At 45.9% G+C, this 128,692-nt stretch overlaps 3 protein-coding genes and 1 long non-coding RNA gene across 9 annotated transcripts; 3 read left to right on the top strand and 1 right to left on the bottom strand.

The window, feature by feature from the left end:
* Positions 1 to 17,789: 17,789 nt before the first annotated feature.
* LOC130158196 (transcription cofactor HES-6-like) lies at positions 17,790 to 20,496 on the bottom strand. The gene is made up of 4 exons (XM_056358748.1): positions 19,956 to 20,496; positions 19,415 to 19,510; positions 19,178 to 19,256; positions 17,790 to 18,739 (listed from the first exon to the last, which is right to left on the bottom strand). Exons 1-4 carry the CDS (start codon positions 20,148 to 20,150, stop codon positions 18,294 to 18,296), a joined length of 816 nt encoding a protein of 271 aa, XP_056214723.1. The 5' UTR covers positions 20,151 to 20,496; the 3' UTR covers positions 17,790 to 18,293.
* A 7,200-nt stretch (positions 20,497 to 27,696) lies between these two features.
* Positions 27,697 to 34,483, top strand: LOC130158417 (uncharacterized). 3 transcript variants are annotated; one of them, XR_008825285.1, is made up of 3 exons: positions 27,697 to 28,403; positions 28,561 to 30,758; positions 31,479 to 34,483. It is a non-coding gene; the product is annotated as an uncharacterized LOC130158417 (long non-coding RNA). The 3 variants fall into 3 exon arrangements; XR_008825284.1 differs by having other exon boundaries at positions 27,697 to 28,055; positions 28,271 to 28,403; positions 28,561 to 34,483; XR_008825286.1 differs by having other exon boundaries at positions 27,697 to 27,968; positions 28,271 to 28,403; positions 28,561 to 34,483.
* An 812-nt stretch (positions 34,484 to 35,295) lies between these two features.
* CAB39 (calcium binding protein 39) lies at positions 35,296 to 77,542 on the top strand. Its single transcript, XM_056358701.1, has 9 exons — positions 35,296 to 35,458; positions 56,915 to 57,071; positions 64,324 to 64,488; positions 68,603 to 68,721; positions 71,658 to 71,826; positions 72,560 to 72,619; positions 73,256 to 73,321; positions 74,133 to 74,276; positions 75,142 to 77,542. Exons 2-9 carry the CDS (start codon positions 56,958 to 56,960, stop codon positions 75,328 to 75,330), a joined length of 1,026 nt encoding a protein of 341 aa, XP_056214676.1. The 5' UTR covers positions 35,296 to 35,458; positions 56,915 to 56,957; the 3' UTR covers positions 75,331 to 77,542.
* Positions 77,543 to 93,552: 16,010 nt separating this feature from the next.
* On the top strand, positions 93,553 to 126,673 carry ITM2C (integral membrane protein 2C). 4 transcript variants are annotated; one of them, XM_056358880.1, is made up of 7 exons: positions 93,553 to 93,671; positions 97,148 to 97,318; positions 116,362 to 116,499; positions 118,390 to 118,578; positions 118,889 to 118,999; positions 122,855 to 123,005; positions 124,296 to 126,673. In XM_056358880.1, the coding sequence occupies exons 3-7, from the start codon at positions 116,425 to 116,427 to the stop codon at positions 124,385 to 124,387; spliced, it is 618 nt and encodes a 205-aa protein (XP_056214855.1). In that variant the 5' UTR covers positions 93,553 to 93,671; positions 97,148 to 97,318; positions 116,362 to 116,424; the 3' UTR covers positions 124,388 to 126,673. The 4 variants fall into 4 exon arrangements, 3 of the variants coding, with proteins under 3 accessions (XP_056214855.1, XP_056214854.1, XP_056214856.1); XR_008825229.1 differs by lacking the exons at positions 93,553 to 93,671; positions 97,148 to 97,318 and adding an exon at positions 101,217 to 101,373 and having other exon boundaries at positions 124,296 to 124,932; positions 125,110 to 126,673; XM_056358879.1 differs by lacking the exons at positions 93,553 to 93,671; positions 97,148 to 97,318 and adding an exon at positions 101,217 to 101,373.
* The last annotated feature ends 2,019 nt before the right edge of the window (positions 126,674 to 128,692 follow it).

Raw genomic sequence — 128,692 nt, forward strand, 5'->3', positions numbered from 1 at the left:
TCCAGCGTTTGTTTGTTTGTTTGCTTGTTTGCTTGTTTGTTTTTCTTGCACTGAGTCTTCTTACTCCTAAGATACAAGCAACATGTCCAGCCAGTATCCTGAGCTGCCTGTTTCAGATGTTACCCGTGTTGTTGCTGATAGAACCATCCTGTAAAGAAAAGAGGGGTAACTGTCATCTTCCCCCCTCTTAATGCCTGTCCCCTTTTGGAGTCCTTACGGCAGAAAGCTGGGTTTGGAACACGGCTCCCTCTGCTCCCCCCTTTGCCTCAGCTGCATCGGTGTAGGATACGCATGGAGGAGCTGAGGTGTGGAGAGAAACCCCCGGGGTCTGCATCCCCTGGCTGCGCGGTGGGATTGTGAGGAGTAACGGTGGAATTGTGAGGAGTAATGGTGTGTGGCTCCCCTGCCTGCAGGGCCTTGGGCACCGGAGGGGGATGGACCCAGGAGAGCCGAGGGAAGCGAGGGTGTCTGGAAGGGAACCACGCACGTTGCCCCCATCCTTGGGGTGAGGGCGAGAGTCACCTCCTCCGGGTTACATCCTCTAGAGGCTTGGGGGCTGTGCATGCCGTTGGCAAAAGGACGGATAGCCTGTGCCTGTGCTTGCTGCAGCGTGCAGGGAGGGGGGCTCGGGGGGTGGGCAATGCTGGCTGGCGGCTGGCTGGCCTCTGTGCCTCTGGCCAGCTCTCTGGCTTGCTTTGGGTGGCGCAGGCCCAGGAGAAGCTGCACTGTCTGCCCGTGAGCTCTTGAAAATCACCTCTCTTGTTGCAGGAGATGGCAAGAGGAAAAGCAAAGCAGAGGTAACCTGCCCCTTCCAGATCGTAAGGTCGGGCTACATCCCCAGATCGTGGGCTACATCCCCAGATCGTGGGCTACATCCCCAGATCGTGGGCTGCTCATGAGCAGCAGCCGCATCCTGCACCTTCTGGGAACTGTCTGGAGATCACACCGCGTAGGTGAAGTTTAGAAGTGTGATGTGAATTCACTGCTGCCCTTACAATCGGATTGCGTGACCCTTTGCTTGCAAGCGTACCGATGATACTTGTGAAACCGTATCCTCCATCAGGGCTTCCTTACTGCTGGATTGCTTTGTTAGAGCACTAAAATTGGATGTCTCGTCTTCTGTCTCGCGGCAGCCGTCTCTTTTGTTGGATGGTTTGTCAGCTGCTGTCTGACGTCCATCCTGCCATTCCTTCCCCTCTTCCAACAGAGCCATTGCATTACAGCGGCAGTCACACCTCTGTGTATACGATGCTGTTGATAAATTCCAGTCTGGCTCAAGCAGGAGGCATGGTCCTGAGACAGCCCTTTTGAAGGTCTTCTGTGATGTCTCCCTGCCAGCTGGCTCAGGGGTATGTTCTGTATTAACGCTCCTTGATCTGTCTGCTGGTTTTGACACCGTCGACCAGGATGCCCTTGTGGAATGCTCTGAGCAGATGGTGCATCTGGCTGGGGCTGCTTCAGGTTGATTCAGATCATATCTTGGGGAGAGCTCCTCATTTGCACATTCCATTCCTTCCAGTGGGTTTCTGTCTGCTGCACGGCCCTCTGAGGGGACCCTCCCATTTTGGTGCCAATTGATCTGTTTTGGCTAAGCTGATTAAGCACACACTCACTTCTGGCTGCCTTTGGGCACTCCCCACGCTCCCTGCTCCTCTCCCCAGCCTGTCTCTCCAGCAAAGCAGGGGCACGTTTGCAGCTTTTGGGAGGGTATGTCAGTGCCAGTAGTCGGTCTTGGTGGATCGGTACCCTAAGAGATCCAAGCAGTGCCCAGCCTGTCTGAGGCAGGGAAGGATCTGAGTGTCTTCCTTGTGTACATTGCTCCAGATGTGTACACCTGGCTGCTAGTATCTCTACTGCTATCTCCACCACAGTGCCAAATCTGAGTGATGCTGTCAGCCGGTGGCTGGTTTGTTATGCCAGGCGCTGCCTCTGCTGTTGCAAATCCTCGGGGGATGTTCCCCTGGGGTCACTGTCTGACAGAGGCGTGCCAGCAGCCCCAGGTACTCGGGCTGTAGGGTTGCTCACTTATCACCTGCTTGTTGGTATATGTGGGGGAATTTTTGGCTCGGCATAGTATTTGGATGCTGTTCTCTGTGTAAAACCAGAGCGGTGTGACATTACAAGGATTGACAGGCCAGTATACACCTTTGGGCTTTAGATGTGTGTGAGAGCTGTGGCCAGAGAAAACAGCTCGTTTCTGAATACAGCAAACAGAAGTTACCTGGGCTTGAGTAGGCCTATTTTATGTAGAGGATTTCTGTTTGTGAATGTTGTCATCTAAATACTTCCATAGACTGGGAAAGTGAGGTGGAGAGGTGACGTGACTTCCCCCATAGTCACGCAGCAGGCAGCTGGCAGGCGTAGTAACGCCCCAGCCCTTCCCACCGGAGTGCATTGCCGCTGTACTTTCCCTTCCTGAGACGCAGCCCATGGTATTCCTTCATGTATATCCCCTTCCCTTGTTCCTTCTTCCAGCCTGTGGGGCGAAGTGGAAGCGGGGGAAGGATTTGGAAAGTCTGGGTTGCTGAGCTCCATCTGGAAGACAGAGCTCCACAATTCACCCTACTTGCCCCCAACACCCTGCTCCAGGATTCCAGCAGAGGAACCAGGTGTTGACAGGGATCAGCTTGGTTGGTATGTTCTTACCATCTCCAGCAGTGGGCTAAAAATCCCCCTTCTCCCCAAAGGTGACAAATGCTGCCGGTTGTTGTGCTGTGCATCCACGCTGTGCAAACCCTCGTGCCTCAGAGCAGCAATTTCAGGATGAAACTCCAGAGGTTGCTTCTTTATGGGCTACACATTGTACCTGAGCTTTGTCACGAGCGAGGTGATCCTACCCTCTCTGTCATTATGTTCCCCACCTGGAATTCCCCACGCAAGCAATAGCAGCGTAATAAAAGCCAACAGACGAGCGGGTTGCTTGGCTCGGCTTTGAAGTGGGAGCGTTTGGAGCTTTGCCACGCTCACATCGGGGCTCCGCCGTGTGTCCGCGTGGGCCGTGGGGCAAGCGGGTGGGTTTGGGTGCTGCACAGCCCCTGCTCTCCCGGGCTGGAGTGGGGGGCCGTCAGGTGGGAAATAAAGAGAACCTGCTTGCATCCCTGCTGCAGGAGACGCTGCAGAGGGAGCTCAGCCCTGCTCAGACAGCAGGGAACCCCACACTGTCAGCACGGCACAGGTCCTGGGGTGCTCAACAGTTTCACCCTTCGTGGAGCCGCTTTGCTGAGTTTTTCTCTTTCAGTTCATCGTATTTTTTCTTGGTGAAATCTGTCTCCTGAAACTGCACTAAAGGTATGCACCAGAATCACCTGATCCTCTTGAAATCTTCACGCATCAGCTCTGGCTTTAAATTAGCTGGTGTCCAGTGGAAATCTCGGCAGCATCTGTCATGCCTCCCAGGGGGATGTATTTTGGCAGCTTTGCCTCTGGATCTTCTTTTATCTGGCTTTTCACCGAGCCTAGCTTCACCAAATTTAGCAGGACTTCATGTGGGTTAAGTGCTGTGTGCTGTAATTTAGCAGAATCCAGCCTGCTCAAAGCAAACCTGGGCCATTTTTGCTCTTCATTTTCCTTAAGTAAAACTGTGCTGCATAAAAGCTGGTCCCGGGATGGTCTGAAGCCAGGAAAGGGTCGGGAGCATGGCACGATTGCCTTTCACGCTTGATGCAGTGTGCAAAGGAGGATGGGGGAGAAACCGATCATTCAAACAGCAATTAAAAACACCCAGGGGAAAGTTTGTGAGCTTTTGTTTGGGGTTGTGCGAGATAACCTCTCGCTTGCACTTTCAAGGGGAACGGGACAAAGTCCTCCCTGCCTCACGTGCAGCGCCAGGAGCCGGGGTGAGGGGCAGTGCCAGGGAGGTGGGGAGGGGGCTGCACGTGCAGGAGGTGAGCGGAGGGAAAATGGATTACTCCAGCAGCATCGCAGAGGAAAGCAGTAGAGAGCTGAGGGCAGGGCCCAGCCATCCTGCGTGGTGCTGTGGGACTGCATGTTCTCCCCCAGGACACCGAAGGGTTGCTCCGTTCTTGAATGACTGTGTTTCTTCTTTCTCCAGATCATAAACTGGGTGGCACCTGCAGGCAGCCAGCTCCCGCTCGGTACGGAGGTACAGCCAGGGCCACACATGCCCACAGCGCCTCAGAGCAGCTCCCCTGGGCTGGAATCTGGCTTTGCTCCGCTTCTACAGGCATCAGTTGCTCTTGCAATCAGCAGTCGCAGCTCAGCTGTCACCTGTGGGCTTGTTTCCTAGAGCTTGTTCCACTGTGATGTCAGGGTTTCACTAGGCTTTTGCAAATAACACGCTGACTTGAAGGGGAGAAGGAAGGGATGCAGCTTTGAGAGAAGAAAATACCTGTGGGCATCGCTTTTTGGTGGCTCCTTCCTTGAAAACCTGGTAAAAATCCCTGTGCTCTTTCTTTTCAGAGCCCAGCAATCGCATGGAGTGTTTGCCCTAGCTGCCAAGAAATTTTGGGTAATCCTATGCTCGGTTTATTTACCTTCCAAGCGGTCTGTGATGCAGAGGGCATGCAGCAGCTGTCGTACTGCGGTGTTGTACAAACACAAGGCAGGTGTGAGCTGGCATCCCGTCTCTCGTATGTCGGGTGTAATCGCAGGAGCTGCCACATTTCCGCCAGCTGGGCCAGTCCCCAGTGTATTCTTGTGGATATTGTATTCCCGTAAATATAGATCGTCATACCACGCTGAAATGCTCTCCCCATCGGGATGCTCCCCACCAGTTACCGCGGTGGATGAGCCCCTGGCTGCGCTCTGGTTTCAGATACCAGAGGCGAGAGGTTGCAAACCCTGCCCACGCTGAGGTTTCCCTGTGGGGGGCACGGGGAGCTGCACCGTAGGGCTTTGCAGACTTGAACGTCTGCAAAGGATGCAGCACAGACTGGGTTACCTTGGTTTGGAAGGGGCTGCCCATGGTCGGCACCGCGGCAGGCTCTGGTTGCTGCTGGAATTTCTGACTCTTGTGCTTTGGAGTTGGGATGTGGTCCTTAGTGGAGCACAGCCTGTACGGGGAAGTCTTTCTCGGTGGCAGTCATTCCCATGCTTGTTTTTCTCACAAGTGTGATGTACATGTATTATTGTTGGCCTCCCAAAGCAGGTTTTGCAGTCAGCCATACCACAATTACATGTGAAAGGAGGTCTTTCAAAGAGAGCAGCGTGGAGTTTCTGCTCCCCTGGCCTGCCTGTGCTGCATCTCCTCCAGAAGACACTTCACCTCCTTTTTGGCAAATCTGTGCTCCTGTAACACAAATGAAGAAACCACCTGGAAAGCCAGTGAGTGCTCCCTGTGGGCTGAGTTGTTGTGGGCAGCTGGGGAATCATGGATCTGGTAAAGGGGTTGGTTGTGCAGACTTTGGACCAGATCAGAATCCCAAATTCCCCTGGACTGGGGAACAGGTAGGGTGCCAAAACTCAACTCTGAAAACAACCTTTCCCCCTGCGAACAGCCAGTGCTGGTGTGAGCTGAGAAAAGCCTTCAGCCCCTGAGCAGACGAGGTGAGATACGTTCCTCTTTGGGGGCAAACCTGCAAAGGAGGATAACGTGGCAGGAGCACAAGGTGTGGCGAAATTGCTGGAGAAAATGGTCCCCAGGAGTCAAACTGGGAGTTCCCGCGTGCTGCAGGCATCAAAGCAGCCCCCCGAGTGCAGGTGGGAGCCTGAGCCGGCCCCCGCGCTGCGGCCAGACTCCACATGCCTCTGGTTTTCTTACTCATGCCTTAATCTTTTTATTCCCTTAGGGAAACTCATAAAAGTAATTGTAAAAGCTTTGGCAAGGCAACAGGAGGAGAGGAGAAGCACAGGGGAGATCTCTGCCCCAGCTCCCCCCTTCCTGGGGGCACCCATGCAGGGACCTCCTGCCTGGGCTCCCCCAGCTCCCCCTCGTAGCTGTGTTGGCTGATCAGGAAACTTTCCCTGGAGAGAGTGAAGGCCATGGAAACAAAATCCAAGTCCTCAGCCCATCAGGGGTCCTCACCGACGGGCCGCCTGATGGACTGATGGAGAGATGCTGCTGCCGTGGCCGCATCCCCCCGACATGGCAATGCACCAATGCACCCCAGGGGCAGGCTTTGCTGCAGAACGGCTTTTTCACTTGGAGGCTGCACCATCACTTGGAAAATAAGATCGGGGCAAATACTTTTGTTATATCCCCCAGACAAGGGCGCTGAGCTGCTGGGTATTCGGAGTGATGGGTCTCGCAGCCCTCTGCCCTCGTGGCAATGGGCAGCTAAGCCGGGGTGCTTAGCATCAGGAAATGCCTCATAGTGCAGCAGTCTTTGAAGGCAAATGTGACCCTTTGATTGGCAGCCCTAAATCTGACTGGACTTAAAATAGGAACACCAGCGCTAGCTATCTATCTGAAATTTAAGTCTCCATAATCTTCATTTTTTTTTTTTTGGCCCTGCTTAATTCTGATTTCAACATACAGGGATTATAAATAGGCAATCTGCAAATGGAAACTGTATAAAAATGGTAAGGGGGGTGGTGGTGGTGTGCTGTGGAATAACAGCTCTGTGCTCGCCTCATCTGCTCTTTCCCTGGGCCATCAGAGATGGGATGCTGTGTTAGGTGGGCTCCCGCTTTCATCTAAAGCCATTCTTACACACTCGTATCGTAACAGGTATTTCAAGCAACGGTGCAAACAGGGGAGATTCCTGTCTCTAACCTGACTGTTGGACACCAAACACTCCTGCACGTGTACATCCCCAAATTTGCACGGTCTCCAGGCCGGAGGCCAAATACATCAGTCCCAGGGTAACGGTGAGCAAAGCCTCATGCTAAGAGCCCTCCTCTGCTTCTCTGTCTTCCCCCATTTCCAGCTGCTTACGGTATTTTTGATTGCTTACAGCAGCCAAATCACCTTCTGCATCTCTATTTCACCCCAGAGATGAGAGTTTTTCACTGGCCATTGAAATAGTCCTTTGTACCTGGACCAAGCAGCCCCATGCTGTCAGGTCTGGTCAGTCGGGACGTTGGTGGCAAAGGTTTGTTTGTTTGTTTGATTTTAATTATGCTGCTTCACTGCAAAATCCCTACCAGTTATACCAGCATAAAAGCGCTGGGTAAACGAAGCTGATTTTGCTTGTCTGATGTGTTGATTCCACTGGTGGATTTTGCTGTGGTGGGGAGTTTTGCCAGTATAGCTGCACCAGCAAGACTGGTTCAGTGCAGGTGAGAGGAGCTGGACGCGTATCAATTGATTGGCAGCCAATACACTGTACCTCCCCGCTCAGTCGCTGCTGGCTCAGTGATGGGGAGAGCGAGGGTGCTTCTTCCTAAGGCAGTATTCAGTGCTTCGTGGGTAAGGCATGGCCGATCCATGCTTGTATCTGGAAGCAGGAATGTGTGGTGGGCTTCCATCATTTGGAGCAGAGTATTCATCAGGGAACCCATTGTATGCGCCCCTGTGGGTCCATGCTCACATGCCCATACCCCGTCCTACCTTGAGGTTGAGGGTTTCTCTTGAGAGTGCCCCAGAGCCAGATATTCCAGCACCCAAAACCTGAGCTCTCAGTAAACCCCAGGTCCTCAGGCACGCAGGGAGCCCTTGGACAGTGCTGTGCCGTGGCCTCTGGCTGTGTCCCCCATGGGGGTCTGCACAGGCTGTCTGCATGCAGGCAAGTCGTTTGGCTGACAGTTTTTGCCACCTTGACTTGCATTCAAGCACTTGGAGAGTCATCTGCTGGGGAGCCGCCACTCGCATGCTGCTTGGGTCCGGGTCATGCACAGACTTGCAGGGGAAAACATTCCTCCCCTCCGCCTCCTTATCTCCCCCGGAGGAATGCAGTGTCTCCTTCCTTTAATGTATACGCTCCGTGCTCTGTCACTAGGAATGGGCAGGGCAAACCAACCTTTGGAAACGACTTTTTTTGAGCTGGGGAGAGGGGGATGCTAAAGAGGAGCTGATGGTTTTGAGGGTGCTGGAGAAGGCAGGGAGCACGGACATAACTAGCATTTCTATCCTTTTTCCTGAGAATGGTGGTCCTCCTGCTCTTACACCTGTGAAGTGTTCCTGCAAAAAAAGACACGGCCCCTTCTCCACAGCAAACAAGCTGCAGAACCTCAAAGCCATTTCATCCTGCCTGTGAGCGCAGGAAACCTTCGGAAGCCCAGAATGAAACGTGCCCCGGCTTCCCACCCGTGCCAGGCTAGCTGCCTGCATGCTGCACAAGGGGCGCCCCAGGAGCTCATCCTGGCTCCTTCAGTGTTCCTGGGGAGTCAGGGCACACCAAAAAACCACCGTGGTAGGACTGATGGCAGCAGGTATGGGGCAATTTGCTGCTCACCTTATGCTCCATTTATTTTTCTTTCTGGTTTTTTCCCTCTGCTCCACACTGCAGGTTTCACCACTGCTTCGGGCTGGTTCTTCTGCCTGCGGTATGGTTGGCTTTATTGTGGAAAAACATAGGATCGTGGAGAAGCAATTATTTTGTGTACTGGCTTTACTCTCTTTGCGTTTTGCCACCTCCTGATCTTTCTGTTTCCCAAGTAGTTTGACAGATATTTCTTATGTGGGTATGTACAAACATGCATGCACGTACACCTCTCTCTCTATATGTATACACATGCACGCAGAGAGACGCACACGTATGGATATATATGGTGGGCCAAAGAAACCGTGTTAGTTGCTGAGTTACTGCCATGTCCCTTAAGATGAGCGTGTGTTGCCTTCACATATTTATTGAGAAGGGCTTTCCACATATATTTGAAGGGGTTTTTGGAGGTGGCGGCACCGCAGGAGCGGTGAGCGCCGAGCCCCGGCAGGGCTAACCACCATGAGGGCACCTGCACCACGCGGCAGTGCGGGCAGCTGGGGGCCCGATTCGGCCACAGGTGCTTTGTGCCTCTGAGGCAGCTGGAATCTGCTGCTCCTCAGCCCTTTGCTGAGAAGAGGTGACAAGGCTGGAAAGAGTATTGTGGAAGATGTGAAAGCTCAGCTGGGACAAGGACATCTTGTGTTTGAGGAAGCAGTTGTTGTCCACCTCGCTGTGGTTCATGTCCCAGCTGTGGAAGGACTTGGGACCTCTGGCTGAGGATGGCAGAGACACGCAAGTGCCGGAGTGAACCTGCTCTTGTTCTAAACCATTCAGCTTGTGTACCTGCTCTCCTGGTTGTTCATTTTTCTCTCTGCATTTCCTCTTTGACTGATGAAAGCCACTAAAACCAGTATTTCCCATTTCAGGCAAAATCCCCAATAAACAGAGAATTCTGTCCTCCCAAGCTGGCAGCAGTCGGTCCGTTCAAGGGAGACCATGCTGCCTGCTTTGCTCCTCTGCTGTGGGCACTTTTCTGACTCCTGCCTCAATCTGCCCATCCTCTCTCAGGATCCACCCCAACCACACGAGCAGCGGTGGAGGTGCACGGTGTGGAGCAGGACCCCCTGCTCGCCATGGGACCCTGTCCAGCAAAGGACAGGTAGGTGCTACCCAAAAGCATCGCAAGACTGTTGGCCCGGCGGCCCTTGGGGTGGAGAGGTGTGCCCTGGCAGGCAGATCCCTTCCCGCTCAGACTTGCTTCCCCATCCCTAGGGTACTGCAGGCTGGCTTTCTACGTGCAGCTGGAGCAGCGCCTGCCCTGCGCTGAGGGAAGGAGAGATGTCTGCATGCTGGGCGAGGCAGCTCTGATCTGCCTGCCAGGAGCTGGATATAGACACAGACAGCTGGATGAAAGGGGAAAGGTGTGTAAAAATCCCCCCCGAGGGGCTAGGATTAAAGCTGTGAAACCAAAAGTTTGTGGAAACACTTTAGGCTCCATCTGGGGTAGCCATATTTCCCTCCAAAACCAGTGGGAGCTGAGAGATCATAGGCTCCAACTGTACTGGCGTTTCATTTTGGAGCAGCCATGTGGCTTTGAAGCACATTTCCGAGTTGTCCCCACTCTCTGTGCTCCATATCGGTTGGCGGCGCCGTTTTTGTGCACACAAACTGAGTTCATTTTGGTGGAAACTCAATCAGAAGTTCTGCTCTGAGCTTGCACCAGATGTTCTCCAACTGCGGAGGAAGCCGTGGTGGTTGAGAGCAGCAGCTGGTCCTCTGGGCAGCTGTGAGCCACATGCGTGTCCAGGGTTTTGGTCCAAGTGCCTAAATCCAGCTGGAAGTAACGTCCTTGAGCAGCGTACGTGGTAGATGTAGGAGCCTCAAACCCAGCTCCTTTAGCCAACTGATCTCCATTATCACACAGTTATTTGCTGACGCAGACACCGCCCTTGAGTTTATGTGACCTTCAGCCCTCGGTGAGTAGTGGTCTCAAGTGGGTGTTGAAGTTTAGCTCTCTGGGAACCACAGGTCACCATGCTTGTGTCCCACGTGTACACCTGCAGCACGGCCTGCACTCAAGTGTTTGCAGGCTCCGCTCTGCCAGGGCGAGGGCTGAGTATTCCCCCTTTGCAGCAGGGTCAGCGTGGGCCATCAGGAAGAACATAGGCTTCTTTTTTATACATTGGATGTTTCTGGGAATGGCCAGAATGGTTTTCTTCTTCCATGTCTGTTTGCTGAGACCTCCATCAAGACTGATGCTGGGGTTTCCCTGGGATTGCTGTGGTCTAGAAAGTAACTGCGGCCATCCTGGGATTCCTTGGGAAGGTTTCTGCCACCCTCTCCTGTTGTAAAAGCATCTCCCCGGGAGAAGATCGGGGTAGCGGAGGCGAAGGGCTTGTGTGTTGGAATGTTTTGGTGGCAGGGGAGGTGCGCCAGCCCACCTCGCTGCCGGCAGTACCGCTGGCTGGTGTGCTGCATGCTGGCGGTGCTGGAGCTGGGCTGAGCAACCTGAGCGAGAGCTGCACGGTGCCAGGGACCACCCCCGGGACCACCTCTGCGCTCGCCGCCCTTGGGCTCTGACCCGGGTTTGGCAGCGTACTCAGCCGGTGGGTGCTCGGAGCAGTGCTGGGTTCCCTGCAGCTGTCAGAGGAACAGCTGGAACGGACAAGGGCTCTTCTCAGCTTTAACGCCAAGGCTTCCGCACTCCTCGCTGAGCTGCCGGTATCGCCAGTATCACCCGGTGCCCCAATCCATCACTAGCGCCTGGAGCGACCAGGCACCGCCGCCAGCTGGAAGGGGCAGAGATGCTGGGCAGAGCCTGCTGCTCTGGTATGGGCATTGCCTCCCAGCCTGGTGGAAAGGGCCAGGGCTGTAAAAAATCCCTTCTGAAAGAAACAGAGGGTCACTCCACTAAAACAAGGCATCTCCCAGCCACAAATTAACCTTCCCAAGCGCAGCTTTGTGCTTGCATGTTGCCTTTAGGTCAGCTGTGGGAGGACAGGCAATGCCAGACCTGGCAGGACACATGCCCTTCGTCCAGCGGGGTGAGCTCGGGCAGGGCTGGCGCTGTGCACCGCGTCAGCCGGGCAGGCTGGGTCAGGTAGCAAGACCTGGGCTGGCCGTACTGTTGCCCGCACAGGGCAGGATGGTCGGAGGGCACAGGTCTGGCGGGATGTGCGGATCGGACAAGGCTGGGCGCTGCGGGAAGGCTGCGCCAGGCACTGCCCAAGCGGCGGGGAAGGCTCCAGCAGTAGCAAGTGTATGTTTGGATGGAGGGACTGGGAAAAGGCAAGTGATAGAGTTGGGAAGAGGGTAGAGAAGTGATTCATATGGTGGCTGGAGAGGTGCTTTTCAAGTTCTGCCTCATCTCTTTAATCTGTACAATCCCTGGCATCTTGCTAGGGCTTTTCATCTAGAGATCTCAGAGATGAATACAATCATCACCCCCAAGTAGGAGACTGGAAAAATTCAGGTGCGAAGCAGCTGGAGGTGAGAGCTGGGCTTAGAACAAGCTCAGCTGTCTGGTGGGGCTGTGCTTAGCTGCTGCGGCTGCGGCTGCTCAGAAAAACCATGGGGCAGCTGATACCAAGTCCAAAGCCATGGCTGAGACAAGCTGTACCAAGGCTCAGGGCGTTCCTCTGGGGTCTTGGGTCTGTGTTGGAAAGTGCTCTCAGCTCCTGGGTTCTTATGGATGAGAGAGGACAAAGCTTTGGGCTGCCACAGAGATCTTCTAATAGGTGTGTGTTCCTGAGTGCAATGCCGAACTATGGGAATCGCCAGGAGGCATCGGTCTCCTTTTCCCCAGAGGATTTTGACAACGCATCTGGTTTGGAGAACCTGTCTGTCCAGGTATTGCTTTCGTTGTGTTCAATGGTCTGGACGGTTCTCCTATCACACCTATCAAAATAATATCTCAGCACTTTTCAGGAGTGCATGAAGTGGTGTGATTGCTATCCCAGGCGGATTGCTTGTTCTCACAGCCTCTCCAGTGGGAAGGTGCATACCTTAAAGTGCTTGCCTTTGTACTTTAATACTCATGTAGGCTAACTAGGGTAGGGCAGGGGACAGAGAGGTTTGAGGTTACGTGGTTGCTCCTGAGCGGTTCTTCCCACAGCTCCAGAGGGACCCAGGAAGTCCCAACTCCTGCACAGGGGTGCTCTGTCCTTGCTGTGAGAGCTCCTCCATCCCAAGGAGTTCAGCCGTGGCTCTCCTGCCTCACTTCACCATCCTGCCTAACATCTGCTCTTCTGAATTCTGTGGAAATGCTTATTTCTTTCTCCCTTCTCAGTCATAGGGAGTAGAAAGAAACACCCTGAGCTGTGAGAGATGGTGTGACTGCGGGGGGAGGTTGCTGGGGGAAAGTAAGCAATTTGCTAGGCTCAGTTTTGCACATGGCTTGTGCTGCAGAAGGTTACCTGCTCCCTGGCATGATCCATACTCCATCCACTGGCTAGCTGGGACAAAAAGGAGAGGCCTTCCAGAGCCGCTCTGGGGTTTCTCCTCACCTTGCAGTCCTGTGTCTGTGTAGGGCTCGCTTCTGGCTTTACAGTTTCTCCACTGAGAAATATTTTTAGTGTAGCAGCCTGGAGTGAAGGGTGCAGGAAGGTGCTTCCTGCAGGGTTGGCTCCCTTCAGCAGCCACCAGCAATGATGCTCATGGCCCACAACGGTCTGACCTCCACCTCCCTATGGGATGCATCTCCTGGTGAGCGCTGGGGGCTTTGAAAAGTACCAGCATCTCAGCTAGAGGTGGGAGAACTGTGGTGTAATGTCCCAGGGGTCAGCAGTGCTGGGGCTGTGGCAGATGGCTCCTGAGGGGCTAGCCGGGTCCCTGGGCAATCCTGTAAGGGTGCTGGGCTGCGAGGGTGAGCGCAGCCTGTGTGGGAATGCGAGGCGAACGCCACACTAGGACTGTGGAAATGCCTGTGTGTTTTATGTAAAGCCTTATTTCACACAGCTGACTAAGTCCTGTGCTTTAAATACACAGAGTGTGCCAGCAGTACACCAGAGCTGCCAGAAACGTCCGTATCAATAGAGGATAAAAGTAAGGAGGTGAGCGCTTCATCAAGTGGCTGTGAAAGGCAGTAAACTGGCTCCTTACAGCACAGGACAGCATTTCTGATGGGGTAGCAAGACCGGCCATGGGGTTTCTCCTCTCCGCCAAGAAATTTGCTGCGGAGCTATCTAGGCCTGCTGCGCAGAGGGAGTTTCAGGGCTGCGGGTTTAAAACCAGGTCGCATCCTCACGCCAGTGTGAGTGAAAGTCATTCTGCAGCAGAGTGCTGCTGCGCGGGTGTGCTGACGGGGTGCTGGGCAGGGGCAGACGGAGAGGGGAGAGGATTTTAGGAAGCTCCTAGTGAAGGAAGGGGTAGCTTGGCAGTGGTTTCTCCATCCTTTCTCTTACCCCAGCCAAGCTGTTCCCTGCCGAGCGGCTTGCCCACAGCCACAAAGCTTCTGCCCTGCCGTTTCCCCTGGCCTCCTTGGGAAGGAGACCCTGGAAAGGAGGCACCATTCCCAACCCTCCTGAAAAGCATTTACTGTTTGACAGAACCAAAGGGACGGTTCTCCAGCCCCAAAGAAGAGCCCCTTTGAGTCATTTCTAGAGGACCAGCTCTCTCTGTAGCAGCAGATGTGGGATCAACTGAAGAAGTCCCTTTGCTTGGTGGTTCCAGCCGCAGGAAACTGGTGAAAACGCTCCAATGTGCTTTTTAACTCCAAACGTGCAGTAGGATTTGTAACACCTAATGCAGGGACCGTAGGAGAGTCTCAGAAGCAGAGCAAGTTCCCAGGCTCTGGTGGGTCTGTGGTGATGCCTTGGGCAGCGAGCCACATCCTCCCCAGGGCTGTGAGTTATAAATGAAACATCTCAGCAGCGCGGAATGGATCCAGAGCTGGCTTCAGCTTCTGCTGCGTTATTCATGAGTATGTGAAAGCTCTGAAAAATGTGACAGACTTTGGGTTAGGTTCTCAACACAACGTTACTTCTCATGAGATGAAATATGAGCGTGTCCCTGTTAAGACAGGAATGTATACACTGGGAGCTGAGATAATGGCATATATAAAGGGAAAGTGAAGTCTTTGGTGGTGTGCTGTCGATGGGTTTGTTTTCATTTCCCTCCCAAGAGAAGTACTTGGCCAGCGAGGTACAAGCACTGGCAGCCACAGCAGTGTGGTGCAAATCAGTTTGAAAATGTTTTGCCCCAGAATTGCTTTTGGAGGGGGTTTTGCAAGGTGGCTTGCTTGTGGGTGCAGATGATCAGGAGCCCCTCCACAGCTCCTGGAGAGGTGACGCCAGCAACCCAGAGTCTCCTCTTTGCCACAGTGAGCCCTCAACAAAGCAGTCAGCTGAAAATTTGGCTCGCGTTCCCTTTTTAAGCAGCGTGTTCAGCCCTCTTGGGTAGCGATCTGCAGGGGCTCAACATCACTCCTAAATCCCAAAAGCATTTTGAGCTGGTTACTGCGGGTGACTGTGGGACCATATGGGCAGAAAGAGGTTGCTCCAATGCCCTGGGGTGGGAGGAGGAGTAAGGGAAAAGCCAGGGATGCTCAGAGGCCCCAAGGTATGTGTGTGTCTGGGAGAGGACAGCATGGCAGGGCCACAAGTTTTCTTGCATACTCATGAGCCTCTGTGCTTTCCGAATGGGAAAGGATTTAGTCCTGTTTGCTGAGAAATAAGTTTTCCTGTTGGTTTCCATGAGAGCTGGTCTAGGAGTGCATTTAATATAAAGGGAGATGCTACACACGTGGGTATTTCGTCCACCTGGGCTTACGTTATTATATACATCTGTAATTGCTTTGTGTTAAAGGCATATGGGGGTCCTGAGCCTCAGGTCCAGCCTTCCCCACATCCCCGTGTACATAGCAACTGGCCTCTGCTTTTTAATGCTCTGCGCACCAGTACACATCTGGAAGAGCACTTTGGCAGGGGACAAAGGCCAGACTGGCACCAGGCTGTCCCAGCCCGGCGTGCGCTGGGTGAGATGCGATGCATCTTGCAACCGCTTCTAGCAAACAGGTCTGTCTGGCCATGCCCATGCCGAGGAATCTGGTCTGGGCGCTCGTCTTGGCCGTTTCCAGTCTGCATATGAGGTGAAGACCTGAGTGTGCAGCATCCCAGCCATCTGTGCCTCCAGACCCCCGGCGCCTTGGGCACACAGGCCCAGGTGGGAGCAGTGGTGCAGCCTTGAAGGTGCCTCTTCTGGGTGCTGGGGGACTGAGCCCTGGGCTGTGCTGTGGCACCCAAGAGGCACAGCTGCTGGCGCCTGCTGCAGAGGTGAAAATAGCATCTGTACGGATCCTGCTGCTGTGTCCCGAGCGTGTGTGACGGTGCAGCTTCAAACACCAATTTATGAGGGCAGTGCTATGTACTCCACAGCAGCCAGCTGGCTGGGGGGAGCTGCTCTATGCCTCCTTTTTCCTGGGGAGAAGATGGTAGTAGCTGGCAATGCGTTTTGGGGTTTGGAGAAAAAGGTGGAGAGGTGCCTATGTTGAAAAGCATCATATTATCGCTCTTGTACATTCCTGGGTTTGGTAAAACCAGGTGGGTTTGAAGTAAATACAGAGTTCCTTTGTCAAACACAAGTAATAGCTGAAACTTGTGTGTATGAAGTGCTATGAGCAATCTTCTGCCTTTCTGGAGAAATGTCTTCTTTACTGAAAACTAGTAACTCACAATGGGTTCCTGCAGCATTAGTTGGAAATGTGACGGGGAGATCATATGAAAGGTCACCATTGGTTTGAAATGGAGGCACTGAAAAATGAGCATCTTGTACTAAAACTGTTCCTGGAGATTGTTGGCGAAGTATTGCAGTCTTGATTTTCTATTTTAAAAACTCTCTCACCAGCTGCCATGTGACCCTTCCCTCCACACCCACAACCGAAAAAAACCTACTGATTAGAAACAGGAAATAATAAAACTCGCTAACCACAAAGCATTTTCAAATGCACAAAGTAAACAAGCAGAGATGGTAAGAAATATGTGTTTCCCACTGATCTCTTTTCAGCATGGTAACCCTAGCTGATCATGAGTCACTGGGGATTTACAGCTTTCAGGGGGAAAGTATGTTTTTGAGCTGATGCTGTGGAACCATAGTAAAATATTTTAATCACAGCCTCTCCTAGCATAGCAATAAAGCAGCCACAAGCGCCATGAGATGCATTACTGACACCACCTAGAAGTAAAAGAAAGCTTCAGGCCACCCTTGGGGAGGGAGCTCGCCCCCTTGCCTGCCCCACGGGTCTGCGGACCCCCGCACCGGGCAGCAACGGGTCCCCGGCGGGTGCAGCCATGGGGCTCTGGTTCGATGGGGGCTTTACCTAAGCTCAGCAACATGCTTGGTAATAAACCGGGGAGGTCTTTAACATCTTTCCTCTGCCTAAATTCTGTGGTTTGCTTCGCCTGATTGTTTTCTCTGCCCTGAGTATTCTGTGCGCTTTGCTGTTTGCTGCATGGTTGCGGTAGGGTGATTTGGGTGCATTTGCTGCATTGATGGTCACTCCGCAGGTTCCCATCAGGAAAGGTGGAAGTCCTCGTTCCTTGTTTTCAAGCAGAGGGTGGAAAGTGATACTGCGGTAAAATCTGTACAGATCTGTGCTTTTACCTGCCTTCAGACCCCACGGCTGAAGAAACCTGCCTTTCCTCTGCGCAGCCATGTGTAGGCCAGTTGTTTCTCCTACCACCCTTACGCCACCACTCCTAATGGCTTTTCAAGAGGGCTGGATAAAAGGGAGAGCTTTACAGAAAAATATGCTAAACCCAGAGGTGATGCTTTTCACTCCTTCGGCATCAAATAGATCTCGCTGCATAATGAGCCCCTCTGAACTGCAGGTCCATTAATTAGTATGCACAGTGTTTGTTTAAGGCTCCTTGCTCTTTTATTTTAACTGTGAGGAACTTTTAACTGCCTTTGAGATGAAAACAGGGACCAAATGTTGCCAACAAGCTAAGCAGATTTGTCCCGGTCTCCTTGGTTCAATTTAAAGGGGATTTTACCTCCTGCCCTTTAGATTATCCCTGTGATTCCCTTACAAGTAAAAGCTGAAGCGTTGATCCAGGCTGATAGACCCAACTCCTGATTTCTTTCGTAACATTTTAAGCGCTGCTGTGATCCAGGTGATTCTGTCTGCGTGTGTGTGTGTGCTACTGCTTCTACAAAGCATTAGGGGCAAAACCCAAACCATCTCTCTCAATTGGATCCAGGAAAACCCATTGGTGAAAGCAGAAAACAAAAGCAGATCCCCAGATAAACAGCAGATCTGTTTATTCAGAGCAGATAGGACAAGGCTAGGAGAAATATCAATCATTATATTTCAAAAGTTTATTTAGAACTTTTAGTTACAGAAACAAAACCATAACCCCTAAATATAACTATATGTAACATATATATATATATATATTTATACACACATATAGCTCCCTAGTTCAACAGTAATGTCAGGGCATCCCGGTGGCTGGGAACAGCACATCCCAGAGGGAACAATCCAGAGAGCATTTCTAAACAGCCTAAAAGAAGTCCAAGTCTCTCCCATTTGCTTTTTTTTTTTCCTCATCTCTGCAGCATATTTACAGGAATCAGAACCGGAATCTCATACAGCTGCACAAGGATAATAATCAAAATAAAAAGTAGAAGAGATCGGGCCTTTACCCCTTTATCCAACAAAGTGATCTCCGTGGCGTGTGTGAGAGCCGAGAGGTAAGCTTGGTGCCAGGGGGGGTGGTTGCTTGTTGTCTTGTATTTTTATTAATAGGAAGTTAATTATGTTAAGTATGTAAGACAAGAAAGCTGTATAATTAATATACACTAAAGAGCACGAGAGGATTCTATACAATAATTTAGATGTATTAAATAAATAAAAAATAATAGCAGCCTTCTACAATGCAGGCTACACATAGGTTTACTTCGGCTTGAAGTACCCTGGTCTTTAGTACACCTACAGGAACAGACTTGCTCCACAAGTGTTTTAAAGAAACATATCTATAAGATACATACGTGCGAGTGTCTAAGGTTAGGATAAGCATTTTAAAACACACTTTACCACGGTCTCCACATATCTAATGACCCCATTCTAGGGTTGTTATGGGAAAAATTTGGCTGCAGGACCTGTCTGGGCGGTGCAGCATCAACCTGGCTGAAACCTGACAGCGATGGCAGCTGGAAGGAGTTTTTCGAAGCCTGCTTGTTCTCGGCAGGGTAGAAGCGCTCCTGTGATGGGGTTGTGCCCCGAGTGCTCCCTTTAGGGCTTAGGGGGCTTTTTGGTGTCAAGACAGGCTGCTGAGAAGGGCTGGAGGACCTGAGTGTTGCTTTGCAGGTGTCTTCGCCAGACCTGGGCAAGGATTTCAGCAGGTGGTTTAGCAGCCGTGCCCCGAGGGTCTTGTCCACCCACTCGCAGGTGAGGAGGAGGTTGTGCACCTCGTGCATGCACTGGATGTACCCGGTGCTGTACCTCTGCTGCGCTTCCAGGCCCACTTTGGAGTCAGCTGCGTTGGGGAGGAGACAAAGGGGAGCTGGTGAGCGGGTACAAGCTGCGTGGTGGGTCCTGCTTAAAAGCATTGATCAGGTTTCCCTTCGCCCACAAGCTCCCTGGAGGCTCGTTGAAGCCCACCGGGCTTTACTACGAGGTGAATCATTCGCAGGGCACAGGGGGAAGGTGAGGCAGGGTGTGAGCCACCCAGGCAGGCAGCCCCCACGCCCTGCTGCCCACCGCCAAGGGCAAAACTAGACCAAAAAGCAGCTCTGGAAGGAAAAATAACCTCCCGTGGGTTAACCTGTGCCCAGCTCCATCTCCCCATCTAGTGGAGAAAGCCAAACGGAGCCGCAGCCCGGGCCCCAGCAGGTTTGAAAGATGCTTTTTGCGGAGTGGGCAGGGGATGAGCGCTGCTGGCACCCCTGGCAGGGTGGGCGCAGCGGGCACTCACCCATCAGCTTGCTGCTCTGGATGTTCTGCAGGTGCTTCACTGTCATCTCCAGGATGTCTGCTTTTTCCAGTTTAGACTGCTGAGGAGGAAAGAACGTGGCAGTTAGAGGCGACAAAGGGTTTGTACCATGTCTAGTTGCTCAAAAGAAAAGACACCCCCCTCAAAAAACCCCCAAACCAACCAGCCCAATCCTCCACCAACAAAGGGACAAAAAGCAGCAAAAAAATGAGCACTTACATCCAGGTGAAAAGCACCCACCACCGTCTCCTTCAGCTGGTCCAAGCAGTTATTAATCCTTTCCCTTCGCTTCCGCTCAATGAGGGGTTTCCTTAACTGGCAGGGAAAAGAAAAGGGGGGAAACTTGCAGTTGATATTTTTTTCTTCCTCCCTGCTGCAGTTCAGCGAGGGCAGAGCCGTGTCGCCAGCGTGGGGTGAGGCGATGCTGGGCCGGGACAAGGTCTGGATGGAGACTGCACCACCCCCAGCTCTGGTCATGGCCTGTCCCTCAGCCGGGAGCAGCTCCCACTTCTCCCACTTCCATTCGTTTTAAGCAGAGTTTACCCATAACAAAACAGAGAGAAGATTTTCTAAAGCTGAGAAAGGAAGCAGCAAAACCACCCACATGGGTTAAATTCAGAGAAAGCACCTTTATAATAAAAAGAAAACAAAAATTGTCCCCTTTCTCTTTCCTAGAAGCAGTGCCTGTAGCCGCGGCACTCATCATGCCCGGTGCTGGCATCCCTGCGGATGCTGCTGCAGTGGCGTGGAGGGGACCTACCTTCCTCTCCTCCTTGGTGCTGGCGAGCTTGTGGGTGCCACCGGCGGTGGTGGTGGCGGTCATTCTAATCCAGCCTGGCCACGCCGGGAGGACGGGATGGGAAGGAGGCACTTGGGCGGTGGGTCTCTCCCTTTCCCGATGGGCTCTTTGCTGCCGTGCGGCTCCTCTGCTGTATTTATAACCCAGAATTAGCATGTGAAAGGGGACTTGCCTTGGCGGGACTTCTTTTCCCACACGAGGGGTCGAGCCCGGAGGTTTGTGGCCATCAATCAAAGCTGACAGGTCACTGCTTCTTTTCAATGACCACGCCGGCCCCCCCAAATGGCGACAGATGTCCAGCCTCCGACGCCGGGCTTTGGAGGGATCTTTTGTTAGGAAAGAAGGGAAGGAAAATGGGCGCGCTCTGAGCAGCTTGCATGGCTCCTCGCTCAATTTGCACAGATTCCCAGGGAGGCAAACAATAGCCGAGGAGCGGTTGAGTTACACCTGGGAAAATGCCTTCTGCCCATCTTTTCCCCTTCTATCTCCTGGAAGCGATGCCTATTTCTACCTGCTAACCTCAGCCCTCGTCATTTCACATCTTTGAAGCAGCCTCTTCATTTCATAATAGAGTGCTCGAGCTAGGAGTTCCTGCTCCCAGGAATTATTATTACAAGGTAATGATCGATTAAAAACTGTTGACAGCAGACACCAGTAGGAAGGTTGTTTCCATCACAGAAATCCTCTAGGGAAACCATGGGAGCTTTATTTATCTCTTGGGAACTTGAGTTCTCTGTTGTACACGGACGGATATAGGAAATACAAAATTTTTTCAGTTTGTGGCTGCTGCGTGGAATTTAATATTAAACTTGCAGGCTGCTGTAGATGCAAATGAATCTGGAGGAGAGTCAGTTCTGTGGGATTTTGACTACTTTAATTTCCCCCCCTCCCCATGCTGCAGGGAGGCGGGGTGGCTTTGGGGGGAAGGGTGTTCTGTTCGCTCCTCTGAAATGCTAGTGCAGAAGCAGATGGGCCTTTGGAGCAGACTTGGCACAGGATGAGCCTGCACTTTTATGCACTTTTATCCCTCCTGCCTGGTTTGGGGGAGGGTGGGGCGGGGGCGGGGGGGGAGTATGAAGGAGTTTTTCGTGACCCTGCTTTTGCTTTCTGACCGTTGCTTTGCTAATGAGCAGGATTTGGCAGCGTCCTGTCGAGTCCCGCAGGTGAAGCCCTTTGGGTTGGTGTCGAATGTGTCACCTAATTGAAATGGAGAGGAAGCGGCCACAGCGGTGCCGAAGGGCTGCAAGCCAGCCCAACCCGTCGGTGGGATGCCCCGTCGGTGGGATGCCCCATCGGTGGGATTGACCCATCAGTGGGATGCCCTGTTGGTGGGATGCCCTGTCAGTGGGGTTGACCCGTCGGTGGGATGCCCCATCGGTGGGATTCCCCAGCAGCCAGTGCAGTGCCGTGGCTGCAGAGCCCTCTCCCTACCTCTGGCCGGGGGTGGGGGTGTACCCCAGCAAAACAGCGAGGACATCACGTCTCTTGCTTCAACGCCACGTGGGTGTGTTTTTGCCTGTGTGTAAATGCAAACACACTTGCAGCATGGCTGTACGCCCTGCTGCTGGGGCTCGTGGTGAAAACATGTCCCCAGACGTGGTATCTCTCAGGCAGAGGTTGTTTGTCAGTCAGATGCGGAGCTGGGGTGCAGTTACCTGGTTTTATAAGTGCCCTACTTGGCAAGGGCCCAAGCAGGGCTGGTGTGGCTGCTGTGCTGGGAGAGGAGGGCTTGGGAGGGGAAGGTGAATAACTTCTCCTTTGTGCCAGGTACAGGGAGCAGGGACGGGCTCCTTATCTCAGGTGTGTCCCCCACACAGATGGTGAAAGCAAGTCCTGTGCAGGAGCCCCTCACGGCAGCCAGCCCTGGCTGCTCACGAGTGCAGGCTCTGTTGGTTTCTCAAGCTTTTTCCAGCCTGCCTGGGGAGGTGGAGTGTTGCTGGTATTTATAAAAGGCGTAGCTGGGGCATCTGTTTCGCTGCATGACTCCAGCAGCTTGGTGTGGAAAAGGGGGTGGGTGGGCTGGGGTAGGGCTTTGCCCTGCGCGGGGGTAGGGGGGCATGGGGTGGGCGCAGCCCTGGCTCTGGGCACTTTGCTAGGGTGCTCGAGGCTGGAAGCGCCTCCCTGTCACCTGGGCACAGAGCTTCCAGGTGGGTTTGGCTCAGGCGAAGGGTGGGGGAGAGAAGCCCCCTGTGCCGCATTCCAAACACCCTTCTACCAGCACCTTGTGCAAGGAACAGGCACCTTCCCAAGGCAGCCAGGGCAGCAGGGGGAAGCCTGAGACCACTTTGGCTCCCAGTCCAGCTGAGTTGGCGGAGGTGTCAGCAAACGCAGAGTTACCTAAAAGCTCTGTAGAACATGTCCTGTGCCTGTCGGCATCCCTGGCCAGGCACAGCTGAGGCTCCTGCTAAGGAGGCTCAGGGGGGCCCGTATGGCTCCCTACAGCTGCCTGACAGGGGCTACAGGCAGCGGGGGTTGGGCTCTGCTCCCGGATGAGAAGGGACAGGACAAGAGGAAAGCCTCAGGTTGCACCAGGGGAGGTTTAGATTGGATGTTAGGGAAAAATGTTCCCTGAAGGGGTTGTCAAGCATCAGAACAGGCCTCCCAGGGAGGTGGTGGATTCGTCGTCCCTGGAGGTATTTAAAAGATGTGTAGATGTGGCACTTAGGGACAGGGTTTAGTGGTAAACTTGGCAGTGCTGGGGTAAATGGTTGGACTTGATGATCTTAAAGGGCATTTCCAACCTAAACAATTCTATTCTATGATTCTCTGTTAGTGGCCTAGGGGCTGGCCAGTCACCAGCACCACCAGAAAAGGTCTCTCTGGTCTCTGTGGTGGTGGCACCTTCTCCTTCACCCTCCATTTCCTCCTTGGCCCAGACTTGCTGCTTCTGCCTTACCCTTGCTCCTGCTTTTCTCACCCCGTGAGGGGCGAGGGGGATGCTCTGCCCGAGGGTCACACACAGGCTTCCCCAGCAAAGCGGCTTCTGTGAAGCAAGCAGGCAGAGGGGTGCTGGTAGCGAGCTGGTGGGTGCTGGGGACAGCCGGCTGTGATGGGGGCTAAGAACAGTGTGGTGGCCCCTGGTGCTCAGTGACAGTCCGTGCCCAGCCCGCACAGGGCAGCTGAGCCCCCAGCCTTGGCAGGACGGGGCCCTTGGCGTGCCCACTGACATCTGCTCCGGGTGAGCTCATTTCAAGGTTCATTTGTAAGACAGCACCACAGTGAAAAAGAAGAGCAGCTTTGGCTGTAAACAGTTATTTTACACCTCTCAGTCATGGCAAAGGCCTTTATTTTGGAGGCGGGGGGTGGGGGCGTGGGGGGTGCAGGCGGGAGAGCTGCCCTGGCTTTGGGGGAAGGCTGACATCTGTGCTGGGGATTGTAGGGACCCGACAGGCCAATGCAAATGAGCATTAAAGGGAGCTTTCTGCAAATTCCCGCTTTCCTTTTGCATTGCCCACTGCCAGGTTTCACTGAAAAGGGGATTCTCCTTCGGAAACAAAGCCTCCCTTTTTCCTGGGCTTTCCAAAAAAAAAAGAAGAGAAAGGGGCGAGCGCTGCGCTGCTTGGAGTTTTCTTTTTTGCTATTTGTCTACCTTTCACACCCTGGAGAAAGAAAACAACTTTTAACATCTGTTCCTGCGCTCTAAGAGGGAAAGAAAGGCTCTTGAAAAGGGGAAAAGTGTGGCAGATGTTGGCAGGTTCCCTCCGACGCAGATGTCTTGCTCCGAAGAAAACTTTCTTTGGGGGTTGGCAGCCAGGGCTCCTCTTTGACTCGGGACACGCGACTGCCTAGTGAACGAAGGGACGTGGGAAAGCGCTGGCAAACAAAAGGCCTTATTCAAACAAACCTGAGAGCCGTGAACAATCTAATAACCAGCAGAGAAATGGTCAGTGGCCCCCAGTCCCACCGAGGAGGGGTTCAGGGCAGCCGGTGGCCACGGGATGAGGGAATTTTGCCGTATCCCCAGGGCTGTGAGCAAGGGTGTCCCCTCCTCTCCCCCACCTGCTCTCTCTGGGGCACCCAACATGGTGCTTTGGCCAAGGACCGGCCTTCTGGAGGTGCTAAATGGTTTCAGCTGGTCTGCAGGGCCAGCTGCAGGGGGGCTGGCTGCCCCAGGGCATCAACAGGTGGAGGGCACTGGCGCACATCACTGGCTAAGGACCGGTGAGCCCCCGGCCAGCCACGGCAGCAACTATGGGGCAGCAGGGATGTCTTTCATTAAGCTTTTAAATAAGAGGTTCTGCCAAGATAATAATTAAAAAGCCCCTGACTCTATTGATTAGGACCAGCTGAAATATCCTTGTGAAACTGGTTTGGGGAAAGAAGGTTTTTTTAATGGGAGGCAAAAGTATTGAGAGAAAAAAGGATTCTCGGTGAGCCTTTTGTTTGCCCTCTTTCCTTCTCAATGGCTGGTAAAACGAAATGATTTAAAATAAGTTTTTGCCATGAAAGCTGGTAATATTTCAGTTTAGGCACTTCAGAGGAAAAAAAGTGAGAAGCCTAGAGAAAAGGCAGCAGAACCAAGAAAATTCCCAGAGGAAAGTAACTAATTATGGTTTGCTGTTAAAGCTGAGGAGCTCTATGATTATTTCTCTTATTCCTTCGAGCTTTGTTCTGCCTCATCTCTGTCCCAGTCCGTTCTGTCTGGGCTGCAGGCAGGGCAGAGCTGCTCCTGCCAGCGGGGCTGCCTTGTGCTGGGGCAGCCGTGCCTCCTCCCTGCTTGGGGCTGGAGGGGAAAGCCTGGTGCGCTGGAGCTGTGTTGCCTCTCTGGAGGTCGAGTGCTGGGGCGAGCACCCCAGCCCCCTGCTGTGGGTGTCCCCCGTGTTTCTCCTGCCAGCAGAGTCCTCCCTGCATGGCGGCTGGGAAGCAGGAGCCCTCTCAGCTGGGCTGAGGACCCCTGTGCTGCAGGAAGGATGCTGCATGTCACCAGAGACCTGTGCACCTGCCCTGGCCGGTCCCTCCTGCCTCTTGCAACACGGGGTGATACTGCAGGCACCAGCTCACAAGCTGGCAGGACTAACCAGGAGGCCTGTGCGGCACTGAGGTTAGCCCCTGAGTCCAACCCAGGCCCCTGGCCGGTTAACAAAATGGCCTCGTTAATGCGACTGAGCCTTTTGGGGGGATGGATTTGCCGGGGGAGAGTGGGAGGTGGGAGGAGAGATGAGCAGGTGCTCCCGAGTGCTGCCCGGTCTGCTGCACGCGTGGTTCACAGCAGGACCCCCTCATCTCCTCTCCTTTGAAGGCTGGGGCTGCATCTGGACTGGATTTGTCCCCAGTTAAGTGACTGCTTGTCCTCTTCTGAGGCATCTCTCTGGCTGGGTGTGGGAGCGAGGGTCCCCGGCCCGCAGGAGGTGCCGTGGGCAGGCTGTCAGAGGGATGGATGGGGTGCTAGGGGTGTCCTGCTCCATCCAGCACTCCCAGCTGTGTGTGAGTTTGCTGCCTCTGCTTTTATGACAGCAGCTTTGCTTTGGGCACATGCAGTAATGTGGGGTTTGTGAGGCGAGGGGCGAAGCACGGCTGCGGGAGAAGTGGGAGCAGGCAGGGCAAGGCAAGGTGGGGGCAGCGGCCGCGGCTGGCACGGAGAGGGGGTCAGCCCTGGTGTGCAACCACAGGGCACCCTCCACTCCCTCCCTCGGGGATGGGCTCTAGTCCCGCCTTGCCATGAGCAAACATTCACTGAGGAGAGTCTGTTTTACAGGGCTTTAGTCATTATGAATAAAGAGGGTTTTGTCTGGACTTTTCTGGCCAGTCCTGGTTCAAGGTTGAGGTCTAAAAACGAGGGGTAAAGCTCTCCTTTAAAAGGTTTAAATCTGGAGGTTTCTCCATAGCTGTGAATCCCAAGCAGGCTGTCCCAGAGCCCCGTGGCACCCAGGGTGGTTTGCTCCCAGAAGGTTCCAGCAAGAGCAGGATGTGAGGAGCAGCAGGACATGCTGGCACGGTGACTGGACACGCTGGGTCCAGAGGGTGCTGGTGGTGCCTGGGCAGGCAGGCTGGCTCCCAGTATGGAAACCGCCGCCACATGGAGGTTACTCACTGCTGGTGACGCACCAGGGCTGCGTCTTCAGAGCGGCCTCAGTTCGGGATGTTGTGCTCACCTTGTCCCATCGCAGGCTGGTGCAGGGTCCCCAGGGGGACCATGTGTCCTGCAACCCAGCCAGGATGGGACAGTGCTGGAAGTAATCTGGGGCAGAAAAATGAAGGGTTGTTTATCTGTGCTTGGGGCATGGAGAAGAGCATTTGCAGTCATTTGTTGTTATAAGGAGAGCCAGCTGAGAGCACAGCCCTGATGCGGCAGATGCCATCCGTGATGGCACACGGGGCCACAAGACCCCTCCGAGCTCACAGCGAGGGGCTGCTCCAGCCACCCTTTGTGTCAGAAGGCTGTATCAGTGAAATCCCTGGGGCTGGGTGACACCGTCTGTACCAGGTCACTGATTTTGGCAGAGGGCTGGGAAGCGATGGTGGGGCGTGTGGTGAGTGGGGAAGAGGCAGAGGGGATCTGGGAGATTGGTCTCAATGTCTGTGGCCAAGCGGTGGGCTGTCAAGGCAGCACTCTGTGTGACTCCCCATGGTGTAGGCAGGGGTAGGAGTGCAGCTGGAGGTTCACCGGCTCCAAAGACATTTACAGGTGGAGTGAGGGAGGACATACATGTCACTGGACAGTGCTACATGAGGTATTTTCATTATAGGGGAAGTCCAGCTCCAGAAGCAGCACTGGACACATGGAAATCCTGTGGATGCCCCTCGATCCAGCTCCCTTACCAAGTGCACCGAACCTCACTAGCCCCAGCTTGGCTCGCTCAGTACCAGCTGGCTCTGCCATCATCGGCAGTGGATTCCTGGCGTAGGAAATAATTACGAGGCTGGTACCCCCTGACAATTCTCAGCTTTTCTCTCACACCCCACCATCCAGCCTTCCTGTTAAGGATCAGCTGATGCTCCTGCCGTTGCTCAAGCCCATCTCCCTCCTGGCAGGTTAGCAGGGCTCCCGGCCACCGAGGAAGTCTTATCTGCTCCTTTGCAGCTAGAAAGCTGCTGCTTGCAGCTGGGCTCCTGGGCCAAGAGCACCTTATAGGAAGAAGAAAATCTGATAAACCGTGTGGGTGGTGACGGGCTGATAAGGGTGAGCCCCTGGCTGGTGCTGAAGTGGCGGTACAAGGGGGAAGAGCCAAGCTGGGTGGAGAGGGTGTAGGGGGCTTTGAAGGAGCATTCAAGGGGGTTTTGAACTTCCCTCATGGGGCATCCCAGGAGTTGTTTCATTCTGGAGGGCAGCTCTGGGCTTTCTCACACTCTCTGTGTGATGTTACCAGATGTCACCTGATAACAGGCCTCATCTATAATGCAGCTGGTGCTTGGTTTATTCAGTAAGCTTCACTTTCATGGCAACGTGGGTGCCTGGTTCCCCAGATGTCAGAACCCAGAGCTGAGCACCCCATATCCCAGCCTGTATCTCAACCCCTGCACATCCCAGCGCCTGTACATCCTGCACAGTCCATTTCTTCTTAAATTCTCGGTTCCCAAGACCATAGAAAGATCTGGGTTAAGTTTCACCTTTGTGAGACAAATATCTCTTCTGCAACTGTGAGCAAATGCAGCTTTCGTCCCGGCTTGGCCACGTGCCCGTAGCAGCTTTCTTTTTATAGTATGTGCGTATACGTGTACTGACACCACATCCTGACCCCCTGACACAAAATACCTTGTCAGCACGAACAAGGCCACCCATCGCTAACACTCCGCAGGGAGAGCCACTTGCAGTCCCCCTGCCAGCTCCTTGTCCTGGGCCGTGGGCAGGGGAGCTGCTGCCAGGGAGGCAGGACGGCCGGGGGGGCAGCGGGCTTAGCCACAGCATTGCCTACGTGCTGCTTATTTCTGGTGCTGCAGGGCTGGGATTGCAGCACCCCAGGAAGTGGGGAAACACTCGCTTGGGTTTTTTTTTTTTGCACTTGCTGGTTCAGTCTTGGGACAGCCTGGCTGCTGGTAGGACAGCAGAAAACACAGGGGTGTAGGATGGGAGGGCATGAGCTGCAGGGTGCCTGGCCTTTGTGAGCCAAGTCCATCCTGGTTGTATGTAAAATCACATCCTGCTCTCTAAGCTATTTTTTTTTTTGTATCTGCGTTTTTACATCTATTTTTTTTACCAATTAAAGCAAAAAAAAAAATTATACTGCTTTTTGGTTTATAAATACTGTCTGGTTTTAACCATATCTCTCCCCTCTTTAATGTCTTTTTTTTTCCTCCCCTCCTCTTCAAATATATTAGGAGATTGTCCTTTTTTATAGGGATGAGGATTTCATGTTCCTCTGGAGGAACCAAAGGGTGTAGGAAGCCCTGCCAGCTCTCGGGGCATAGTCGCTGGGTGGAAAGCAGACCTGAGCCCCAGTGGGGCGAAGAGCAGCCAGGAGCTGTGAGAAGGTGGGTGATGCTCCACGGGCCAGTCTGTGAAGGGCGAAAGCAGGGCTTGCGCTTGTTTCAGCTTCTCCATAATGAGGCATGTAAAAAAAAAACCAAACCAGCAACCCCCCCCACTGTCACAACCCTTTTTTTCTTTCTTGTCTATCTTTAACAATAGGAGCTGTGCCCTGGGTTCACTCTGTCAGAAAGCGAGAGAGGCCACGACACATGTGAGCTCCCCAAGGAATTTTCCAGAAGAACACCTGGGATCAGCTGGGTGTTTTGTTGTGTTTCAAAGGTGATGCTTCCTCCCATCTCCCTGTTCCAGGTGCGTACATATACACATGTGCAGACAGCAACTTCCTCGCACACGGAAGACCTTCAGAAGATACAGATTTCCCCGTAGAATGGGAATGAACTAATTCTCTTTCAAAAGTGAATCCTACTGAGCTGGGAGAAAGGGGCTCAGCCCTTCCCCAAACCAGTGCCTGACTTTGAAGGTGGGAGCAGGCAGAGCTCTGGAGTGCCCTCCTCCTCGGGAGCCAGGGATCCCATCAGCAGGAAGAGGAGGAGGATAGGCACAGAAAAGATTTGGAGAGCTTCAGGGAAGGTCCCCCTATGTATTTACTGGAGTGGCTTGACAAAGATTTAAGTGTCAAGTGACATGGCAATGGCTCCTGTGTTAACTCAGCTCTACAGCAGCTGAGACCAAACCTAGCTGAACAGCAGCACTAAACCCATGCCATTCACTGCAGCGGTTTTCTGCTATAAGAGCTAATTAATTAGTTTCTGAAGAGTCTTTTGAAGGGGTAAAGCACTAAGGAAGTGCATAGCAGTGTTATCCAGAGGGTGTGGGCTTCAAAGCTTAATGGGCGCTACTTAAATATGGACTGAATTAGTAAACTTGGTTCATGATTTCTTTAAAACATAAAAAAATAGGGAAATCATCTGAAAAAACCACCACCTTTCAGTTGTTTTGGTAGTGCTGAGCCTGAGGAAGTGTTGAGCAATTGGCTTCCAGTTCCCCTTCCCTGGCTTTCAAGTGTAACCTACCGGCATAGCCAGGAAAAACCTTTCTCCTTCAATGATTTTCTAATTTTAGAATTGATTTGGTAAAAGTGGGAGAATAAAAGTGTTGAGAAATAATAGAAGAAAAGCAGTCCTTTTGGAAAGATCGGTGGTGAAATTCAGGTCGGTAGAGAAAGTTCCTGCCGTACTGCTTTTCTCCCAAAGCCTCCTGAATTTTTTGACGTGGCAGCTGGCCCTTGCGCGGACACGTGGAGCAAGGCTGGCTCACGGGGATGATGGTCATTCAGGCATGTTGGGTGACCAGCAGGACAAAACATTCCTCACCGAGAGCACTCGCGTGGGCTGCCTGCCTGGGGGGCACCTGCACAGGTTCCTGGACTGGGGCTGCCTTCTGCCATTGCTTACCGTACAGCGGCTATGGGTAATGGTATAGGATGAAAACTAAAGGCACCTGCCAATGTATGGAATATCCTTTTCCATTGTTTCACCAGTGTTCACTGCCTGGTGTCTTTCCTAAATGATTTGCGATGCGCAGATATATTTGCTTCCAGTTCTATCGAATTAATGGATGTATTTGTCTAGGTTTTTTCCTTTTATTTTTTTAACTCAGGAAACACATTCTTACAAGGTGCTGTTTTTCAGGACAGCTTCTGTTTCTATCTTTCATGCTTACCACGCTGACAGAAATCTTGTTTTGCCTTTAGTAGTAGATTCCAACTTCAGTGAATGCTGCTCTTTATAGGTAATATCCAATTGCTCCGCAGTAATAAAAAGTTTATTAAAAGGACATGGTTCTGCAGAATGACGTACTGCTCTTCTTGCTGTCCAGGAAAGGAATTTGCAACAAGTTTGGTTTTTTTTTTCCTATGATTCTTCTGGCAATTGTGTTTCTTTTCTGACAAATTATACATGCTACCCTTAGTTTTTGTGATTTGCAATAACATTTTAAAAATGTGTTTTAATTCTGAATTGGCACCTTGATTTGAGGATAAATCATAGCACCCCTGTGAGAAAAAAAAACCAACCACCCAACTGATATGGCTGGCAATTACATTTATTTGTGCTTTCTACTGTAAATAGGTTTTTTGGGGTATGAGCCTGTTCATTCTGTATTCGTTGGATGAACTGGAAGGTAACAATATGCTCACCTAGAGATGTTTCTTTGAGCAAAGCTTCGAGAGCCTGCAGTGAGCATCCTCAGCCAGTAACGGGTGAAATGCAGCTCCAGGAACCGTAGCAGCACTTGCGAAACCTGGGTGATTAAATTCAGCCACTTCAGCTTGGTCCAAAGTCCACGGAAAGGCGCAGGATTCTCGTTCCTCCAAACTTTTAAGAACAAGAGTTTCGGTAGGACTGGCATTTATCTTGCTTGGGGTTGTGTCTGTCTGGGCTTTGGGTGGTGACATCCAGAGGCGATGGCAGGCTGCAGAACCAGGGGGGATGCTGTGTGGGACGTGATGGGGGCACTCGGGACCCTTCCCCTGGCAGCAGGGTGGTGGGGGAGAGGAGGAAACACCCTCCAAGGGAAAGAGCATGTGTGTCCTGCTGCATTATAGACCTGGAACACATAAAAGATAAATGAGGCAATGAGTTACTTCACCTGCACCAAGTGCTGAGGAAGAGGAGGTTGTAGCAAAGGGATTAAGAAATAAGCCTGGACCCCTGGGGAGGGGTGGGACAGAGACCCTCGGGGCTGCTGGGGACCTGCTTTGAATTGGCATTTGAGAGGCAGCTGTGTTGCAGCTCTCTTAGGGAGACCAGCCGGGTGTGAATGACACTCTATGAGCACGATGCTCTGGCATCACAAGAGGGACGCGTCTGGCCAGCCCGGTGCTTGGCCGAGCCACAGGAGCTGTGGCAACCTCCCTGCCTCCACCAGCCCTTGGCCACTGGGGAGCAGAGGGAGCTGGCCCGGGGCAGCCAGCTGCTGCCAGTCAGGACCTGGCATCCTGCATGGGGTATGGCCAAGGGAAGAAAAGAGGTGGGCAAAACAGAGCGGCTCAAAGGAGGATTAATTTAACAGGATGGCATATTATTTTTCTCTACTTTTGCCATTTGCTGGTGTAGGATGGTGACTGGAGGAGCAGAAGCTGAGCAGCAGGGCTCCCCGGGCCTCAAACCAGCAGCAAAACCCCCTAGGATCCCATTCTGTGTCTGTCCCTCCTGAGCAAAGCACCCCAGTACTTGCCTTTCCACCTTCTTTTTCCTGGTGAAGTAACTCGGATTTTTTTTTTAATGTTTATTCACTTCCTAATTTGCAAGGATTAATTAATTCACAATGGATGTCTCAGTCGTGGCTGTGAATTAGCAAATTGCTAGTGCACTAAGAGCTCTCTCACGTGTTGAATTTAATTCCTGCTTCTCAGAGCTTAGCAAACCCACGCTCTCTCTGCTGGGGGATTTCCCTGTGGCATACTGCGCGGGGATGGGAGCCGCACCGAGCCCATTATTTGCCCCATCTTTTTTCCAGTGGTCATTGGTAAAGCGATAGCTATTTTCCAGGAGCTGGTGTTGAATCCCTGTACCAGTGCTTGCCTTTAATTCCTTCTTCTTTCTAGTCAGTACCCTGAATATTATCTGTTTAGACTTGAACGTTTTTAGCATAATTACAGGTTAACAATTTCTCAGACATACACACCCTTTCCACGGTGGCTTTGAAAGCAGCGATTTCCAGCTCACAAGTGGGATATACGAATGGCCAGCATTTCGCTGACTGCGCGCCACGGGCCCAAGCTTGGCAAAGCCATTCCCCAAGGTCCCGTCACCTCGTACAGGCAGCGTGGACCCAGAGGTCCAGAGCTGCATCATCTCCTGTATCTTTATATAAGAGCAAGTATATGTTTGGGGGATATAAGCAAGTATATACAAATATATACACATATACACACACGCTCGCTCTTGTATCTTTTATTTTTATATATATTTGATACATATATATATCTCTGTCCTGTCCCGTGAGGTGCTGAGCACAGCAGGGCTGGCAGGGGCAGCCCCCAGAGGCACTGGTGCGCTGCCAGGCTGGACCTGGATCCCGCCGTGCTGGTCCTGGGTCCCGCGGTGCCGGTCCAGGGAATGATGTACTGAATGCAGAATGACGTACTGCTCTTCTTGCTGTCCAGGAAAGGAATTTGCAACAAGTTTGGGGTTTTTTTCCCTATGATTCTTCTGGCAATTGTGTTTCTTTTCTGACAAATTATACATGCTACCCTTAGTTTTTGTGATTTGCAATAACATTTTTAAAATGTGTTTGAATTCTGAGTCGGCACCTTGATTTGAGGATAAATCACAGCATCCCTGTGAGAAAAAAACCCAACAACCACCCAACTGATATGGCTGGCAATTACATTTATTTGTGCTTTCTACTGTAAATAGGTTTTTTTGGGGTGTGAGCCTGTTCGTTCTGTACTCATTCAGTACCCACTGACCCAGTGCTACTGCAGCTGCCCGGCTGCACCTCCCGGTGCAAATTCCTCTGTGCTTCCATGCTGTCAGCTGCAGGGATGGCTGAAAGCGTGGTCAGAAACACTTCTGTGTCCGAGCTGGAACACACAGCTGACTAAGCAGGATGATTCAAGAAGACTGCTGGCCGAGCATTTCACACGTTCTGTGAGATCTTTCCACATCAGAGAGGGCACCAGGAATCTCTTCTGCTGTCAGGAGCTGTTTCCCACAGCGTGTTGCAGGCAAGTCAAGGGAACTGGAGGAGGGCAAGGGGATCCTGAGCAGGGAAGGCGACGGGATGCTGCAGGCGGATGACATACAAAGGGTCCAGGAATGAAAATCCATTTCACAGGGGTGAGAAGCCGGACTGTGAAATACTGCAGGTTGCTGCCAGGCTCCTAAAAGACACAGCTAGCGCTGAGTACGCAGGATCTATATCGGAACATGGAACCCAGGGCAGTGCAACGGCTGAGCACGCTGCTTGGGCCTGGCAGCCAAGCCCCACCAGGCTGCTGTGCTCTCCCCACACAGCTGGGGATGGTATTTGGTGCCTGGGTGTGAGAACTATTTTTGCTAACGTTGGAGGGGGTTTTTTGTTTTGTTTTTTTTATGTAGTAAACTTCCAGCCTGGGGGAAGGGAGCACCTGCCAGGCACTGGGGGGGCAGAGGAGACCCTGCAGTCCCCAGGGGAGCGCGTAGGTCCAGCACCTTGTGCAAACCCCATTGCGCTGGTGCAGGTGTTGCTGCACAAATTGCTTTTTGCCTTTCAGCTGCCCAGTTGCCTCGCCGCAGCTGGAGTAAATTGTCACTCTGTATGACAGGAGCTCGCTCAGCTGTGAGCACGGCCTGAGCAAGGGGGGCTCAGCCCCTTGGTGCCTGACAGCTCGAGCCACCCAGCAGGAGCTGCGGTGCCCAGTGCAGCATCCCGGTGGGATCATCCTGGTGGGATCATCCTGGTGGAATCCCAGGGCCTACCGCAGCCAGCTCTGCCCGCTGATGCCACTCGCTTGTCATCCAGCAGGCAAGGCCACGGTGACCCGTGAAGTTCAGAGGAGCAACACGCTGCTGCGGGGAAAAATTACGGCACGGAGAAGCCCGACCCAAACCCTCCCCAGTGATGCAATGGGGGAGTGCAGGAAGGCAATGGGGAGAGGCGTAATTAAAAAGAAGCTGAAGGCAGATGCTGTCGCTAGAGCCGTGGAGCGCAGCAGGGCAGGAAGAGCTGCAGGACATTTTGAGAAACCAGGCCGGCAAGCGTCTGGGCACTTCGGGAAACCAGCAGGCAGGCTGCACAGCAGCAGTGCATCGGTCCTGCCGGGTGAGGCTTCACCTCATGGCGTGTAAGAAATTCATGACTCGTTCCCTAAAAATGTATTTTTCTGCTTCAAAATCTCCTGGTGTGTTAGACTGCGCTAATGATCTGTGCCGGGACAGAGGTGGGCTTCCGTCCATCCAGGCTAATCCGTGTTCACACAGCCAGGGCAATGGGTGCCTGTTGCCCACCAGGGGCACAGAAATAGCTCGCAGCCCCCGCAGCCCCTCTGCGCCGCGCTGGGAACCTGCGGGAACCATCCGGGCTGGGACTCCCCGGCCATCGGGTGGATGCAGCGGGCTGCCCCCAGCCCCGGTGCTGCCCCCCAGCCCAGCGCTGCCCCCAGCACCAGCCCAGCGCTGCCCCCGAGCCCCAGCGCTGACCCCAGCCCCAGCCCCAGTGCTGCCCCCCATCCCGGCGCTGCCCCCCATCCCGGCGCTGCCCCCCAGCCCCAGTGCTGACCCCAGCCCCAGCCCAGCGCTGCCCCCCAGCCCGATGCTGCCCCCCAGCCCCACGCCCAGGTTCGCCAGGCGGGGCAAGGGGCTCATGGCCGGTGCCAGGGGTCTGCAGGAGGGCAGGGCAAGGGTGTGTGTGTGTCAAAATAGTAAATAAAAATTATAAAACGATAAATACAATGCTAAAATACTAATAAAGAACAAAAGAGCAGTCATAAAGAACGATAATAATAATATATTATTAATATATAAGTAGAATACTTATTATATATTTATCAATCTATAAGAATATATTTAAATAGAATAAAATAATACAAGAATAATCAACGATGGAGTTCGGGCGATAATAGTCACAGGAACGCTAGTAAGGAGCAGCGCTGCAGGCCCAAGCGTCCCCCAGGTCCCGGCCCGGGGGTCTCCGGTCACCGCCCCCGGGCTGCCCCCCGCCCCCCGCGCGCCCCCGGCGGGAGGCCGCCCACTCGCGGCGGGCGGGCACGGGGCTCCCTGGGGCTCCCCCCTCCCCCGCGGGTCCCGTGTGAGCGCCGCCCTCGGCCCTCCGCGCCGCCAGGGGGCGCCGGCGTGAGGCAGCGGGCGGAAGCGACGCCGCGCTCCGCCGCCGCCGCGCTCCGCCGCCGGGCGAGGGAAGGGCCGCTGCGACGCAGCAGAGCGCGGGGCGGGGGGGGGGGGAGGGGGCCGGGCGAGCCGGGGCCGCGCCGCGCCTCTGCCTGCAGCCGCCGGAGCCGCGCCGCCAGCCGCCGGAGCCGGGGCGGTCGGGCCGCCAGGGGCAGGCCCCGCCGGACACGCCGCCGAGGAGGTGCCAGGCCGCGCTCCGCACCGAGGTACCGAGGCGGCGCGGCAGGGCGGGGGGAGGCCGGCGGCGGCCGGCGGTGGGTCGGGCCCAAGTCCGGCGGGCGGTGGTGAGGCGAGGCGGGGAGGGCGGTGCGGGCCGGCGAGCCCGGCGCGCATTGTCCGCCGCTGCCCCCCGGGTCGGGAGGCGGCGCCGCCGCGGCCCGTGCGGCCGCTCGGGGGGAGGCCGGCGGGGAGCGCGGCCAGGCCCGGCCGGTGCCCGCCGCTTTCGGGGCCGTCTCCCCGCTGGGCGGCGGGCGGTGCTGGGAGGGACCGGCCGGGTGCTGCCGGCCGCGCTGGCGGGGAGGGGGGCTGCGCCGCGGGGTCTGCGCCGCTTGGCGGGGGGTCTGTGTGAGAGCCGGCGGCAGGCGGGGTGCGGGCCCGGGGTGCGGCGGCGCCTTTTCCCCAAGCGCCTCCGCTGCCGTGCGCGGGTGCGGCGGATCCGCGGGGCTGCGCAGCGCTCGCCTCAGCCCGCCAGCGGGGAGCCGCGGCCGGCCGGCCTGTGCTGCGGGGTGCCGGGGGGTGCCCCGGCCCAGCCGGGCGGCAAGGGCACGCCGGTGGGCAGGCTGCCCCCCCCGGTGCCTCCGGGGCAGGGGGGCACCCGGCCGGCTTTGTTCTGGCCTCTGTTACACGGGCTGGCTTGGCGGTGCGGAGCAGGCACTTAACGCAGCCTCTCAGCGTCCAGCTCCGAGGCCTCTTCCTACAATTGTTACTCCTGTTCGTAGCCCTGATCGGCCTTTGAGATCCTCGGATTTTTGCAGGCTGTCCCGTAGAAAGCTAACACGGCGAGATCACTGTCTTCCATAAACGAAAAAAAAGTTTTTTTCCATCGTTATTTTCTTACAAACCTGTGAAATGCTACTAGTATTTAAAGTAGGGTGTAACCGATATTTTTTTGGTTTATTTTTTAAATTTTTTAAAAAGAAAATTTAATTTTTGGTAGGTGATTGTGTAGGTGTGTAGGATTTATTTAAAACCTATATGCTGTCTTATGGGAATGGTGTGATTTAATTTGCATGATGAGTCAAAGATTAAATTACGTGACCTAGGCTCTGTAATTTCAGTGAGGCGAGTAACGAGGCTTGGAAGAACAGTTTAAATGTAGATCAGAAATACAATTTGATTAGCATCAAAATATTGCGAAGCTTTGTGTGCGTGTGGTTCTTTAAACTTACCTGTCCGAAACTCTAATTTAAGGCCCTGTGTTTTCCTTTCAGCAGTGCGGTTCATCATCAGGAAACGTGTCTTCCTTTTTAACGCGAAGAGCTCATGAAATCATATACTGTCAGAGGAAATTTAACATCCTGAGCTTGCACCTTGGCATCTAAGCTTTTAAATAATAGATTTTTACTGTTTACTGTGTACTTTTAGTTAATACTTATTACCTGTTGATGTGGGACATGCCTTTAACTGCAGAGAAAAAAAAAAGGCCAAGAAATAGTCTGTGAATTAGGATAAGGATGGTACCTGTTTCAAGGTCAGAAATGACTTCATGTTTTCTTTTTTCAGTTGTCCTGTATAAATTGGCCGCTTGTCTGATGTATAAGAGTGGCATGATGCCCCATGGCACCGTGTCTTGGTAGGACTCTGCCATGGACTCACTGCTGTAAAGAGTATTGTATTTTACAGTTAGCTTTATGGTTGTCTTGTGATGTGAGAAACTGTTGGGTCAGCCAGCTAGTATACACGTGGCTTAAATTTACTTGTATTTAAACTGTTATCTCGATAGCGGTGTGATATACGTGTCGTTGGGGACTTTCCTTGGTCAGTCGGAAAAAGTACTGGTGGCACAGGGAGCAAGCGGAATAAATGTCTTGTATGTGTTATCAACATTGTTCTCACACCAAATCCAAAACACAGCACTGCCCCAGCAACTAAAACCAAAATTAACTCTGTCCCAGCTGAAACCAGGACAGTGGACTAACATGCTGCTGAATATTTATAAATGCTGAGAGCACTGGGGTTTTTTCCCAGTTAATTTTATTCTCTTATTTATGTTGATGTGGAGTTCTGAAACTTTGATGCATTTTGTAGGCATTTAATGCATGGTTGTAGATGGAGAATTGTAAAGCAATACTTTTTTTTTTTTAAGATATGTTTTTATACAAAAGAGACTAAATAGAAGTGCCAGTTAAGTAATACTTTGTGACAGTATGTTTATGAGAGATAATTATACACTTTATAGATATTTTCAAGCGCAGACAAATGTGTATTCCCAGTGGGGTGTGATAATACTAAGAAAACTCCACCTCTTGGAATTCCTTGATTGCTTTTGTGAAACATTTATTTATGGGGGAATGGTATCTATTTTGCGTTCTATCGTGGGAGCTAACATGTCTTTTATTAACAGGTGGTAGTCGAACGAGACCTTACTGTTGTGCTGTTCATGCTGCGCTTACTAGGTTTCGTGGCATTTTTCTGAATATTAGAATTTATGTGACCAGTGTCCTCTCTTCTGAATCAGTTATGTATTGAGTTTGCAAATTTTTTTAACGAGATGTTTGCAGCCTTAATTATTGAGTAATTTTTTTCTGAAGGCTTTGATAATCTCTGTGATGCGCTTAGAGGCTTTAGACGCATCACTAGAATGATGTCTTTTTTTGGTACTGCGTGTAGAGTTTATGAATGGTGCTCTAAAAGTTGATGCTGGTTTGAAGCAGGGTGTGGGAAGAAGCCTAGATGACCTTTTGAATTCTCTTCTGGCCCTGCTTTTCTGTACTTCTGACACTTTATAATATAGTTTAATAACAAGAGCAGCTATTAATGTATGATTATCTTTGGCTAATTGGAGGCATCTCGCAGCTTTCTATCAAAAATTTGATTTGACTTATTTGCCTCTTCAAAATTAGTAGTACTACAATATCCTGAAGCTATTTATGTGAATAACGTGCAAAGGAAAAATATGAGTTGAGTTTCAAAACCAGTATTTTCTAGATCATGTAGTTGAAATTTTGTAAATGTAGCAATCTGTGGTAAGGAATTAGTGGGCTGCATGCACTTTTTCACTTCTTCTTGGGTGCCAGTTGAAGCCAGGTATTAATGACATTGGAGAAAAACCTTTTTAGTTGGTTGGTGATCATAAGTCATAGCATTCACTGTAACTGTATTTTTGTAGCTGTAGATAAACCCCAAGAATGAAGAAAAATTCCTTTTGTTATTAGGGCTTAAGATTTTGTGCTGTTCTAAAAGGAGAACTTTTAGAACACTACTTCCCCAATTTGGTTTCTGATTTAGGGTGTTTATTAGTCTGAATTGTTTGGAAGTTCAGCTCTCATTCCCTTCCATCTGGGCTCTCTCTTTCCCTGTATTTTCCACCAGTACTGTGCTTCTTGCACCGCAAGATGCAGAGTTGTGAGCCAGAAGGAAGCTGAATGTCTTCACTGAGAAGGTGAAACTTTATGCTGAGATCCCGCCCTCTTCCCCTCCCTACACCCCCCCCCCCCCCCCCCAAGTGCAAACACAAAGGTTAAATTAGAAGATGAGGCTGTCTTGAATTATTTTAACGGACTTGAGCTAGGCTTTTAAATGCATGCTTCGGTAGTACTTAGGGCTTAAACTGGTGTCATGTGAGTTTGGTCTTTCTTTAGCCTGAGCAGATTTATGTGCTTTCAGAATTCCACCTTATGATAAAATGGCACTTTTCGTTTGTCCGTATTTAAATACTCTTTTATAAAGGATTGAGTTCAGGATTGATCCAAACTGGAAGCAGCCAAATTACTGTGTGTTTGCAGGCGTAACTGTGGTCATTCTTCATGGCCTGCTTTTTTTCAGACAACATTAATTTAGAAAGTAAATTGCTTACGTTTAAATAAACAACTGCAGTTTGCTTTCTAACTCCCTTGGTTTTAGTATGCTGGCTAATACTTCATGTATGTAGTCAAAAGACACTATAAAAAGTTCCTGGCTGTGGACTTCGGATATGCTAAAAGGAAGCAAACTTTAAGCCTGTTCACAAGGGCATAAAATTCTGGGGGAAATCACTGAATGTTGTAGCTAATCTTTCTGTTTATTGGAAATCTACTACTTCTAATAAAATACCTAGGTCTTTTCTAAAGATCTGTTTGCTTTGTAATTCATTCCTCCCCTTCAAACACTCAGATAATTCATCACTAAAAAATTAAATATAGCAAGACAGTTAAAAATTTGAGAAGTTATCATTAGTACAGAACTGTAGCGTGTAACATGTTTTTCTAAGTTCAGAAACATCTTTGGATGAAGTTATTCAGGAGTTACTGCTTGGAGTTACTCTAAAATGTTCAGGTATACTGTCAGATATTTCACAGTGAAATGGCTGCATCAGTGAAAAATTGCTGTGTGCTGCTTTTGATCCTTACTCCATTGTGTATTTTTTAAAAAAATCAATTTTTATTGATAACAAATCAGTTTTTCTCACTAAAAGAATGTAAATAAGTTTAACTCCAAACCCTGCAAGATTTGCAATGTGACACTTAAAAATAGCTAAGATGGAACCTGGCTATAAATTAAATTGAATTAATATGTCAGCTTTTTGGGGAGTTGAATGTGCATGAATGTGAGAGAAGTACTTAGGTTCAGTTGTTTGTGTGTGTGAAATGCCTGTCATTTTTCTCTACTTCCCTGGTCAAGAGCTCACCTGGGAAGGCTTACAACGGATGGATACCTTTTTTTCAAGTATTCGTTCAGAGCCGTGCCAGCTTCCCAGCTCATCTGCTGAGGAGGTTGCTTTGAAAAATATACAACCTGTAGACATTGAATTATCAGTAGCATCTTGTGTGGTGTGGTAGATGTGTGTGCTGACACGTGCAGAGCATCCTGCTGCAGTGGAGTCTCTGAGCTTTTCCTCTGGGTAAGCAGTTTCAAGAGTTTTTGTTAACAGTTGTAGAAATGAGGCGAAAGCTACTTGTGTAGTATATTTTACTTTGACTGTTACATGTGAAATGTGCCCTTTACTGCTTTGGCAGATGATGTTCCTTTTAATATATATACCAAAATATTTTTTTAGTTCTTTTTTTGCCTTACATATTGTAATGATTTATAAAATTAACCAGCATATAACTTTTTGACTTTATCAAATACATTGTAAAAGCAAAATAAAAACAAAAGTTTGTTCACAGAGGAGTAAGACTTCAATGTAGGGGATTTTATTCCACCTAAATGAGACCTTAGTGATAGGCTCCATGCATGTCTGTAACACAGGTGATGCCTGAGAAGTTTCTCCCACACAGTTGATGAATGCATCGTTCTTCTAACTTGTAACACCTGCTATTCAAGTCCTAAGTTTCTTCTGACTGGAGATTGCTAGTGATGGAGAAACTTTACAGGGGAATTTAAAGTGATACCTTGTAGCGGAGAGAGTTGAGGCACAGTTCTTGATAAAGACTTTGTATATGCTCAGTACTGTATTAGAAAAATGTTGAGGAAGCAAATCTCTCAAAAGTTAACGAAGAATTCAGAACCTCAGTTTGCTTATACTGATGTGGTGCGAAATGTTTGCTTATGTGTTTGTTTTCAGGTAGGTTTTTTTCAACAGAACTTTTTTTCCCATCAGTGCACGAGAACATGCTTGGTGCAGAGACATCCTTTGCGAGTACTTGTTTAGTCACAAGGTAGTATTTGGTCTTCTGCTTTATTGCGTGAAACTCAGGTGTCTGAAGACAGGAAGATTCCAGATTTTTGAGCTTTTCATTCACAGATCTAATGTTCACAGATACTAATGAAAGTACATTTCACAGTGTTCTTCAGCAGCACGGTGATTTTCCCACTTTTTTTCAGGTAACGATGCTGAAGCACAAATAATTTTCTCCTGTGTTTGAATGTGTGATGATGTATGTGTTGTCTGGTGGAGCACTTGAGAGCTTACACTTCCAAACTTTGTTTCCAGTGGCATCAGCTCATGATGTAAGATTCAGTTGGCTAAACATAGATATCTAGCGTCATTTTAGATGCTTCAAGGCCCAAGACAGGTAGGAGGTTTGTGATTTTTCTGAAGGGACAGTTGGGAGACCAGCTGTGCTTCTTCTAGTGCATTTGCAGTGGCAGTCGTCATTCAGGCAGCTGAATTCCTGCAGTGGTACGAGTTGTTAGTCTCAGAATCTCATTTTGGGCTCCCAGAAGAGGATGGATACTTCAGCAGTGACCATGAATTAGGCACTTGGGTTATGTGTTGCCTAATGAGAAAGGATGATCTGGGGTAGGATTCTGCTGTCTGGGGCAGTACTTTAGAGTCCTGACTGAAGGACCTGGTTTGCTGTCCTCTGCCTTGTTGCATGCTTTCCAGCTTCAAAATCAAATAAGGACAAGTTGTTATGGAAGACTTGTCTTTTTTGTAGTCTGGTGTAATTTGTCAGTGGAATGAATGAAGGCTTCTCTTAAAGTGCCATTGAGGAAAACTGAAATAATTACAATAATTAGAAAACCTTAAGTCTTGATGTGTTGGATGTTGGACTTGAGGGCCTTGCTACTTGAACATGAGAAATTCAGCTTGTCTTCAGATATGGTCTGAAAGCAAATACAAGCTCCAGTGACCAGGTCACATTGTCTTTTTCCATAGATTTCACATAATGCTTGTCAATGAAGGAAGCTTCTTGAAATATTCTAAGTTTTCTGAACAAGTGCTTTTCTGGACATGATTATTTAGATTCGTAATCTCTAAGAAGAGTGGTGTATTGAGTCATCGGTATTGACTAACATAGTTCCGTTTTACATCTATAATTGACATTGAGCAATATTTAAACTGTGCTAACTCTGTAATAGGGTGGAGCTGCAGTAAACAGTTTTTCTGTTAGGAACTGCATCCATTCACAGAGCATTTTGAGCAGAGTCCTGGCACAGCTGTGCAGTCTGACTGGTGTTACTCTTAACCTATGTGTTATGGTGAGGGAATTAACATCCTTCGATCCAAAAGAGCCTCTTTATTTCAGGGTTATGGTTTTTTTTCCAAAAAAGTTACAAGAACTCCAGGGCATTTGTGCATGACGGCAAACTTATGACTATTTAAGTTTTAAATTCTGTGAGATAACTTCATGTCAGTTTTCCTCATTCCTTTAAGTTGGAAAAAACCAAAGAGCCTCCACCCCCCCCCAGCTTTCTAACTGGTGATTATAATTCCTACCTGTATATGTACCTTTTTATTTATCTTGAAAGAGATATTTATGGGGTTTTATTCTTCTTTGGGAACTTATATGTATATATGCCTGTGTGCACTAGTATAAATAAAAAAATGTTAACAGCCATATAGGCATGGATTTATAGTGTACATACAACAGAAGATGGATTTTTTTTTTTTTTTTCCTTGGAGACTGACTGTGCAAGGCTTTTTGCTTCCCTTAGGAATTGTGCTGAATATGGTCTCAGCGTTGCTGCAGTTGAGCTGTTGGAGTCTGCAGAGCAGTTCTGCTCTCCCTCTGGCATTGGCGGTCTCCCCTCATGTATTTATGCAGGCTGAGGACTTAAAAGTATCACATCTAGGAAGAGCTGTCAGATCTGTGTTGCAGAAGTAGCCGTTCTTGAGCTCTTTAGCAAACAAGGAGAAGGATTGCTGGCCAGAAGTACAGAATCTTTCCTCTCTAAACAGGTTATTTTTAACATCCATAATTACTTGAAAGCATTGAAAAGCATTAGTAAGTACAGCAGAAGTTTCTACAACTTGTCACTTATATTTATTATGGTACTCTTAACTTGCAGTGTTGTGGATTCATGCCTCTGAGATGTATACCAAAAGTGTGAAAACCTGGACTTTGATCAAGTCCCTAAATTAGATAACCAGACTAAACTAATTTTGAAATGATTTTGAATGGGAAAGTTAAAATGACATTTCAGGAGCTAAAAGGGAGATCTGGATAATATGAAAAGCACTAGTGTCTTTCACATTGTTTAATTAAATCTTGTTTGTCTTGATGAAAAAAACAGTATTTTAATAGATACCTGAATTCTGTGAAGTCCCCTGGTTTACTTCTGTAACTAATGGATGGTTGTTCAGATTCCAAGATTGTTGCTGCATGCATTTTATTTTTGTTATTTTTAGAAATTTTAAAGATGCCATTACAGATTGTCTTACAGAATTTATAACCTAGTAGTACATTTTGACTACAGTCAAACCTTAAGTTACAATTTTAAACCAGAGTCTTGAAAGCATAGCCTTACCTTCTCCTTCTTAAACATAGCATTTTTCTAAGATGTTGATGACTTTTGTTGTTAAAAATAGAACTACAGTATAGAAACTTTTTTCAGAATTATGATTTCTTTTGGCTCGCCTATGTAATTAAGAGAAGTTTTTCAGCACAGAAAAATTTCTTTTTTTTGGGAAACAATTAAAGCTGTTGAATAACTTCAGAGTTTACCAAGGTTGTGAATTTTGATAGCTGCCAAGTTTTGTTTCTGGAGTAATTGATGGTTTGATTGAAGCCTCTTGGTGATGTAGAGAGCCATAACATTATACTGTTGTAAACTCCTATCAAAGTAAATTTTGTAATACCTTCTTCAAATAAAACTAGTGTTAAGCTGGTGCACCAATTCACAATTTTAAAGGTTGTTTTTGTTTTATGTTTCTCCATGTAGCTCTAAGGAAGAGAAGGGGGTGATGGGATACTGACGTAGCTGAAGTAATTAATAATACACAATGCAGGAGTATAGGTATCAGCTAAAACGCATTTCCACTTGAGCTTGATGTCAGCCCTTTGGAAGATCTACTGTCCTTTGGAACAGTTTTTTACTAGTTGCAGAGATGATGTGTGATCATTCCTTGGGTAAACTTGTAGAGATGATAACTTCTGATAGCGTTCAAGTTTCTCTTGGTAGTGTTACACAGTAATTGCATTAGAGGAAAGTTGGGAGCTCTTATTTTAGTATTGCGAAACAATTTTGTAGTTCCTTTTTTCCAGTCCAGTGCTTCTTAGCAGATCAGATAAGGAAACTGTCCCTCAGAGATGCTTCAATTTTTCCACTGTGTTAGTTGGCCTAATATTAGTCGCTTCTTATTACAAGTGTAATTTTTTACTTGCTGTCTCTAGACTGTTAGCTGTCAAACAGTTTTGGTTTGTGGACCTCTAGGTGTGTTGCAGGAGAAATGCTGACTCATGTGTAGAAAATATCAACAGTGCCAGTTTTGCTTACAGTTTGTGAACCTTCTGGGCTGTTCTGCCTTCGAGAATCACACATTTACCACAGCTATTGCTAGTCACTTTGAAATAAAAATCAGTTGGGAAGTTTTCCTTTTGGAAAGGTACCTTTCTGCTGTGGTATCCCCCCCTGCCCCCTTTTTCTTTTGTCTTCTTTTTCAGTGCCAAAACAGTTCTTGAAACTTCAGGGCAGCTTGTCTTTAGTTCTAGCAAGCAGGAACTGTAAGGTATTTTCTTGTGAGTTTTGGCTGGAATAAATTAAAATGTTACAGTTTTTATGAGGACCTTCTACCTGCCTGTCCCAAAGTTGTTATTTCCTCATGTTTGTTACTCTGATGGAAGCAGTTTTCTTGTAAATTGAGGTCTACTGGGAGAGATAACCCAAGTGTCCCCAAAAGGGAAAGACAGATGAACTGCATCGTGTTTGTGTATCTGATGTATCACAGGCATCTGGCACATTGTTTCTATTCTGGTTCCATTTAATGTACAAATAACTTTCAGTAACTGGAATTCGCAGCTGGTGTCAGGAGGGAAGAGGACTTTCATATGGGTTTTTCAGGAATATCTGGCTTTTTGGAGCGTGTATACTGACATACCCTGCTGTATCTTAGATCTTTGGACTGGTGTCTTGTGAGTCATCAGGACTTTTAGGCTGGCATGGTAAGAGCTTGGACACATTTTGGGGGCTCATCTAGATCATTCCCCCTTCTTGATTCCTATGCTGTAGAGCATTTAACAGCATGAACTGGAGTTCAGGGCTAAGTTGAAACTCTTCTCCCTCTGCCTTAGAATATACAAAAGGAAAATAACAAGGGCATGGTGTTAAAAGTTCTGGCTCTCGCGTCATCTCTCCTAAAGGTTTGTGCCACGGATAGTTCTCCTAACCCTGGTATGCATCGTCTCTGTCCTTAAATGTATCTTTCTGTGCTCTGTGATCTGCCTTGCCCCAAAGGAACACACCTGTTGGCAGCTGAGGTGTGATGTGGTTTATGTATCTGAAATTGGATCCTTTAGTGACTTTGAAGATTTAGACCAAACGTGAACTGGCAGGAGAAACAGAGATGATTTGAAGGAACTGTGTAAAGGACACATTTTTTATTTATTTTTTTTTTAAATGGCTGCTTTATTTATATTATGATCTTGAAATTATTTATGTGGAATTTCTGTATTGCTGTGGCTTTTTTTTTTTCTTGGGAGAATGGAGTGAATTATCTGTTAAGTTTTTGTTTTGTTTGCTTATTTGTTTATTTTTTATTATCATGGCACACAGTTTGATTGTCAGTTCAGTGATGACTAGTTTAGTTGAAAAGTGAGATTGTAATATCATTGTATTTTCTCTTTCCTGAACCCATGACAGTTTTGTTCAGGCTAAGTTTCAGCCAGTGACTTTGCATAAGTTTGTCTTACAATCACACTGGTGTCTTGGTAGCAATGAGGTATACATCTGAATGTCACAGATGTGTTCTGGCCTATAACGTATTGGTTTTTTTTTCTGTTTCAAGAGATGCCCGTGAAGCTAATTATCTTGGGTATTTAGGGAAAAAGAGAAGTTTCTCCTGGCTAGCCCCTAATTTTGCTGATCTTTGCGCTGTTTTCCCATCTGCTGTGTTGTCCTTGGTATAGGGTACTCCAGAGGAAGCAAGGATTTTCATCTGACAAAAGCTGGGTGAAAGTTCCATATGAAAAGATACCTCCACACAGCTAGCTTGGGAGAATTTGATTTATGGTTTTACTGCTGTTGGTTGGCAGTGTGAAGGAAAGAGCACTCTTCGTAAAGGTACTTAACCAGTAAAGCCCTAGCACAGTTGCAGTTATCATGGTCAGAGGTTGTGCTTTTTACTAATATAAGCTGTATCTGCACTAGTAGGATTTACTAACAGAGCTGTGTCAGTAAACCCTTTGTATTGTCATAAAAACTGTTTAAGTGCCAGAGACCATGGCATAAAAATAGTTTGACAGAAGGCAAATTTGTCAGATAGATAGTGACCTTATGGATCAGCTCAGATACTGTCTGTAGATCAGCTCCTAGTACTGGGTGAGAGATAATTTAAGGAAAAAGAATTCACTGAAGAACCTTTTCGCTTTACTGAATGAGGATGTAATGAACGAGAAGGAAAGGATTCACAGTAAATGCTGGGGTCGTGATTCCGAGTCGTTTATTGATCACCCTCCTGCTTTCTGTGACTCAGTACATAACTCCCATAGGTTATTTGTCAGGAACTCCCTTTCGCAGAGGAGATATGTAGTCATTGAGTAACGTGCCAAGTTCTTTCAGTTTCATGTAGCAAGAATCAGCTTGGATTCATGAGAGTTGATCTCAGAATAATTTACATTTTAATCTCTGCGTCAAGCCAATGAGAATCTCAATAGAGGTAAGAATGGCAGAATAGAGGAGTCATCTGCAGTCTCAGAGTCACCTCTGGGGAGTCTGAGCATTGACTCAACTTCTCTTTGCAGTGCAGCTTGCTGTGCCTGTTCGTTTTGGGTTTCAGCCCTACTTGTGTCAAGCTAATGCGCAGAAGTAAACCCGGAGACATTAAGCTATGCTTGGTTGCATGTCATCTCAGCTAGTTTGTAAGGGGCTGTTGGGACTGAGGTGAATTGTACAGTAGTCTAACATAAGCAGTTTTTAATGGTGAAATCCCACGTTGATTGTTTTGGAAGGGAAGCCTGCACAGGTGTAATATGTCAAAGCAGAGACTGATCTAGTTTGTTATATTCTGCCTATGGCAGGGGCCAGTAGTAATCAGTTAGGGAAGATGCATACTCCAGATGTATTTTCCCAGTTCTTAAGTTGGTGTTTTAGGTTCCTGGGCTGCATTGGGATCACTGTTTTACAGCCCATTAACTTCATGCTTTAATGTTGTCATTCCTTAAGTGTTTTGTTACTTTGTAGGCTATGTTTATTAAAGATCTGTTGTTCTTCAGATAAATTAGGTGAAGAGCTATGATAAGTTGAACTTGCATAAACTTAGGTTGAACAGTCAAAGTTTCTAGGAGGGCACAGAATTTGGTCTTCAAAGGAAGTAAAGGAACCATGGGGAAAATATTACTGATTTTCTTAAATGATATTTTTAAAAGTAATACTATGACACGGTTCTTACTGAAGTTACATTTGGGTAAATACTTTTTTTTAAAATTTTTTTTCCCAGCTTTGTTACTTGAGCTTCTAGAGAATGGCTTTATGTGTGTTTTTTTGGTTTATTGAGAGAATATTCTCTAAAGAAAATGGCACCTTAGAGGATTGCATCTGGAGCAATCCTAGGACCATTCTTGCGGTTTAATTGCTCTCTTCAGAACAAAATGCCCCAAAAGCACACGTGCATTTCCCTTCCTATTTTGTGCTAGGACTTAGGATTCTCATCCTCCTTCTTAAGTAACTAATTAATGTTTTAGATAATCTATTTTTCATTTGTCTATTGCACTAGCTTTCTGGATAAAACTAAATGCTGATGTCATGGTGCTGGTGGGGTTTCCTGCCCTTCGCCTGTGCGGTTTCTTGATAGTCATACAACCATCTTTAGTTATTGGAATGTTGTTAACTGTAGACCGTATTGCACTATGTGAAATGAAATGAATTCAGAGATAAAACTGCAGCATACTTTCTGCCTCCCCTTTTGCCAGGTCACTCTCAGAATTAACCCCGAGATGCATATCAGAAGTCTTTAAGTAAAGAGAAAACCTCTGGAAAGGAATGGGTGTAATATACACCAAGGAATAGAAGTAGTTACAAAGGAGATTCTTGCTTTGTGTTTTTGCTTCCAAGGGTGGGTAGAATGGCACGTACATAATTGCAGTGTTTTTTGTCATGTAGCAAATATTCTGGGTTTTGTGATGATGTGGTAAAGGCATCTGAGCCAACAGGGGATTGACTCTCATGCCAGGTTATGAGAAAATTATTTGAGCTTCAACCTGGCCAGAAGTGGGCATATTGTCTGACAACTTTTCTTGAAGCTTGAAGTAAGTTCTTTATTGTGTACGTGTGTTAGAGATAGCAGCTACTTTTTGAGGTGAAACTTGTGATTATTATTTTTTTTAAAATATGTATTTACCAAGGAATGGGTGAGGCATTTACATGCTTGTCTGTATACCATATTGCAGTATAGCAGTAAGGTTTGTGGGGAAATGCATGGGTGGGGTAACTAAACAGTACACCAGGGAAAGAAGCTGAGTCATAAGATTTCCCTGAATATGGAGAAAGAGCTGGGATCTCAGATACTAAGCATTAGTATTAACAACCTTTTATGCTTATGCAGGATCTCTGAAGCCCCTTAAAAGCAGCAGCCTTACTTAAAACCAATTTCTACTTAAGTTTCTGCAGAGGCTCTGTAGCTGTGTGTTAGACTGCAATGACTATATTAACGTACAAGTCACAAAGTGTAACGTAGTTAGAGGAGGCTGTGGTGAGCTAGTAGAGCCTGATGGCAGTAGCTGCCCTTCGCTTCTCCCAGCGTGGGGCAGGTGTCTGCTGGAGGGGTGGGCTCTCAAAGAGGCTGAAGGATCAGTAATTGAATGGCAAGAGAGAAGCCTGCTTAATGAAAGGAATCAGCTGGCATTTGGTGCTAAAGAAATGAGCAGGACTGTGAACTGCTGGGGACTGACTTGCTTTGAAATTTTCAGAAAGTGAGAAGCGATCTTACATTTTGTATTTAATTTTTATATAGAAATTTATTTTCCAATTTTCTTTTTTCATGAATCCATTGAATTGATCTTTTTTGTTCATTTAATTGATTGTGTTACAGCAGAGATTGTTTTCTTGATTTTCATTTTTCTCTGAATAAAGTTACCATTCTTAGGGGATTATTTTTTTTTCTCCAATTTTAATCTCGTAAGTGGCTCTCACCGCAAATAATTGTGATGCAGAGTTGTGAAACCGCTTTTGAATCAGATTAAAGCTTTTGTGTGCTGCAGGCTTGATAGAACAAGTTAATAGTGAATTTTAAGAAAGATGCTAGGGTTCAGTGGTGGGTGCAACATGCCAGATATGAGATGAACGTGCCTGTCTTGCAAGAAAACTTACGTATATAAATTATGTTCCTCGCAAAATATCGCAACGGATTCAAACAGGTCACTGATTGCCTTAGCCGTTTAGTATGTTGAATGTTTTACTTACATGTGAGACAGTTGCTGCAGCCCTTCTATCTGCATTTTAAAGTTATGTTGAAAGAAATGCTGAAAAGGTGTGCAGAAGTATTTAGAGGATAGTAAAAATGCCTTGCAGCTGGAGTCTACTCTTAAATTTTGCTAGCTGGTAGTGCCAGTAATTACCATTTACAACCATAGCCATTCTGTTAATGGCATGCTTATGCAGGTAAAGCCATGGTTATACTAAATAGTTCATGCTGGAGACCTGAAGTAGATTTGAGGTGTGGCTTCTGCTTTTTATCAGTCTTATTTTCACCATGGTAGGAAGGCTTCACATGTGAGGTTGTACTAATAAAGTACACTGTTTAGATACGTATTTTGGATGAGAGGCTGTCGTGTTTCGATTTGTTTAGCATATCAAAAAGAAAATGGAAAAAATTCTATTGGCACAATGCTGAGGCTCTAGAAAATTGTTTAATCTTGTGGGAAACCACATATCCAGAACCAGGATACTGAAAGACGTAGTAGAAAAATAAGCACGTGAGAAATGTGGAAGAATGTTTTAAGGAGGAATGTGAGTACTCAGTTTGAATCATAGACTGAAGAAAATAATGGATGCTGCCTTCAGTCAACTGTACTTCTGCAATTAGAGGTGGTAAGGCCTTTCAGGAAGATGTGCTGTAGCCAGGAATTCGCAGCGCTGAGCTGGCAGAGGTTATTTCAGATGCCTCAGAGGGGCACCTGGCTGTTGTCATGCCATGGCAGCTGCTGCGTGTGCCTTGGTGCAGCGCGGGGCAGCTGCTGCGCTTTTCACTAATGGTACTTACGGAAAGTACAGTCAGTAACTTAAGTCTGGCTAAATATTCCGATAACCTGTAAAATTCTATAATCTTGTATGTTAGGGCTGAGTAGTTAATATGCTGTCTGCTTCTGGCTTTGAAGTACTTGAATATTCTTTTCCCAAGGAGCATGGTAGCTTGCATAAAAAATGGTTCTTGGATCAAAGGAATGGCTGTCAGTCCTCCTTTTGGAGTCTGAGTGAGGCAGTGCTTTTAAAAATGCATAATTTCTTGATCTGTTTCTGTTTTTATCATTCCTACCAGACTTCACAGCGCTGAATTTTAGCAGAACTAACAACAGTAAGACCTGATGAAAACTGATTTACGTTATTGTTTTCAATACTGGCTTAATGATCCTTGTTAATCCAAGAGGCAAACGACAAAAAAACAGGTTCTGAGGGGAAATCAGTTCTATCAGGACAAACACACACTGCTGTGTTGTATTTTTAATACAAACATTGCCTCTTTCTAGCAAGATGCAGCATGTTTTGTCAGTAACAGACTGATAAATTGTAAATTAAAAATCTGTATGCAGAGTAGACCCAACTGTTTATTGTGAATCTAGGTATTTTGCCTTTGTAGACTGATTAACTTGCTTAACTATACTCGCTTAAGTCAATCTCCAATGTGTTATTAACACTGTTGAATGTAATCAACACGATACAATTTCAGGGTAGAGATTGGCAGCCTCGGTCTACCTGGAGGTGGAGGTGGAGGTGGTGGTGGTGGTGGTGTGCCCTTCCCTGCCTGCCCCAGCGCTCACCTCTTCGGCTGGCTCTGGCTCACAGCTGAGGGTGCCTTAAGAACCTTCCAGAAATCTTTTTTTTGGTTTTCCCCTCATGTTTCTTGGGTTTATCTTCTGCCATTTTGGTGAGTTCTGTCAGCACGCTGGGCATTCAGAAAAATATCAGACAACTCAAAATAACTGATGGAGAGCGACCTTCCCCCTTCAGTCCTCCTGTTGATTCAGCTCCAGCCTTACCATGAATTGCACCTATGGTGAGATCACGAGATGGGGGAGCTGATTCACAACTACTTGCTGTTCAAAGGGGTTTTTTTTCTACATTCCCCACACTACTCATTGCTTAATTTCCTTTTATGTGTTAGTTTTCTGATAGCTTTGTGAGATGGATCAGCTGGCCCTGGCGTAAAAACGGAGGAGGGTGTGCAGTACTGGGAGCAGAGGGGGAATGGAACCTTCCCATCAGTGTCAGCCAGCTATTGGCTCATCCATCTTGGCGAACCCTACCGTTAATTATTTGGCCTTTTTTAAATTATGTTTGTTTGGTTTGATCTCCAGCAATTTTCTTATACACACATCAACTGGATGTTACGTGTGCTTTTTCACTAGGTTTGGATTTTTTTTAATGTGTGCAGTTCCATCCAAGAAGTGGCTGAAGGTTTTTTTTTTTCCTCTTCTTTCCCTTGTTAGGAGCTTCCTAGAAGTAGTCACTAAATTCTAGCTGAATTTGTATATTTTATAGATTTAGATCTAGCTGAAGACTTAATATAGTGCAATTAAGCCACGAGACCTAATAATAGAGTAAAAAATGGAGTTTATTGTACCTGGTTGTTTCACAAAATAGGGAATGTAGTTTTTTGTATGTTGTTTAAGTAGCATTTTGCATGGGAGATGGGCAAATGTTTGCTCTCCTGAGCTGGAATAGAGTGAATACTTGAATTTGATGCTTTGTTTATGGATTATACTTCTATGCAGAGAAAAAATGTTACAGCTTTTTTATGTTGTGGTAATTTATGGGTATGTCATAAGCAGAAAGGCTGAATTTGATTGTGAGTCTTTGTGAATATGGCTGGTATTCCTTTCCCTTCATTACAGCTTTAAAAGCCTGCATCGGTGAGACTTCACTACTGGTAATTTATTTGTCTGTGGAGTAACTCTGCACATGTCACTGCAGTCATGAGTATTATTGTACTATTTCTTGTACTGTATTTTTCTTGGAAATAGTCATGCAGGCATCTTACAATATGCTTTTTCTTTGGTTTTTTTTTTAAAAAGCAACATACCACCTACAACAAAAAAAACCCCTTCTGTTAAGTAATCGGGTTTTAAACTGTAGCACACATTTCTGTTACATGGGTAATGCATTTTCTGGGTCTTTGAATAAGAAAAAGTTAACAGTTACAAGGGAAAGCATACTCCAGGGTAATGAATCTGTTCTTTAGAGAATTAAAATTTATTAGAAGAGAAGGATTTGTTTATCATGCTTCTGTATTTGTTCTTGTAGTACTTTTTTGATGCAAGAGGGCTGTCCTCAGAGAAATGGCTTTGTGTTGTCTGTTTGGTTAAAAAACCAATCTGACATATGGAATGTGTTATTTTTAAATTGGACATTAATTGATTGTGTGGTCAATGCAGTGAATAAAAAAATCTAAAGCCTTATGCATAAAGCAAACTCTGCACGGATGCATGCTGCATTGACAGAGCTGGAAATTATATACTATCTGAAACAGTGGGGCTACTATCTCTTGTTATCACAAAAGCCCAAATGTCCCAGTGTGCCTGAGTGTGTGTCAGTTCCTCTGTGTCAGTTGAGCTTAAATCTCTGGGTATTTGGCTGCATGCCATATTGTTATTTGACAATCCATTTGGATTTATAACATCATTTAAGATTTCTAAATGTGGCCATGACACCAGTGCTCTGAGAACCTTAAATTTTGTTATGTTTGGAATGCTTGAGTATCGGTGAAATAGAATGCATGCCTAAGAAAGCCTGAGTTTTGTATGTTATCATTCATGGTCTCTTTTAACAAATGGATAAAAGCAGTGAGGTTTCTGGGAAGGTAAGATAAAGCAAAACAGCCCAACAGCACAGAGCTGTCCGTGTACTTGTTGCAGTTTAACTTTTTTAGAGTCCTGTGACCCCTTTCTTAAGCTACAATCAGAATTTTATCATGAATTTGCAAGGCAACCAGGTGCTAGTAATGTGAAACAATTATCATTTGACATGATGTAAAGTCTGTTGTTATTTACAGAAAATGTCATTTGGTGTTGTTTCCTTTTTTTTTCTCATTTTGCAGATGTGGGTGGTTGCGGTTCTTTCCGATCTCACACAGATGTTGTCATTGTCTATTGTGCACAGAGTTCTGCTTGGGGTAGTTTTGCTGGGCTGAAAAGGGAACAGCCTGTCTATGTTCTCCTCATTGCATGAAGTACAGCTCTGAGAGACAAAGGACTGCTCCTGGTTTTTTTTTTTCTTTTTAGGATGTGGCACAGGTTCTTCAGTAACAGAATTTTGCTTCAGGGTTGGTGGGGTCTTCAGTCTTGAGGCCCCAGGTGATGTATGTTCCTGGCAGTGCCACTGCATTCCTTCCAGTAATAAAATTGAAATAGCAGAAACAATACATTTATTACATTTTGATACAATAAATGAAATGCCTCGAAGCAAAATGTCACCTTCCGTAATCAAGGATGTAGATTTCCGTCTTACTGGTGTTGGCAGTCATTCCTGATTTTTCTAAGTTGCTTTTGAAAAATTTGTACAGGAACTGCTGATTTGGGGAGAAATGCTTAGTATAAATATATGCTAGTGAAGTTTTATTAATTGATTATTTTCTACTATGTGCTAGTACATACAATAAAACTTCTATGTGACTTGTGTATGTATGCATTGCATGTCTGTGTATCTGATTTATGCAGAAAGAAAGGTTTCATGAATAAGTAAAGTTGTAGACTATTTTTAATTTAAAGAAGAAATTGAGCTCTATCTGGAGGGAGATGAAGTTTTGCAAACCTAGACATTGGGCACACCATGAGGACAGTTGTTTGCCATTACAACATATGGAAATATAGGATATGAGTTGTCCATATAGCCTTTTAGTTTAGAAGCAACCTAGTTGTGATCCAGAAAATGAGTGTGCAGAGACATTTTCTTGGCTTTGATTTCTTTGTATATTGCTGTAATACCAGTTTTGTGAGTGCATAGGATCTTTTTATTCTCTCAGATAACTGTTTTGATTCCTACTGGATTTTATCCTGTTTTAACACATAATCCAAGGAATTAAGACTAGCAACTTTTTGAACTAATCCTGCTGTTACATGGGCATAGCCTTTTTTCAGAATGAATATGCTGAGTAGTTGTTAAATACTATCATTATCAGTGATGATATGCAAGTGTGAAAGGATCCAGCTTTGTTTTCAGGGCTCATCTTAATTTGGCAGGAGTAGTAATCAAAGGGAGAGATAAAGGGACTATTTCAAATGTTGCTGTGGTGCTCAAGGTATGTCATCTATGTTGTAGGGAAGTTGTACTTATTTTCACACCTGTCTCATTCTAGAAAAAAAACAACAACCCTGTGTGAAAATACTGTAATTTTCAATAAACATTGTTTTAGACGCTACTACATTTTCATTAAATAACAATGAGCAGTCATGCATTTCTTAAACATCGATTTCTGTTCTGCTACATGTGACCAAGTTGAGGCATAGAATTCTCTTGTCTAAGGACAGATGCATGGGCATTTTTATATCTCTTAGGCTACCCGTCCTGCATTTGTAATTTCAGTGTTACAACCCCTCCTTTGTGCAGATTAACGAAAGATTACTATGAGACAATTATTATACTACAAAATAAAAGTAACAGAATGTCCTTGTGATCTGTTAAGAATGGAAATGGCTGGTGGAAGGTGTTGTTTCAACCTTTATAGAATCATTTGGGTTGGAAAAGACCTTTAAGATCAAGTCCAACCGTTAACCCAGCCCTGCCAAGCCCACCACTAAACCATGTCCCAGAGTGCCACATCTACACATCTCTTAAACACCTCCAGGGATGGTGACTCCACCACTTCCCTGGGCAGCCTGTTCCGATGCTTGACAACACTTTTGATGAAGATTTTTTTTTCCCAATATCCAATCTCAACCTGGTTGATACTTTTATCTGAAAGTAATCTGATTGACAGCTACCTACTTTATGGCTTTTATCAGCTGTGTTAGGTTAGTTGCAGCACTGGAACAGTGAAGGTACGATCTCTGTAGCTGGTTACCAGTAATACCTATTTATGGAAATTGTCTTGGCTAAAGATCTGCGTGCTTCTGTTCTTCACCTTTAAATTGTTGCCCAGTTGCCATCCCAGCTTGTTTGTGTTAACAATCAAAGTAACTAAAAAATAGCAACAAATTGTTATTGTTAATCCTTGATCAAAACATGATTGAATAAGATCAGGATTAACATTTTGAAATTCATGGTGAATAAGCTGGTATTTTAATCAGGGATCAAAGTGCATGGTATTAGATAAGAAACTTTAACATGGGCTTGTTATAGTTGACTTGGTACTAACTTCATGGATATTGTATATATATAGAAATTACTGATTTTCAGGGTAGTATCCCTTCTTTGTAATGACAGTGTAGTCTGCTCTGTCAGCTTCAGCTGTCCTTTGTGTGTAGCAGAAGTAGCACTGTCAGCATTTTTAATACAGGATTTCCTGTTCTTTTCTGTGTAGATTAGAGTTATAGAAGTATGCTTTATGGAATTCACTTGTAAGAAGTTTTTATTGTTGTTTAAATGGGGGTGTATGTGTTGAGCATACAAAAGCTTTTGTTACTGATCTGTTAGAAATACTTTTCTATTATGCACACAGAAGTGAATGTGTGTGTGTGTGTAAAAGCAAATATATGTAAATGTACGGAAGAATGAAGGCATTTAGATTCAAGAGCCAAATATTTTTAGGGAATGAAAATTGCTCCCATAAGACAAGTTTTATCTTTCTGAAAAAGATCCGTATCAGGTGTTTGGGTTTAATGTTTTAAAGTGCCTTATCTACATCCTGGTTATTAGCGACAAATTTTATTTCCCATAAAATCAGTGTGGGTGAGACTGTATTTCAGTATGAAGTTACAGTAATACTGATATGAGAAAGCCAGGACATACCAAGAGTTTTGACACAGGAATAAGCTGCCATCTGTAGCCTCGTCTGCATCATGCTCGTAGCTCCTGCACTAAGGTGCAGGCTTTGCGGTTTACTTTGCATTTGTTGTGGAGTGAATAGGGGTAAAAGCATGTGTCTGGACAGTCATCGCAGAGCCACTGAGACACGATGGCTTACGTGTCAAAGACCTAATGTAAGAAGGCATTTCGCTTGGCAGCATTAGTTGAAAGAATTTATTCTTGTTAGTCTTGCCCATGTGTGGCGTTTGTACAGCGTGTGGCTTTGGATATAATTAATGTACTCTTTAATTTGTTCCTGTAGCATAAGGTGATGATCTTAATGTGAGTTTTTAGATTCTGTATCTTCTATTTTAAAAGGGTTGGAAACACAGCATTTAAGTTTGTCATAGCAAGTTCTAGTTCAGCTGTCAAGGGTGGTTATTTCACATATAAATGCTTTTGCTACTCTCATGATCTTCGTGTGTGTTGTTATACTGACCTCCTATTTCTATTTTTAACATGCTTTTTTTGCTCCTCCTCTCCAGGTGAAGCAGGAGCTGTAGAAGGAAGACCTTGTGGCTCGCAATCATGCCATTCCCCTTCGGCAAGTCCCACAAGTCTCCTGCAGACATTGTGAAGAACCTGAAGGATAGTATGGCAGTTCTAGAAAAGCAAGATATCTCTGACAAAAAGGCAGAGAAGGTACAGTTGGGACTTGCCAATTACTGAAGAGTAATTGGTGGGGTGGGGGGCAGGGTGAGAAATTATTTACAGCTGTTGAAACTGAATCAATTAGGAATTATTTTGGGGCTTTACACTCTGGTAAAGGGTAAGTTATTATGTACCTTTGAACAGGTGTGTTTCATGTTGGTTGGCTTTGCATTTTTATGCCACTGGCAGCTGATAGGATCCTTCAAATAATTTGGTTTGGAACTGTAGGACATTGCACTCTTTAACAAGCAGCTCACAGCCATACAGTGTTCAGGTGCCTGTGTCCACCGTAGTGGCTTTACTGCTGGGCATAGTTCTGTCTGTGCTTGTCCATGCCAACATTCACAGACCAGAGTGTCTCTGTTACTGAAACCGAGGAGCTCTGTGTCTCCCTGGATGTTATTAGGGGATATGCTTTTACAATTCCTTGCCTTTTCTTCAGCCCACAGGAAGCTGTGCTGTAAAGTAGCTGTGCTGTGAAGTTCCTGTGCTAGTGCAGTTTCTTTTAGGTAGGATGGTTTGCTGCTTCAGGATCTGTACCTGTTGACAGTCATTTGCTTCTCGACTGGTAGTCTTGATAGCTTTACTGGAAATTACCTTCAAGTTCAACCTGTGTGCAGCTGCATCCCACCCTGTGACTTGTATGGTAGGGGTGTTTACTATTTAGATGAAGTTTTTCTTGAAAATCTCAGCACAAGGGCATAGATTCCAATACTTCCAAAAAAAACCAACGCAAAACTAAATAGAAAAAACCCAGCAAACAAAACATCAGCCTCTCCAATCTACCAGCTTTTGAAGCAAGCTGTGATACCCCACTTGGATCCTCTCCCAGGTTTATTTAACTGTTTTGTGCCATTCTTGGCATTCTTAGAGAGTCCCATATAGGAGTTAGTCACAGTCTTTTTATGTTCACCAGTATTTTTAAGCAGAATGTGGCCAGCTTCTGTACATCCGGTTTCACCTAGATTTGGCAATGCTGTTTCAAGTGCAGGAAAATCCGGGTCTTAACTGAATTGCCATCTTTATCCCAATATTTTTTTTTAAACCGGCATCTTCTACCCCAGTGCCAGCATGTGGTATGTTCCAGATCTCTTGCAGTGTACTGTAGTATTTTTCCCTAATACTGTTTCTCCCTGGAGAAAAAAGTCTTATGGCCTGTTCTGCAGGCCTGTGTGGAGACTGAGAGGATTTTCATTTGCTGCTGCTTCTTTCTCTAATGAAGACAGACATCTGTCAGGGGGGAGGAGGGGTAGGTGCATTCTGAAGAGTCTGTGATGAGACATGGCACTGCTTCCTTCATCTCAGCCTCATTATTAATTCCTGGAGATGTGGCTTGATGTTAAAATCCGTGCTCTATTGTATCATCTTTTTCTTTTTGCTTAGACCTCTAATGGGGAACAGACCAGCTTCATTCCATTGTGCATAGCTGTGCACTGTATCACATGCCTGTGTTCTTGATGCTGTAGCTGAAGATTATTATGTACCATTTGCTTCTTGCTGGCCTTTAATCCCATACCTCCATCTTCTTTAAAGGCTTTGTTTATGTGAGGCTGCTGCTTTGGTATGAACTAATATGCTAAACCTGTAAGTTGTTTCTCCTGTGTCTTATAGAAAGCAACACATTCTGCTTGAAGGAGGAAAGAAGGCAACCCATGTTCACTAGGTTAGACTAGTTAGGAGGGTTAAATACTGACATTTACAAGGCTGAGCTGCATATGGTAGTGCTGGCCTCTGTCATCCTCATTATTCACAAAGGAGATGCCGTTGTTGAATCTGAAAATTCACAACAGCAGTGTCCACATCTTCATACAGAGGTTCTTCAGAAAGTAGTTGTTTCATTGGCAAGCCAAGGTGTCCGTGAAGGTGACTCTGGTTGTGGCAGTTTATCTCATATTCTCAAATTGTTTGCTGGTCTGATAAAGTTCTTCAATATCTTATGGACCTGTCATCACATCTTTGAGAGTATGGCCCTGATTAAACACGCTGAATTCTGGCCTTCTTCCTATCCAGTGTATAGAAATTACTGGAATAACTTTGGAGTTAAAAGACAGCAAGAGTCTGAGCAGTAGCCATTATTAAAAAAGAAGAAAAATTTCTGCATTCCCATATCTCGATAATAAGGCATCTTTTTATCTTTCACTACCCCTTTTATTATGATGATCCTTTCTACAGTGTAACTTTCCAGTCTCCTTTGGAGAAGAATTCTGTGCTGATGAGAGGGTGAGTTCTCTGGCTATTAGTGGAACAGAAATAGAAAAACTCACTGCACATAAAGCACATAAATTATTGCCCTTTAGGAAAAGGAGAAGAATGCCAGAGTTTTTTATAATTCCATTTTATTAGTGATTAGACTTGTACAGAATTCTCCCTCTCTCTCCCCGCTCCCCACTCGCCCTTAGCAACATGGTACGTAGTGTTGATTACTGTTTGTGGTAAAGACACCTTTTTGGGTGCAGGGAATACTTAAGTTTTCCTATGCTGCTTTGTTTCATAAAATTAAGTACACATAGTTGCATACTTTTGCTACTCTTGAGCATAAGGAATTTGAAACGTGTATGTAGGCTAGGCTAAAAAATATTTCAGCATGTGTTGAAGTGAACTGAATGTTTCAAAACTTAATTGTTGTTTCAAATATTTTTCCTACAAAATGAAATTAATTGTAAATGCTCTTTTGTGTTGTACCTTGTGGCTGGCTGAGGTGCCAAAGGTTTTCCACTGCGGTACCACAGTGGGTTTGGGTTTAATATGTAGTTCATTTTAATTCCTACTGTGCATTAGCAGCACAATGCTGTTATGAAAATACTTTGCTGCTGTGTAGAGGATGCGCTTTGATAGTTTCCTAATACACTTGGAAATACGTATTTGTAAGAAAATTAGACAAATAATTTCCCCATGAAATTAAAAGTGTAATTAATTATGTTTAAACAAATAACCTCAGTCTTTTTCAGTGCTGAGGCTGAAATGTAAAACTTTTGATGTTTTGTGAGAGGAAGAAAAAGCAAAGGAGGTAAGAAAGATTTTTAGAGCTTGGACAGTGTGTATTCCTGTGCATTCTTCATAATCAAAATTAAAGAGGCTCTTCAAAGCCAAAGACGTAAAACAGCAGTGGTGACCATGACACACCTTTTTCAGTTAAGAAACATTGTACCCTGTAATACTGGAAAATTTGTTTTATAAATAAAAATCTGAAATTTGAAAAAGTGAATTCTAGTATATATTAAACTACCTTTTCTTGAGCTCTGTGAATACTGGAGAAAAACTAACCAGGTAATGCTCCAGGTCATTTTGAAATGTTCTTTAAGTTGGTGGTACCTGCTTAGGAACTGAGATCTGACGTGGCTGTAAAAGCTGGACTGTGCCTCGCTGCTGACAGTCTGCCTCGTGTACCGCAGCTCTGGTTGCTTGTTGGCTGCAGTTTTGTACTTAGGGTAGAGGCGATAGCTTGCTGTCTGTTAGCATTTTGGAAGGGAAACTTGAAATGTCAAGTGCTTTGTAACTGAAAACACATTCATCACATATGCTGTTAGTTTTCTGTTACTTGTGTTTTTTCAGAAGGGGGGGCTTAAAGGGAAGGGGAAGGAAAATTTCATATAAAGGACCTACCCTTGATCTAGCCTATTACTTAGTCTTTTATTCGCATCTCTTCCGCCTCTTTGGCTGACATCAGCATTTATTTTTATACTACCAGTTCACTTGATTTGTGGCACACGTTTACTGTTGTGAAGGTAAATATTTACTCATGTAATAAACTTGTTCTTCTCTACCCTCTAACCTTGGGTTAACCTGCTCATAACAGTTCCAGTTTTGGCTTTTGGATAATTGTTTTAGACATGTTGTTAACCCATGTCAGTTGACTATTGCGGGCATTGTCAGTGTCTCTTCTTTAAGTTACCAGCTTTATACAGTGGACAGTATAATATATGTATGGGACAATGTGATATGCTATTTTGATTCAGCTGTCCAAATGTAATATTATGTTGTGTTGCCATAGATCAGATTTCAATCAGGAGTTCGTCATTTACAAAGAAGTAAAATTATAAATTTGTTATGCATATGCATAGTTAATTTATTAATTTCTCTAAGTAAAGGCAAGTGTTGCTTCATAAAATTCAAATACTCCAGCTGTACAAGTGTAAATGAAGTTTTTGGTATTGGCACTGCTTAGCATTTAAGGAAATAGTAAGTTTTGGAAAAAAATCAGTGAAATACCGTAGAGACTGGAATAAATCATAATGATTCATAGCTCTAAAGACATGCAGCTATTCTGGTGTGACAATCATATGTGTGACTTCAAGGTGTCTAGTTTGATTTTTTAAAAATATCTTCCTGTCTTTGATAAGCATAGAGAAGTAAGTACTTCCTTTATTTTCCTTATTTTACATTTTACTTCTGTAATTTGACTTGTCCTCTAAATGGTATTGATTGTCTGGCACCATGGAATTTCAAATGTGACTTGTCACAGAATTTTTCGCTGAAATGCTGATTGCTCCATGGTTGCTCCTTCTCAGTGTTGGGAATATATATATTTTTATATATATATACACACACACAATTTTACTATATAAAATATATAATGTATTTATTTATAGACTATAATATGTAGAGTATATATAATATATAGCGCATATATAAAATATATCTGCTTATGTATTGTATTACTGTATACATGGTGTCTGATAGTGAATTCGGCTTTTGATCGTGGGTTTTTGAATGAACTCCATTGTGCATGTTAACTTTTCTCTAGAAATTTTTTATTTTCTTGTTAAAAGCAAGCAGTGCATTAGGCAATTATTTAGATCTCAGTACCTTAGGAAATCTTGCAAGTAATGCTAGCTAAGATTCTCTTGTTTGTCTTGATTTCTTTTTTTACTAGTTTTTTGCTGGGTCTTAACATTGATACTTAATGTAGCATTATATTTTTCACTGTAGCTATCTAAATTCCATGCTGCATTTGAAATAGCTCTGCACATCACTTATTTGGAATATGAGAGTATGGAATATAGAAGAGTAGATTCTAGAACAAGTTTGTAAGCATTTATTGCTAGTCCTTTTGATGTTGAGTTTTAGAGTACAAGAGAAGGGAATATAGAAGTATCATTTTTTATGGAATTGTAGTGCATCAAAAGACCTTGCTTATTGATACACTACTATCAGAAAACCTTGTATTTCTGTATTTGTGTTGCGTATCCAGAAATGATAGTTTGTCCTAAGTTGAAGTGATGCAAGCAAGTATCTTTTAATGATGAAGGTGGTCAGACATTGGTAGGGGTTGCCTGGAGGGGTTGTGGAGTGTGCATCCTTGGAGCTGTTCAGAGCATGGCTGGCCATGAGCCTGATCAGCCTGATAGGACTCTGAGGTTGGCTCTGAGCGGGTGGTGTGATTATTAAAGTATCGAGAGGGTTGTTCTCTTTTCTGGGGTTTTCATATGAAAAATTCCTCACTGGCATTCTTTTTAATTGCAGGCGTGCCCTCTGTATTGCCACCATCTTACTTAAAATAGGTAGCTACTTGAACCTCTGCCTTTCTTCCTCTTTCATCTTGCTTTCTAAATTAGTGTGCAGGGACAAACTGTAATAGAATTTTTATTACTGTTTCCTCTTTTCTTGGTAGCCATGCATCAAAGGCATCTCTTCATATCTGCATTTGACAGATGTTCCTGTTCTTTTCCTAGTAAAGAGATATTTCGTCTGAATTTTAAAGAAATAGAACAGTTGTGTGGCATAATACCACTACAGTATGGTGAGCTGGCTTTCTCATTTTACATCCTCAGGAGCTGTCATGAATCTAAGCAGTCTTACCGAGCACCTGCTTCTTGCTGTCTTACTAACAGTGCACAGAAAATCCTTTGGAATTTCAATTGAGGAGGAGACAACTGGGACTAGGGATTGCAATTAGCAAGAAGAGGGAGGCAGCAGGGAGTGGAAAGTTGTGGAGGAGCTAAAAATGATACGGAGCCTCCTTAAAGGTCATGGAATCCTTACGTGCATACCTAGCAAAGCTGGAATGGCTTTGGCTTGAATAGTGCATGGGTCATGCTGATCTTAAGCCTCTCTAGATGTAACGCGCACATGTGAAATCTTTGTAGATACCCCTTATGAGACAGGCAATATCCAGAAAGCGATCATTTTTTCACTTCATTAATTCTTCATGTGCTATCAATCATAAATACTTCACACTGAAGTGTATGCATACCTTGTTGGTAGGTTCATCTAATTACTAAAAACTAGTGCACTTACAAGCCATTCATACTTTTTAGGCATGTGAAGAATTAATACAATATAATTAAACCAGCTATTTATGATGATAATTTTCAGCATTTTGCCCCCAAGCTATGTAAACATATCTATTAAAAGGAGTAGTGTGGGGGGTTTTTTTTCTCTCCAAGATAACTGTGTTTTAAGATTCAGAAGTGGATGTTTAGGAGTGTTCTTGCTGATTTTTTGTTTTGTTTTGTTTTGGGGGTTTTTGTTTGTTTTTGGTTTTACTCATGAGATAACTCTGTTTCCACTGCTGAATGCTGCTCCAGCCTGTCACAGCAACTTAAGAATTCTACACTAGCTTCCCTAAGTAAGAGGTCAGACCTGTCTGTCTTCTATAAGATGGGCTTCAAATAAGAAGCATCTTAGACTTTTAATTGTCTCCTGTATCGCTGTGTTCTTTCAAGTGCACTTCTTTAGGGGTCTGTTTGCCAGTTTGTTCTTGTATACTGAGATCACTTGAAAATTAAAGGAAGTTTTGTCAGTTGGAAAAGAAAAATTTCATCCCCACTGACTGGAACATTATTTGACAAAACCTGATGAATGCAAAATCTGTATGAGGGATACATTTGGTCTCTCTGAGCAGTTCACTAGAGCCAGGCATGTGTCTCCATGTCATTTTCCAGTCTGGTCCTGTGTACCACAGTTTTACAGAATGAACACTTTGTTGGGTTCTCCCATTGCTATTCTTTAGGGAGTTTTTGAATAAGGAGTTTAAAGGCAGTAAAAAGGAAGAGGTTTTTACTTCTGCTAACTTGTCAAATAAATTGTGTGTCTTGCCTCTGCCTCTTTTTTTTTTTTTTTTAATACCTTTAACTGTCTTATTTGCAGAAAAGGATTATCTGGGTTTTTTTAACAGGTTGTCATTTCCTGATGATTTTTTTTTTCCTCTAAATGGAAGTTTGCAGATGTTAAGAATAATGAGTACAGTTACAAAGACAAACATCATTGTGCTCTAACTATATTCTTTTCCTATTTTCTTTAGGCCACTGAGGAGGTCTCCAAAAACCTTGTTGCCATGAAAGAAATCTTGTATGGCACAAATGAAAAAGAACCCCAGACAGAAGCTGTGGCACAGCTTGCTCAAGAGCTGTACAACAGTGGTCTTCTTAGTACTCTAGTAGCCGACTTGCAGCTAATTGATTTTGAGGTAAGAAGTTTGACATTTCTTATATTGTATATATTAACATAAACACATCTGAATTCCTACCACTTTAATTGGCTAAGACGTCTCTCAGTGTCTTTTCTTCACTGGAAGGGTGGTCGGGCATTGGAACACCATCCCTGGAAGTATTTAAAAGATGAGTAATGTGGTGCTCAGGGACATCGTTTAGTGGTGGATTTGGCAGTCCTGGGTTAATGGTTGGACTTGATCTTAAAGGTCTTTTCTAACCTAAGTGATTCTGTGATGTTTTATTTTCTGTCCGTGCTCCAAACTACCTAGAAAATTAAGCAAATAAAGAATACGAAATCTGTGAATTTAGGCACATAAACCACACAACACTGAAGTAGATAAACCTCTAATACTGATAATATATTTCTGTTAAAATGATGGAATAATTCTTAATTGTTGTGTGCACAGTAGGGTAATCTCTTAGTAGTAATACCATTAAATAAACACAAACTATAATACTACAAGGCATATCTGTATTCTGATCTCATTAAATTACGTGGAGAAGAGAACTGTCATAACTTTTATGAAGGGTTTTAAATAGTTAAATAGTTAGAGCTGTTAGTTTTATTAACAGTCGTGTGTTTCTCTCTCTTTTTATAAACAAGTGATACAACTTTTTTCTGTTTTCCTCATCTTTGTTCTGTTTATTAAAAAAACAGCAAACCCAAATATTTATTGAGTATGTCAAATAGCAATACTTATTTCTATTCAAACATATCTCTATAAAAACCTCTATCTGGTATTTGCCACCACATCATGTGGAAAAATCTAGCTTCCCAGTGCCATAGTGAAAAATCACCCGATTTATTTATAAGAAATTGCGGTACGATTGGATGTTCCTGTTTTCCCTGAGGCTCTGCAGGAGGCGTGTGGTTGTCTAGGGAAGGACCCACACCCCATGTATCTCACTCTACAGCCTTGACCATAAAGACCATCCCACTTAAGGTTGCTTAAAAATGGGATTGTTTCATAAACAAGTTGTTCACGATGCAAACACAACAGTTTAAAGTCCTGTTGTATTATGACATTCCAAAAACAATGGCTTTTCCCCTGTTCTTTCTTCTCTTCCCCTCCACCCCACCCATAACTCACTCTGATTTGTCTTTAATTATAATATGGTGGGGTTTTTCCCTACCCGCACAACTGTTTATACCAAACATAAAACATTCAAGTTGTTAAATAAGCAAGGAGACCTGGGAAAGTTGAGCAGGAATGCTGAGATGTGATGGCCTTTAATTGCTGAAGAAAGGAAATAATGAAATGTCATCTGAATTCTGCTGACCTCTAGATTCTTATCAGCTTGGTGTTTACTCAGCCCACTTATTAGCAAAGGAAACCGTCATTATCTCCTGGTAATGAAGAATGATAACAATTTTTACAGGCTTGCTCTCAGTAAGGAGAACTATTCATTTTACAATAGGGGCACTTGGAAAGACTGCAAGTAGTTTCCTGCTTGTGGACTTTCTGCTGCTTTGTTACACCAGGATATGACGGTTCCCCCTTGAGAGAGATCCAGTCATTCATGCCACTTTCTAGGCTGGACCATGTCTGCTTTTTAAGGATGGGATCTGGCAGACTGTCCAGCTGTTGTTGTTCCCTAGAATCAATGTCAACACACCTGTGCTCCCATAATGCTTCCAAGCTGTTACAGCATCAATCAGATGCTAGCTTTGATATCCCACATCTCTGTGGTTGGGGCTTTACTGCATTTGAAATGATTTTTCCGTTACCAATGGAGATTCGAACTTGATTTCCTGTTGGTTCTTAAACTTGAAGAGTAGGTCTAGCGTTTACTCCTTCTGGAGCCCTTCCCCCCCCCCCCGCCCCCCCAGCTTGAGGTTGTTCAATAATGAACTAAAGGTCTTTTTTTTTTTTAATTTTTTTTTTTTTTGCTTTGTCAAGAACTTCACTGTCATTCCTGAGGAAGGTTTCCTTGTAGAACAGGAATAGATAGCTGATTAATAGACAGGGACTGTTCACTCTGACTCTTAAAACTGTCTGAGATGTATTTGAATCTGAACAACATGGTAAAAAACGCCAGAAAAGTAACAAAGTAAAAATCAGAAAAGTAACAAATTTAATGTTTTAATTAAGAAACTGTCTGACTGTCCAGACCTTGCTGTATGCAAAGGCCTGTTTAAAAGTATGTCCTTGTCTGGAAGTTTGCTTTCCAAGTAAAGCAGTCCACACAACCATCTACTTGTCAGTCCTACCAACCGGTCAGTTATTTCCCTGCTGATCTGTGCTAGTGTGTTTGTAGAAGAGATGGCATCCCTTGTGGAATTGTGGGGGTTTTGTTCTTGTTTTTTTCAAACGAAGAAAAAAAACCCACCCAAAAACAAAACCTCCTTTTGCATAAGGGAGCCTGAATCCTTCTTGGAAGACAATACTAGCACAGTCTCCCTCTCACCTCTCAGAGTCGTGACTGTTGGCACAGGGTTCAGTGTCTGTTTGCCCTTGTTGGGCCATGAGATCACATAGTAATACATCCTTCTAACAGTAACTAGCTTTGGTATTACTGTGTACCACTATCAGTTCAATTATGTGCATAATAAGGAAATGCTGTTCTTGCTGGCGAATCCAAAGCAAATTGTGAGATCCAGTGCAAAATTGGCAATGTTAGTGAATGAGAGTTGATGACTATATTATGTGGAGTTTGAGTAAGGCAATTTCTGGAAACACTGCTCTACTCATTTCGGAACAAAGAGTTCTGGTGTTGCTTTGGGCTGGCTTTCAATGGAATTGTAATTGAGAAAACAAGCGTTTACAAACAAACTCTTATATCCTGAAAACAACACTCTAATAAAACTGTCCATGGTAATTCAAAATCACGCTGTTTGTAAAACTACAGTCCTACGTTTTTAAAAACATTTGCTTTTTTTCTTACACAGTCTTCTTGATGTTGATTAGAAAACCAAAATAATTTTAAATAATTGCTGCTGTTCTTAACATTCTTGCTAACTAAATATGCGCTGCATTTTACTCAAATATAAAAACATTTGTACATTACTGAAATGTGAAAACAAATGTAAAAAATGTAAAATAGACTCAAAACATTGAAATGCTGATGTTACTCAGGGCATCTATAGTACAGGTGGAGATTGTCAAGAAACACCTGTGTGGTTTTTGTGTATAACATTCAGGGAACCTTCAGGTGGAGTTGCTGAACAAGCCTTTATTTGCAAGTCCAGCTTAGTACACGTTTGCCTAGGCTTTTTCTGGATTAGATCTGATAACACATAGTCCTGAAGTTGTCTCTATGGCAATCCAAAATTAAAAGTTAATTGCCGAAATCTGGCTTTTAAATGGTGCGTGTGAATGACAGTTGAAAAGTGCTTATACTTATAATCGGCTTTTTGTTAGATGTCTGTACCCATTTGTCACTTTTAACTATGGTGTGATGGAAGAAATACATAAGAGATGTATGTATGTTCAACAGAGAACATTCCCAGCTCCTTTAGTACTGGCTGGTGCTGCCCTTGTCCGTTAGTTTGTGTATGATCTGTGCTGGTTTCCCACGTCCTGGTCTTCCTTACACTTCTTTTGTGCGTTGGAAAGTGTGAGACTTGTATTTTAGGTCAGTGGATGATTTGTCTTTGTAGTTTTTATTTATTTATTTTCCATAAGTTACAGTTTTAAGTTGGATGTTAACACTGCAGTCAGAAGTGCTCTGCACGCTCTTAATTATGTATAATTAAGTGTTCCTAGGCAAGGGGAGAGGGTAATGGAATATTGAAGAAGCACGCTTCCAGGCAAGAACAGAGTTAAAAAATGGTATGTGATTAGCAAAACGAAGTATAAAACACACTCAGGAGATGGATGCTACATAGAAATACCTGATGAATCTTCAACTGGCCTTTCTTAATGTAAATTACATCTGGCTGCAACATGATGTAATGTTTTGAGCATTTTGGCATATCTGAAGTGGGTATAAAGAAACAGAATGTTTGATCTACTTAAGTTCATGGTGCAGGGGCTGACTGAACTGCAGAACTCATGTTGTATGAATGTATGAGATTATCATAATGTTTAATTTTTAACTTGCCTAGTGGACTTAAGTATTTTGTTTAACTGCTGATGTTTTTGACAGGGCAAAAAAGACGTTGCGCAAATTTTCAACAACATTCTCAGAAGGCAAATTGGTACAAGAACTCCCACAGTTGAATACATCTGCACTCAACAGAATATATTGTTCATGCTGTTAAAAGGGTAGGTACACTGTGAAAACATAAATATGCTTTTACGTAAAGTAAGAAATTTTTAAATTCACGGAGAAACAGTGAGTTCTGAGGTGCCTTTATTTTCTCCTTTTGCTTAGTTTTGTGTTTGTTTTTTTTTTTGTCATGGGGTCTGTAATTCCCCTAAGTAAAGGAAAATTTGAGTAATAAAAGATGAAAAATACGCTACTGCTTGAAGTATAATTGAAAATTGAGAACTGTTAGTGACCTAAAATATTCTTGCTGGGGTAATGCAGACTTTTTCCATTCAGTATACTATTTTATCCTATTTAAATTATTTCCTTATGAATTTATTCATCAAGACTTGAAGGCTGGTGGTTTCTTTTCCCCCTGTAACCACTGTCATTTCCAGTTTGCTGTGCTACCCCAGGCTTAGTTTGGTCTTAAACTTTTTATTCATAGTGATTTATATTGCTGTAGTGACAGAAATGCACTCAAACTTCTTCAAACAAAGAATGATTTGGGGCGTATGGTGTATGCCAGGTGGCTGTGGCTTCCTCTATTCTTTTATTATCTGGTGTGTTGGATATTGGAGAATCATCTATGCTGCATACGTGTTGCACATGTAGAGGTGTGGATCTCAAACGTGAAAGCAATAAGATGTTGTTAACATTTTCATGTTACGATCATTTTTTTTTAGAATAATTGTGAATGTGCTCTGTGTATTTAAAAAGAATTGCTCGTGTTTCTAATAACATTAATGAAGAAAGGTCTGAAAAATGCAATTCCATTGTGTTATTTTGGGATAGAAAAGTTGATCACACACTAATAAACTTTTGTAAAAATGCAACTGTTTCAAGTATTGGTTTTACAATTTTTGTTAAAGCTGCTGGGTAACCTTGCTGCAGCTGAAGAGTACTTATTCCACCTACTGGGATAGTTAGAGGCTGTATGAAAAGGCCATGCTGCTCATTGATGTTCTTGCCTTTGTTAGGTTGGTAGCATTGAGATGTGAGGGTGATCAAGTATATTTTAAACAGGAAGCTTTATTGTGTTTTTCCTTTCCCTTCTTCCTAGTTCATAGTAGTCATTAGAGAGGCTGACTAAACTGCCACATACATGGCATATTAGGCTGTTTTACTGTGACATCTCTGCCTTTACCTAATCTTGGCCGTTTGTGTAAGGCACTGGAAGATGGATTGTAGAAGAAACTTTCTCTGTGGAGAAAGCAGGAATTTTACATCTTTTTGTTTCGTGCTGATTCCAAAGGTTTAGCACCAGAGGCAGTGTGGAATATTTGCTTCAATTCATATAAGTGTAAGATCTACACTTGTCTGCCAGAAGTGCTCTGTTGGTTTGGGTTTTTCCCCCTGATTACAGCCCTGATTTTTTGGGGGGGCGGGGAAACGAGATTTAAATGTTAGAGGTACAAAAAGATTATTAATTGTGGTATAACACAAAAGAAAATACTGGTTCAGTGCTACTTCAAAATAATTTACAAAAGAAGGCAAAGACATTTGAAGCGCAGAGAGATGAAACTACTTTCTCAGCATGCTGTCGTTGGTAGGTGACTGAATGAGGGCTGCTACACATTTGTCCTAATTTTTAGTCTGTGTTGTCGCTCTTCAGAAAGCATTATTCTGACAGGGATTGTTGAAACACATATTCATAAGTCGGGGTGCTTGAAATGGGCATTTAGTTGGCTTAGTGACTTAATGTTACGTTTGGTATCCAACTGAGTCAAATTTATGTAAATTTAAACTATGGAATGAGCTGCAAAAAGTTCAGTAGATTTCAAATCACCACGACAAGTTAAATGGGAAAGTATTGCAGGATTTAACGTGAAAATTAATTCATTAGAAAATGTTTTTATAGGGTTATATAGTTGATGCTTAGTATGCACAACGATACTTTGCTCCTGAATTATTCTGGTGAATTTAAATTAGCTGCCAATGGTGTACAAAGAAGGATTCTTTAGGTGGGAGGCAGGAAAGTATGTAAGAACCTTTGACTGCTCCAAAACCAGGTAGATTTTCTGTAGACTGGGATAGCTTGTATTGCACCATGCTGAGATGAGTTCTTGGTTTGAAAAGGCAGTTCCATCTTCACCCAGGGTCCACAAGGAGCTAGTAGCAGTTGCAAAGGTTTATTTCCATCAAATATGTCTAAAGACACTGTTGTGAGATTTTGACAGCTGCTGGTGGTGTACACTAAAAATGGCTGAGAGAACCCTGTAGTATTTGAGCAAGAAAGCCTGCCAAGGAAGTGTAGCAACAATTTCTAAATGAAGCCATCGGGGATGGCTTCATCGCTTCCATCGAATCGGTGATGGACATATTCCAGAGGTCTCTTCTAAGAAGGTGCAGATGCTTCAGGAGAGGCAGTAAAGATTCAGGCGCAGAGGTGGTGTTCAATATTGTCCTTACAATCGGAGGACGTTGTTGTCAGAATTTCAAGCTTGAAGCCCATGGTGTGTAGAGTAGTTGCTCATTCTGACAAACGGTTTAATGAAAGAAGAGACGTAAATTTATGTCCGGTATTATTAACTCTTCATGCTCATATAATGGATAGCTTTATGTGAATTGCTGTCGTGTGTAAGCAAACAGCTTTCAAGACAGAAATCACTCCTTGCTTTTCCAGATGTCTGCAATCCCCCCGATATGAAAAAAGAGAACTGATTTTGAGTATGAAGAATATATTTTTTATTTAGTCTTGTTTCTTGGTTTGTGAAGGTCATTTGTATTGGCTATAATTTGGCGTTTAACTGGCAATGATTTCAGTAATATTTTGTAGAAATATTTAGAAGGGCAGTTTAATGCAGAAGTAAGTACCTGTAATTTTCTGAATTTCTGTTTACTTGGTAGCACTGAGAACTGTAATTGGCAATGTGGTGTTGCAATGTTAGCTTGTGAAAATATTATACAGAATCTTTGATTTGTCTTTTTTTTTTTTTTTCTTCCCCAATAGGTACGAATCTCCAGAAATTGCTCTAAATTGTGGAATAATGCTTAGAGAATGCATCAGGCATGAACCACTTGCTAAAATAATCTTGTGGTCAGAACAATTCTATGATTTCTTCAGATACGTGGAAATGTCAACATTTGACATTGCTTCGGATGCATTTGCCACATTCAAGGTAATTTACACACGGTACTTGAGTTGTTATTTCTGTAGTTCTTGGCTGTGTGAACCCAGATGATATGCGTTATGTTCTTGGACAAAACAAGCCTGGGGCAGGCAATAGGACTGATGCAGATGGGTAGGCTTGACACTTTTCTTCCTTATTTCTCAGAAAGCAAGACATACCTTTAAATATATGTAGTATGTTGCCAAACTTAGTTCAGAAAGCAAGATTTAGACTGTCATGAATTAGCTGAGTAAGTGTGCACTTTTATTCTAGGGGCTTTTATATCTGCCTCCAGCTCCTCAAGTGAGCAAACGTTTTTGTTCTGTTATGAATCTGAGTATATTTGATGCTGACGCTTTGCCTGGGAAAATTCTTTGTTGTCCTAAAACAACCAGTTATCGGACTATAAGCATAATATTTACCAGTACTAAATAGTGAGTCTTAACCTTGGTTGTGTATAGTTTTGTGCAGAGCATAGCCTTGATCCATAAATGGCATTTATTAGTGATAATTCCACAGGCTATTTGCCTGTAGGATTTAACATAACACATCACAGACCTTTCTAAAGTGGCGCCAAGATCCTTAGCGCAGTGTTCAGGTAACTGCATTCATGTCCTGAATACCTGTGTTTAATAAAATAGCAAAATTTTCTATTGGATGTCTTATGTGTACTGTTTAATGAGGATGTATATGTACTGCTTAAATATTTTAGTGATAATACTGGTTTTGTGCTTTTTTACAGGATTTGCTTACAAGACACAAGTTGCTAAGTGCAGAATTTTTGGAACAACATTATGATAGGGTGAGCAGATACATTTTAATATTGAGAATTTTCTAGTGCTGTGTATGTTACTGGAAGAAAGCAGTATTTTCATTCCTTGTTTAGTTTTGTTTTTGGACATTTACACACAATATTAAACCAATTAAACTTACAGTCATTTCTGCCAAGCAGTAAAATTAAGGTCAAGACCTTATTTTTGAATGCGGAAATCTGTAAAAACAAGAGAAGGCAGCAGAAATCTGTTCTGTGAAAACTGGATGTGATATTTCCACTAGAGGGAACCCTTTCCTTGTCTGTCTTCTGTCTGTATTAACCTGTAACATCCAAAGGATACAGGATAGCCCTCCTCCACCTGCTGAGGAATCCTGAAATTAATGAACAGTGTTCAGTTCCAGGAGCTGTTATAGTTTGAGAAATAATGAGGTAACGACTTCCACCACGCTGCAATCTAAACATAAAGGCTTCTAAAAGAGTAATTTTTTTTTTTAAGCGTATACAGTGTTTTAATAGTAGTGACTTCCAGGAACCTACATAGATTTCAGGTTTTGTTTACGTTTTTGTTACGGATTTGCATCTCCTCCAAACTATTATTATAACAAACTGGAAGAAGAGTGTGTATGACACTTGGAATAACCCTTCTCTTTATTCTGTGTTTAGTTCTTCAGTGAATATGAGAAGTTACTTCATTCAGAAAATTATGTGACAAAGAGACAGTCACTTAAGGTAAGGCAATTTTACTTTCTTCTTAAATGCAAAGTTAGATAATTCCTTTCATTTCAAGGTGGGTTGACTTTAATTGAAATGGCTTCAGTAACTGCCTTGGATGGTGTGTTTGTTTTAATTTTTCGTATGTTTTAAATCTTGGGATCAGCTACTCTTCTTTAATGTCCAGCACATACCAAGTCATTTCCCTCCCTATGCAGAAGTGGCTGTATGCAAGTATGTTTATTTTTGTTGGTTTTTCCTTCAACAAATCAGGACACAAATAATTTAATATAGATTCACCTGATATGTGACTAGAGCAGTGCTAACCTTACAATCAAGTAGGTAAGAAATAATGAGCATAAATATAATACGTAACATAAATATAAAACTTGTAGCAAGGGCGGTACTTGTGGGGAACACCCTTTTACTCCCTTCTGGACAAAGAAGGTAGCAAAAGAAGTGTTAAGTATTTCTCATTGGAAGTACTAACTTTTTTTTGTAACGCATTCTTATTAGTGGTGTATAGCTTCTGTAGAAATGAAAAAAACCCCAAAGAAATCATGGGGAAAAAAGAATGAAAGACTTCCCTTTCAATTCCAGTTTATAACAAGGAGTGAACAAAAGGTGATTTTTTTCACTTTTTGAGAAATAGGAGAAACTGAATCATTGAAATAAGAGGACAGTGCACCCTGCACTTAGAAACTCAGGACATTTGAGTTCTATTGTTACTGTATTTACACACCAGTGTGTTTGAAAGCACTTATGAAAAAGTTATTTCTTATGTCCAGTGTCAGTCATTTTTTAATTCGGTCTTGTTCTCCACTTTCAGCTTCTTGGTGAATTGTTATTGGACAGACACAACTTCACAATTATGACGAAGTACATCAGTAAACCTGAAAATCTCAAACTAATGATGAATCTTCTACGAGACAAGAGTCGTAACATTCAGTTTGAGGCCTTTCATGTGTTTAAGGTGTGTTTAAAAAAAACCCACAATAAAACAAACAACAAAAGAACCCCAACAGAAGTTGTTTAATTGAGTAAACTACTTAGCTGGGCCTAAATGGAACTTATCTTAATGTCTGCGAAGTGGTTAAATGAAGAGAGAGCAAATGTTTGTCTCGATTATGAACCATCTTTACAAGTAGCTATCTTTGTATCTTTTGAAAACTATTTTAGAAACCACTTAGGGACTTTCGTATGATTGTCAGTGTGATCTCTCAGACAATTTTGGAAATAAGAAAAGTGAAGTGCAGTAAGATAAGGAGGAACGCATGATTTCATGTGAAATCATGAAGCATCCTGGTCTTCAGAAGTGTTTTCATCATGCTGCGTGATCTATGAAGGACAGCAGTATTTTAGTCGTCACCTAAATTTCAAAGCCTAAATTATAATTTGCAAATTATAAGAGATATCTTATGACTTTGCAGCATACAAGCAAATAGCTAAGAGCTTGGAGGTACAGCTTGAGGTATGAAAGTTTTCAGTGAACTTTTATGAAACTGCATTTGCTACAGAATTAAACTGTGCATTTGCTACAGAATTTAACTGTGAGGTGTCTTTAGCGGTTTCTGCAGAGAGTATTGTGGTTGGTCACCTCCCACAAATTTAATTTACTTTGGTACTGGTGTTCAGCTTCTATTCTAATAGAAATAAGGAGTAATTTTATTTTAAAACTTGCATTTACTCCATTATTTTTTCTGTAGAGATGCTAGGATATGGATTAATTAAAACATCATTTTAAGTTATTGTTATCACTGTTTTGTTGGCTAGGTTTGTTTTCTAACTTAGCCTTCTGTTTCCTACTCTTATGCTAAATGCCTTTTATTTTCTTGCAGGTGTTTGTAGCCAACCCTAACAAGACACAGCCTATATTAGACATCCTTCTAAAGAACCAGACCAAACTTATTGAGTTCCTCAGCAAGTTTCAGAATGACAGGACCGAGGATGAACAATTTAATGATGAGAAGACCTATTTAGTTAAACAGATCAGGGATTTGAAGAGACCAGCACAGCAAGAAGCTTAATCTCCAATAAACCCTTAAAATATTAAACCCAAATTCAGCATTTGCTGTTAGATATTCAGCATCAGGCACTCTTATCGATTCATGAGGAACATTACTGCTAATCTGCTGTTCAGTGAACGGTTTTTGTTTTTCTCTTTTCTTTTTTAGTCCAAGTTGAAAAACATAGCTGCTGCTTTCTTGCACAATGTGGACTTTCTTGATATTTGTGTCATTTCAGAATTCAAAGACACTGCTTGTATTAGGAGTCCTGAAAAAGAAAGATTCTAGGTTCATGAAAGCAAACATATAGATACTAGTTTGGTTTAGGAGAGAAGGTATTAATGTAGTTAAGTAACAGGTTGCATGCTTGCAAATCTGAATAAATCTGTATGTTTGCACTTACCTTGTTTGAGATATGAGCACAATGTGACCTGTGCATACCTGGCACCATACTATAAGATTATATGCCTTGATTAAAAAAAAAAAAATGTGCAGTGCTTTATTTGTAATCAAAGGGGAAATGTATCTAAGATGTGAGCTTATTGGGATAAACAGTTGTCTTGCAAATAAACTGATATTGAAACTTAGCAACTTTTAAAAGAATGAAATCTCAAGGTTCATAAGGAAAATGTATATATGCCTTTCACTGCTTTATAGATTTTTTTTTTTTGACATGATTTGAATTTCCTGAGAATTGACTTGTAAACTTGGAAATATGTTCTAAGGGTTTTTGTTAATTTTACTTTAAAGGTATTTCAGACAGTAGACCTAGCAGTGACATTTTGCATTTCATTTCAACAATGCTTGCTGGTTTCTTTTGTATATAACTCCTAGGCTGCTCATTTCTTTAAAATATGATTTAATTTGTACAGCAGAGGAATGTTATTGTATTAGTCTGTAACTATTACCTAATATTGAGTTTTGCAAAATGAATGCTCATATGTAATTGAATACTTCAGATCACATGGAAATGCTGATTTAACAATCTTAAGTACTGCAGCATTAAAAGGAAAAAATACCAAACAAAATCTTTGTATTCACTTATCTAATGGGGTGCCATCAGTTAGGGTAGGCTGAAATAGAGAACTGGAACCCTTTATACTATGTTCTTACTGAATAATATTGGCCTTATTCAATTAAACTAGCATTGTGCTCACCAGCTCTGCAAATGGCAAAGATTATGCTAAATTAATATTGATTCCTCTTACTTCTGGGGAGCCTGCAGTGCATCATTTCTTTCTTACAGTAAATAACTCAGTACGGTAGTTGTGTAAGTGAATGATTTAATTCCCTTCGACGTCACGAAAAAAATTCATACTGTCCTAGGGTAACAAAATTATTTAATTTTGTTGATTTTGTTCTTTAATGCTGCAAACTATCAGTATTTATAAAAACAAACCCAACTGATTTTGCACCATGTTTTTGTTACTGTGACCATACAAAAGGAATCTACTAAATATAGCTAAATGATGTTACTAAAATTGTATCTATCCATCGTATAGTAACGCTAAGATCACAATGAAGCAAACTTAATGGGTTGGAGTCTGGAAGTTGAAATTCTGCATGGCTGACTCTGATTGCGAACGCTATAGAAAATGTTTGTTGCTTCCTGTCCTCTTCCCAGTTAAAATACTTCGCAATCCAAGCTAATTTGAAGTCCTTCTCAAAAAAAAGTCAGATACCTCCAGAAAATTGAGTGTTTTCACTCAGTTGTTTAAAGTTGCTCTGAACGTTATAATTGGTCTTTCAGAGGTTCTTAATGTGTCTTTTGCAAACCGATTCATTTTGCCTACAGGAAAGAAAATAGCTTACTCTTACCGAAGATCACAGGCAAGCAGAATTGGCCGTGAGATGGTATTATAGTTCAGTACTAACAGTCTATTATATTTTGGTTTATCATAGCTGAGTGGAGGAAAACATTATTTGCCAAGTTACTCACCATAACATTTAAGGCTTCCTCTTTAGAAAAATGTAGACGTGCTGAAGATTTATATATGTAAAGAAGTGAAAACATTTGGACTGGGATAGAGGTTACTCTATATTAGGCATTGGAAACAATGGCTACGGTGACTTTTTTAGTATGTGGAAACATTTGAATGTTGGCTTTTGAAAAGAAGTTGTATTTAAATTAAAGCTCATTTGACGTGCTCTTCGTATTAAAAAACTTGTTCTGGAAGTGGTTTCTTATCTGCTTGAAGGCTTAAGGGTATTACTAAAGGTTATTTAAATGTGAGCTTTTTTTTTTTTTTTTTTTTTTTTTTAAATAAGAGATGTATACAATTGTAATTCTACTTCCGTGGTATCATTTCATTTCTCCTGAGGAAAACGCATTTCTTATCCAAAAGATCTGGCTGGCCCCGTAATTTAAATTGAAATAAAATTTTGAAGAAAAATGTGTGTTCTTTACTGTGTTACTGAAGAGGATGAGTTTCCTGTGGATGTGTATCTGCTCTCCCTTATTGCCTTAGAGGCATTCAGCTTTCTCCCTTTTAAAAGTGAAGTAATTTTAAATCATGAAAAACTCTAGCTTGCAAAACACATTTTAGGAATTAAGACAGAGAGCTGTATTAGAGATGTAATCAGTTTTAATTAATTGTTGGTATCCTCTCTTTTATAGCGTTATTAGCTGATTCCCTTCCTTTTTTGTGTGACCAAGGGCAAAAGGAGGAGGTGCCGTTTCCTGCATCATGTCTAGAGACGGGACCCCATAGGATAAGTGAAAGTGAATCCTTGATAATTTTTGGCTCTTCCCTTCTCTTTAAATTTCAGGAGCCAAAAGTGTGTGCAATTGCTAACTCTTTCCTTAGGAAATCTTATGGTCTGTTTGCCTTTGAAGCTGGCTGCCTCTGTCCAGTTTTCACAGGTAACACCCCGAGTGATGCAAGGTGCAGTCAGAAATGTGTGTTACATTTAAGAAAAAAATTTATGTTTTTAATGCAGATTCTTAGCATTGTTTTGTTTAGCAAAATTACTGAAAAATCTGATTTCCTGCTAGGAATGTACTTACCTTGCAGAAAAAAAAAATTGTTCTTTTATAGTTCCCGCTGGAGGCTACACCTGTTTGAGGTGTTAAACTGTTAGTATTTTTCTCCTCCGACAGTAAGATCACAGGTTACAAGGGGAAGGAGTAGTTTATACTTGTAGTACAACAAATTGCAGATTTTAGTTACAAGAAGGTTACTGGGGTACTTGACTGGGTGTTCGGATGAAATGGCCCTGGTGGGAGGAGGCATGAGAAATGCAAGGAGCTGTTGCACTGACTTAAAATGTGTTTATCTACAGAGCTGATCAGCAGGACCTGCTGTAGGAGCTGCCATCTCTAGGAACCGGAGTAAAAGTTGCCCTTGGAGCCTGTGGGAACAGGTCGTGGACAAAGTTACTTTCAGTAAGTTTGTTTTTGTTCGTATCCTGCCAAGTCATTCCTAGCAGGCAACTTCACCAGTTTTTCTGCTGCTGCTACCCTTTCCCCCTCCCCGCCTTTATTCTAGACCTTTGCTGACCACTTTGTTAAATAATTTTGCTGTCCATATTGCTTTCCCTTATGTGGCTGTTCTCTTGAGTTGATGCCATCTTGTATGGTGCAGTACCTTTATTTCCTGTCATCATTTTGTTTATTTTCATGATACGTCTGTACCCCTTTCTCCAAAGGCCGTTTCACGTGATGTTTCTTTTAGCTTTTCAGCATATTATCATTCAAGTGGATGGTTAGTATCATAATGAGGAAAAAATAACCCTGCTCTTCTGTATGTTATCTCTTTCAACTTAATCTGAGCACATTGAGCTTGTGAAGGATTGTTTCCAGTGTATGTAATCTGTATTTACAAGTGTACCTGGGTAGGTCTAAGTTAAATATCACGTGACTGGAGGCAAGTCAAAATATCAAAAACCAAAAAGTACGGGAATAAGTTAAAAGGGAGGAGAGGGACACTTCAGTATGTTGCATTTTTTGAAGGAAATTTATGAGAAAAAAGACCTGTTCTGCTTCCTATTTCAAGAGATCTGTTGACTCTCCCTTCTGTATTTCAAAAACCACCAACCACAAGATCCTGAGTTACACAGCCAAATTATAGTTAGATTAAGTGTGTTGTATTCACAACAAAATACAAAGGCAAGCTCTTACTTAGTGGGCTTACACTGGAGATACTGGTTTATGCAACAAAAGGAAGGATGTTTTGTTTACTTGCTCAGAAATGCCATGTTCAGAACTGGCATTCCGTCACTTTTCATGGATGGACCCTTTATGCTAAAGGTTTCCATACCATAAATCACAGGAGTTTTCCAGCTGTGGTATGGGGCTGAGTGTAACTCCGGTACATGGGATCATGTGTCTGGAGGTGATGATGGAGGTTCCTGATAATGGTAACGCTAAAGGAGTGATCCGCAGGGCATGTTTGGAGTGAAGGAAGATAAACAATATGCTGTAATACAAAGATACAGTTTAGATATGTTTTAGTGGGGGTGGGTCTGTTTGGAAAAAAGTGATAAATATATATATGCTGCTTTTTATTGAAACAGCTATGTATGTAATATTTAAGATAAATTCTTACAAAGGGAGTTAACCACTCTCCTTGCCTAAAATTAAATCAACAGTAGGTGTTTTTCCATTTCTTCCCCAGCAAATCACTTATACTGAGCTGTCATGGAGGATCCTGTTACAGTTCTTCGTTTTGTGGCAGCCTTTGGAATGTCTCACATCCCACCATGAAGAAAGAGTGATAAAAATGTGAGTGTCACTTAACAAGGTTCTATTAAAACATACCAAACTGAGTTTAATATTGTTTAGTGTTATTTAGAGACTTGCAGGAGAGGATTAGGTTTGCATTTAATTTGAGCAAAAAACCAGAATAGAAGCTGTTTGGGAAAGTTTAAGAATGTTGTGTATTCCAACAATAAATAAGCCTTCATAACTATAATTTGAAGCATCTAAATAAGGCATGCAGTATGTGTAGTATAGTGTTTAAACAACTGAGGTGTGAGCAGGCCAAGTTTTCTCAGCTCTTTAATAGCCTCTACAGATTGTGTGGAATTAAAGGCAAATGTGTCACTAAGAGAAAATCAGACTGTATTGCAGACTTGTAGGCATCCAGACAGCTTGAGAAATAGAGTCTGGAGAGACTAAAAGGTGCAAAGGTTCACCTGGCTGTAAAAATTAGCTTGCAGCAGCTGAATTTCCTCATCTTTTTCTGTCTCTGGAATTAGAGTGCAGGGTTACGCCAGCTAATATCCAATTACATGAAAACAGCGTTTAAGAATTTACAGTAATACTACATTTTTTATGTATAATAAATGTATTTGCCCTAGAAATTGTTTAATGAAGTAGGAGAACGATTTCGCAAACAAAAGCAGCGCGTTGGCAGAGCTAGGTTCTTGTAACGTTTCTTCAGGCTGTTAGAACCATAGGGAAATCCTTTAGGCTTAACTTTGTGATGGTCCACACGCTTCGTGTTCGAAGAGCCCTTATGAAATACAGACATGCAGGTTAGGGTTGAATCTTGGCTGTAACTCACATTAGAGCAATATTGTAGAAAGAAAAAGATTCTGTATTGTAGAAAAAACAGATAAAGCAAACATAGCAGGAACAGTTACAGACTTACAGAGCAGCATAGGATGAGCTCATTGGAAGTTGTGAATAGCTTTTAAATATCTGTTAGTTAATTTAAAAGTTTAAATGGTTGGCCATACTTGGCTGTAGGCCACCAGAAAGTAATATAAGTAATATGGTACATGCTATATGACAGAATTGGAATGTTGGCTTCAGTTTTTCTAATATAGGAAACAGATATTTTACAAAGAACAAAGTGCAAAAGAGCTATGATGGGCAGTGGCTGAAAGTATACTTGTTTCTTGGTGTTAGTTGGGAAGCTGGAGCCCAGCTCTCCAATTTCTAATGCCAGTCTTCCCTTCTCTTGGGTATTCACCTCGTTTGGGTGAAACCTGCAAAGGTGGAAGGGGAGAGGCATGGTGACAAAAAAGAAGTTATTAAAATATCAGGGGAAAGCACGTGTTCTCATTCCTTACTGCTACTTTGCAATTTTAAAATGTTTCCCCTTTATATCTTTGATATGAATATAAACTGAAGGGTAGTATGGGGTAATTTGAACTTCTGTACAGAAACTTGTAAAAGAGCATTGAGTTGTGAGTTCATTTCTTTTAGCTGAATGTTTTTTCTGAGCTATGTTTTGGTTTTGTTTTTTTTTTCTTTTGGCCTTGACTGTTGTAAATTAAATTTCCCTTGACTGTACCTTGTGCTTTTGGTAACTGGTAACACGTGACAGCTGTGCACAGGTAGTGTTAATGTTTGTAGTGTTCTCTAGTATAAGGTTCATAAGGGGAAAAGCTAGTAGGCTAAATTCATAAGTGCAGTAAGTTATTGACCATTTTAGACATCCCAGTTCCAAAAAGAAAGTCCTCCTTATCTTACTAATAAAGATGTGCAAAACCTAGGAATTGCTAATAATTGTATTGATGTTTATGTTGGCTGATGGCTCTTCAGGATGAGCAGTAAACCACAATTCAGTTTTGAAGAACACCTGCCAGGCAGGTAACACTCAAGGTGAAATATTCTTGTGTGGCTTGTGGTTTCAGCTCGCTGTCACCAGCTGTACCGGCTCTGCTGCCAGCTTTGGGCAGGAGGGAGTTGGCACTGCTGCCGGTACAGCTGCCCCTGGCTGCCGAGTCAGCTCTCTGTGAGTCTTCTGGCTGACCTGGCAGTTGCCTCATCCCCCAGACCTCTTTCCCATTAGATAAAATACTCCAGGAAAATGAATATGGAGAAGATAGGGCAATGAAGCAAAGGGTCAGAAAAGCTCCAGTTTTGGAGCCTTGTCGGTGTTCTTGTAACACAGCGCTGCAGTGTGAAGAGCAGTGTTGTGTTACCTGTCTTGGACTCGGATAATTGTGTTTAATCAGCCATGTGAGCTGAGCTGTTTCTGTTCTGGGTTTGTAAATCTTCCTTATCTCTTCAGAAGCAAGGAGTGGGAGCACCAGAACTCCCAAGTTCACAAAGGCTATTTTCTGCAGCTCTGCTTTGTTAGTTAATCCCTCTCTTACAGAGTTTGATTTTTCACTTAAAAGATCCCAATCCTCTTGGCAAATCACTTTGTTCCACTCTTGCACTTCCCTTCTGATATCTGCTATTTGTCTTCTGAGTCCTTTTTCCAAGGGGCTCTTACGGATATTTTGGGAAATGTTCTGTAATTGCTGAATCTCGTGTAAGTAGTGCAGTTATTTATGTCTAATGATTTTTTTCTGCAGTTGTAAAGAGTTTATCACCCAGTATGATTGCTGCAGGCAACATGTGGTTTCCTATAGGCCGCTCTTTGTATATCATTAGGAAACAGCAAACACGCAAAGTGAGAGTAGATTTAGTACAGCACATATGGGGCTCACAGCACTGTGTCAAGCACAGGAGAATTTGATGTGATGTGGAGATGGATGGGAGCAGCACTAGCATGTTTGACCACCATGATCTTTACTAATGGTTGAGGTGCCTCAGGTTTGGCATAGGGGTTGGTTGACCAGATAATGTTAGGAAGCCAGGTGCTACCAACACCCACACACAGCTGTGTGGGGCACGCAATACCTGGAGTTGATAACAGATTTATAAAGCACCCAGAATTTTACCTCTGCTTTCAAAATGCTGACCTGTTTGTATAAACCCGTATATTTGGGTTCCTAGCATCAGCAATGGGCTCTGTCAGTAAAGTGAGCTTTTGCAATCTTTCCTGTCACTTCTGTGCTGTAGGTAGGTGACTGGGACAGTCTCCTTCTGATCTCAAGCTAGCTGGCAAGGTGTTGGTACAGGTGAACCTTGCTCTCCAAAAAGTCAAACTGTATTTGCATCATCCTGTGACCAGACAGCAGTCTGCATTTAATCTTCTCAACTCAGCAAAGGAGATCAGATTTTTGATTTCCTCTTGTCTCAGTCCATCAGTCCTAAAAAGACTTTCTCTGCTGCAGCAGGTTTGATTTGCTGTGCCGCTGCCAGAAGTGACAGGTACGCATGCCCATAGTGCCCAGGTTCAGACTGACCCTTGCAATTTGCAGTCAGCATCAGTATTTTGACCAGATGCTGGTTCCCTCCACTGCTGTCTGTCTTACTCAGGATAAGAAAAGTCAATTGTAAATCAAGCGGTGTTTAAATTGGTACACCAAAGGGACAAATGAGCTCGAAACATTGCCTGGACATGGCTTTGTAGCTTAACATGAAGGCTGTTCTCAGGACTAGTCTGCAGCATCTCCTGGAGAGCACTGCACGATGATACTCGTGTCACTGTTTTGCACCATTTCCACATCTCTCCAACCTTATCCCCTAGCACAGTTTAGAGCTGTTTGAAGGCTGCTGGAAGTAATGGTGTCTGGAGCACTCTGCTGGAGTGAGGTCCTTCAGCCTGCAGCTGCTGAGCTTCTGGACATGTGTGGTCTGCTTCTGAGAGGTCAGCAATGTCTGCAGGTTTACATTCACTGTACGGGGAGGTTTTGCTTTATTTGGAGGGGAAAAAAATAAAAGTCCACAGATTGTGTCAAAAGTCCTGTGACAGCTAGGAGGCGAGTTTAATTTAATTGTCCTTATCTTACAGCGTGGCCTTTAACTCCAGGAGGCAGAAGGTACATGAGAAGGCATCTCCACCCAGATACGAGTACTGGCAGTTCTGATCTGAGGTTCTCCACACCTCAGAGAAACCCCTGCGCCAAAGTGGGCAGTTTCCTATCCCTTCTTGTCTCCACAACAGCAGAGGGTGCAGAAGCAGGTCTGGGCCAGAAACTGGCTGCTCATGGTTGCATCAGTTTCAGGTTTTGGATCTGTCTTCCTTGATGTTTCTGTGCATATTGTGGTCTGATCCAGAGCCCAGTGAAATGTAAAAGACGACTGTGGGTATCTTGGAGGGCTTTAGAGCTGGCCTGTAGGACAGTCCAGGCCTCAGGGCATTCTTGATCAGTACTCAGCGGGCAGAGGAGGGCCTCCTTTTAGCCAAGCGCAAGGGGTCACTTTTTTTTTATTTGGGTTTTTTTTTGTTTGTTTGTTTTTATTTATTTTTGTTTATAATGCAAAAAGAAACAAATGAAAGCCAACCCTTGAGAGCGTTCCCAAATGTAGCAGAAACTCTTGCTCTATAAGCACAGGACTGGAGGGAGTCTGCTTCCCAATGGATTTGTCTCCCATTCATGTTCCTTGTGACAGGCTTACAGGTAGGAAGCACCATGGGGTGGCCGCTGCGGCTCTGCGTGTGTGCATTGCTCGGTTTGCTGGTGCCAGGCGGAGTTTGTGCCTCTGAGGTGAAGGCAGCCAGCAGAGGAAGTGGGATGGAGAGGAGGAGATAGCTACAACCATTCCCAGTGTCGATGTGGAGCTGCTGAGTGGCACCAGCCAGCAGGGATGTTACTCTGGAGTGGGAGTCAGGGTACAAGGGGTGAAGGGATGGGAGCAGAGAGAAGATAGGAGAGATGAGGATGCTGTCTTCTCTGGTGGAGGAGGTGGTTCCAGCAGGGAGGAAAGGACATGGAGATGAAAATGCTAGCTCAGAAGGCATCTGGGGATTACTGAGAAGTGCCTCCTCCATTACTGGAAAACTTGTGCCTGGGTCCGTGTCTTGCAGGTGGAGATCCCTGCATGGGGCTGTTGTAACATTCTACCAGGCTTTGTAACTGGGGAGGATTATTTGAACACCACCACCTGTCCTGCAGGCACCTTTGATACTGGTGGCCACAGCTGTCAGAAATGAGGCAGTCGCACAGGGCCATCTGAAAAGCATAGTCACAGCCCTCGCATTGTCTGAGTCTGGGCTCTCTGGCTGGCCTGTCTTAGCTGAAAGTATCCAAAATTGATAAGGATCCTCTGGGGCATTCCACAGAACCACATAACCATTTGGGTAGTCCAGGCCAATTCAAAATTACGTATCGGTTTTGGATCCTCTTTACAAACCAACCTTCTAAAAAATTTTATGGCAAAACCAACCTTTTTCCCCTCATGGAAAATTTCCATTTTCTCAGAAACAGAATTCTCTTTCAGATCTCCCCTATGGAAAATTCCCAGCCACCTCCAATTCTAAAACTTGATGCCAGAAAACATCTAGCAGGCGTTAGCAGAGGGTGACTTGGCATGTAACGTATCATTTAATCCTAACTAGGGCAACGTAGCCACATGAATTTGAGAACACAAGCAGGCGCTCAGCATCCCTAGCTCAACATGCAGTAGGCAGTCCACCAAAACCACCACATCAGCAGAACAGGGGAAAAGTTGTAATTTTTTCACTTTTGAAAGCTTAGTTCTACCCTGAGAAAGAAGCTGCTAAAATGTCATAAGATGCCCCGTATCTGCTTCCTCTTACTGACTTCTACATCTTCCCTTTACAAATAAGATGCCTTTTTGTGTTTTTAGCAGATAGTTTCACCATCAGCCAGTATGAGAGAGAAAAAGGATTCCTTCTCCTATTAGAAGTATGCTGGGGAGAAATTTATCGGCATGTTTGCAGGCACAGCAGACTTCAGTGTTGAAGTTCATTCTGTTGATGCACAAGTAAGTCTCTCCAGTTTTTCTCCCGCAGCTCCGCTGCTGCTTTTCCACTCAGAAAAGAGACCACCTGACTAAGAAAGTACTGTTCCCTTCAGCAGAAAAAGAATTTGGGATTCAAGCCTGTCTCAAAAGGTAACTTAAAGCCTATCTAGGGAAGCATTGCCCAATTTAGCACACATCCTGGGGAAAAAAAGCAGGCTTCTGGACAGAAGAAATGGCTTGGCAGTGCAAGACAATATCATGTTGGGAAGAGAAGAGGAGGGAGAAAAGCAGGTGAAGTGCTTCAAGATGAAGTAATGCTGAAGTGTCCTTCCATAGCGCGTTGATGGGTCTCTTGTTTTAGTCTGAACCATACAGGTTCATTTTTTAGGGCTGAGCTCAAGTGTCTCAAGCTCGTGTCCCAGACATGGACTTTAGTGTTATATTAAGCCTGTCCAGACGCTGGAGTACTTTTCATTCTCTAGCTTCAGTATAAACTGCTGGCTTGCCTGCTGGAGTGGCTCTGGTTCTGGTTTGGGTACATGGTGTCACGGCCAGCACTTGGACTTTAGCAGCAGTCCAGCGTTGCTCTGTCAGCACAGCTTAGGGATAGAACTTCTGTTTTGAAACATACGTGGATGCAAGTCAGCTTAAAGCATTTCTTGGAGCCTGGGAACAGGCCAGGCTGTTACACAGTCGCTGTCCTGCTGCTGCTCACTGAAAGTCCCAATAGCACAGGCGATCTGACTAGATTAGCAAACTGATTACTCCTTTTCCTTAAGGGGGACTTCTTCCAGACACACCTAGAGAGACTGGCTACAGACCAGATTGCAGTAAACATCCAGCCACCGACCTTCAATATAAATTGTCAAAGGCAACGCAAAAGGCATTTTATTTATCACTAATTGCACTTCAAGTATGAAGGACAGGTTTCCTCTGCCCAAAGATAGCTGTGAATTTATGGAGGGTGTTATTTTTCTCAAAGTTAAAATTAGCAATTTAAAGATGTTAATTTTTGCACTTTTAAAAATATTTGTTGGCAGCTGAACTAAATTTGGTTTAGTTTCGGTTTTGAATCTGCATATTTATTGACTTTCACCTGCAGCCTTGAGAATCAAATGCAGGATGGGCACTAACCAAATGTCCTTACCAGCGTGCCTCATCCTGACTTGTGCATGTCTTTTATGCAGTTTGCCTCAGAGCCTTCTGTTCAAGGCAAGACTTGCATTTTTAATGTAAAAGAGAAAAAAATCCTTTCAGAATGAGAAAGAATTACCAAAAAAACCCTTTCATGTCCTCTGTGCATTACAAAAAGGGAAGAATAGTCCAAAGGTTCTGTGCCCCCTTCCTTTGAAGATCTTTTATGATTTGTTCCAGCAGTTCTATCCTGTTTTTTGGGTTTTCTCTGGTGTGAGCCTTCCCCACAAAGAAACAGATACGTAATGTTTCTCTTGTTTGTTATGTAAAATACGAAGCTTTATGCTACTGCCTTTCAGGTGCTGTCATGAGCTGCTCTTGCACTTTGAAACAACAGACAGAATCTTTCTGGCTTTTTGTGTTACTGCATCTTAGTTTTGAGAGCAATAAAAGTGAAAGTCAAAATGATATGACAGTGTTTAGGACCCGTTTGATTTCTCACAATTACGGAGTTAGAAGCACTCAGCATTTCACTGCTCCTCCAGGAAAGACCAACCAAAGGCTTAATGAAGAAAGTCTTGTTTCTGGAGAGTTGAGCATGGTTGTAATCTCATAATGGTAAGATTTTCATCTGAGCAGCTGTTGGCAGTTCTGAAATGTTCGGTTAGCCTGATATCTCCTGCAAATATATAAATACATATTCCAAAGAAAAATGGAGAAAGTAATAGGAGGTTAAGTCATGCAGGGTGATATGCAAACCCCAAATGTTCCTTGTTTATCTTGTATCTTTGCACTGAGCGCAGTATTCCATGATGTCACCCGTGCTGAATATTTTCTCTAGTGAAGTGATGCATTTTAATTAAATTCACTGTTCAGTTATTCAAAGTTCAGTTATTCATTAAAGGCACCCAGCTGTCCAGAAAGACATGCTGACCTTGGGTATACAATCCTCTGAAGAGGGCTGTTAGGGGTGTGAACTAGAAAAACATTATTTCATGGAATTCACACATAAAAAGCCATGGAGAGTTTCTTCGTCAGTTAACTACAATAGATGCATACTCTTCACCTCTGCTAACGTGTCTGACAATTTCAAAGTGACACGGTTCCCTGACATCAGCAGATCGGGGTTTGCGTGTCCTTTGGTGTCTCTCTCACAGAATCCGGGCTTTGGTGCTGTTAGCTGGCTCTCACAGCCAGGGCTGAGCCGCAGCCCCCCGGCAGCTCCAGCCTCTCCTCTGACCGGGCTGGGAGCCCTTGGGCCTTCCTGGTTAGTGGCTCACCTCTGAAGGGTGTTTTCATGATGAAAGCAAGCAGATACAAAAGCTTTGCAAAATTCAGGCTGTATTTATCCACAACAGACAATGTACAGTTCTCAGCAAACAATAAAACTTCTATTCATTTTCCGTGCTCTTGTTTGCCAGTGCTCAAGTGTTCTCTGTATTGAGGTTGAACCTTTCAGGGCCCAGTAGCCCTCTGCCAGCAGATGTCTTCTTTCCTGAAACAGAGAGGCCCTGTTTTCTCCTAGCATCTTTTGCCCTTGTCTAGCCTCAGTGTAAAATATCCTTTGCTGTAGAAAATGTTTCTTATTTCTCTCATCTGCCCAAGGTTGCCCTCTCTGTGAATTCTGTCTTTTATCTTCTCGGATCCAGTGCTACTTTGATCTTGTTTTCCACTGCTGGTGTTATCCCATCGTCAGCCAGCGAGAGATGGACAAGAAAACTGGCTTTATCAGGAACAGAGTTATTCTTTTGTTCTCCAGAATGACGAAGGACTTGGCTTCTTATGGTCTTTGCTCAACCCGTGCATGGATAAAGAGGTAGAAGACGGCATGGTATTTACTCAGTGTAAGGAACACGGGGCAATAGGCAGTCAAAAGATAAGGAAGCAGACATAGAATCATAGAACATTTAGGTTGGAAAAGACCTTTGAGATCATCAGGTCTAACTGTTAACCCAACACTGCTAAGTCCACCACTAAACCCTGTCCCTAAGCATGGCATCTATGTGTTTTTTAAACATCTCCAGGGATGGTGATTCCACCACCTCCCTGGGCAGCCTGTTCCAATGCCTGACCACCCTTTTAGCAAAGAAATTTTTCCTGATCCCCAGTCTAAACTTCCCCTGGTGCAACCTGAGGCTGTTTCCTCTTGTCCTGTCACTTGTCCCCTGGGAGCAGAGCCCGCCCCGCCCCCCCCCCCCCCCCCCCGCAGCCCCTGTCAGGCAGCCGTAGGGAGCCATACGGGCCCCCTGAGCCTCCCCCTCCCCAGGCCGAACCCCCCCAGCTCCCTCAGCCGCCCCTCACAGCACTTGTGCTCTGGACCCTTCCCCAGCCCCGTTCCCGTCTCCGGACACGCTCCAGCCCCTCCATGTCCCTCTGGCCGTGAGGGGCCCAACCCTGAGCCCAGGAGTCAGGGGCGGCCGCACCGGTGCCGAGCGCAGGGGGACGGGCACTGCCCCGGCCCTGCTGGCCACACGGCCTGGGACACGAGCCAGGCCGCTGCTGGCCGCCTTGGCCACCTGGGCACACGGGGGGGCTCCGGCCCAGCCAGCCCCCCCAGGCCCTGTCCTGCCGGGCCCTTCCCAGCCCCCTGCCCCAGCCTGTAGCGCTGCCGGGGGCTGCTGTGCCCCACGGGCAGGGCCCGGCGCTGAGCCCTGTTGAACACTTAGGTTTCAAACACATAAATTTGATTTGGGAGGTTTTCGTGCCTACTGAAGGGTCAGCGAAGCTGTAACAGCTCACTCTGCTTGTGAAAATTTAAACTGCAGCACAAAGTCTGACTGTGCTTCGATAAGGGTAAAGGCTTGACAAAGTACGGCGTGTTTCTTTGGTTCTGTCAACAGTTTCCTACTATCTAGGAAAGTGTGATCAAAGAAACTGTCTTTGGGGGTTGCAGGTATCTGCTGGGCAAGTGACGTGAGTGATGCGTAAAGGTCAGAGCACTCTTGACGAGAGAGCTGTACTGAAAGGGCAGGAGAACCACAGAGGGCTTCCTGTGCCATCGCAGCAGGTCAAGTAGAGAGTAGCTGAACAAAGCAAACCACAACTATGACGGGATATTTAAAGCAAAGTGGGGAAATAATGAATCATATTCATTTATTGTAGTGGAGGAAAAGAGATTTCTGTCTCAGTTAATTTCTCTGTGGGATATAAAGGCAGCCTTTAACAAAAGGGGGGGAAAAATCCCAATTCGGTTTCATTCCCTTTAACCCAACAACCAAAATCCCTTTAAATTATGGAAGTTACCAGTTATGTAATGTTGTTACAAAGAAATCTGTATTTTTCAGGAGTCTTGGGTTTAATCTTTCTTTGTAATCAAAGTGATTTGTTCCTTAGTTGTAAACAAACACATCTGTACTCATGAATGTGTCAAATATATCCCGAATTAAACAGCATTAGTGAAACCAGGTAGCTGAGGGCATGTCCTCGCCCACGTGCAGTGCTGTATGAAGGCACCCAGGCTCCCTCTGAGCTGGAATCAGCGGTTTGATCACCCTGTGTAGCTCTCCTGGCCTTCACCCAGCTGGGGGTTCAAGGCAAGCTCATGGACTGCTCTGCTCTGTTGTGCTGTGAAGACTTGCTTTCAAAGCCTTGGACAGAAAGCACAGGTTGGTTTGGAATAGTATGTAATAGTTAAGTAAATTCCCAAATTACTACATTTATTGGATTTGGTGTTCCTTAGTGGAAGTTTGACTTCCCAAAAGGAATGCTTATTTGGGGGAAGATCTTGCCAATGCATTTTCTAACAGATTCTTGCTGATTTGTGTGGATTTATACTTCAGACCCTCTAGTATGTTAAGTGACCTCTTTGTCCATCAGAAGCTTTTCCTGACAGCTTTTATGTAAGTTCTGTTGCTACCTATTACACTGGTAGTAAATCAAGTTCCATGTGTTGGATGCTTAAGGTGCCCAGATCTTAGGCAGGTGATGACCTCTAAAACAATCCTTAACAGAGCAGGCTGATGCTGTCAGGCAAGCTCACTCCTCACGGAGACCATCCATATGGGCTGGTACTCTCCGTCTGTCGGTAAGCAGACAAACATCTTGCAAGAAATTAAGGTCTCATCATGTGCACAGTGTGTCAGCGTGTATAGGGATAGGTTAATGTTGACATCATAATACTTGGTCACCTAGGTGATGGATCCTGCTGCTATAGTAACCTGGAGGCTATATTACTCATCAAGTAGGAATTTTAACAAACAGGGATGTTTTAAGGTGTTTGTATCTTGTGTCCCCTGTAACTGTCTGTTGCCCTTTTTGAAATATTTACAAGAATTGTAAAACGAGACTTGCAAGTAAAGGTTTTATTTTCCATTCTTTTTTTGGAATTGTGTGTCCTGCAAAAGACATGTTTATGCCCAAACATCGAACTTGGGATAGAGATTTCTGAAGAAAAGTAATGCTGCTGTGTATCACCTTCTGAACGTTTGCCCCTCACTAAGGAAGCTGATATTTTGGCTTGTATCCAGAGGAGTTTGAGCCAACTCGTCATGTATATGTCTTTAGGCATCCACGCGGACTTCTCATATACTTGTGCCATGGCGCGTACCTGCAGCCCCATACTATTCCAGGGTCATATCTGGAACATGGATATTCTGTGTATAGTTTGTGGTAGATTGTAGGACACTGACTTCTCTTTCTTGACCCAGAAAATAAGTGACTTGAATATATGAGGTTCTTTCAGCTCATTAACGGCATGGTATGTGCATTCAGGGATGCAAGCTTACAGGCCTGCAGGTTAAGAGATTTTCTTGGAGGTGGGATGTCGATCTCCAAGTAGCAAGTGATAGGATGAGAGGAAACAACCTCAAGTTGTGCCAGGGAAGGTCTAGATTGGATACTAGGAAAAATTTCTTCCCCAAAGGGGTAGTTGAGCATCGGAACAGGCTGCCCAGAGAAGTGGTGGAGCCATCATCCCTGGAGGTATTTAAAAGACATGTAGACGTGGCGCTTAGGGACATGGTTTAGTGATGGACTTGGCAGTGCTGGGTTAACGGTTGGACTCTATCTCAAAGGTCTTTTCCAACCTAAATGATGCTGTGATTCTGTGTTTTGGTGTGTCTCACCGAGATCTGTGAAAGATGATTCAGAAGTCACAAGAGCACAGAGTGGGAGATCAGCTCATAAGACTACTTTTTTTTTCTTTTCAGTGACTAGATAAAAACTGAATGTGTGTTTTCAGGAGTCCTACTGTATATGTCCTCTATTACCTGCAGTGTGTTGTCTTTTTCACTTGGGACAATAAAGATCGTAGGAGATTTAAAAAAAAATAAATTCCTGTATGGTGGTACTTAATGCAAGAGAGATTTTTACATTTCTCTTGGCAGAGCAGGGTGGGACAAGGGGAATATGTCCTCGTGACTTGCAGAGGGCCAAACTGGTATATCCTCCACAGTCTGACCTAGCTGAGTAGGCTTTCTGCTTTTTGGAAACTTATGCAGGGGATAAATACGAATCTGGAAAAACACTAACGAAATGAGAACCACGAGCGATTAAAAATGAAACTAACAACTTCCTGTCCCATTTAAGCCGGGCACTGTAGGCTTACCATGAAGGAGGAGCATGCACACCCCAGGGCTTCACCAAGACAAACCTCAATGTAAGTGGGGAGCCATGTGTATGGGCAGCCCATTCATCAGAAGCAAACCTGTGGAAATACCCCAAAGGCTAACCCCAGTCACGCTTGAAATGTCCTTGAGTGTGCTCCGGTGTCCCACCCTGCCGTGCTGAATCTTTGCCTGCTCCTGGCACAGCCAACTGTGTCGATGCAGCTGTGTTTTTTTGAAAAAAAAAAAAATATGGGAAGAACATATGTTCATGGCATCTCCAGCTGTAACATAAACCTGAAAATGTTGCTTCTGAGCATTAACAAGACTCTTTAAATGCTCTGCTGACCAGCATCTTCACTGGCAGAACAAGGACTAGCTGTGTCCACATGATCTACTAACTGGTGGTTTCTTATATTTAGGATTAGAGCAGAATACACATTCTTGGGAACAGGGGTAATTGTGGGGGGGGGAGGGATACAATTTAATAGGCCTTGAAGATGGAAACACAGGGGAATGGAGGCTCCCGTTGGAGGGTGCTGCGTACGTAAAGTCATCTGGACTTACTGTGTCTCTGCTACAAAGAGAGAGGGGAGAGAGAAAGATGGCAGCGTAGTTTGGGCATCCAATTGTAATCTGGGGCATCTGCTTCTAATTACTTGCCCTTGTTCCTGGGCAGAACGGTGTCAAGCAGTGTAGGGGGACAAGAAGAGAGTACAGAGAGATTGCTTTAGCCGTGTGACTATTAGGCCCATGTAATTAGCTGGATTAGAGCTAATTACGTTTTTTCATTGCTTGTCCATTGGCACTATTGGTTTCTTACTGCGGTGCAGTCCAGTTGGCCCCGTGAAGCAGTCTCTTTAATCAGTGCGTAGCTGCCCTCTGCGTCATGTGAGATTAGGCCAGTTTTCAAAGAAACAACAGTGAAGTATGTGTGTTTGAGAAAGGTTTCATAGAAGATTGTTCTTCTAAGTGTTTCACCATTCAATATTATTTCTTACTCAGTCCCTTAGGAGGTGATTCTGGCAGAAAGAATTTGCGTGCGGCTGGCAAGCTGGGTGAGGATGAAAGTCCTGGAAAAATACTGTTCGTGACTGAATTCTGCAAGGGGCCCTGATCTCAGTCCCTGGTCTGTAAGGTCACCAGGCTGAAGTGCTGCTGCCACGTTTGTGAAGCCAGAGCCCTGTCACGTGACTGTACCAGACACTGTAAATAGGACTGAGTACCTACAACCCTTTTTTTCCCCAAAGGAAAGCCAGCTGCTTTTCCTCTATCCCTTGGAAGATAAACCCAATTCTCATGTCATCAGCTGAATTTCAAATTCTACTCCGTATCTTAAAGTTGTCAAGGATAGTTAATAGTAGTAACAAGTGAAGAGGGAGCATATATAACAGGGAGGAATAGGTAATGCTTCTAGCCCTATATTGAGTTGCTTATAGTTTCATGGGGCTGAAGCAAGGGAAAGCTGAAGGCTTCTAGCCCACATGTTTCCCTTTAGCTCCTTCAACGTTGAATGTGTTTCAGCTGGTGAGTGCAAGGGGAAGTGGGCAGATCACTCCCATCGCTTAAGACCAAGAATAAATTCTGGTACCCTCTTTCTTCTTGGTAGGTAATTTTCCTCTTTTAGAGTTGGAGTAGTGGCTTGTGGACACATCTGCCAACAAAGCAGTTTTCTTTGTTCACCAGAAAAGCTGATGGGTGTTTGGGCCAAGCCAGCCAAATTGGTGGGAGTAGTTGGGGGGGTGAAGGTGGCACTAATGAGGCCATGCTCGGTGCTTTGTAAAGGTAGCTGGCCTCAGAGTTAAAAGAAGCTTCTGTGGTTAGAGAAGTCAGATGTCCTAGATACAGATGCCTGCAGTCAGGGTTTGAACAACAACTATTTTTGGTGAAGGTGGTCTTAGATGTCATCTTTGTTCCGTTGTCCGTGGGACCGTCTGAACAGGAGTATGGCAATTACTAGATGTGGTTGAATTTGCTTGCTTTGGCTTTTATTTCATTTGGGCTGCAAAGCAGAGAATACTTACGTAGCAAAGGCTAGATTGGTTTCTGCCAATTGCTGACTCCGAGCTTGTGTGAGTTTGTATAATATGTGCTGATGCTATAAATAAAAGCAGTTCTGTCTCGTGCACCAAAAACTCTTTTCAACCATGCAACGCTGAGATTTTGTTAGTTGCGGGTATGTATAGGATGCCATGTGTTGCTAAGAGGGATGGCAGATTCTTTCCATGTGACCCAGTTTGCAGTAGGTTTGGTATGAGAGAGTGTCTGAACAAAAGGGTTGTTCACTGAGTCACCCTCCCAAAAAGAAGGTGAAACTGAGGATGTTCAAGCAGTTGTTTGGCTTGGGTTTTCAGTGACACATTTTTGTCTACGTGTCTGTCTAACATGCTGGTTTTGTTGTTACTGTTTTTTCTCCTCTTTTTGGTGTGTATTTTCAGTACTGCGTTCAATGGCAAGGCACCGAAAAGTGCCAAATCTAAGGAACTAGGGCAAGAAGGGTGGTGCCTACTGTACAAATATTTTGGGCAATGACTGGGCACCAGGCAAAAATTTCAATAAAGACAGAAGAAGGGCAAGGGGGGAGAAGAGATTCAGGCTTCTTGCTCCGTCCTGCAGCCAGTTAACATTGAACTCTCCATCTTCTAAAGATTATTAGTATTATTACAGTGTCCTGTGATACTTCATCCCCCTTGGGTTCAAAGTAATGTTAGTTTTCTAAGTGTGTAACGTAAAACCCAGAGATGTTCATCAAGATCTGCTAATCAAAGAGACAGCAGACTCATTTAGAGGATGTGGCTGTCATGAAACACCACAGCAATTATCTCTGAGCTTTGAAAACCCGTTCTTCAACAGTGAAACTCCTGGAAAGAGACAACATTTTCTTTCCTCCATCCCTGCATAAAATCTACTGGAGAACAGGTTACACTCCTTTCTCTTCAGTGTGCTTTGCTCTTGCCAGAAAGCATTTTATTCAGGCTGAGCATACTCACTTGCTGACCCTTAGCAAGCCCTGAAGAAGAGGAAAACTGAGAGATAAGAAAAAGGTGGGGTCGCCTTTGCTCACAGTATGTTACTTGCATGATGGATGGGCATGAGCTGGTGAAAACTGTGGGCTGCTGGTGTAAGCGAGTAGACACCTCTTGAAACTACTCAGCTTTTCTGTAGCTGGCTAAAATGTGCCTTGTGCTCAGAACTGGAATTGCAGGCACGTTTTCTTGAAGCCAGGCACCTGACACCATAGAAACTGGAGTCACTGGTGCTTCACTCCCCACAGCTAAGACTGATGCTATGCTACATCTGCCCTAAGAAACTTCATGTGATGAGCCTGTTGGTTCAGACACTGTTCTGGCAGAGTACATGATGAGGGGACGCTTGCCTGCACCTGTCAGAAGACTAATGACCTCATGATGTTAGTCCTTATGGTATCGTATCAGGTATGATATCAGCCAGCCTCCCAGAATCCCTTCCTGCTCCTTTGGTTTGCAGGACCCTGGCAGGAAGGACGGTGCTTTCGTTCAGTTTGTTGCTTCCAGAGAAGGCACATGCCCTGGGCTTTTCCACATCAGCTGGCCTCTTTCAACATCAGACAAGCGAAATATTACAAGGCTGGGAGCAGGTAGAGGAAAAAGTCCAGTTCTTGAATACAGAATTAGAAATGAGGGGACAGAAGGGAAAGTAAGAGCTCAGGCTGCATCTTGTCTTGTACTTGGGGGTCCCTCTTTGGGACTGTGGAAACTGGGGAAGGATGCAGCTGAACTCTGTGGGGCGGAGACCTCCCACTCACCTTCTGCCAGAACTACTTAAACCTAGTCTCATGCCTTTTATTTTCTTAAACCAGCATCTCCTCTTCATTCACTTTCTCCTGCTTTTGTTCCTAATCTGTATTTTAATGCCTGCATCCATATGTAAAGGTGAGGAATAGGGCCCTTCCCACTTCCTGGGCTTTCTTGGCTTTTAGGTTTGTTTCCCATTCTTTTCGGTAGTGCTTTCCCACCCGCTGGAATGCCCTCCCTGCAGCTCACAGCCTTTCCAGAGGTGATACAAAGTACCCTGTGCAGTTTTCTGCAATACTTTGATTTGTGGAACCCCTGACATGTTCCCAGTTAAATGTAGAAAAAAAACCTCCCTCTAAATCAGAGGAAGTATAAACTGTACGAGAGTTCAGGTAATTTTGCAGTCTCTGATATGCTCTCTTGCTTATCCTGTGACATAAACCCACAGACTGGGTATTTAGGGTGCTGTCTCCAAGCCACCTTTTTCCTTCCCTTTCTCACCATCCCTCCCCATTTTTTCACACATACCTCTTAGGGTTTTTGGTGCCACAGCAGGCAACCAAATGTTAACAAGCGTCCTGGCTCTCTGGCTCTGGCTTGCAGCGGTCCGTCCTGCCAACAGTGAACATAATGGTTCAGGTCAAATCTGTTGTGCATCTGGTCTGTGTGTACTTTTTGAAACGTAGATACTTTGTTTTTTTAATAGTGACCAAAGAATGCTAAGTGCTAGCCATTTGTAGACTAGAGTTTATAGAAGAGAGGTAATAGAGGTACCTGGAGCATGCTACTTTCCAGAAGGGAGATTTAATCCAGGGTAATTCTTATTATTAGGAGAAAATTACTTGTTATTTTTGAAGTACATAATGGTAATAGATTGCCATTTACCTTCCTAGGTGGCCCAGGCTTTCCTGCTGCTGCAAAACCATCAGTTTTGTTTCAAAGAGGAGAAAAGAAGGAACAAAAGACTCGATCCTTGATAGCTGTAGTAGGGATTGGCATGTTAGCCTGGCTGGGTGGCATGTACACCCAGGAGTGACAAGAAATTCAGCTAAGTTCAGCTGCAGGTGAGTGCTGTAACTTTCCATGGAACCTACTGGATTGATTCTCTACCTTTGGCTACAGGTAATTGCTTCTTGCAATTATGTGGGGTAATTAGAAGTAGGTTACACAGGAAAAACCATCAGTGCATCCCTCTGCATTTGTGATCTGTTCCTTTAAGAGTGATTATGACTTTTTTTACTTATTTTTTTTGTTTAGCTCAGCCTGTCGCTTGCTTTCTACCCAACTGATCAGGCACAGGAAGGTAAAATAGAAGTATACTTTCAGCATATTACTGAACTCGGCTCATTCTTGCAGCACACTGTCTAGTACAAGTCCTTATGGGAACTGCAGTGGAAAAGCAGAATGATTTAAGGACTTGAAAATTCACATTTTCTTCCAGCCTGATATAGTGAGGGACTATAAATACACCAGGCAGACCTCTGAAATAGATGCAGCTCTGTAAATGACAAACACATTTTGCTTGGCTCAGAATATATTAAGGCAGTTATCTTGTGCACTCTTTTTAGTATTTATTTTTTCTACAAAAAGTGGTACTTTTTTGAGAAGTGGGAATTGGCAAGGTAGCAGACAGTTTCTCTGAAAGGTTTATAAAGTTCTCACCGATTCATTACTTGAGCGTGCTATCATGCTGCTGTGCTTAATGAAAGATCAGTCAAGTAAATTGTTCCTGGGATTCAACTTAATTACATGCAAGAGATGGAAACTTTGTTATCAAAGACTAATAAAATACCAGGCGGCTTTAATGAAGTCAGTAAGGTGGCAGTTTTAAATTGAAACCTGCTTGCTTAATAATAGAAAAGACAGTAGATTTGAGCAAGATGTTTTATAAGGAGCATGTCACTTCTCCACTGCAAGAGACGCTTTTTTTTTTTTTTTTTTTTTTGGAAGCTGCATTAACAAGAAACATTAAGTTCATTGCCAGTGTTTATCCTCTAAGCCTCAGACTGAAGGACCTATAGCTGGAGGAGATTTCGTACTGAAAAACTATTTTAGTTTGAAACTAGGCATGTGATGACTACGGTGATTTTTCTTAATGCTTGCAGAGCCATTTATCCAGATATATAATTGAAATCAGGAGATGCCTTGGAATGACATGGCTGTGACTGACAGTAAATGTTGAAACATTAAATAAGGATGCTTTAAAGTTTTAGACCTGTAATGTTGACCCATTTTTGTAATCATTTGGGTGTTATATACATTTTTAAAGTACCTGGTTTGGGTTCATTTTTTCTGAGAATAACTTGCCTTCCTTGCCAGTCCTGCAAATTTTTTTAGTGGTACAGCAAAATTAATATGAGCGTTCCAGTTGTATTCACAAATACTGGAAAGTGGTAGATTGTTCGAGGCACTTGTGCATGTTTCTATTAAAAAAAAAAAAAAAAGAAAAAGTAATTTTAAAAAAGTGTTTTGCAAAAGTGCATGTTAACGTTAACGGCATCCTGCAGGATTCCTGACCTCATGGGGAGCAGTTTTTGCTTTGCAGGTGATTTTGGGGGCCAGTTCACGTTTTACAGCGTGGTGATGTTTAAGCTGTGCCTGGGCACGAGTTGCAGAAGCAGCAGCCAGGGAGGGCAGTGGGTCTCCCTGGTGTGGCGTAGCTAGCCTGGTCTGAGGGGGCAGCTTTGGAGGTGGACAGGGGACTCCCCAACCACATACACTCTGATGTCAGTCTGGCATATTTGATCAAGACTACTTTCCACTTGAAACAGGAATTTAGTTGCTGTACTCCAGAGAATACCCAGGTCGGTTCGGTAGTTGGCAGGCTGGCACCTGGCAGAGCCACTGTCCCTGCTGCTTGGTGCTCTGCTGCTGGCTTGGCGTGGTGTGGTGCTGCCTTTTGGTCTGTTTGCCTCTGAAAATCAATAGACCAGTTCTGTCAGGAGCCCGGATGAACATCAGGAGCCTTGTGCTTATTTCTCTCAATATTTTTCACAAATGACTTAAGTACCAGAAGAAGATCCTTTGCTATTGTGACTGCAGGCTTGTCCCACCAGTCCCACAGACTGATTGGGGACGGGATGGTGGAGGCATGTTTGCCCCAAACTGAAAGAAAAAACCCCAATTTTTCTGCAAGTTCTGCCTTGAAACTAGAGATTTGCCTGTCAGGCTTTCTCTGCTGTTTATCAGATATATTGAGAGATTTCATATCGCTTTTCCCCAGCTGGCATCCTGGCTTTAGATTTCTTTTCTGTGATGAGAGCTGCCCGGCAGACTGTCGGAGCGGAGGCAGAGGAGGCAGCACAGCCTTTCTCGTACAGAATAGCTCCGTGCGAGGAAAGGGTGTAGCCAAACAACCTGAAAAAAGGCAGGGACAAATCTACGCCCCGAAGTGATGAAGGGGATAGAAAGCAGGATGGCTTGGTGGATTGAGAGAACTGGGGCACAGGGATTCCTGCCCCCCTGCGCCTGTTCTGGACACTTCCTTGCTCTAAGGCTACATGTCATTTGTGATAGACGTTAGTAGAGTAGTTAGCAATTGCCGTACAGCTGCTGTCACAGATGATCCTGATGGTGTCTTTGGGTTTGCATGTTGAGTGGGAGATGTTTGGATCTGGCTGTAGGCACTCCTGACACCAGAAACTCGGGACCAGCTTGTCTCAGTTTGAGCTCCTAAAATTGGGGGCTGTTTTGGAAATGCTGCCCCTTGTCTCTGTGTGAGATAAAACTTGCAATCCTGATGTAACTTTTACCCACGTGGCGGGATGCCGGAAGGACTGAACGGTTCTAAATATTGAACAATGGCAAGTCAGCACTATGAGCAATTGTTGTTGTGAGTCAGTGTTGTATCCCTGCCAAATATGCCTTTTGAAAATAAAATTTAGCACTGATTTATCAATGGGTTAGTTCATAACATGATGTAAAGCACTCGGTACATAATGAATCCTTCCGGATCGAAAGAAAATGCTCATAATGACTTTAAATACTATGTTTAAGTGGACCGAATCAATGTAAGGGTATTGCTGTGTTTCTCCACTGACAGTTTGCTGCTTTCGTTGCTACCGATGGCTGGCAGAGAGGGGTTTGTGGATGATTTTTTTCCCCGTTTTTGTTACCTTAACAAAACTGTCAACATGTGTTCTTTCCTCCTTGCTGTGCAAGTGCTTCGGTGAGTCCTGCGTACAGCCAGGTAATGCCCCGCCGATCCGGCCGTGCAGAGCGCCTTCGTATCTGTGGCTCCCCAGCCAGCATCCAATGGCACAGGACCAGAACCAGTGGCACAAAAGCACCACACGCACCCCAAATTCTCTTCTTCGTGCCACACTGCTTCTGTCAGGAAGGGCTTTTTCTAGATGATTGCCCCCCTGATGAAGGGGATCCATCTGTTCTGCTGCCCAGAGCTGATCCTGGGGGAGCGACCAGCTGAACACTCTCTGTTCCTCCAGGGATTCTGGTCCCAGGCCTTGAAGGAGCAGCAGCTGGGCTTGTTCCCCCAGTTTTCCCCAGTGGCACCTCCGCTCTCTTGCACATCTGCTCCAGGCACATGCAGCTGCAGGCTTGGGGGGGTCCCTTAAATTCTGTTTCCTTTTTAATTATTATTTTTTTAAAATTTCCATTTGCTGACCAGATTTCAGCAGTGCCGCTTGCGGTACTGAAAACCCCACATGGCCAGCAGCCGGGGGTTCCTGGGGCTGCCGCTGGCCCCGTGTCCCCCCCATATCCTAAACCTGAGGAGGGGCTCGAGAGGTGCTGGGGGCTGCGGGGGGGGAGGGTGGGGGTCGGTCCCTGGCACTCGGGCGGTGCGTTCGCCCCCCAGCCCTCCCCCGCCGGTGCCCGGTGGGGGGTTGCAGACCCCCGCTCGGCGGGGGGCGCGGGGGCCGCCCCGCTGTGGGCGGCGGGCGGGGGAAGCGGCGCGGCCCGGGGGTCCGCCGGGGGCGGGGGCGGCGGCGGCCCCTCCCCGGGGCGGTGCCGGTGCCGGCGGCGGCGCGGAGGGCGGCGGTGCGGGGCCATGGTGAAGATCGGTGTCCAGCAGCCGCCGGCGCTCAAGCCGGAGAAGGAGAAGGCGGCGGCGGCGGGGGGCGATGGGGCGGCGGGCGCCGTGCTGCTGCCCCCGGGCGCCGTGAGTGCGGGGGGGGGGGGGCGGCCGGCCCGGGCTGTGCCCCCGCGCTGGCGGCAGCGCGCCGGGGGTCCCTGCCGAGGGGGGGCCGGGGACTCGGTCCCGGGGACAGCGGCGCCCCGGCAAGGAGAAGCCAGCGGTGCGATGGATGTGGCTCGGGGGCGGGGGGGCACGGGGCACCTGAAGTGCGGGGGAGCGGGTCCCGGGTGGGCAGCGGCCGGCCTTGGGCGCTGAAGGGAATGGCCGGCGCCGACAAGTGGCATCAGAACTCGGCCCATGCCTCTAGGTGGTTTTGCCCGGGGGAAGGTAGTTCGGCACTGATTTTACACGGGTGGTTTTCAGGTTCCGACATCTCTGAAGGCTTAGGGTTGGGGTGGAGAAGAGGCGCGAGGAACAAGATGGCTGGGGCTGGAGCAAGGTGGGATGGGGGTAAGGGCGCGCGGCTCTACTTTGTGAGTAAAGTAGGTGCAAAAAAAAGGTGCTTTGTGTCTAGAAATGCTCAGTTTTCGAGGTGGGAGTTGACCTGCTGAAGTTGAATTGCTCTGCTGGCTTCAGGTGGTGGGTGTCAGGGGAGCGAGGCTGGGATCCTGCCAGGCCCCAAGTGGATGCAGGCGCTGGGGCATCCCTGGCAGATGCAGAGCGTGGCTGGGGCCTTGGGGCACAGCTGTGTGCCCCGTCCGGGCTGTGAGTGTTGCGGGCAGTGCTGGCCATGCACCACTGGTGGTGTGGCTGGTGTCCCTCTCGGGGAGGGGAAGGTGGAACGGGCACCGTTGTGTTTGGCCAGGAGCTGAGTGTTCCTGAAGTCTCTGGTGCTGGAGAACTCCCAGCTTGGAGGTTCTCTGGCCAGGTGGGCCCGCTGGGGTACATACCACACACGGTGGTGGAGGGTGATGTCCAGAGCAGTGGGTCTGACCCATAGTGGCAGGTCTGCCTTGTTACAGCACTACTGTGTCGGAGCAGGAGGCTTAAGTGGCATTTCTGTATGCCTCAGACCCTCTGTACGGTTTGATCGTTTATCAGACCCTAATATCTCCCTGACTCAACGTACCATGGGGGAGCTGTGGTTTTCCTCCGTTCCTGCAGCAGTGCAGAGTGCCTCCTGTGTGCCTTACCAGCAAGTGGGAATTGCCTGCCCTGGGGGGTTGCTCTGAGCAGGGGCTTCAGGGGGTTGCTCAGTTCTGCAGAGTTCAGGTTGTATCGTAATGATCTCTCCCATCACGTCACAGGTGGATACGCTTGCATCTCTCAGCTGTGCTGTCAGTGTCTGAGTGTGCTCAGTCTGTCGTGATTGCGTCTATTAATCTGATGCCTAGGAGCCGTATAGAAACCTGTAATGGGGGAATGTGGCCAGCTGTGATGTCTCGGTGATTTCCAGACTTAACCTTTTCTAATTACAAAGAAAACAAGGTGGTAGGTTTCATCTCGCCTTTGATGTCCAACCCCGAAAGTTGACTATTGCACTGGAATTCCAGCTCATGCTGCCATTAAACTAGCTTTCTGCAGCTGGGAAGTTGCTTGTTCTGCTGATCCTGCATGAGGTCAGGCAGGATCCATCTCCTTCTCTCAGCACTGTGAGAAAAGGAGTTTAAGATATAGTAAAATAAAAGATGAAAGTAAGAGAAGCTTATTTCCATCGTTACTGCTGTCGGGTCCCAGGAATCGAAATTATTCCAATTTGGGACCTGCCAGATGAATGAATTGGCATAGGTAGCAAATAATAAGTTTTGGGTTCTTTACGTTGACTTGGGCTTTTCTCTGACTCCTGGGGGGTGTGATGTTGTTCTTTTAAGCCTGTGTGAGCTACAAAGGAACTTAAAGATATGAATTTAGAACAAAGGCTCTTGGTCAGTCTCTTAATTCCAGCAGACATGTAAGAAAATCAGCCTAAGACCTGTGACACAAGGGCAGGAGCAGGTTGCGGTGAGTCAGTGCAGCATGGGGCTGTCCAAGGAGCGGCGCATCCACTGACAGGCAGGTGGCCTTCTCCTGATGCTGTTTTTCAGGGTATCTTTGACACTGGGTTCTTCGGTGTAGTTTGTACTTAGCTGGACTGAGGGAGCGTGTTGCTTTGTAAAACACCCAACTTCTGGGGTTGGTCTTTCCATAGCCAGGCTTTCTTGCCATGCGCTCTCTTCTGCTGCCAGTAATTCCTGTCTGTGTGTGTCTTTCTGTAGCTGCCTTGCAGCAAAATGGCATTGGTGACATGCAAACAAGATGCTATGCATTCCTTTCCTCTTTGATCTCACAACTTCAATCCCAGTGATAGGAGCCAGAGCTGGGAAATGATTCAGCGGAGGCTTCCGCAGCCTGTGAATTTTGGCAGGTGTTCCCTGAATGCAAAGATGTGGCAGGCAGGAAGATGTCTGTGATGCTAATGTGTCCTGAAAAGTGGTAGGTGAGGAGTCCTGACAGCAAGCTCGTATGTGCTGAGCCTTGTTTCTCTTCTGTGCAGCTCAGTTTGAATCAGAAAGAATATGCAATTTGAACTCTTGTCAGAAAAATCCATGGAATTTTGAGGCAGTTGCAACGTTTTAAAGGCTTATAAAAGAAACTATCTTCTTCTTATTAGTAGGAGCTGGGAGGCTGTAGTGGCCTTGAGCAGAAGGCAGTTTGAGGTTATACAGTCAGTAAAATAATTTGTTGTGTTCATTGGAAAATACTTTCTCAGATGAAAAATAATATTCAGTGAGTTTTAATTGAACTCCAGATTTACAGCCTGAAATAGGAATAAATACATACCTATGCTGTGTCTTTAACTGCTCTGGGAAATACGCTCCTTGCATTTGTGTTGGACATGGAAATCCACAGGAACTGAGTAAAACTGGTTCGATGGAGCTCTCCAGTCAAAATTTGGTTTGGGGCTTATTTTTTTGGCTGATTCCTTGTAAACCCCTCTAATACTTGCAGCTAGTTATTCTGGCAGAGTGTGCCAGAGCCAGAGGAAAAGGGGTTTCATTAAAATCTTCTCTTTCACCAGGTGTAATGGCAAACGTTGGAGGAAGGAGGTGTCTCTCATCCCCCTTGCTCTGTAAGTAGCAGAGACTGGCTGCTCAGCTGCCCCGGCCGAAGGCGCTGCCAGATGTCCCTCCCTGCCGGCGCAGGGCGAGCCGTGCCTTATGGCACACACTGCAGCGCAGACTGGGTGTCCATGGGGACCGGGATGGTTTGCAGACAACGGGAAGATGCTTGTGTGCACCAGGGGCTGCTTTCACAGAAACCTTTGGGGAGAGGAAGCAGAAAGCAGAACCGGTTGTCCTGCATCTGGGAATGGTTGTGCTGAGACAGTGTGTGTGGTCGCGTTCGGTTTTGGATCGAAGTCGAGGGGAGATGGTGTCTGCTCAGGCTATGACTTCTAGGTCTGGCTGGTGGGGGGGAAGGGCTTTATGGGCAAAGCCGGAGGACTGGGAGAGCTCTCTCCGTACCCGCAGGCCTGGCAAGCCTTCTGGAAACACCTTGGCAGTGGCTCATGGGCTCGGAGGCTGCGAGGGGCTTTCCAGGGTGCACACAATGGTGCCCTGTGGGTGCGACTGGTGTCTTGCTCTTAGTTGGTTGCAGTAATAACCAGGCTTTGGTTTCACACCTTTCATCTCATCCACAACCTCCAAGACTCAACAAGACTCTTCCTTTTGGTGGGCATTAGGTCATGCCCTTCCTGGTCAGGGAGAAGCTTCCCACCAGGAGCCGCTGGCTGCCTGGCACTGGATCCATCCAACCCTTCTGTCTCCCTGTGTGGTCTCTGTAGGCTGCACCTCAGCACGACTGCCTGGTGGGGTGCCTCAGCCTGCGGGCTGCAGGGCTGCCAGCAGCAGCTTGACGTAGCAGGGAAAAGCCCTGAAACCCTTTGGGAGTGTGGCCTCTCTGGTGTTCTCTTTCCTGTCACTGTCAAACTCCCCAGTGAGGACCAGGTCCGGTGTGGGTGCGGAGCTCTTGGCAGACGGTCAGTCTTGCTGCGGGGGCTGTTGTGTTGCCCCGCTCCCCTGCCTTTCCTGGCCCTCAGGCAGGCATGACGAGCTGTGACTGCTGCCTGAGCCAGCCCGAGGGGATGTGTGCTCTGGGCAGGTGGCAGCAGGTCAGGGCAGCACAGGCAGCAACGCTGCTTCTGGCCTCACCAGAGGTACCGGTGCATCGTGAGCAGCGATGCCCGGAGCTGGGCTCTGGCGTGTGGGGCAGGTGGGGGAGAAGTGGCTCTCGCTGGCCATGCAGGGATCTCTGCTGGCCCTCTACTGCGGAGTCATGCCAGCCTGGTGAAAGCTGCTGTGCCAGTGCAGTGCTGGGTTTTGTGAGCAAATTCCTTGCAGAAGGCTGCGAGGTGGAAGACAGATGGTGAAGGAAGGGGGTGTGAGGAAAAGGCTTTTAAACAGGCTTTTTCACAAAGCAAGCTGTAAATCCAGAGAGAGGGAGAAAAACTAGCTGGCAGCGCTGCGGATTGATTATGCTCATTGACATGTTTGCGGGCTTGAGTCCAGGCTTGGTGCTCCTGAGCTGTGGGTATTTTCCCCATGTTGAGGTCTTGATTTAGGGATCTAAACGTGGTAGATAATAATTTGAAGAAGCTGCCTCCTGTGACAGAAGATTATTCCTGGCCTTTGCCCGACCCTCTCCATATCCATGTGGGCCAAAGTGATGACTTCTTTTTGTGGCCTGTATGGAGTGGTCAGCTTAAAAAGAAGCGTCGTTGCTGGTTCTTGGTTCTCCATGGTTTAGGGATGCCTTGGAAGTGGAGGAAGACAGCTGAATTGGAAAAAAAATGTCTCCATACCCTTACAGGATCTGCTCTAGTGAAATACTAGACTTCAGCATCTTACTGGACTCCAGACATGAATATTTAATATTCCAGCTGAGCATGACAAAGGATCTGGCTAAAACTGGCAGGAGGATTAGGAGAGGGAATGACTATTTCTAGCAGCAAAAAATGCAACTGAATTTGCAAACACGGAACTGTCTTTCACCAAAGAGATGTAGACTGAAGAGCTGGAGACGGAGAAACTTGAAATGTCTGTCTAGGGGTGTGCACGCTCCCAAAGCTGGAGAAGAGCCGAAACCAACGCAACTTTGCACGTAGGTGCTCTTTACATGGGAAGAATCTGTTGTGTTTACCTGCTTTGGGTGCAGCATTTCTTTTGCAAAACATAGAAAACCAAGGGAAAAAGCTTTAAAAAGAAGCAGTTTAAAAGGGTACAAATGGACCAAATGTAGGTATGAGACAGAAGCGTTGTGCATATGCTGCGTGTAGTAATGCTGCAGCACTGTAGGCTCCGTCCGTAGTACAGGGGCTCTTTGCTTTGCTGTAAGAAGCCCGGTGCTGTGCAGTGACAAGCAGAGCGCTGGTTTTCACCCTGTCGTTGCATCGTGCTGTTTGCATGGCTGTTCGGAGAGAGGTGGCCTGACGGGTGTTGTGTACCGCTCAGAGGGGAGCCCGCATGCAGCAGAGCACCGCGTCCAGGTCTAGAGAGATGGAGCATCTAGGGAGGATGAGTTGTCCTTGTTCACATTCTGCAACTCCTGCTTTTGCGCTACCAAATCTGTGCTCATTAATGGGTTTATAGAAAATGGAAAAGGCATTTTCAATTCTAGGTATTTTCTTCCCAGGTGATGTGTGGGAGCCTAGGTGTGGGAGTTTTTTCTTCTCATTTGTTTTTTAATGTTACCATTTGAGAAGGACAGTGTTGAGGGATTTTGGTTTTTTACTTCTTCCCTCCACACTTGCTTTGCTGAGCTGTTTTTCTTGCTGCCATGCCCTACTGTTGAAGTCGGTTTGAACAGTAAAGCTGAGAAAGGTAAATTTGCCGCCTCTCTCTTGCTGCTGTTAAACTAGAGACTGTTCCTTTGCAGTGAATTTTTGAGTGTAGGGCTGACTGTCAGGGTTTTCCTACGCTGCTGCTGGGAGAAGACATAATTGCTGTCATTGTTCTGAAAGACAGCAGTGACTTCATTTTATGGTGTGACTTCCCTGATTTTCAGGGAAGAGGCAAATGCTGTAGTCTGAAATCTGGTTCCTTGTTAAGATGCTTTGAGCTGGAACTCTGGGAAATGCTGGACTGTGACCCCTCTGCTCGGAGCAAACAGTATGGGTTTACAGCTTTGATGCTGCCTCTCGTCTGCAGAGCCAGCAGAAGGCAGCAGCTTGGCTGTTGCAGCTCGTAAGCATCTTGGGCATGCTGCCTGCTCCTTTCTACCGGCCTGCTGGGCATCGTCATCTATAGTGGAAGAGTGAGGTGGGATGGCAGTGGCTTTATTGGGCACAATCAGATCAGCAGTGCTTGGCTTGCCCCTGGCGACATCCAGAATGGCTACTTTGCTTTTGACCATCTCCGCCTGCCCGACTGTAGAATCTCAGAGGTGGGTGCTGTAGTTTTAAAGTGTACGGTCATCTGGATCCCAAACCTATCTGGGCATGGAGCTCTCTGGGGGGAAGCAGTGGTTGGAGCCCAGCAACAGTATTAAAGCGAGTCCTCAGCCCAACTGTTGGTCTGCTCTGGTGCTTCATTAGGACCCAAAGCCATCACTGATGGTGAGCAACCTCAGGTGAAATAGTGTGAAACCCTTTGATGTGTGTGGTGGTCTTTTCCCTGTCAACATTTTCTGCTATCAAATGTGTTGAGACAGCACCCGATCCTTTGCACCTTTTGCAAAACCAGTCTAGCTCTGCACAGGTTGGTAGGTGTGTTTGGTTTATATTGGAGCAATTGTACGATTCTAGCCTGGGAAAAGGTGAGTGTGGCTGCTGAAAGGAAAGTATGTTCAGCTCCTTCCCAAGCATGTGGTCCCGCTGTCACGGAACAGCTTGTCACTTCGGTGGTCAGTCAGGCTTGTGGCTTCCTTCTTCCCAAGCCACGGGTGAAGGTGGAGCGAGCAGACTGGTTTTGTGGGCAGCTGGTAGCAGCTTCGCTTCGCCTGGGCGGAGGAAGAGGAGGACTCAGCTACACCAAGAACAAGCTGAAAGCTGTTGGCATTTCCTTGCCTCAGTTTCTTAATGTTCTCGAATATTTTTGGCATTGGTCAAAGGTCTTTTAAGGAGTCAGGTGTCTGCCCACCCGCATATGTCTTTACCCTTGAATCAAGTCTCTGACTTTTCCAACCCCCACCTTAAGAGCTTCCCCTGTTCCCAGAGCAGTTGCTCTGCTTCGCTTTTGCTTGAGCTGCCTTTTTTCTGTAATTGCTCTAGAGAGGTGTTTTGAGACCCAGTGCCAAAGCTTAACCTTCATTCTTCTTCTGGGGAAAATTCCCATTCTTTTAGTGCTGCCTCCCGCTTCAGGGTTGCAAAAGAGCCCCTGGCCTTCTCCTTGGCTGAGTGTGCTCCTTCCCTCTCCCAGGTGAGGTCTGCCCAGGTCCTACAAAACCTTTTAGCTGTGGTGGTGGAGCTGCCCTGGGGCAGGGACTGATTCCCCCTGTCCTTGGGGTGAGTGGCTGCAGCTCCTGTTGATTTCTGGAAATCAGGCCACATTTATCAGACCCTGCGTTTTGGCAGTCAGGCTGTTAAGCATCCAGGTTGAGACATTTTTTGCCTCTTTATCACAACTGTTTGTTTTCTCTCTGCCTGCCTGTCTGTTCAGTGTGACGCTTGGGGCTTTAGCTATGTGCCTGGTAAGAATAGCCTTATTTTTACAAGGGGCTTTGTTGGCTCTGCTAATGCTCTGAATGGCTTTACTCCTGGGAAAGGGGAGAGGGAGGCTGGAAAAAACCCAGCTGGAAGCTGTGCCTTTGCCAAAAAATAAATAAATAAAAAATATATGGAAATGAATTCCTCACCCCTGTGCAAAGAGGGAGGAGAAACAGCCCCTTAGTTCCAGAAAGGGATGGAAAAAGGAGAAAAGAACGGGGGTTTATATCTCTCGCTGACGAGGGAGAAGGAAAATATCACTGAACGCTTAGGAGCTCCCACATGCTAGGCTGCATTTTTAACGTCCTGCTGTCTTTGTCATATAGCAACAAAGCTGGGGGGTTTAATTAGCCAGTGGTTGTTTTTGATATTCTAATTTCCAGCACTGCAAAGTGACTCCTGAGGCAGGTGGCTTTGTTGCTAGTCACGTGCTGTGGTATTGTTTAAAGATGCGATTAGATTCATTTATTGCAACCTTTTTGCCTTCAGCTGTGATAGTCTCTTAATTACAGGCCTTTTTTTTTTTTTTTTTTTTTTTTCCCCCTATCCTTCAAGGCATCTTTGAGTCCAAAAGCCATCAGCTGTGTTCTCCATGGAAATGCTGCTGCATGCCCTGCCCAAGCGTTGCTCAAGTACTGCGTGTAGGGAGTTTGGTTGCCTTGGAAACTATGTGCCACATATATATATATACACACACACACATATATATCCTTGTATGCACACATTATTTTCTTTTCTGACCTAAAGCATTAGCAATGCTCTTCAGGCTGGAAGGACTCTCCTTCCAGGTAATGGACTCATTCAGAGGCCTCTCATTGCTGGTGCTGAGCACTGACCCCTGTGAGTCTCTGCCAGGGCGATGGCCCAGGCACTGTCCTCCCCTTGGTGTTACCTGGTATTTCTCCTTATTTCACTCCCTCTCCTCTCTCCAAGCATAACTGCTCTTGAGGACAGGACTCATTTTTTGCTCCTCTGGCAGAGGAACCTTTTTTGGAGTGTGGGAGATAATTTGGTGGCTGCAAGGATGAACCGCCTTTGCTGCAGTGGTTTCTCTCTCCATTCCTCTCCCCTGCAGTGGTGTATCTCTCACCATTCCTCTCCCCCTTCTTGCCTGCCTTCGTCTGCCTTTTCCCTGTGCATAGTTTCTCACTTTCCATCTGCAGAGCTCTAGCTTGCCAAGTGCTCCAGTCTCAAACACTGGCTGCCCCCCTGCTCCTCCTGGCCAGCCCTGGGGGCTCTTCACCACCAAGCCCCCCGGGGTCTGAATGCCTAAAGATGGGAGTGGCTCTCTCTGGGAGGCAGGTCTGGATCTCATTGCTCTACAGATCATCCCACAAACTCTCTGGTGCTTTTTCTCATACGTAGCAATTGCAGGCAGTGCCCAGCACCTGCAGGTGGTAGGGGCGCTGCCTGGGGGGTGGGGGGGTGAGAAGGCTTTGCTTCGCCTGCAGAGGAGCGGGCTGTGTCGGTACGGACATGGGGGTTGCTTTCCTGAGAGAGCCCACCCAAAGCCAAGCCCAGCACATCAGAAGAGAGGTCAGTCCGTACCAGCTCACACCCACTGCTGCAGCACTGCCATTTTCCAGCAGTCAGTGGTGGGGTTTTTCCATACGGAGTCAATGGAGGGTGCTGTTGTTGCAAGTCCTTCGGTTTTGTAGAGCAGTAACTGACTTTGAGAGTGAATATGGGACTTGATGCGCTGGAGGTAGAGACCTTGAACTGATTTATTTTTTTCCCTGTAGTCTATATTGTCCTTTGGTTACCAGAAATGAGTAAAAAGTGAGATAAGTTAGATTTTCTGATGTGAGTTTCCTAAGTTTCGAACCTGTGTCTTCTGAGGAAGCCATGTCTGCCTGTGAGCATCTGTAGTTACATCAGGACAACTTCAGTGTCGAGAGCTCCCGCTGCTGCTCCCTTGAAACAATCAAGCTCCCAGAGAGGGGTGACGTCTTTCCATCCCAGAGAGGGGTGACGTCTTTCAGGTAGCACTCCTCTCCAAACTGCATCCCTTTGAGTATTTACTCTGCATCACATTTCTCTTCTCATTTGTCAGTTGTCAAAATCACATCTACTATTTTTAGTTGCCCCAAGCTTCTTTGCCTGTTGGGGGTATATATTTAGGCACTTGCTGAGCTGTGTCCCCTGTTTGTCAGGCTCTGCTACACCTAAAATGAAAGATTTCAAATCTCTGTGTTTCAGAAATGCAGGAGAGATGGTTTGTGGAGAAGTGGGAGCTGTTTCCAAAGCTGAATAGGCAGGAAAAGGTTGTGAGTTGAGCCCGTCTCTGCTGAGGTGGTGTGTGACTCAGGAAGGAGCAAGGCATGACATGACACCTTTAATTTCCTCACTTCTGTCATCTTTAGCAAGACATTGGTGATGAAGGAGTGATAGTATCAAACATCTGGGTTTTTGTAATGCTGTACTGTACATATATATATGAGAAATATCAAAGGCAGTGCCTCACTGGGAATGGTTCTTGCTAGCAGCTGCTGCTGGTGGTGTGTCCCCAAAGGCTCAGGGCTAAGCCAGGAGGGTTTGCTCAGCAGTAGGTGCCCTCAGCAGTGCCTGGCAGGCATTGATGTTTCCCCTGCTCTTACTGTGGCCTTTGGACTTGATTTCCATGCTACGGACCAGACATAGCACCTGTAAAGCACAGCCAGGCTTCTGTACCCCACCCCCTTGCATGAGATGGGAGATAATTTGGTGGCTGCAAGGATGAACCGCCTTTGCTGCAGTGGTTTCTCTCTCCATTCCTCTCCCCTGCAGTGGTGTATCTCTCACCATTCCTCTCCCCCTTCTTGCCTGCCTTCGTCCGCCTTTTCCCTGTGCATAGTTTCTCACTTTCCATCTGCAGAGCTCTAGCTTGCCAAGTGCTCCAGTCTCAAACACTGGCTGCCCCCCTGCTCCTCCTGGCCAGCCCTGGGGGCTCTTCACCACCAAGCCCCCCGGGGTCTGAATGCCTAAAGATGCCTAAAGATAAGGAGAGATGTTCCTTAGCCATTCAGCAACAAACGGATAACGGGACACCAGCCATTTTCATCATGTCCTTAACAAGACATGAAATCCTGAAGACATGAAATCCACAGACTGAGTTAGGATGCTTTTCCCCCCTCAGGCTAATTTCAAGCCTCCTCTACCAAATGGTCTGTACCATAACGCCATCCTCTCCCATCTGGATGTCTGCTGCCTGTGCTATGTCCTGCCTGTGAGCAGGCAGGGTGCTGAAGCATAGTCAAGAGTCTGTTTTATCCAAGGAAAGGAATTCCTTTTTGTATTCCAGTATCCTGTCTGCTGCCAGGCGCTGGCTTGAGTGTCTGTGAAGCTGTCACACCTGCAAACTAGAGCAGAGTCAGCATGTCTGGTTATTCAGGCTTGTGTGCTGGAGCTGCCTCTGTCTCTCGCCTGGTGGGATGAAGTGTTAGTAGGCTGAAAACCCAAGACATGCAGGCACTCTTCTTGAGATGGATGTGTTCCCCCATTGCCCGTGCGGAGGAAGAGTGAGCTGTACCTTCCCTTCGGGTTGCACAAGGCAAGGAGCTCTACCTGTGGCCTCTTCCAGTTTTCCCACTGTAGGGTCAGCAAAGTGGTGGCTTCTGCTGTTTGCATCAGCACTGGAGCATGTAGTGGTGCCAAGAAATGCGGAGCAAAGAAAGGATCATTGCATGGAGTAGCAGGGTGTTCCTGTCCTGAAATTGTTGTGGGGTACTCTGCGGCGCTGTGGGTCTGTCTGTGCATCCTCCTTGCATGCACATCCTTAGCGTCTGGACCTTGAACATCATGCTTTTCTCCCTCTACTGTTGCTTTTACATCTGTTCATTCATGGAGAAGCAAATGAGTGTTTGTGGAGAGGGGAGGAAGGGCCTTATGTTGATATTTGTGTAAAATATGCCCATGTGTTGGAATATTGTGTTTAAAACTATGAAAAAGAAAAGGAAGGCCCATTTGCTGAACGGAAATACCTGTCCCTACCTCTGCCCAGGGATGGTTTTGACCCCTACCTTTCCCGTTTCTCTCTGGCAGAAAAATCCATAGCTGTTTGAGGCAAAAAGTTAGTAGAATGGCTTGTTGCAGAAAGAGTGCCTGGTTAATGAATTTTTACAGAATATTGCTAAACAGCTGGTGAACGTACAGCATTTTTTTTGTGTTAATATTTTGATTTTGTCTTCAGTGGAAATGCGCATCTCAAAGATGTAATCTGCTCTTCAGGAAAACACCGCTGCTGAGTCTAATTCTTTTTCCCACCACCAAAATTGATGGAGACTGGCAATACTGCCAGATCTGCAGAGTGTAGCGTGAACACAGTGCATGGTTTCGTTTGCTGGTTGGTCCTGGGGGTCTTTCTGGCGGGGATGGCTTTCCTGCACCCTGCTGCTGGGACCACCTGGTTCTCTTTATGGTAAGGTTAGCTTAGGGGAAAACTGCTCCCTTGCTGGGGAGCGAGGCATTCCCATGGCAAGAACAGATGGAAATGAACTGCGATGCATTTCCCATTTTTAAAAATAGCCACATTCCTACTGCAGGGAGTGGTGGTCTGTGGGAAGGAGGGATGTTGGGGCATGAGCGGGCAGCAGCCTGTGGTAGAAGCTTCTTTGATTTTTCTGACCTGGTGAAGATTTGTTGTCCTGGGTGAAATGCTGTTGAAGCAGGCCGTGCACTGCTCTGTCTACAGGCCCGTCAGCACTGAGAAAGCCTCCAGCCAGAAGCCGAGGTGCCAGCTCACCTGTAGTTGCTTTTAAATTGTAGTTCATTCATAGTGACCAAAGGCTGGTGGCCTTTAATCTGCTGAGCTGGGGGGTGGAGATGTGTGTTTTAGTGAGGGTTTGCACAGGTGATTTTTATGCAGTGTTTTGCAGGACTGTGGTTAATTATTCCCCTTGGTCTGCCTGGTGGCGTTTTCAACCTCACTGCCTTAATCTCCGCTCCATCAGAATGGTTGCTGTTGAGTTTTTCTTTCCTCCTTCAGAATTTGAGGTTTTTCTTTTTTTTTTTTTTTTTTTTTTTCCTGGTGTTTTGTAACATCCCAGGGCAAAGCTCTGCTTTGCTTTCCCCACCTTGTCCCAAAATACAAAGCTCAGGCATTTTTCCCAAAGCCAGGAATGTTTTGTAGGGAGCCAAACTCATCTCCTTTGGTGGTGAGAAGTGGGATGTCTTGCTCTGTCTTTGGCTGTGCAAAGAGCACAGAGCTGCTCTAGCAAAAATAGCAAACCAGTGAGGTCTTATTTGCCCCTCCCTACCATTCTTCAAATGCAGTTTTTCTTTTTAGTGGGAGTATTTTTTTTTCCTCTTTGAGTTGCTGTGTCCTTCTGAGCCCTCTCCCCTAGCTCTCCATGGAGTTAGCACTTGCAGCTCACCAAGGAAGCGAGCAGTGCAGTATCCATCGCGGTAACCTGGCACCTTTCAGATGTGATTCACTCACGGAGCGTTAAGCATTTTCTCAGCCATGCTTCAGTGTCAGTAGCATGAGATCTTTTAATTCCTCTTCACCCCTACTGCCTGCACTTTTTCTGATGACAAGTATCTGGGAAAATCTGTTTTTGTGAAACACTTGACATAGAGCATGACTTTCCTGTCCTAGCAGTTCATTGTCAGAGAGCCTTTAAACTTCCTCTAGGAAAGTGTTGGGTTTTGTGAGGTTTTTTTCTTTTCTTTGTGGCTTGTCACACTTGCTGCCCCTTGTCTGCAGAAGGAGACGAAGGGAAAGATTGGAAATGAACTTTAAAATGTGGTGGTTTTCAGTTTGCTCATCCCTTTCTTGGCTGGAGGAGCAGTGACAGACTGATGGTACTGATCCTTCTGTGTAGGGAGCTGGTGGTGAATAGAGGTGCTGTGGATCTTTCAACAGCTGGGATGAAGGAGAAATAAATATAGATTAATTTCTTCTGGAGGCGTGCTGGAATTGTGGCTCTCCCAAAGCAATTTGGTCTTTGCAGTTATCAGTCTGAATGTGGCTAGGAAAGAAAAAATCGATAGCTGGAGCATCCCGCATTGGCTGGGAGTGGAGCAGGTTGCAGGATCCTGGCTCTGCCCCTGATCTGCCTCGCTGGAGCCCAAATGCTGGGGAGGTGGGAGGGATCCCCGCCTGGTGGGCTCCCCACAGGTGCTTCAGGGGTGCTGGGGTGCTTTAGTCTCAGGGTGGGAGTGACCTGATGCTGCCTCCAAGCCTGGGACTGAACTGCTGCTCTCGCGCGGGCTGCTTCATGTCAGGGCAAAGGGAAAGGTCTTTGCTGCTGGGTCCCCTGGGCAGAGCTGGTCTCACGCCATGGAGGGTGGCAGGGACCGAGGGGCATCTCCTTTTGGGGCTTCAGCACCTGCACCACCCTGCAGGTTTTGGCCATGTTACCCTGAAGAAGCATCTTTCTTTTAAAAAGTGATGCTGCTTAGAAATGAGAGGCGGCTGTTTGCTTTTAAATCTGTCCCTCCAGTTCATACTGGTCTCTGGCTATCCGTGGAGTCTTTCAGATCAAACACGGCAGATCATGTAGCGTGCAGAGGGAGTTAATCTGCAGGAGCCCTCCCTGGTGCCTCTCTCCCCTGCCAGCCTGCTCAGCTGAGGGCAGCTTTCAGCTCTTCCGTGTGGAAACTAGGGCATCTCTGAACCACCTTCTTTCATCTGCCTCTGAAAGGCCTTACCTCCTCCTGCCTAACGTTTTGGAGGGTTATTTTGGTAGAAAAAAAAAAAGTGTCGTAGGCTGGGATGAGTCGTCCCATGGAGGTTGCCTTGCCTTTGCACTGCCCTCCTTCTCGAGGGCTGTAATGAGGTGAGCTGGCTACTGCCTATATAGATCAGGCAGCACTCTAAAACCGGCAGGTGTGTTTCCTTTGATGCTCTGACCATGCTCCTGGAAGGTGTGCACAAATCTGTTTGAAAATGAAGTTGAGCTGTTTGGGTAAGTTCAGGGGGCCAGGAGGTACCTCTCCGAGACCAGTAATTTCCATCTCAAAAATTTGGCCTGAAAAAATTGTGCAGGAGTAGCAGCATTTCAGCACAAATTTTTGAGTATAAATACACAAATGTTACATTCAGTAGCCAGGAACTGTTGGTTCTCCATTTCCTTTTTTTTTCAGTCAGTCCTCATCGCCCACTGAAACAAAGCTTGACTTTGCTCTGAGCGGTTGGTGGGAAGCAGAGTATACATATATGTGTGTATGTTCACACACCCATATATTTTTATATAAATAAGATTATATTTATATGGAGGGGTGGGAGAGCAAAATGCAGAAGCGTTTTACTCTTGCCAGAATGCTCTCAGATGTGAAGTCACTTTGCAGGGCAGTGCCTGCTGCCTGCAGTTGCGTACCACAAACCCGTGTGTGGCCTTTGCGTGCAACATGGTTGATTTTCCAGTCCCTTGCAGTGGCAGCTGACGGACGCTCTCGTTTTCATCTCACAGGAGGAGCCGGCTCCCGTGGCGCAAGGCCGGAGGTCATCGCTCAGCGGGGTGTGCTACCTGACCATGGGTCTCCTCGTACTGCTCCTGGGCTTGGTCTTTGCGTCGATGTATGTGTACAGATACTTCTTCATCACCCAGGTAGGGGTGAGTCAGGAAGGACTTCTGGTTCTTCAACCGTAGCAGCCAGACAAGCTGCTCCAACCTTTGAAAGAGGCGGTGCTGTTATTTGTTGCTTTGCACTGCGGGAGCTCAGGAGCCATTCCTCTGGGCACTGCAGGCAAGCCCTGTCTTAAGTGGTAGGCTCAGGCTCACCTCCATCCCAGCTGCTGGGACGGGTCTTCCAGAAACCCTCCTCTTCCCCTCCCACGTGGCTTTGTTTTGCCCCTCTGTTTTTTTTAAACTCCATAAAAATATCTTGCCAGTTCTACCTTTTAAACCCAGTGTCCCTGCTGTCAGGGGTAAGGCCGTCCAAAAGCATGGCTCGCAAGGGCAGAACAAGCCCTGGGGAGAGCAGGAAGGTACGGGCAAGGGAACAGCTTTTTGCAGTAGGTTTTTTTGGCCCTAGCACAGCGAAATGCTGTAGGTGTAACAAAAATAGGTGCTGCTATTAATAAAGCAAGCAGAGAAGTGAAAATTAGGTGGGAGATGGTATGGAAAGTTGAGCCCTCAGCCTCCAGTAAATTCAGCACCTTTTCTTCCGCATAGTCTTTGCAAAGCCTGGCCTAGCAAAGGCACGGGGCTGGCAGCGTTGTGGTGGGTCAGAGCGCAGGGAGCGAGGCAGGGCAGAGCTGCTTTTTAAGGAGCGAACTGCTGAGCTCTGTGGCTTGCGGAGAGTTTAGCCAAGAAACCCCAGAGCATTGATGTGCTCTGAAGCCCTCGTTCTGCTGCAGAGCAGCTATTAGTGAATGAGTTCTCCCAGGACGGCCAGCTGCCTTCATCTCTGCAGCCAGCACTTATCCACTCAGCAGTATCGTCTTTTTATACACTCCCTTGCTCCATAAATTTTCTTGCTGTCAAATTAATTTGCAATCTTTGTTTTAAGATACATCAGTGCTTTATCGCCCGTGCTCATCTATACCTGATCTGGGAACTCTGTGACGGCTGTAGGGCTGCTCAGCCCTCTCTCACCCTGCTGTGTTAGTGTGCCGGCCCCTGTTGCAGGGCTCCTGGTGTAGATGCTTCCTTGTGAGAAGCAGCACTGACCACGTTACGGACAGCATTCAGTCCATCACCCACTCAATAACCTACCCTTGGCAGATGCTGAACGGCACTGGGAAATGCCCACTGGTCCATTTAGGGCCACTTGTCATCACCCCAGCTGCCTGCCTGCAATACCAAATGGCAGTTTATATCCAATTACACAGCAAAGCCCGTTCAACATGGTCAGAGATGCTTTGGAGACCAAGGCAACAGGGTCTTTATGTCTCAGTCTGCAGTGGCTGCAGTTTGTCCCTGTGGTCCTTGAGCTCAAACTTGGTCGCTCACCCAGTGTTAGCTCTCTTGCTCATACCTTGTGCTTCTGGAGCCCTGGAGTGCAGCAGCTCTTGTTTTGCAGTGAGGCAAAGCAGCTTTGTTTAGGTGCACCTGCCATATCCAAGCTACAGGTGCCTTTAGAAATGATGCTATGCTGACCCCAAGTGTATATGTGTTATGTAGAAAAATGCAGTTACTGGAAGCCACGTCTATGGAGGGATGTGAACAGTTTGGTCATGAAATTTAAGAGTCTAGAGACAGTCACTTTATCTTTCTGAATTACTCCTTGTGAAATCCCACAGGGAATCCTTTATTCCCTTTGGACCTGGCTAGCAGGAAGGGAGACGTGGTCATTTCACAAGGGTGTTTTACACTGTCTTCATCAAGAACGTTTTCTGGTAAAAAGACTGATCTTGGAATATCTTCAGGCACATGTTAGAAAAGAGTAGTTTTTACCCAGTATGGGTACAGTTCTTCCCGTGTTTGCTGTAGCTGTTAGTGGGGTGTTGTGGGGTGTATGAGTACTGTACCTCTGCCTGGATCTTGTCCCCACAGCTGCCCCGTGAGAGCGTGTTTCACTGTGGCGTCCTTTACGAAGACTCGCTGTATTCGCCATTCAAAGGGCAGCTGGAGTTACACGAAGACGTGAAGATTTACATTGAGGAGAACTATGAGCAAATCAACGTCCCAGTGCCCCAGTTTGGAGGGAGTGACCCTGCGGATATCATCCACGATTTCCAGCGAGTAAGGAGCTCTTGGGGCCTTTGGGGGGCATGGCACGGGGCTGGGGTACACCAGCACTGCACTCGTGGTGTAACACTATCACTGTTGTCGCACATGTCTACGATGATCTTATTAACTGAGCTGTCCTCCTTCCTGAGGCCTTTTCTGAGATTTTCCAACCTGCTTGTCTTGCTTGGTAGGGAGGTCCTTGGACAGGTTCGTCGTTTAAAGCCATTTTCTGTGTTCCCCAAATTCCCTCTTTTCACCCATTTTCACAGCCTCATTTCACTGTGAAGGGCTCAATTTCTCAATTTCTGTGCTTGGAACACAGGGTCTGACTGCTTACCATGACATAACACTGGATAAGTGCTACGTCATCGAGCTGAACACCACCATCGTGATGCCTCCTCGCAACCTGTGGGAGCTGCTAGTTAATGTGAAGGTACAGCTGCAATTCTGCTTGGTTTACGCACTTTATTGAGTTGGCTTGTGGGTGCCAGCTGGAAGCTCATGAGAAATAAAAACTGCTGTGTCTGTGGAAGTAAGCCCTGGCCCCGACAGAGCTGAGCCTTCACATAGAGTGAAGGCTTCAAGTGGGTTTAGCTGAAATATTAATTTTGCAGACAGCACGGTAACACTGGCATGATGGATCAACCTGACCAGGGTGACACAGATAAATAAGCAGCAGATTCCTTCCCTCTGCTGTTTACTCATTGTAAAAATCAAGGGAAAAAAGGAAAAATTTCCTCCTTTTACTCTCACTGTGGTTACCAGTGCTGTTTGCCATTTGCAGAGCTCTCAGTGTCCCTTGGGGAATAGCAGGCCTTCAGCTTTTACCCTTTTGTGGGGGGAATCTGTGCTGCCCTCCTTGTTGTGCTGGGGGCTGCAACACCAGACTTGGGCTCACGTGGTTTTGCTCACAGCCGGCATTAATTGGGTTTAGTACCAGCAGTTTTGTTCAGTTCAGAAGCCCATGCCGCTATCGCAGTAACTGAAAGCAGTCTTTTTAAAATAGAGTACTATTTAATCTTAACAGCAGGGGAAAAAAACCCAGGATTTTTAAGACTGCAGAAGGAGCATATCTATCTCAGTCTTTTGCAGGTAAAGCAAAGCACTGAGCCTGGATCTTTTACTCCCTTCTGTGAGGGTCTATTTAAAAGAAAATAGGAAAAAAAAAATTAACTTAGTCTTTCTTGAATTCCCTTTGCTTATTTGCTGGTACATGCAGTGTGATGAACTTTGTAGGGGTTAAGTTCAGAGGCAGAAGGTTGTGCCTTGAGAGAAGCCTGATCTCTACTTCTTGTCAAACTCCCAGTTTGTTTCCTAGCAGTCCTCGTAATTTCATGCACTGTGACTGTCTGGCAAATATGTTGGGAACCCTGCTGGGGTACAACACGCATTAACTTGTAACTCTCCAAACTGGCCACAGCTTCTGATCATGGCAGGTGACCAGTCTCTTGGGGAGAGGGAAATGGAAAAGGCAGGATTGCACAAGCTGACAGCTGAGCCCCAGCGAAAAACTGAGATTGGAAGTGCTGGTCACATCCTAAAATAACAGATACAAACTCACAGTCAATAAAAATTATGCTTTGTCTTTTTCAGAAATCTAATTTAAAAAGGGGATAAAAATACAATTAAAATGGTCTTATGTGTTTGATTCTTTAAAGAGAGTATGAAGCAGATGTGGGTTTAAATAACTTTCTGATTATTGGGATGGGTAAGTGTCCAGTCTGTCTGTGGAGGTTTTAGCACGTACCTTAAAGACATTGTTTTTAAGCATTTAGCTTGGTCTTGAGCTCAGAAAAAGTGTTTCACCATGAGGACAGTGAAGCAGCGTAACAGATTGTCCAGGGAGGTTGTGCTGCCTCCTTGGAATCCTTGAAGGTTTTCAGAACCGGACTGGATAAAGCCGAAGTCCCTCCCCAGCTGAATTTCCTTTAAGCCTTTGATCTTCATGTCCACGGGTGGGACCTTTCTGGTGGCTTGTGTCAGGCAGAGAGGGCAGATTTCTTCCTGCTGCAGGGACCTTCATCACCTGCTGACTTGCTCCACTGCTCATTAGTGCTTCTTTTTAGATGCTGGATGAGCTGCATTGGTCCTTCGACTCAGAGAGTTTTTGCCTTCTCTGCATCTCGGAATCCAGTCTCTAATGAATGAGACTAATTCCCAGCTGAAAATTTAGTTTTGAAGATGTTGAGTGGCTTCAGTCCTGTTTCTAGGAATAAAGCTCACTCCAGCGAATAATGTAGCAGTTTGCTCCAGCAGACCTTGGCAGCACAAGGAGTCAGTGAAGCTCCTTTGCCTTTTCCTCACCGGCCAGCCTGGTGCCGGGGTGCCCCTGTGCAGTGTGGCTGCCACGTGCCCTGCGCCTGCCCTGCAGTCCCTGCTGTGTGCGGGCACAGCTGCGCCAGAGCCCGCTCAGGTCTTGGCCCTGCTGTCACCGTGTATGTATCACCAGGCCTCTTGTGTGTGATTTTCTGCCTGTAAATGGCAGCTCTGCTGCTTCTTGCAGGCTTTATTCTCTATAGGTGTGACAGTTTAGTGAACAGGGCTGCCTAAATACCTGAGAGAAAAGGATGGAGGAATGCTCCCCCTGTGCAGCAGCGGGAAGTTGGAGATGACCCAGTTAAATGATGGATGATCCACACCTTTTGCAGAATGCAAGATGCTCAAAGCTTTAGTTTCCCTTAAAAGTCTTGGTGGAGAATGGAAGGTGTCATCCTTGTTGCACAGTCCTATGATGCAGGAGCGATGATTCCAGACTACTTCAGCTGCCACAGCTATTTAAATTTAAAACAATGAAGAGACTGGATTGTGTGCATGTGTGCTTCTCTAAGCCCTCTTACTAGGTCAAGGATGTGGCAAATCCTGAGCCCTGCCCTGGGTGTTAGCATGACAGCTCCTGCCAGTAACTGCACATATCGCATGCCCTCTCCTTCACTCTCCCACTGAGAATCAATAATTGAATTTCTTCCAGAACTGTTGTGTTAGTGTAGTACAAACTTCCACTAATAGCCTAGTCCTCCAGCATTAGAGGAGAGATTTATTGATCCGGTAGGTTATGCCAGCCCAGCAGCACAGCACTAAGTTAAGGCGGCACGTTTCCAGGTACATCTCTATGGAGATAACTAGTTCTGTGCTGGAAACTGAAGAGGTGGTATTTGAAATTGAACTGCTGTTGCTTACTTTTCCCCTTGATTATATTTATATTGGCCCCAGGTTCTTTTATTTCTTTGATTCTTCTTAAGGGAAAGGGACCAGACGTGTGTCATTGCTTCATGGCCTCGTTAGCATTTAGTCTGCTCAGGAGTGCCTCCCAGCTCACGCTGTACTTGTAACACCGCTGCTTATTGCCACGGTGATGCCCAGACAGCTGCAAGATGCCCTGAGCACCCAAAAATCAGTTTGCAGAGAGTCTTCAGTGCAAAGCAGATCCCTTTCATGTAGAAAAAGAGGCGGTCTCCATCCCTGGGATGTACCCCCAGGTACCTCATTTCCTCTCTTCCCGTTTTTTTCAGCCCCTGGTGGCTTTCTGCCATGTCCTCCCACCAGGCACCCCACTCATCACCCTGCCCTTCATAGCAGCCTCAACCCCAACAGCAGGGAGCTCGTGTGTGCTGCTTTGCCTCAGCTTGGTCCCCAGCGTGAGCCACCTTTCTGCACTGCTCCAGAGTCGCTGGACGATGCCCCCGAGGCGATGGCAGCGTGCCTAGCGCTACCACGCAGGGCAGTGTTTCTAAATGTGGTGCCTGTGGCACATCTCTAGTCCCTGTTCCTGTGGGCTCCAAGGGCAGGAGGCCATTGTGGCTGTGATGAATGGACCGAGCAGGGGGAAATGTGGAAAACTCAGGAAACTGCTGGAATCTGAGCAGGGCTGGCGTTTTTGGGTTTTGCCTTTTGAAGTCAATGTAAAGTGCACATTTTCAGTGGAGTTCCTGGCATTTTGGTTGAGCCTTGATCCCTCTCCAGATGGGTTTGTTGTGCTAGCAGAGTTAGAGCTTTGCGCACCCTCCTTTAAAACTGAGGTTAGTTTAAAAGCAGGGTTGATCCTACACTGGCTTCACCCCATATGTGAACGTTCAGGTTTTGGATCTAATCCATTTTGTGTGCCCTGTGCTAGTAGCATGGGACAGTTTACTGCAAGGACAGGGGCGCACATTAACTGGTCCTTGTAAGTGGAGTTTGAGCCTTCAAACCATGAATTTTCTGCAGTTTGGCAGTCCTTGGTGCTCTGTGTGAGACAGGAGGAGATCATGGCACCATTTGTGCTTTATTTTGGTGGAAATTGTCATTTCAGAAAGGGACGTACCTGCCTCAGACGTACATTATCCAGGAGGAGATGATCGCGACCGAGCATGTCAGTGACATGGAGCAGCTTGGCTCCTTCATCTACCGGCTCTGCAGTGGCAAGGAGACCTACAGGCTGAAGCGGAGGAGCGTGAGGAGACGTAAGAGCCTCGTTCATTCAGCTGTCCTAACTCGCTTTGCCCCCGCATCACGGTTGTTATTTCTACTGTTACAGCCATGCTGGCCTCTTCATGGCGAGAGGGGAGGTTTCCCTGTGGGTGTAAGCACACAGGAGATCTTTTTAAGATGTTTCCCATCTAAGTCATCTAAATCCAAATCTGGGATGCTGCTCTGCAAATGGGTGCTGGCCGCTGTGTTTCTGTTGTCTGTCAGCCGAATAGGAACATGGAGAGAATGACTGCAGGAACCAGCAGTTCATTTACATGTGGGCTTCCAGGGCTGAACTAATAGCAGTGCTGTTGGGAACTGTTTGGAAAATTTCCCTGATGGAGACACCTGCTTCAGTGGCAGCTGTTCGGAGCAGACTAGGTCTGCGAATTGCCTTTAATTAATAAAGTTTCTAATACTATGGAAAAAGTTTTGAAGAGGGAACACTGGACTACCTTAAAATGATTTCATGAAAATCAGCGATATGTATCTTGCATATTGCTGTATGTAATATAATATTGCTGCAAAAGACTCCTTAATTTCATAATTTGTATTTATTTGCTTTTAGATACTGTACTTAAAGTCTTACCTGAAACATGAACCTGTAGGCGGTTTGGGTTTGGATCTCTAGGGATGCGTTTGGGTGCAGAAGTCACCGTGGCTGTAGTTGGTGGATGCTTTCCCCACAGGAGCTGCACAGTTATGTGCGGGGCTGCTGGCACGCTGGCTGCTGCTCTCGTGGAGCCCTGGCACGGTCCTGTTTGTCAGCAGGGCACCACCGGGTTTGCTATAAGAAGGCAGTAGCTGCCTGGCAGAGGTGCCCAGAGTTGATGTGCTGCTGTTTAAGGGCATGGGGAGCATTACTTGTTTCCCAGAGAGGCTGAAGCCTTAGCAGGATCAGTGGATGCAGACAGCCGGAGGGGTGGCTATTTTAAGCCCTCCTTAGCTGTATTCAGAGCTATGCTCTGTACCAGCCTGTGATTTCTGCCAGTTTCATGAGGGTTTCTGGTCTTTGAGATAACACTGAGATGCTGCCAGCTGAAACCAGCTGTTTCCAGGCGGTTCCTCCAGCTCATGGCAACTCTTACTGGAGCAGAACCATGGCCTAGTGAATACAGCTATTCTTCCAAAGACCAGATTATGCTGCTTTTCATACGGGCTGTGTTCCTGCATTCCAGTGTTCAGTGGTTGCATCTCATGTGCTTTCCTTCCTCCACTTGATGTAGCTTTTACAGATTACCATTTGTTGAATTTCCCCTCTCCTCTCTTTCAATCACTTCTAGGTATCAGTCGACGTGAGGTTGGGAACTGTCATCGTATTCGTCACTTTGAGAACACTTTTGTGGTCGAAACTGTTATCTGCAAAAAGTCATGAAGACACTCTCCAGATGTAACCTTCCTTGGCTTTGCTTGCACACACATGCACACACATGCTTTCGGCCCTCTCTTTAGACATGGTAATCTTACTTTTTTTACTCCCTCCCCTGCTTGTGCAGCTCTAACCTCTTGGGCCCATTGTGGCCTCAGAGTTGGATTCTCTTCTCTCCCTGCTACCTACCTGAGACATTTGCTGGGCTTAAATTTACACAGTGGTCAAAGATAACCTAGGATTAGATGCAGCTTCTTCCACACCACAGGTTGGGAATCTTTTTTTGGGAGCAGGTTTGGGGTAGGAGGGATGGCTGAGAAACAGGAGCGCTGGAAAGAAGTGCTCTGAGGCTGCCTTGGCACCAGGACAGAAAGTTGATGCATAAGAAGAGGGTTACCATTTTGATGCTGATGTAATGATCAGAAATACATAACCAGATGCATTTAGGAAAAGAATAGGTGTGAGGCTACAGACAGGGTGATTCAGGAAGCCCAGCAGAGTGAGGGTTTCTGCCCAAACCATGCTGTGGTGGCCCCAGCTTGCCGTGTGCTGTCCCCCTGAAGACCAGATTTTCAAACATCAAAAGCAACAACTGTGTGTTGCTTTTATGACCGGCTCCTGGCCCCTCCTGAGCACGGCATGGCTCAGCGTGACCCACTGAGCAATGCAGGGTATCCTGGTGGGTGTTCAGGGTGGGTGGGAGGCCAGGGCAAGGGGCAGTGAGGTAGGCTGGGAATGACATGAATGGCGCAGCATGTCCCTGCTCCCCAGTCACAAAGCAGAGGGTGAAGTGCAAGGCTGTGTGGTCTTTTCTCTAACAGAGTTGCAGCTGCTGTGGATCCTGGGCAGATGTGCTCTCACTCTGCCTAAGTAAATAAAAGAGGTGAATCTTTGATGCAAGGGGCCAAAGCTCCACCGATGTCCCATCTATAGGCCGTGGCTGCAGGTGGAGCTGAGTGGTTTACTCCAGCCCTGTGTGTCCTGGCCAGCTCTGCTTGCTTGGGAAGATGAGTTATGTTCACATGGGCCTGTCTTCCTGAGTTGCGGAGATCCCATCTGTGTGCAGATCAGGTGCCATGTCTACGTACAAAGTGGTGTCAGCAGAACTGGTAGTTGAGAAGCAGATTATTTTTTATTTTTTTAACAGTGTGTATTATTGTGTAACTCCTCTGATGAAAGCTGTTTTCATAGCAATTACTGTAGTCTAGCCATGTATCACGTTATCTGCAGGCACCATTGTAGTACAGATACTGATACAAGGCAAAATTCAGCTGATCGATATACTGCGGAGAAATTGTGTGAACGAAACTGCATTTCTATTGATCATCAGACAGAATTGCAGAGTAATTAAATATTCTTCCCTCTGTTCCATAAATATAGTTAAACCTAATTAGGTTCTTGAAATGCAGGCAGTTTTTTGGCTTGAAAGAATGAGGCGAGTTTCAACTTGGCACATTCTTGTTAATTGGTTTCCAGCAAATCGGGACTTGTTCACCATCTGTTGAAATGAGCTTGTTGTTTTAGAAGAGGAAGGATAAAGTAAATGCAAGTACAATCATTAACTCAGCAGAACCAAAAAACATGAATATATTTTAGAATAAAACTTTTAAGTAATAATACTGCAAGTTAATTATGTGAAAACAAACCAGGATCTCAAAATGTAATCTAATGGGAATTAGTATGTCTTTAGAGGCTGAGAATATTATTTTTTATATATAAACCTAGTCAACTATAAACAGTAGGTTTTAACAAGTAGAGGAGGATGCTTTGGTTTCACTCTGCTTTAAGCTTGATGTAAAATGAAGAATTACGTGCACTTCATGCAGGTTGGTAAGGAAAGTTTCCCACTGCCAAAGGCGTATTTGCTTTTCTAGCGTGTTTTTCCAACAATAATTTGCTGCTAGCCCTCACCTTTCATTGCGGAGTGGATGACAAGAAGTGTGTCAGAGAATGGGTTCACTTAATGGAAGTGCAGCAAACTGGTAAATTTAAGCCCTGCCTTTCTCTTAATTTCTAGGAACCTAAGCCTGCACTCAGGTGAGCATACAGACCTTTTCCCCCTTCCTTCTGATTCTGCATGAAATAACTGGTCATTGCGTATGCTAACTCTGTGCAATCTGCAGTTGTCAGGACAAACCTTGGTTCTTTAAGGTGAACTAATGTGGTCACTGTTTCATAGAATGAGAATGCAGTTGTCTAGAAAGAAAATACAAGATGCTTTGTATATTTTGTCTGGTAGGACTCTTACTTCTTAGGAAAAATCTATGGGATAATAAAATCTTTTACCTCTGATCTGTAAAGCGTGTGTTTGTTTGGAATGAAAAGCACAGGCCCTCCGTGAAGCTGTCTCTTGTGGGAGGCAGCAGCCAGATCTCTGTGGAAGGGCCAGCCCAGCGGCAGCTTGGAGCTGGGCAGTGGGAGGATGCTGCAGTGCGGAGGATGCTGCCCACGGTCATGGGAGAGCGGTGTGGGGAGGTGGCTGAGCAGCCCGCTGTGGTGCCTGCTCATGCCTGCACTCTGCAGGGCTCTTCCCCTGGCCTTGCACTTCCCTGGGAGGCTGAAGGGCAGCCCATGGTGAGGAGGTCACTGCCAGACTGAGATCTGTGAAACAGCAAGGTACCTCTGCTGCTTGGGTGGCTGGTGGGTGGCTGATCTTCACGCTCAGCCTTGCTTCTCCAGCTGCCTGGCTTCTGCGTGGAAATCTGTCTGCGTGTGGCCTGCCCCTGCTGTTGCCTTCTGGCTGGTTCTGCAGGGCAGGCCTTTGGAGGGCTTCCCTCCTTGCTGCGTGCAGCATCGTGGGTCCCTTAGTGCTCTCCTGAGCTTTCTCTCCCCCTCTTCCATCCTTTGGGTAGGGTAGTGTCAGAATATTGTTCCTGAAGTTGGCTGTTCCTCTTTCCACAATTAGTCTCTGGTCAGTCAGTAAGGAAGTTCACATTTTGCTTGTTACAGTCATTTTTGCTGCATTTTGAGTTTATGTCTTTAGTGTCTGGATGCTTTTTCAATTATTGGGGTTCTGGAGAAGGGAGCTGCATCTTGCAGTAATTATGTTTACTAAAGCTGCTTCTCCCAGGGTGGCCCAGCCAGCTCTGCCTGATGGCCGTCTTCTTCCATCGGCACTGGGCTGAGGAAGCGACTCCGCATCTCCCCATGGGGAACCTGACCCCTTCAGACACGTTCGCCTTTTGAAGCCTGAAATGCTGATACTAAGAACGTGACTGATGCGGTTCTGTAAGTCTAGTTACCGATAAGTCAGCCACCTTGAGAGTTGCCCAGTGCAAAAAAACACAGCTTGTATTGTGAAATTTTGTGTTTGCTTTTGAACATTTACTCTTGGTTCGGTTTTTCATTTCTTGAGGTTGTGTTCATTGCCCCTTGCTCTTAGGAGACTTGAAATAAGTCAGTTCTACCTCCTAATCTTGCTCACACTCTGGCAGAAGGCTGCTTTATTTGACCAAACAGTAGCACATATAAAAGCTTGGCAGTAAAGCCTGCTCTAGGAGAACCATGTGGCAGAGATGCAGTTGAAACCCTAAGATATGGTCCCTGTGACGGCAGCTAGCACCTAATACAATTTAGCTTTTAATACTTGCATATTGCAGTATGGCTCAGTGGCTGCTGTTTAGCTTTACCAGGCAGTGCTCAGTAAGTCGGAGTTTTGGTTTGACTCTAGGACTATCCACTTCCAGGCTCTGATGGACTTTAAAAAAATAAATCTTACTGGAAGTCTATCAACATAGCAGTTAAGAGGAGGTACCTCTGTGTCTCTTCTAAAACATAAATGAGCTCTGTTACAAGTCTACAGCTACATTTAAAGTCCAGTCCCATCCCATGAAATGCAGCCCATTGGGTTTTCTGCACCCTTGGGACAAGGAATGCTTTGGCCATGATGGACCACATAGATTCCAGCAAGGAGGGAAGGACTTGGTTTTTCACCAGCATGATGGGGAGCTCATGTGTGGTGGGAATGGCTGTATTTTGTTAATGTGTCGGGCATGCTTCTGGGCAGGTGGCAGAAGGGCTGCTGTGTCCCTCAGGAAGGCGCAGGGAAGCACGGGCAGTGGGTGCACTTGTCCGCTGCCAGCCTGGTGATGCCACAAGGCATGGGAAGCTCTGTGCTCGCAGGCATCCCACATGGCAGGTCTGCTGGGGGTTGGCTGTCCGCTGCCAGCACGGATGTGGGGTGACTGGTCCACAGGGTGTCCTGGGTGTCACTGGTTTGGTACCAGCAGCTGCTCGCCACAAATCGTCCTTTGGTGTTGGGGATGAAGAGGAATTGTTGGGCCAGTTTTATGCTGTGAAGAATGAAAATAT

Source organism: Falco biarmicus, chromosome 13 (genome assembly GCF_023638135.1).
Source record: "Falco biarmicus isolate bFalBia1 chromosome 13, bFalBia1.pri, whole genome shotgun sequence".
NCBI classification, from domain to species: Eukaryota; Metazoa; Chordata; class Aves; order Falconiformes; family Falconidae; genus Falco; species Falco biarmicus.

Bases quoted from the DNA above. Each gene is read 5' to 3' on its own strand.
- ITM2C (XM_056358879.1), top strand. From the start codon at position 101,263: ATGGTGAAGATCGGTGTCCAGCAGCCGCCGGCGCTCAAGCCGGAGAAG. The intron at 116,500-118,389 runs GTAGGGGTGAGT...TTGTCCCCACAG, and splicing joins GATACTTCTTCATCACCCAG to CTGCCCCGTGAGAGCGTGTT. The intron at 123,006-124,295 runs GTAAGAGCCTCG...AATCACTTCTAG, and splicing joins GCGGAGGAGCGTGAGGAGAC to GTATCAGTCGACGTGAGGTT.
- LOC130158196 (XM_056358748.1), bottom strand. From the start codon at position 20,150: ATGCTAATTCTGGGTTATAAATACAGCAGAGGAGCCGCACGGCAGCAA. The intron at 19,257-19,414 runs GTAAGTGCTCAT...TTTCCTCCTCAG, and splicing joins TGGGTGCTTTTCACCTGGAT to CAGTCTAAACTGGAAAAAGC. The intron at 18,740-19,177 runs GTGAGTGCCCGC...TCCCCAACGCAG, and splicing joins CCAGAGCAGCAAGCTGATGG to CTGACTCCAAAGTGGGCCTG.
- CAB39 (XM_056358701.1), top strand. From the start codon at position 56,958: ATGCCATTCCCCTTCGGCAAGTCCCACAAGTCTCCTGCAGACATTGTG. The intron at 68,722-71,657 runs GTAGGTACACTG...CTTCCCCAATAG, and splicing joins TTGTTCATGCTGTTAAAAGG to GTACGAATCTCCAGAAATTG. The intron at 73,322-74,132 runs GTAAGGCAATTT...CTCCACTTTCAG, and splicing joins CAAAGAGACAGTCACTTAAG to CTTCTTGGTGAATTGTTATT.